Source organism: Oryza sativa, chromosome 9, assembly GCF_034140825.1.
Source record: "Oryza sativa Japonica Group chromosome 9, ASM3414082v1".
Taxonomy (NCBI): Eukaryota; Viridiplantae; Streptophyta; class Magnoliopsida; order Poales; family Poaceae; genus Oryza; species Oryza sativa.
The window spans coordinates 13491267-13635445 of NC_089043.1; the positions used below are offsets into that span (position 1 = coordinate 13491267).

At 39.8% G+C, this 144179-nt stretch overlaps 3 protein-coding genes, 2 long non-coding RNA genes, 1 other non-coding gene and 1 pseudogene across 6 annotated transcripts; 6 read left to right on the top strand and 1 right to left on the bottom strand.

Moving 5' to 3' along the window:
* The first annotated feature begins 30656 nt into the window (after positions 1-30656).
* On the top strand, positions 30657-31733 carry LOC112936397 (uncharacterized). Its single transcript, XR_003238502.2, has 2 exons — positions 30657-30787; positions 31350-31733. It is a non-coding gene; the product is annotated as an uncharacterized lncRNA (long non-coding RNA).
* A 16677-nt stretch (positions 31734-48410) lies between these two features.
* LOC4346706 (nucleobase-ascorbate transporter 2) lies at positions 48411-53406 on the top strand. The gene is made up of 14 exons (XM_015795934.3): positions 48411-48621; positions 48717-49066; positions 49166-49263; positions 49417-49593; positions 49712-49812; positions 50219-50294; positions 51088-51332; positions 51420-51516; positions 51593-51679; positions 51868-51926; positions 52012-52103; positions 52178-52255; positions 52347-52507; positions 52882-53406. Exons 2-14 carry the CDS (start codon positions 48973-48975, stop codon positions 53092-53094), a joined length of 1578 nt encoding a protein of 525 aa, XP_015651420.1. The 5' UTR covers positions 48411-48621; positions 48717-48972; the 3' UTR covers positions 53095-53406.
* An 8707-nt stretch (positions 53407-62113) lies between these two features.
* On the top strand, positions 62114-73262 carry LOC107278122 (protein ACCELERATED CELL DEATH 6). The gene is given in 5 exon segments (XM_066303953.1): positions 62114-62503; positions 62505-62891; positions 62930-63200; positions 71665-72299; positions 72555-73262. Coding segments are annotated over 5 exon segments (2274 nt in total). The 5' UTR covers positions 62114-62230.
* Positions 73263-83247: 9985 nt separating this feature from the next.
* LOC136351744 (uncharacterized) lies at positions 83248-84670 on the top strand (annotated as a pseudogene).
* Positions 84671-86772: 2102 nt separating this feature from the next.
* Positions 86773-88615, top strand: LOC112936466 (uncharacterized). Its single transcript, XR_003238676.2, has 2 exons — positions 86773-87949; positions 88045-88615. It is a non-coding gene; the product is annotated as an uncharacterized lncRNA (long non-coding RNA).
* A 2027-nt stretch (positions 88616-90642) lies between these two features.
* On the top strand, positions 90643-90729 carry TRNAY-GUA (transfer RNA tyrosine (anticodon GUA)). The gene is given in 2 exon segments: positions 90643-90679; positions 90694-90729. It is a non-coding gene; the product is annotated as a tRNA-Tyr (tRNA).
* A 1860-nt stretch (positions 90730-92589) lies between these two features.
* On the bottom strand, positions 92590-96724 carry LOC4346709 (carotenoid 9,10(9',10')-cleavage dioxygenase). Its single transcript, XM_066303954.1, has 13 exons — positions 96614-96724; positions 96360-96506; positions 96179-96281; positions 95808-96067; positions 95543-95722; positions 94626-94704; positions 94452-94533; positions 94252-94314; positions 94029-94167; positions 93576-93888; positions 93390-93442; positions 93141-93293; positions 92590-93032 (listed from the first exon to the last, which is right to left on the bottom strand). Exons 1-13 carry the CDS (start codon positions 96722-96724, stop codon positions 92910-92912), a joined length of 1806 nt encoding a protein of 601 aa, XP_066160051.1. The 3' UTR covers positions 92590-92909.
* Between the last annotated feature and the right edge of the window lie 47455 nt (positions 96725-144179).

The following is a 144179-nucleotide window of genomic DNA, read 5'->3' on the forward strand; positions in this document are numbered from 1 at the left end:
GGTTATTTGATTCCAGTTTCAATTATTCTAGTACCATGCGTAGTCATGGGAGTGCAATTTGGTTCTTTATTCAAGTTCCTGTGGATAAGCGCTGATCACGCTTACTCGGCTTTGCCGGCAAATGCTAGGATGTATTCACTATTGTCCGGGATGGAAACTACTATTTCAATTCATGCCTGCCCGGGATGGGAACTACTATCTTCTTTGACTTGGTGTTTGAAAATATGTTTCCTATCAACGAAAGAAAGCCTTATGTTCAAGCTTTATTGCCAATGTTGTGTACGTGTGTTTTCTAGTTCCATATTGTACTTGCTGAGTATTTTTTATACTCACTCTTGTGTTTTATTTGGTTTTAGGTACGCATTGAGACCGACATGCATGGGCGGGAAGTAGCACCCTTATATACACGTCTATTTGCACTCTATCAAACTATATTGCTTAGGTCCATAATGATACTTAAACTATATCATGGTTCGATCTTGTAATAATCTTTTAGAAATCTATTAGTTTCTTTCCATGGAATTATAAGGATGGATCGTATTATGGGAATGATATTGTTATTAGTTTAACTTATAATTGCATGTCGTGGATATCCATATTTACAAGGGAGACTCTGCCGAAAATTCTAATAATTTTGGAAGTTAGTGGTTTGAGTGTTTTTCGGTGTGGCACTCTAGGTACGTGGTTACTTGGGGTGTTACAGTTGGTATCAGAGCGGGCGGTAGGTCCATGGGAAATAAATATGACAACTTAAAATATTGATCATGTTTTCCTTAGGATGGGAAAAATAAAAGTAAAATTTGAGTTAGATTTAAACTAATAAAATTTGACACACTGGTGCACAATAGGATGGGATTGGGTCATTCTTTGCATCACACTTCTGATTTATTTTATTGATTACCGATCTCTATCTCATTGTATTTGTGATTACTAGAGTTATATTGTTACTAGATATATGCTCTTCTACAAATAAGACCTGATTATATATTAAGTAAAGCTAGGAGGTATAAAAAAATTATTCAGTTTTGATTCGTTGGTGCGGTGTATAGTGTGGAGATTAACATTTGCACATAACTATATTCGGAAAGCTATTAGGGAGAACAACATGGGGTTGCAATAATGAGTTATACTTGAGGTGTGTGAGTGTACATGATAAAGTTTTAGTTTCCCTAGACCTTAGTTAAACTAGCTTGATCATGGCTCTAACTTGTGTTAATCTCTTCTATAGAAGTAATTAACGTTGTATCCTATAAGACTTAATGATCCTTTAAGAATAGGTAACTTTTCTTCCATATAGGCAATGCAAAGTGGTTAGAGGAGGGGACTTTTACTCTTTACTTTTTTTTTCCCAATGCCAAGTGAGGTTGTCCGAGTGTGAGTGTTAGGTCGTGATACATCTATCACTGTACCGAGTTAATAGTTTGGGTATGGGATGGATTGGCCCCCATGCCATCTACTCATTCTATTTTTTTCTTACAGTGGTGTGATGTGTCCATGTGTTATGCCTGATGCACCAAGGTAGTGATGTCTTCACCCGAAAAGCAAAGAAAAAAAGTAAGAAAAAAAGGGATGTTCCATTTTTTAGACTTGAGATTCAAGGGCGATATGGCTTATTAGTTTCTTTTTTGAGTTCTATTATGTGACTATGGTTGAGGTAATGAAAAAAAAACTTTCTCATTTGTGGTACACGTTCTGAAATAATTCCAAAAGGAAAACATTTGACTTTGCATTCATCAGTTGGTGACAAATATTCTCCTAATTTCTAATTTTCTTTTTTACTTTCAGAAAGGAATTAACACTAAATATTTATTTTGGTTTCACTTTTGTGGCTTTCATTCGCTTGGTTGTTCAAACATAAGTGTTGTGCGATTGCTTTGTAGTGATAAATTATAAATTATTGATATGCACAATACTATTTGAAAATACTAATTTAAATCTTGTTATGGAGAACTTGTATTAAATCTGAATTTCTTTACCAAGTGATTTATTTTCATTACATAGCTCAGAAGTGTGTGCAGTATTGATATTCTTGGATTGAAGTTCACAGCTATTTGATTATTAATCTTTATTTGATTTTTTTTATAGAATAGCTTCTAGATTCGCAGTTTGAGGTGACAAACAAACTCCAAAACTTTGATTTTTGGTTCATGAGATTATGGTAAATATATATGTATATATTTCCTTTTTGTCTTTTTTTTTAAAAAAAATTCAATTCGAAGAGGATTCTTCCTTCTACGCATTTTCTTCAAAAAGTGGTTTTATATTCGGTTCATGTTCTAAATATTTCCATTGTCTTTACATGTGATTCTTGAATTTATTACAGATAGTCATTATCCTGATATTAGATTTCTTAAGAAAACCGTGTTTGAGACTAAATATTCATTTTTTTATGTTGTTTGTTTTGTTTCTTGACCTTCCATATTCGATTATTTCTTTTCAATTACACGCACCCAACAAATTTTTTTTTATTGAGTGGATTTAATTCATTTACTTTGGAATGTTTGAGTTTCTTAGAAAATTCAAGATCTATCGATGTTCAGAGCAGTTTTTGAGGATAATGCTTTCGTTCTAGTTACTCAGAAAGTTCATTATAAGTGGAACAAGTGTGGCCTATGATCCTTGAGATTGACTTCGTGGATATTGTTTATTACCTCTAAATAATTGGCAATCAAAGATAGACTTTCAGTAGTTGTTGAAGGGGAGCAACATACTAATAAGATGTGATGGGTGTGTGTTTATTTCTTTAAATTTTAAGTTAAAAGCTTGTGTTGTATTCCCGATTCCCTTGACCATAAAGGTTGTTTTCACAATGTGTTTTATTGCTTTGTAGTATGATTCTTCATGATGTGTTCTAATGATTTTTGAATATGTCCCAATTGGGTGTTTTAGTATGTGCATTGCGCTTCTTTGGCAAGCCAATATTCTCGTCTAGTAGGTCTGAGTTGGTTTATTAGCTGCTTTTGAATTGTTAGCTACCATACTTTCTTATGCTAGTTAATTATTATCTACCATACCTAGACGCAAGCAGTGTTGCGAATATAGGAGATGTCCTCGACATTGCTTGAGAGTTCTAACTACTTTATATGTATGTTTTGTGTATTCCTTTCCTTCTTTCGGTTTCTCAAGCTCTATAGTGGGCGAATTCGAGGGCGCATTCAATGTGCACTTTGACCATCGATAATGTAATACCCCGTATATCAAAAGATATTTAGGTTTTTTTTAGTTTTGGTTGACTTGTTAAAATAAAGATATTAACAGAAATAAATAAAAGAAAAATATCTTTAGAAGTGGGCCAATATGAGAAGGCCCATAAACCCAGCCCATTAGTTCTCCCCTAAAACCTAGAGAGAGGGGAACCGAATCCCACCCCCCCACATAGTGCCGCCACCCCTCTCCCTAGCCGTTGCCTCCTTCCTCCCCTCCTCTTGTGTTCGCATCTCACCCATCTCCAGCAAATTGCTCTCCCTAGATCTCCACCTTCATAGCTTGGATCAAGAAGCGAAGTAGAAAAACGGAACGAGGAGGAGGAGAGGAGTAGAAGGAGGGGTTAGACCGGAGTCTCCCCTATTGTCTTCTCACAAGTTCTCTAAAGAAACCCTAGGTGAGGCTTATCCCCTTGTTGTATCAGTTGTTCTAGCATGGCTTTAGTGCATTAATTTGTGGTTAGGGAAGGTTAGAGAAGGAGTTTGGGTAATTGCGGTTCGGTTTGTTGCAGTTCTGCATGTGGGCAGATTTGCAGTGCTTCAGTGTTTCGATATTTCGGGGCTCTAAATGTTATTTTCTGAAAAAGTGTATAACTAGGAAGTTGTAGATAATGTTTGGATATATCTTCTGGCCAAAGGGCACGATTTTATCTCAAGTGGATTAGGTGGTGGTCCATCAGATCGTGCATGATACCAATCCTTCGTTGGAGGCAAGTGCATGACGAACTAATCGTGTAATTCATGGATTGTTTACTCTATCTATTTATTTCTGATATATTTCAACGTGATAAGTAACTGCTTATGTTCATACTATTGCTCACGTCATTTAGATTTCAAGTTGATCCTATGGGTACGATGTTATTCTTGTTTTAATATTCTAGAATCTGGTTCTGCTTAAATAATTTAAGTTCCCTGCTTGCCATAGATGTGTGATGTGTTTCAATTTGGTTCTTTGATTCCGGTTTCTATTATTCTAGTACCATGCGTAGTCATGGGAGTGCAATTTGGTTATTTATTCAAGTTCCTATGGGTAAGCGCTGATCACGCTTACTCGGCTTTGCCGGCAAATGCTAGGATGTATTCACTATTGTCCAGGATGTAAACTACTATTTCAATTCATACCTACCCAGGATGGGAACTACTATCTTGTTTGACTTGGTGTTTGAAAATGTGTTTCCTATCAACGAAAGAAAGCCTTATATTCAAGCTTTATTGCCAATGTTGTGTATATGTGTTTTCTAGTTCCATATTGTACTTGCTGAGTATTTTTTATACTCACTCTTGTGTTTTATTTAGTTTTAGGTACGAATTAAGACCGACATGCATGGGCGGGAAATAGCACCCTTATATACACGTCTATTTGCACTCTATCAAACTATATTGCTTAGGTCCATAATGATACTTAAACTATATCATGGTTCGGTCTTATAATAATCTTTTAGATATCTATTAGTTTCTTTCCATGCAATTATAAGGATGGATCGTATTATGGGAATGATATTGTTATTAGTTTAACTTATAATTGCATGTTATGGATGTCCGTATTTACAGGGGAGACTGCCGAAATTTCTAATAATTTTGGAAGTAATGGTTTGAGTGTTTTTTGGTCTGGCACTTTATGTACGTGGTTACCTAGGGTGTTACAGATAATCTCCTTGACTTGATCAAGAACAACGCTCTGACGTGGAAGTTGATGAGATCAATGACTGGGGCTCGGAAAAAACTGATAGGTAAATAGATCAAGAAGACTAGGAATGATAAGACTTAGCTGAATGATGTAGAAAAATGGAGATATCGCTTGTTTAATTTACTCGAGGTGAATAATTTTAAACATGTTCACTATCTTGAAAATGAATCTACGAACTGCTCCAGTTAGCTTAATATGAATTATTTTTCTTATAATCACTGCATAATTAACCATGGTCGCTGTCTCACAGTACAAAATACACCAGTGCAATGATTGAGAGAGAAGCATGAAATTGTACAAAATCTAATATTGTTTCAGGGTACGTAGTGAAACTTCACTGAAGTACTTTGGTAGAATTTAAAAGGCGTTGATGCACAGGTAGCCAGATTCGGTCTTAGTTATGCTTAAATTCGAGCTTTAGAGCTATACCCACTTGAGTTCCTTGTCTAAATAAACATCCAATTGACGTTAAGGGTCCGTTTCAAATGGGATATAGATATATATCGACTAGAAAATAGACGCGCCTGTTAGCACGTCGGATTATTTAACAATTTATACCGCAAGCACGTTTAAAACATACGAGTCTTTCATTTTTTTTATTGATCTAGTGATATCAATATGCAGCTTAACACTGATGCAGTGATAATCGAATAATGGAAGTTATTTATATTTATCATTATGAAAATTACATGAATCATTAATTAATACGATATCCCATTGAATTTTGCAAATTAACCTTACATATTTAATATCAGTACTAAGTTAATTTGGTTCGGCTATATCACTCTTTCGATTAGCAATGGAGCTGAGAGCATCAAGCCAGATCCATTACAGCTGATACCTATGGCTCGATGTGGCCAAAGTAAACACCTCGAGAGCAACGTTATAGACATCCAGCTCTAGCGCTCGGCGTCTCCTCATCCTCACACTATTTTGACGGTGTGGCGCATGGTCAACGCTGATCACATACACTGCTTCTCTCTCCTTTGATCTGCTTGGTTATTCAATCGGTACGGTAAAAGAGGATGTCTTGCCCTTACTTCTCACTACCCTCCAAGACGAACCAACGTCCTGCATGGTTCCATGTGTCAGCCAATGTTATTTAGCACACGTTCATTCATAGCGTACACTTTTATCTGAAAACTTTCATCTCAAATACATTCATCCGAAAAGCTTTCATTCAAGAACTTTCATCCAGAAAGTTTTTATGAAAATTTTCACAAGAAAAAATGTATGTTGGGAACGAATGTGCACCAAATAGCAATCCTGACTTGTGCCTCGTGCTTAGTCAGGATTTGTGCCACTGTTACTTCTCTCACTTCTTCTGTTTGTTGTCTCAAGATTTGTACACATATTTGGTCTGAAGTGCCTCATTAGCAGCGAGCGAAGCACATATGGCGCAGGAGATCATGAGACATTATGTGAGGATGGCCGTTGTCTAGCCGTTGAATTGGTTGCAGCCAGGTTGTGGTCGATGTGATGCTAGAACTGGTGGGGACACATGAAAACGTCCGCTCTCAGTTGGCAGTGACCGCGAGCTCCATGACTATACTAGCTAAGACAATAAAAAGGTTTTCTAGAAATCTTCTTCATGGTATCTGGCACATTTGAAAATAGAGAAATGGACTTATTTTTCCAGAATGTTTAGCCCACTTTCCAATCTTGGAGGGCTTAATTTATGAAAGAAATTATTCTGTATATATGTAGAATAAGAGATCCGCTGAAGCAAACAATTTTTGATTGGTTACAAACTTTGTAAAATTTTGAGTCCTGTATGTCATTTAAACTTCTTGTAAATATTTTATTCTTTAAAAAAAATACATTGTTGGGCAAAACCCTAGCAGTCATTCCCGTAAAAAAAAATGGTGTGATACTGTGCTGGCGGAAAACATGAAGGTGACACTAGAACGGATACCCTTATCTCAATCGGGCGGTAAGCCCCATCTCAATCAGGCATGGCGTCCGTCACAGGCTAGAAGTCACTGATGTGAAGAGCTATCTCAATCGGGCTTTAGTCAACTTACAAATATAAACATTTCATATGAAAAATGGAAAAATAGTCATCTGTGACGGGCTTTAGTTAATGCCCGATAGAGATTAAGTATATAGCCCGTCACTGATGAGTCATCTGTGGCGGGCCTATCTCAAAAGGGCCTCAAGTTGGTGCACGTCACAGATGATGGTGATTTGTGACGGGCCACAACTTGAGGCCCGTTTGAGATATGAAATGTTATCTCAAACGGGCCTAAAGTTGTGGCCCGTCACAGATGATGGTCATCTGTGACGGGCCATAACTTTAGGCCCATTTGAGATATAGAATGTTATCTCAATCGGGCCTAAAGTTGTGGCCCGTCACTGATAGGTGTCATCCGTGACGGGCTTAAGTTTTATGCCCATCTAACATGTCTGTACGACCATATCTCAATCGGGCACTTTTCGGTCCGATTAAGATGACTTCCTTGTGACGGCCCACTATTTCTAAGCATATTAGAGCCCGTCACAGATAGAAGGATCTGTACTAGTGTGAGGGCTGAGGATGGTGGTGGCGATGGACGGGAAGGAGATCTTTTTTTTTTCCTTTCTATTACTTTTCATCAACCATGTTTGATTGTTGATTTTTTTTCATCCTCTTTTTTTTCTTTTCCTTGTTCTCTACATGGGCCCAGCTCAGGGCATGGCCCTTGGGCCAGTGTGACAGTGGCAGTGATATGCATATGCTCTAGTGGCGCGCGATGCAGGTATAGCATACATGAGTAAAGATTTATCTCAAACTTAGGCATCACCACGTGCAATGATATATATATGCTGGTAGAACAGCCAACATTTGAAGTATTGATTGATTGATTGATTTTCCTTTGGACAAATATAAAGCCGAACTAAAATTTTCAGATTTGCTTATATATGATTCTTCTTTTCATTGGAACAATCAGATTTGCTTCATGAAGAAGGATTTGGTAGAGTTGGACAGCCATGGATGGATCTCTGGAATAGAGGGAAGTTGTTCTAAGGAATCATTCCATCCCAGTTATGAAACACTCAGGACTATGGACTATCTGAAAAGCAAGAAATGTTGCTTGCTTCAAGAACACCTTGACAAATTTTCAAATAGACATAATATTCTAAAGTTTTATGATTGGATCAATGTGGGCTGTTTTACATAACTCATTGTTAAGGGAATAAAAGTGGGTTTGGGGACTCAGGCTTCTAAAGCTTCTAAATCTTGTAACTAGAGGATAGATGGGTAACTTTTGTTTATATGATCTGAGATTGCGTGCTCGATGATCAACCTGTGTTATTTTGGCCTTAAATGTTTCTTCATGTCTGCAAATTTTGTGGAAACCAGTGTCATGGCGTTAATGGAGATTGGGGAAGGCCTCTCCAATCTTTCTAAAAAAGAACTCTGAACTAATGTACACTTTGATGATCGATGATCTCCCTGACTTTGATCATCAACAAAGCTTTGTTTATCCCAAACTATTTTTGCCATGTTTGCGCATATGTTTCATCCGGCGAGTTGGGACGACTTCATTGAGGGTGACCTCTTCATGGGAAGTTCTTCGTGTTCCCAAATGTTTGATCTGATAAACTGGCCGGGATGAGTTTATCGAGTGCCAAATCATCTATATGTCATTACAAGAGTTGGGACGACTTCATTGAGCGTGATCTCTTTATATTCCATTTGTTCGATTCAATATTCATTTGACAGAGCACAATGACGTATTTAGATGGAATTTTCATCAAAATGGTCAATTTTCAGTCCGTTCTACGTATTTAGCCTTAATTAATAATGGCTACATTGAGAGGAATAAGTTTTTACGGAAACTTAAAATGCCTCTTAAGATTCAGATTTTTATATGGTACATGCTTAAAGGGGTCGTGCTAACATAGGATAATTTAGCAAGGAGAAATTGGCATGGTAGTTTGAAATGTTGTTTTTGCATGAAAAAGACGTTTATTTGTGGAATGTCACTATGCAAGATTTCTTTGGAGAGATCTACAATTTTCTTCTGGTTTAAATACTCCGCTTAGTATATCTCATATGTTTGAGAATTGGCTGGTGGGGGTTGATAAAAAAACTAGCAAACTTATTCTTGTTGGAGCATCCGCTATTTGTTGGGCTATATGGTTGTGTAGAAATGATATGGTTTTTAACAAGTCACCTTCTATATCTTATATGCAGGTTCTTTTCAGGGCAACATACTGGCTCCGGTCTTGGGCTTAACTACTAAAGTGTGATGAAGATATAAAGTTAGTGAAGACTGCATGTCGCATTCTTAAGTCAACGGTTATGCAGTTTTTCGCTAACTTTGGATGGAGATTCACAAATAGAATTCAATAATTTTGTGAACTTCTCATGTTGTATGCGTCTTTAGTAGTTGGTGTGCTCCTATTTTTTTATGACTATGTTTCTTTATTTTGTTGAATTGCTATAATAATTGATTGTAGCTCCCTGAAAGACCGGGATTCTATTCCATTATAAAAGAAATAAATTAGATCGAGTTTATCGAGTGCAAAATTAGACAACCCCTTAGTCAAAGAAAAAACGCCCTCTGCCAGGGCGGCAAGGGTGTCGCCTGCGATCGCATGTCCGTGCCATTTGCCACATCATATAATACATCATGTGGGAGGGTGTAAAAGAAAACCTCCTAGAAAGCATTCGGGATATAGATATATAAAACTAAAAAAAGAAAAGGAAAAATTACATCAAAGGTCCCTCAACTCGATAGCCAGATACAAAATCGTCCTCCAACCGCAATACCAAGTACCGGACGTCCCTTAACTGTCAAAACCGGGTATTTTTCATCCCAAGGCAGGATTGGAGCCGGATTTGTCCGACGTGGCACGTTGACCACGGACTCCGGCGCTGAGTCAGCACGGGTGGGTAGTTAGGATATAAAGACACATCGATTTGGCGCGGTTGATTTCTTCTCCATCCAGCGAAACCCTAGAGCAGGAACAAGCAAGCGGCGCGGCGGCGGGCACAATCTGGGATGCGGCGTGCAGCAGCGGGCAAGATCTGGCAAGTGGCGACTCAGCGCCGGAGACCGTGGTCAACGTGCCACGTCGGACAAATCCGGCTCCAATCCTGCCTTTGGATGAAAAATACCCGGTTTTGACAGTTAAGGGACGTCCGGTACCTGGTATTGCGGTTGGAGGACGATTTTGTATCTAGCTGTCGAGTTGAGGGACCTTTGATGTACTTTTTCCAAACAGAAAATATACTGAATATTTAAAAAAGTAAATATAAAATAAAAAAAATTCCTTGACCCAAGTGTTGCAGGCAGCAGTTGTCTGCAGCAGAGCCCAGTAGGACATCACGGCAGCACAGGACCACTAGGCACGAGGGCATAACAACAAAGACAAAGGCCCAAACCAACCAGCATCCTGGGCAACTACGTGGTTAGAAATCGGATCGATATTGTCGGCTAATGTGGGCGGAGGCCAAGTGTACAAAATCCTGTAGATATATATAACTATATGATTATAATCAGCTGATCCACTGGTAGAGAAGTGAACTTTTGTACCGCTTAGTAATCCTTTTTTTACCGGTTCTAACAACCAAGATAAAGAAACCGAGACTAAAGTTTTAATCTTTAGTACCGGTTGAAATAACCAGTACTAAGAGATGCATACAAAGTCAAAAAAAATATAAATATTGTGGGATTCAAACCCAAGATCTCTCACCTCAACCCTTACTCATGTAACCATCCCACCAACTCCACACATCTAACTTAGATAGATATACTTTCTTTTTTATCTAACCCTAGAGACATCTTAATTGGTGTTAAGCGGGACTAAAGATCCTTCAGCATGAATCTTAGTTGGTGTTACCAATTAGTATTAAAGATGTATTTTTAGTACCGGTTGGTAAAATCAATCGGAATTAGAGATGTTTCTAGGATTTGGACTTTTTGAACTGGTAATAAAAATATATTTAGTACGGCTTCTAAATATAATCGAGATATTTATGTTTTGGTACTACGCTTGCATACTGTATAGATCCCACAAATTAACACTACAAGCGTGGTAAACTTCTGTTACATGGTGATAGTGAAGCTAAGTTGCATAGACATCAACTTGAATGTTGAATAAGTAAAACGTCCGAATAAAATGTCGTGCTCATTAAATTCCTACGAAATTTCAAAACACACAAAAGTTTCAAAATTTTTCGTTTGAATGGCACAGTAGATAGGAAAAACGCATGAATTCAAGACACGGAAAAAACAACATGAGGCAAGACTCATGTTCATTTTCCTATCCCATAGGAATTTTAAGGAATTTGTAAAAAGGCTCCATAGGATTATTTTCCTAATGCTTTTAAAGTAATTTTCTCGGTCCAAATATGCATGCCTACATGTTTTGCGCCGTGCAGATATTATTAGGCTTCAATAATATCGTCAAAAGGGGGCTAAACATAATTCAAAGCCTGACTAAGATGTCAAGTCGTGACATTTTTTTCAGGTAATAATTCCATGTAATATTTTTTCCTAACTTGTACTACCTCTTTTTATTTTTACATCGAATATTTACGGATGGACGTAGTACTGAAGTCGATATCTATAAGCATAGCTAGGGGTGTTAATGACCGATGAGTCTTTTCAAGACCCTACCTAACCCTCATATATTTTTTAGATAAAAATAAATAGAAATTTAGTCCACCCCATTATATAGTCCTTAAATTATATAAGCTAAAATGTTAAACCCTTTCCAACTCCTAAGTATCTAGGGGTGAAACCGAAACCTGTATTTTACGGAATGATTGAATTTCTTTTGGACAAATATAAAGCCAAACAAAAATTTTCAGCTATATAAAATCAGCCTATGATTCTTCTTTTCATTGGAACAATCAGATTTGCTTCATGAAGAAGGATTTGGTAGAGTTGGACGGCCTTGTGGTGCAAGTTTTTTCATTGGCTTGCAGTCATCGCCTTGCCAAGCAAGGGCTGCAACATGATCAGGCCGAAGAATCGATCCAACACATCGTTGTCACGTGTGTTCTCTACCGGCAGGTTTGGTCATTAATCGTTCGCAGTCAAGACATGAACCATTTCTCTAGCTGGTGGTCCAAGGGAGTGAAAGGCATTGAAAAGGATTGAAATTAAAAAGGAGGTTCAACTTGCTTGTTTTACTTGTGCCTGGGAAATTTGGAAACATACGAATGACTGTGTATTGAATGGCATAAGTCCTAGTATATACGATATATGGTTGTAATCCAATCGGTGGGCAAATGCAAGTGTATTAAAAAGCAGGTTTGATGCTTGGCTAGAGCTTCAAACCTCCATGAGGTTCTTTGTGGGTCTCTAATCCTTACAGAGTAATTGTAGGACTTTGTATGTGTTTAGGTGTAGGGGTTTCTACCCTCTCTATGTTTTTCTCTCTTGCTTAATGAAATGACATGTAACTCTCATGTTTGTTCATGAAAAGAAAAACAGTTTGCTGCATACAGGTATTATGTATATGAATTTAGGGGTTAGAAAAACACGATGTGCTTCTCCCTGCCAATCATGATGTAGTACGCACATGCCCTCGCCTCTTTGTCTATGAGTTTGAGGAAGGTGCTAAATAGTCCCATATTACTTGTAAAGTATTTCTTTCACTGGTTTTTAGGGAGAGAACTTATGGTATCTTTTCGGGGGTGAGAAAGGATATTTGCACTAGTTATTGTACTAGTGTGCAACAACCACTATTTCGAAGCTAAATATTTTTAACTATTTCTTGCATCCATTAAGATAGGACCGATCTAATAATGTAGGACCAATATAACATGGTCTACATTTACAAAAGGTATCTTATTTAAATGTAGCTCTCTAGTGTTGAGCTTCCACTCTTGCTTCTATTTTCACACATGTACAGTCTCAGCATTCTCTCCTCCCATTCTCCACTGAGGCTTTACTAGGCAGTGATAAATTTGAACTAGATAGAACTTTTGTTTTGGCCAATAGATTAAACTAACTAAATCTATTATTCATCCATAATACGTAGACCTATCGTTGGATCGATTTATAGATCTTGGACTGGGAGGTGCTAGGAATCCCAAAGGTGCTGATGAATTCGGTAGTGTATGTACCGTTGGCTTTGGAAGAAAATGAAATTGATTTTGCTGGCACATATATATATAGTATTTGTATTATCCTAGTTATATGTGTATCGTGTATGTAGCGAGTAATTCAGTAGCTGGAGTAGTTAAGCAAACCAAGTCATGCCCGGCATGTGTTCTTCTTTAGAAAATGGAGTCATGCTCGGTGTTAGATACAATGAACTAAAACGTGATTTGGGAATATTAATTAGTTGCTATTCTGTTATGAATAAATTCCGGTGAAATTGAGGTTAGTTACTGGGTATTGTTTGGACTTGTGCGGTCAACCTATATATAGCCTATTGTTTATACTTTTGATTGTTTTCTTGACCGGGAATTATACTTTTGATTGTTCGTTCGTTCTTCAATACGGTCAGGTAAGGAGAGCGCTCCATATGTCCACATCCGATGCCTGGAAGGGTGTTTCCTCTCCCACCGCATTAAGCCTTTATGCATTGTGCATAAACTCTACGGAAGGGTATCTTCGTTATTTTGACAGTCATGCCCTCGGTTTACGATGATGTCCTGATGGTTTATGCAAACAACTCCAACCAGCACCAGCACCAGGATATCCTACCGGACAATATGGTCACCGCCGTTGCCGGAGAAGATAGACGTTGCGTATGTTTTACGTTAATATAGTCATGGTTTACGCTAATAGAGAAGGACCATACGCAACGTAAACTATGCGGTGGGAGAGGATATGGTCATTGCCGTCGCCAGAGAAGATAGATGTTGCGCATGGTTTACATTAACATAGTTATGGTTTACGGTAATAGAGAAGGACCATGCGCAACAGCCATGTGGTGGGAGAGCATATGGTCACCGCCGTCACCGGAGAAGATAGATGTTGCGCACGGTATACGTTAATATAGTTATGGTTTACCCTAATGGAGAAGGATCTGCCATGACCGCTGCTTTATTTAGCGTTTGTAGAAGTACAACACAAGGTAAGTTATATATGTAGTTTAGATGAACTTTCGTAGAAGATCCATATAAGTGAATGGTTATTCGTTTACATAAATTCCTACATGGTTAATGCAAAAACTTATTGCAAGTACATAGCCACAGCAGATCTGGAGTAAATGAGCGGATTACGTTCTATTAAATAATAATGTTATGTTGTGGCCTTGTGGGCCAACCCCACAATCATGGTTCATAAACATCGTATCTTTTTTTAAAAAATAAAAGACTTAAAAGACACTGCAATTTATAGCGGATGGCCCAACAAAAGTACATGAAAATAGCCCATTTGCGCTTTACTATTTTACTACTAAAACCCTTACGTTTTCATAATTATGCTCAAGTTCTCACATCTGTATTCCATTTAGCACCTTAATATTTTTAGAATTTATTAACTACTGTTAGATATTTTATTTGATACCCCATAGATTGATAAGTAATTACGTTTGAATCTCTCAAAAGTAATTACGTAAATCATCATGTGGTTACTCACTTACTCTCATAGGATCTTCCACAACTACTATTCATCCTCGGAACATTTAAAAATTGGATTACGCCAAGCAGGACGACAAGCTGGGAATCAGCCCATACACCCAAAAAGATAGATTATATGTCGAGGACGACAAGGGTTACGCCAAGCATGGACTCAGCCCATACACTACCAGCTGCTGCCTACGCCAAGAAGATGAGAGTTTACGCTGCAAAAGGTTAGCTTCCAAGGCTTGTACGCGTACGCGAGCATTGCGAGGTTCCCTATGCGTAAACACATCCATGCTATGCTTGAAAGGCTAATTTACACACACGAAGGATAAGTTTACGTCCACGATCCACGGGCAAGCGTGAACCATATGTAGGCAAGCAAGGGCTGCAACATGATCAGGCCGAAGAATCGATCCATTACATCGTTGTCACGTGTGTTATCTACCGACAGGTTTGGTTATTAATCGTTCGAAGGATGGGTATAACCTACATAATCTTGCCAAGTACGTCAAGATATGAACCATTTCTCTAGCTGGTGGTCCAAGGGAGTGAAAGACATTGAAAAGGATATATTGAAAAAGGAGGTTCAACTTGCTTATTTTACTTATTTTTGGGAAATTTGGAAACATACAAATGTTGCGTATATAATGGCATAAGTCTTAGTGTGATGGTTGCAGTCCAACCAGTGGGTAAATGAAAGTGTCCTTTGATGCTTGGCTAGAGCTTCAAACCTCCATGAGTTGCTTTGTAGGTCTCTAATCCTTACAAAGTAATTACAGGACTTTGTATGTGTTTAGGTGTGGGGGTTTCTACCCTCCCTATGTTTTTTCTATCTTGCTTAATGAAATGACACATAACTCTCATATGTTTTTGTTCATGAATAAAAAACAGCTTGCTACATACATGTATATGAATCAGGGGGTTAAAAATACACGATGTGCTTGTGCCTGCCAAGCATGATGTAGTGCACATGCCCAGATGCCCTCACCTCTAGTCCGTGAGTTTGAGGAAGGTGCTAAATATATAGCGCCATATTAGTTGTAAAATATTTCTTCCACTGGTTTTTAGGGTGAGAACTTCTGGTGAGTTTTCGAGGGTGTGAAAGGTTATTTACAATCCTGCAATAGGTTATATGTGGGCTATTGCTATTGTACTAGTGTGCTACAATCGCTATTTAATAGCAAAACATGTTAAACTATTTCTTGCATGGGATCCATTAAAGATAGACCGATCTAATATAATAATGTAGTATCGATCTAACATGGTCTACATATTTACAGAAGGTATCTTATATTTAAATGTAGCTCTCTAGCGTTGAGCTACACACTCTTCCTTCTATTTTTGCACATATACAATCTCAGCATTCTCTCCTCCCAATTTCCACTAAGGAGTGAGGCCTCACTAAACAGTGATATACTCGAACTAGATAGAACATTCCGTTCTGGCCAATAGATATTGAACTAACTAAATCTTTATTATTATTCATACATAATACGTAGACCTGTCGTTGAATCGATTTTATCGATCTTGGATTGGGAGGTGCTAGGATTCCCAAAGGTGCTCAAGTGTTGGGAGGTGTACACTACATCGGATCAGGTCACCTCTGACGGCCCCAAACCCTCACATATGAGTGGTCTGGGCCTGGTCAGAGAACAATGGTCACTGTTGAGGTAAGTCACCTTTGACGGGCGGCGACCGACCTTTGGAGGTGACAGTCCCTTCTGACGGACAAGTACTCTATGCCCCACCAGAGGTGAGTGTCCCCAGTAACCTAGAGCTTGTTACAACCTGTCGGAGGTGACTCACTTGTGACGAATCTGAAAGTAACGGCCCGTCACAGATGACTCACCTGTGACGGCTTTTGCATTATAACCCGTCAGTGATGAGCTACACCTAGAAAGAAATTTAATTGATTTTGCATTATGTTAAGTACCGTTGGCTTTGGAAGAATGTGAAATCGATTTTGCTGGCACATGTATATAGTATCTGTATTATCCTAGTTATATGTGTGTCATATGTATGTAGCGAGTAATTCAATATACCGGGCAGAGTTAGCCAAACCAAGTCATGCCATGTGTTCATTTTTAGAAAATGAAGTCATGCTCTGTGTTAGATACTATGAACTAAAACGTGATTTGGGATTTTTTTTAGTTAGTTGCTATTCTGTTGTGAATGAATTCGGGTTGAAATTGAGGTTAGTTACTGGGTATTGCAAGTGCAACTAAGTAAACATTCTCTCATCATCTATCTATATATATCTATCTATCTATACCTATACTAATTAATTAGACACTTTCTACGAGCTCTCGTATTATCCAGAAACGATTTTGCTATATCTTTGTCGGGTGACTTTTTATTGATATTTGACCTTTTTCTGTTCGTTGGATATTGCACTACGATTCGTGCTGGACAGTGCGGGATGAGGATGAGGGCCCGTGTTTGGACCTGCCTCGTGGTAGTCGAGAAATTACAGTCAACGTGATTGGACATGTTCGTGTTTGAACATGATTTTTTTAGACAATGTGACTCGATCTCCGTGCGAAAATTTCGATTTTCTGCAACGTGTCAGTAGAGTGATTTTTTTTCTATTAAATTTGATGTTTTCTTAGCCGTAGGATCCTGCGCCAAGATTAGTTAAGAAAATTACAGTCCTATATAACTAAAATTACATTCATAAATTTAGTTGATACGATATGTAAGTGCACTATAATTTTAATAAAAATATTATGTAAGTAAATATGTATTTGTTATTTACTTTAAAATATAAAATTACAATCGTATATAACTAAAATTACATTTGTAGGTTTAGTTAATATGATATGTAAGTGTACTGTAACTATAACTATAGTGTAATTACAGTGTAATTATAGTGTAATTACAATTTTTAGTAGGTGGGTTGGTGATTTTTTTTTACAATATAACTATAGTGTAATTACTGTAATATAGTGATCAAATGAGCCTAATCTAACTATCTAAAATCTGTGTGATTTAGACAAAAATATGTCACGTGATGGATAGGTAGTCCCATGCTGGAGCAAGCAGATCGTTTTATTCTACCTCCAATACATATCTCCAGCACGTAACGGTAGAAACGGATAGTTTCCTGCGGTGACGGAAGCGGCGACAAATGACGGAAGATGGTCTATATCTGGACTCTAACCGGAGTATTGCTCCAGATTGGTTTCTCATTCCAAACAATAAAAATATGTTTCATATGTTTCATAAAATTGCATGTGATGCAGAAAAAATCAATTTTTATATGTTGTATCCAGTAGCTATATTAGTACTAAAATACCTATTATTGGTTGTATACTAATTCTCAAGGGCAAATGCATCTTTTTACAATGAACTTAATGGTCAACTGACGGTGGAGTGACGGCAATGGCATAAAAGGGAGGAGAAACTTGAACCGGTGGCATAAAAGGGGAGAAGCCAATTTGAAGTGGCATATAAGGGAGCCGGTTAATTTAGAGTGGCACTCTGCCGCGCCTCCAGTGGTGCCGCCGTTGTAAGGGTCATAATCTGCCCACACCACGCACTCAGTTCTCACGGATGTGTGCCATCCTCTCTTTTGCAGGTGAGAGTGCAGAGTGCAGAGTGCTTCAGCTGAAAGTGAGTCTTCTGATTCCCCTCTTCAGCCCAATAGTCCTCTATGTGGATTATTTGAATCTGAATGTACATCATTTTCTTTCACTATGTGTGGAGATTATGAATATCCCATATCTACACGGCATGTATAGTCCGACTAGGTACAGGGTACCATATATAGATAGAAAATCTTTAAGAGGACTCGAGTTAGGTCTAAAGTTGTATGTCAAGGAAATATCCGAGATCCTAGTCGGTTACGATTGTATCTTATCTGTAATTACATATGCCATTAGGGATATGGATTGTATTTGGTAATACGGACCTCTTCCCCTATATAAGGAGGGGTCCGGGTCAATCTAGGGATACATTTTTTCTCTTAGATCATACGATCAATAATACACTCGGCGGATCAATCCCCGGACAGGAGTAGGGTATTACTTCTTGATTAAGAAGGCCTGAACCTGTATAAAATTCCTTGTTTCTAAACCCATCCACTTTTCCAACTTGATAGCCACCCCCTTTTAGTATTGCCGAAATCTTGTTTCGACAGTTGGCGCGCAAGGTAGGGGTAGCGTCAAGTTCTTCGCCGACTAAGTGCGATGGGTTCCGTCTCCGGCATCGACGACTTCGTCTTCCCTCCCGGGCAGGCGTTCCGGTTTGGCAGCCTAGACTTCATCACCAACAACTTCGGCAAGATTTCTCTCCTCGACTCGGATTCGAACCAGTCGGGAAGAGGCTGGATCTCCGCCCCGTTCGGTATCCCGAACTCGGCCGAGGTCTACCCCAAGGTCATCTCCACCGAGTTGGTTTCAAACCACTCGGACGAGATCCAATCTACTTCAACACCACCAGATCAAGACAATGGGGCCTATCCGCCAATCCTGATGAAACTCCCCGATGATCTGGCTGTCGTCTTTACTAAAAGGGCGTCTTCTTCCCGTAGGCCTAGGCGGGATCCGGCTTCAGCACCGATCCGGTCTAGCTCCAGGGAAGTCGGCGTCATACTCCAGCCACACGGCACGGTTTCGATGGACCAACTGGAAGGCTACTTCAGCTCCCCTGGCGTCGACTCACGAGTCACGACCAACAGAGATCGTAGAGTACGATGAATTCGGCTACCGCTACGACAACCGCGACCTTGACGACTTCGACGAAAGCTTTGAAGATAACTACACCCCTCTCTATTTTGGCGTCTTCATGGCCGATAACGAGACGGAAGAACAGCGCCAAGCCCGAGAAGCAGAAGGACGACGTGTACAACAGGAGGCCGAACGACGCCGACTGGAAGAGGAGCGCCAGGCACAAGAGCAAGAACGGCTGCAGCGTGAGCAACAGGAACGTGAACGGGCTGCAAAGGAGGCGGAGGACCGACGACAACGGGCCTTGGACGCCGGGCGACGAGCGCGAGAACTTATTGGGCAGCAAGACGTTGAGGGGACAGCGGTCTTGCACACCCCTCAACAAAACGCGGTTGCGGTGATCACTCTCCTCGACACCCTCCTCAAGGAAGACGCGCTCAACCAAGTTGATCACGTCGTCATCATCTTGAACCAGACCAAGACCATGATTGCCGCCTCGGTCCCGGTTAACTCCGCAAGCGTCCGCACGCCGACTGGCAGCCGAGTTCCCCATCTTCGATCTCAAGATTATCACCAGCCAAGCCTCAGCATCACCGGCGCGGGATCCAATCGCAGGAGTAGGGGTCACGACGAGCGATCTGTCCACCCGCCTCCCGAACGACACAGGGAGCGCCGAGTTGAACGGCCTCGCTCCCCACCTCGTAGGCGCCCCGTCGATCTTCGTGATACAATCAACCAGCGCCGTGCAACACGAGGCTATGCCCGCCACCATTCACCGGATCGCTATGACGACGACGTGGATGGAGTCGCTGCCTTTACTAACGACCTGCGTCGAGTGGATTGGCCAGCCGGCTTCAAGCCGACTGGAATCGAGAAGTATGACGGCACCACTAATCCGGAGTCTTGGCTCACCGTCTACGGTCTCGCAATTCGCGCAGCAGGAGGAGACAGCAAAGCCATGGCAAACTACTTGCCAGTGCCCCTAGCGGATTATGCCCAGTCCTGGCTTCATGGGTTACCCCGTGGCACGATCGAGGCGGAACTTCGCGACCACTTCATCGCCAACTTCCAGGGCACCTTTGAACGCCCTAGCACACAGTTTGATCTCTACAACGTCATTCAGATGTCTGGAGAATCCCTTCGAGATTATATCCGGCGCTTTTCTGAACAACGCAACAAGATCTCCGACATTACCGATGATGTCATCATTGCTGCTTTCACCAAGGGGATTCGTCGCGAAGATCTAGTCGGCAAGTTCGGGAGCAAGCCTCCCAGGACGGTCAAGTAGATGTTCGAAAATGCCAACGAGTATGCCAAAGCCGAAGATGCCATTATCGCGTCCAAGCAGGTGGGCACCACTTGGAAGCCGAAGAAAGATACGCCGACTACGGGAGGGAGTGGAAGTACCAATCACAAGGACCGTAAGCGTAAGCCCGAGGAACTTGTTGCAACTACTACACATTCCTCCCGACAACGTTCGCGCGTCAATACTTTTGACAAGATCATGAACTCCCAATGTCCGCATCATCCCAATTCCAATCATGCGGCCAAAGATTGCTTCGTCTACAAACAGTTTGCAGAACAATACGCCAAGAATGCACGGATGGCCTCCGACGGAGATCAAAGCAAGTCAAAAAAGAAGGACGATGACGATGGTGCCCCGACAGGTTTTCAAGACCATCGCAAGGAGCTCAACCACATCTTTGGCGGACCTCTGGCTTATGAATCTAAAAGAAAACAAAAGCTGACCAAACGGGAGATTAACGCTGTTCAGCCCAATACGCACCAATATCTTCGGTGGTCGGAGACAACAATCAAGTTTGACCGCTCGGATCATCCAGACCAAGTGGTCCACCCGGGGCGGTACCCCCTGGTACTAGACCCAGTGGTTCGCAACGTCAAGCTTCGCAGATCCCTCATCGATGGCGGCAGTGCACTCAACATCCTCTTCGCCAAAACCCTAGACGACATGCAGATCTCTCGCACAGAACTGAAACCGAGTAATGCGCCCTTTCACGGAGTCATTCTAGTGCTATCCGCTACGCCACTCGGCCAGATCACTCTCCAGGTCACCTTCGGTACTCCGGAGAACTTCCGCACAGAAAACGTCTGCTTCGAAGTTGCTGATTTCGAGACAGCGTATCATGCCATACTCGGGCGCCTGGCGTTAGCCAAATTTATGGCTGTCCCGCATTATACCTATATGATGATGAAGATGCCTGGTCCTCGAGGAGTCATATCCCTGCGGAGCGACATCAAACAAGCCATCACATGCGACAAGGAAAGCTGCGAGATGGCCCAAACCCGCGAGATCACGATGGCCCGAGAAGACATCCGACTAGCTGCAACCACGGCAAGCAAAGGAGAAGTGCCTGCAACCAAGATCCCAAAAAGTGGAGAAAGCGAAACCAAGACCAAGAAAATTCCTCTAGATCCCTCTGATCCTACTAAGACTGCTGTAATAGGCGCTGAGTTAGATTGTAAATAGGAAACCGTGCTCATCACCTTTCTTCAAAATAATAAAGATATCTTTGTGTGGAAACCATCCGATATGCCTGATATTCCTAGAGAGGTGATTGAGCACTCTTTACATGTTAAGGAAGACGCTAAGCCAATCAAACAACGACTCCGCCGCTTTGCACAGGATAGGAAGGATGCGATCAAGGAAGAACTGACTAAACTGTTAGCAGCAGGCTTCATCAAGTAAGTCCTTCATCCCGACTGGCTGGCCAACCCAGTCCTGGTTCGGAAGAAGATGGGACAATGGCGCATGTGCGTTGACTACACCGACCTCAACAAGTCCTGTCCCAAAGATCCTTTTGGGTTGCCTCGCATTGACCAGGTAGTTGACTCAACAACCGGCTGCGAGCCACTCAGCTTTTTGGATTGCTATCAGGTTATCATCAGATCCGACTAAAGGAATCCGACTGCTTAAAGACTTCATTCATCACGCCCTTCGGGGCATACTGCTACATCACCATGCCTTTCGGATTAAAGAATGCAGTAGCAACTTATCAACGCATGATCCAGAGATGTTTTCCAACTCAGATCGGTCGCAACGTTGAAGCTTATGCGGATGATGTAGTCGTCAAGACCAAGCAGAAAGATGATTTGATCACGGACCTAGAAGAAACCTTTGCAAGCATCCGCGCTTTCAGGATGAAATTAAACCCTGAAAAGTGCATCTTCGGAGTACCGTCAGGGAAGCTGCTTGGATTTATGGTGTCTCATAGAGGCATACAAGCCAACCCGGAGAAAATCAATGCCATCCTCAACATGAAACCGCCAAGTTCTCATAAAGAACTTCAAAAGCTGATTGGTTGCATGGCGGCACTCAGCCGGTTCGTTTCGCGACTCGGCGAGCGGGGGATGCCCTTCTTCAAGCTATTGAAGAAAACAGACAATTTCCAGTGGGGACCTGAAGCCCAAAATGCCTTTGAAGACTTCAAAAAACTCCTCACTACTCCACCGGTCCTAGCTTCACCGCATCCACAAGAGCCGCTGTTGTTATATGTATTGGCAACTTCTCAGGTCGTAAGCACAGTCCTGGTCATTGAGCGTGAGGAAGAAGGCCATGTTCAAAAAGTCCAACAACCAATCTACTTCGTTAGCGAGGTTTTGGCCGACTCCAAGACAAGATATCCTCAGGTTCAAAAGCTATTGTATGGCATCTTAATTACCGTCAGGAAGCTATCTCACTACTTCCAAGGTCACTCGGTTACGGTGGTCACATCGTTCCCACTCGGCAATATACTTCATAATCGCGAAGCAAATGGGCGGATCGCAAAATGGGCCTTAGAATTGATGCCCTTGGATATATCGTTCAAGCCACGAACTTCGATCAAGTCCCAAGCCTTAGCTGACTTTGTCACCGAGTGGACCGAGTGCCAAGAAGATATGCCCGAGGAGAAGATGGAGTATTGGACCATGCACTTTGATGGGTCGAAGAGACTTTCGGGCACTGGGGCTAGGGTTGTTTTAATTTCCCCGACTGGAGAAAGACTGAGCTACGTGTTGTGGATACATTTTTCTGCATCTCACAACGTGGCGGAATATGAGGCGCTTCTTCACGGACTAAGGATTGCAATCTCTTTCGGAATTAGGCGTCTGATAGTTTGTGGAGATTCTCAGTTGTTCGTTAATCAAGTTATGAAAGAGTGGTCTTGCCTTGATGATAACATGACCGCTTATCGACAAGAGGTACACAAGTTGGAGGATAAGTTCGATGGACTCGAACTCACCCATGTTCTTCGACACAATAACGAAGCAGCTGACAAACTAGCTAATTTTGGTTCAAAACACGAAGCAGCTCCTTCCAACGTGTTTGTTGAACATCTTTACGAACCAGCCGTACCAAGGAAAAAAATAATCGAGGCCACGGACGCTCAAGACATAGCTATGATTGAAGCCGACTGGAGAGAGCCCCTTATAAGATTTCTGACCAAACAAGAACTCCCCCAAGATAAAGATGAAGCCGAGCAGATCTCCAGGTACAGCAGGCTCTATATTATTCATGAGACCGAGTTGTACAAAAAAAAAGTCCATCAGGAATCCTGCAGCGCTGTGTGTCTTTGGAGGAGGGGAGACAGTTGTTAAAGGATATACATTCTCGCATCTGCGGCAATCATGCTGCCGCACGGACCATCGTTGGCAAGGCTTACCGACAAGGTTTTTTCTGGCCCACAGCTGCGTCCGATGCTGACAAGATTGTGTGGACATGTGAAGGTTGTCAATTTTTCGCCAGACAAACTCATCTACCAGCTCAAGAGTTACAGACTATCCCGTTGTCTTGGCCATTTGAGGTTTGGGGGCCTGACATGGTCGGGCCGTTTAAAAAGGCAGTCGGCGATTATACTCACCTCTTTGTGGCTGTTGACAAATTCTCCAAGTGGATTGAAGCTAAACCGGTCATCACAATCACGGCAGACAAAGCTAGAGATATTTTCATCAACATTGTGCACCGGTTTGGGGTACCCAATCGGATCATCACTGATAATGGCACTCAATTCACTGGCGGAGTATTTAAAGACTTTTGTGAAGACTTCGGCATTAAAATCTGTTATGCCTCCGTAGCGCACCCTATGAGCAATGGACAAGTCGAACGAACCAATGGTATGGTGCTCCAAGGAATAAAGGCACGAGTTTTCGACCGACTAAATCCATATGCCGGCAAGTGGGTAGAATAGCTGTTGTCTGTACTTTGTCCTTGCGCACCACTCCCAGTCGGGCCACAGGCCAGTCGCCGTTCTTCCTAGTTTATGGAGCAGAAGCAATGTTGCCTAGTGAGGTGGAATTTGAATCTTTACGTTTTCGCAACTTTCGCGAGGAGCGCTACGGAGAAGACCGAGTAGATGATCTGAACCGACTGGAAGAGGCCCGCGAAGCAGCCTTAATTCAGTCGGCTCGATATTTGCAAGGGTTGCGCCGTTATCATAATCGCAACGTTCGATCACGAGCCTTCTTAGTCGGCGACCTGGTTCTGAGAAAAATTCAAACTACACGAGATCGGCACAAGTTATCCCCCTTATGGGAAGGGCCATTCATAATCTCCGAAGTCACTCGGCCAAGTTCCTACTGACTCAAGCGTGAAGACGGTACTCCTATCGACAACTCCTGGAATATCGAACATCTTCGTCGTTTTTATGCTTAAGCATTACTTTTGTATTTCCCTATTTTGACTGCTAACATCAAGCTTTCCCTTGAGTTATCAGTTGGGGGCTACTATAATAATAATGGAGTGTGATTTTTATCAATTCAATTTGCTTACTTGATTTATCATTGCCTTGCTTGATTTTTTGGCTTAGTCAATGAGGACTGAAAGTTTTTTAATAGCTTTTGCGGGTTTTAGGCTCAATAAGGTTTGACAAAAGCTTTTAAGAAATTAGAAGCTAAGTTTGAAATATTAAACACAGCATAAATTCATCAGTATTGTACAAATTGTGCCTCCATCATCATCATCATCATCATTATCATCAGAATCATTGTTATGATATAACATCAATCGGTATCAGTTTTTTCATCATCAGAGTTATCAGATCCAGTCGGCCGAAGGTCGTTGTCCTGGAATCTCTCAACTACATAACCTGCTATCTTATCGGCGGCTTTCTGCTCATCGTTGATGAGGTCAAGAGCAGCTTCTTCACTCGTCCTATCTGCAAAGCCATCAATGGCGTCAATATCGATCTTCGGGTACAAAGACTTGGTCATTGCCAACGCCAGGCTTGCCCCAATACTTCCAGCCTCTTTGATATTCTTAAAATATGTATCCGGAGCAACTCTCAGCTTGTCGAAGATTTCGGAAGCATCGAATGTACTCGGACCATTGTTATTGAAGAACATGGCTTGGACGAGTGGGGTAGCAGCGTTGGCGACTTTATCCCTGGCCCCGTCAAGCCTCTTGATTTTGTTGACTAAGACATCGAATTGAGCCTGCGACTTGATTTTGCGGTCTGCATCAACAGATTCACATCAACGAGTAAGCATAAAGAAGATAATGGCTTTTGAAGTATTGATTGCTAGTACCTACAACGTCTTTCAAAGCCGAGTCCCTCTGTCTTGCCAATTCAGCCTTGTCATTTTCCAGAGTCTGAATCTGCTTTCCCAGTTGAGATATCTTGGCGGCTTGCACTATATTACCTCTGGTTAATTGATATTACAAAGATGGCAGCATAAGTAAGTTGGACAGAGATTGTGTGTACCTTTTGAGGAGCCACTCAGTTCGAAGTTGGAGTCTTGCAGCTCGGCGATCCGATCTCTCAGATCATGTTCAGTTTTCCTAGCAAGCTCCCTAGCTTCGTGCAGCTGGTTTCTGGTAGCTTCAAGGGTTCCAAGGTGGGGAACTAACCTCTCAAGAGTTGCAGTTTTCGCTTCGTTCCTGAGATGGATTCTCTGCAATACAATTTTATCGGCATTTAAGCTAAGTGGCAAACAGGATGGTTGAGGCCGTGCATGAGGGAACTTACGTTTACGATACGAGTAGCCTGGCTGAGTGCCTTTTTCAGCAGGCATACTTCATCATCTTCTTTTTACTTGTTTATCACGATTCCCTGAGGTTGCATATCGTCATCCCACCACTTGACCAGAATGGGAGGGCGAGAATCTTCAGCTGCTCGTATCCGGAGGACCTCTTCTTCATCACCAATCATTGACCCTTGTATATTCATAAAGGTGAAACAATCGAATAAAGTCTGTTAGACCAAAATGATTTCAGAGAATGTATTTACCTGTGATGATTTTCGGTTGGGGACGAGTAGACTCTTGTGTTTTAATAGGAGAGCTGGACCCTGGGTCATTACTGGTATCCTTTCTAAGAGGGCTGTCCGCTTGGGTTTCAACTTCAGGGACATCTCGGTTTGGTTCTGTGCCCGACTAGTTTCCAGTCGGGGGCTCCTGATTAACCCCGATTTCAGCTTCGGCCGACTGGTTTCCAGTCGGGGGCTCGTCGCTGGGTATTACATTGTCGGTTGTCGGCTGATTGTCACTTGGGTGATCTTCTGTGGTTGGCTCGGTCTCTTTTGAAGGACCCGTCTCTATGTCAATTGGTTTAGAATCTTTTCCAGAAGGATCTATGTCAGATGGCTTCCTACAAGTTTGAGTTACGCCATTATTATTATTTCAATAGTGGGTGAGCAGCGCTACGAGGGAGACAGTCAAACGATTCGTACCTAGAAGATTTCCTGATCTTCGGCATTGGACGATTGGATGTTTTCTTCTTAGGGTTGGATTGCTTTGGCAGTTTTCTTGTCGCCTCTTTATTGCTGGATTTTCCAGCATCATCGCCTTCGTCATCACTCAGGACCAATTTCCTCTTGCACGAGTCCGATTGGATGGTTGATCTTGAGATGTTTGATTGAGTTTCAGACCTGATTTTTGGTCCTCCGCTTGCCTGACCAGTCTGTCGGCGAGGTGATCGGCGTTGGGTAATTGGAGGGTCTGATTTCATCAAGGCGAATTCCTGGGTATGATGATTCAAGCTTTTTATCAACCTTGCAAATGATAAAAGAATGCTTAGAAACGAGCTGGGATTTTAAATACATACCGGTGGAGGGGGATTGAAGCCATTGTATGGCACCACAGGCAGCAAGTGCGAATAGCTGACTACAATTGCATTTGAGAAGATTTTATACATCCTCTCCTTCATGACCTTGAATTCAAGAGATTCAGGATCTTCACAGTTAGGGTCATGTTTGCCGTCGAATTCAAAGGCTGTGCGAGATCTTTCTTTGATCGGGGCTAACCGGCTCTTGATGAAGTGCCGAGTGATTTGTTCTCCCTGTAGACCTTGCTCCTTTAGCTTCAGCATGCGATCCATCAGGGCGAGCACTTGGGCGGCTTCTTCTCCCATTGGAAGTGAATTCCAGGTGCCTTGATAAACTGGAGGGAGACAGGAGTACTCGGGGAATGCAGGCTCGGGGTTTTGTACATAAAACCAATTTGCATGCCAGCCTTTGTTTGAAGTTTTAAACGGCATGGAGAAGTACTTTTGGCTCAGAGTTCCCCTCAGTTGGAATCCAGCTCCCCCAACTACGCATGGCTTGCTTTTGTTCGGTTGGGGTTTGAGGAAGAAGATGTGACGGAATAGGGAAAAATGTGGCCTAATGCCCAAAAAGCTTCACAGGCGTGTATGAAGTTGGCAATATGAACTATGGAGTTTGGGTTTAGGTGATGTAAACTGATCCCATAGAAGTCCAGAATTCCCCGGAAGAACCTTGATGTTGGAAGAGAAAATCCGCCATAAAAGAAATGAGAAAATACCACGGCTTCATGAGTGTCGGGGGTCGGGAATGCCTCGCCGAATGCCGGACGCCATCCAATGATCTCCTTCGCTGGAAGAACACCGTGCGCCACCATCTCCTTCAGGTTTTCCTTCGTTACATCGGAGGGCGCCCATTGGCTCTCGAAGCTTTCTCTCTCCTCCGCCATGGATGCGAATTGGGTGATGCGATTTGCTTTGGAAATGGCTGAAGAATGGATGGGGAATGGATGTGGTGGGTGCGTGGATGATTTTTTGTGGAATTTTGGAAGGTGAATTTGAGCAAATTGGAGAACCCTAGTTCCGCGGGAGTGGTTTTGTACTGTAGCGTGAAATGGGGAAAATGGCGAGAGTCTCAGCGAGGAAGACGAAGCGACGCTTTGACTTCGGCGTTTATTTCGCTAGGGTATCGGGAGTGCTAATGGGCCTGGGCCTATACAGTACTTCAGCCCAATTCTATTATCAGCGTGACTAGTTGTGATCCTTAGGGACTTAGGCATTTTTGCTTTGGCAATTTTTGCTCACAACAGTATGGCCCGATGCTGTTAAAATCCTTTTTAATGCAGTTAGATGATTCTTTGGAATCACTACGATGCGAACAAAAAGGTACCCAACAGAAAAGTGTTATACTAATTTTGTAAGTCTTCTTAGGCTGCAAAAGCTGTTCAGGTTTGTTGAGATAACTGGTTTTTGATCAGTTATTTACTCGGCATGCTTATTCTTCTGGTGTGAGTCATAGCCTAGGCTATTTAGACTTATCACTAATTATGTTATCACATTTGTATCACATTTGATGGATATTTTTGAGAATTTTTACTCGGATTCTTGTCAAATGTGTGAATTTATGGACCTTAGGAGTGTTTATCACTCGGGCCTTTCCATATTTTCATTTTTGGTATATTAAAACTAAAAGCAGTCGGCTAGATGTTTTATTGAACGCCGCATATGCCTTGCTATATGATATTCAGTTGTAAAACCACTTGGTTCTTGACTATATGTTTAGTTTTTTAACTAACCACATAGTCGGGGGCTACACCTAATTCGGTGCATCTAGTCGATGCACTCGGTATTTTCTATTTTAGACCTTCACAGTCTTTGATTTTGGTACTCGGAGATCTATACAGAAGAAATTGAAGCACTCGGATTATTACTTTATGTTTCAAGAGAAGGCCATTTCATCGACTGTAAAGGTCTTGGGGGCTACTGTGGAGATTATGGATACCCCATATCTACACGGCATGTATAGTCCGACTAGGTACAGGGTACCATATATAGATAGAATATCTTTAAGAGGACTCGGGATAGGTCTAAACTTGTATGTCAAGGAAATATCCGAGATCCTAGTCGGTTACGATTGTATCTTATCTGTAATTACATATTCCGTTAGGTATATGGACTGTATTTAGTAATACGGACCTCTTCCCCTATATAAGGAGGGGTCCGGGTCCCTCTAGGGATACGTTTTTTCTCCCAGATCATACGATCAATAATACACTCGGCGGATCAATCCCCGGACAGGAGTAGGGTATTACTTCTTGATTAAGAAGGCCTGAACCTGTATAAAATTCCTTGTTTCTAAACCCATCCACTTTTCCAACTTGATAGCCACCCCCTTTTAGTATTGCCGAAATCTTGTTTCGACACTATGGCTTGATTTACACTATTTGATCTAGCTATCAGTTCAAGTGGATACAATCCTATTGTCATCCTTTCACCACAATCAGTAGTTTTGAGAAGTTAATTTCTTTGCATACACTGATGAACTCTGTAGTAGATTCTCTGCAGGTTCTTTCTTGCTCAATTAATTATTGCTCACTCTATAGCAGATCAACTCTGGATTTAGACTTCTTTGGCCAAGCACTATGGCTAAAATTGCATGCCAAGCTTCGAACAGAAAGGTCAAGCAATTTTTCCAACCACGGTGCAGCATGTGGCAATGGCACTAACACTAATTTCTATCATATGTAGGCAGATCCAAGTTGATGCTGGCATAGGCTTTGGTGAATCACTGATGGGTGAGAGACCTGCAGATTTCCTTGTCCAACAGAGCAATGGCTGAGTTCTTTCAGTTGTGGGATGAAATTCAGATGGTGCAGCTTCAACCAGGAATAGCCACGACTCCATTCGGTGGTAGCTAACAGGTGATGGCCAGTTTACTTTCTCATCGGCTTACAACCTCTTCTTCATGGCAAAGACCAAATGTTTATATGGTGAACTGCATAATTTCGATTCTTTCTGTTCATGCTGATCTGTTGGTTAATCTGGAAAGACGAAACGCTTGGGTATTTGAGCAGAGGTCTAGACCTACAGAGCAATTATTTGGAGACATCAAGGAGATCACGATTTGGAAGTCGGCTAGCATTTTTTATCCTACAGTGATTATTTATTAGTGTTAGTTGTTTATTGTGGTCTGAGGCTTTGCCTCATACCTTTGTTCGACAGCATAGTACTTTGTACTTTGTTTCTCCCTAATCCTTTGGCCAACCTGGCCAATCATTTCAGTAGTAAAAAAATGTGTTTTCCTGGTCAGATTGATATATATATGATTTCTACTAGGCTGAAACTCTTGGCTTGGAGAAACTTTGTTGCATACTATAGCAGGAGCTGCAGCGGATTGAAAATTGATGGCATCAAAGGTTCTTACTAATACAAGCAATAAGTTGTCAAAGAATCATTGTTTGAATTTGTTGTACCAAAATTCCAATCACACTTAGTGGCTAATCTTTTTATTTTGACTAAACTAATGCCACATGTTAGCAGCAGTAGCAGAATTTTTTTATTTTGGTTTCAGGTTTTAGAACTGATGTTATTTGTTGCTCCAAATAATCCACTGATATTGTCAAGTGGGAGCTATTTGACTTGTGTGGCTAGAAGTATTCGAGTCAATCATCTGCTTGCCTCGGCCTACTTCAATAGACAACGGAGGATGCTCTACATCATAATCGTATGCAAAGACAGGTAATACACACCATATTTCCCTTCATTTGCAAAGTCGTAATAAACTGAATAAGAACAGGTACCACATTCATATTTGTCTGATAGATCTCAAATCCATATATTGCTAATGGTCTACTTCTCAACTTGGTTTTTACACCTCAATGCTTGTTCTGTATTCCGTTTGTCACACATTTTATCAATGAATTACAGTTCTTTGAAATTGGATCATGACTTCCAACTTGCAGCAACTAATTGCATTGTATCACACGTTCATTACAAGATACTCAAAGCAAAAATGGCAATATGTTGGTTAGCAGCTTGTACTTGCAATGAGTAAGAGCATAGAGGTTCTGGACTTACAATCTGAGGTCAGGATCATGTTCCATATATTTTTACATAGAACACTATTGCATGAATTGTACTATTTGTAGATGTTCTATAGTTAATCAACTATGTTACCTTAAATATACATGGTGTGTTTTAGATTCTGAAATGTTTAGCAAACTTAGTCAACATGTAGATTAACTATCACAATTTATGTCACTTTTTCATATCTAGCGAACTTATCTAACTTTTTTTTCAGGTTACAAAAAATGCAGGAAAAACGTTTAGGCTGTCGAAGCAAATCCATCAGGAGGACACCCTGGCATCTGATGTTGTCTACTATGCATCAAAGAGATTACTGGTTGTTTCTACTCCTTCTTTTTGAATGAGATAATTTACGTTAATATAATGTTTTCATAGAAGTGAGCCAATCTTGATTTGTTTGGTTAACACAAGTTATGTGTTAAACGTGTGATCCAATAGTATGGCTTTGTCATGTTCTCTTATTAGCTAATTGTAAGTCCTTAGCAGCTGGAATGCTGGATCATGACTAACAAGTGAAAAGGATCAGTGATAGTTTTATGCTGGTGCAGACATGCAATGCCAAATAAAACATGGATAATTCCTTCTTGTTTGTGCATAATTAATTGTTTGTGCAGGCTTCTTAGCACTCAATAATTTATCTTTTCGAAGTTTCTATAGTTGTTGCTCATATACAAGGGATAATTTTGTTGCTCAGTCTCATAAGGACAGCTCACTACCTATCCATCTAAAATCTGATTACACATTTGCCCATTAAATTCTACTATGCACAACAAGAAGCCACGATTGTGCTCTTAATTCAAATCTGAATTTGTTAGAACATATTATTGGCGTATGTTGTCGAAACGACAACTGCATACGTCGAAAGACGTGGTTACCCAACAGTGGTTGGAAAAGAAGTAAAGTGTATTAAATTGGGAATTTTTCTTGGGATCCCCCTATTACATGGCCCTAGGAGACTATTTATAGCCTCATTACAGGTTCTTACTACTAGGGTTTAGGTTACACAGGGGAATTTACATGGTTGCCCTTACGAAAGGGACATTTATATGGGCATATAGTGTAATTGAGGTATGTGGGCTCCTAATGGGCCGCCAGGCGATCGCTAGCCCAATGGCCACTGGGCTTGAGAAGCTAGGATGGTCTCATCTGCCTTAGCAAGGCCAAACTTGCTATGGCGAAGTCGTCTCCCTTCGGTATACACGCTTCGCCTTATATCCTTCGCCCAAGAGGCCTTTGGCTTCGCGAGGTACCCGCGCGATTCTCCGTCCTTCGCCTTCCTTTCTCCATAGTCTTCGCCATGGGTGCTTCGCCCCGACTAATCTTGACGTCTCAGGCTTGAATCCCCGCTGGTCTCATGGTTTCGGTAGGTTTGGTCGAAGGGCCTCATGTCATACTGCCAACAACGTGTAACCACATAAATAAATCCAAAGTATATATAATATTTTTGTTTCCCCATTTCAAGGTCTATATGATTTTACTTATTTGGTTTTGGTCCGCATACTGGTAGTACGCCTGAGAGTGGTTATGTTGATGACTGTTAAGAGAATGACAAGTCAATATCTTGCTTTGATACCTTTTTTTTTGCATTTTTGATTTAGCTAAAAATAACTATGTACTGGTAATGGTTATTTTTATTGTTACAAATTCCAATTACATGAGGATATGTTTTATAAATTTTGGGTAAATAGGTTGTGCTTCAGAAGGTGTAGTTTCTAAAATTTTTAGTGTAATTATGTACTCGGGTGACATATTTTGCCAAAAACGTGTATTGCACATGCACGATTATTAGTAAAGGCTAAGACAAGGAGATGTGCACGCAGTGATGATTAATGCCCGATCATTAATCGACTGGGCACAGAAAAAGCTAGCTTTCTTTCCGATCAAGCTTACTATAGGCTGACATAGTGATATCACCCTCTATTTTACCTTGGTCGCTGAGGGCCTTATGTGGAAAAGGATATTAACTATTCCCTCAGTTTTTTTAATAGTTGACTCTATTAACTTTTGATACGACATTCCACCATTCTTTCTATAAAAATATATATATCTCATTTATTTAAAAGTATATAATGTTATTTATTTTGCTGAGACATGTTTTATAACTAAATTTCGTAGAAAACCTATAAGCTGATGTCCATTACTGTACTTCAGAGTTCCGAATATTTACACTACTTTTTTTAATAAAATGATTAGTCAAATATTATTCTAAAGGTTAACAACGTCATCCATTAAAAGTAGAGGTAGCCATAGTTGAGTCCGATGCACGAACAGAGACTCATCTATATGGTTGATCACCTCATCTATAATTTACACAGGTACCGCTGAATTTGCATCTTCTATTCAACACATTCTCAGATATGTCAAACATGCATGTTCTTTGTGTCTAATTCAAGACATCCATGAATTTGTTTTATTTTGATTGAAATAATAGATTATTTTACTATATACCTATTGAATATCTGTTTTGTCATAACTCATAAGTGCATTGTCAAAGCAATCAGGTCGATTAACATCCTAAATCTTATGCTCACTATAAAAATTTGGTTATTTGATCTTAGTCTTAAAACAAAGAATATTTTTTTCTAAATAAAAACTAACAATTAATAACTAATTTTCAGATGTGTTGACCATATTATCCATATGCATACTGTATACAGTCCATAGCATGCATATTGTTGATATTAATGTCGTTGGATTTTTATAAGATTTATTGCGACGGTATATTGTATTAAGAATTCATGTTAAACAGAACATGCCATAGCCAGAAGATACCGAGGACTATTCAGGATTTGTTTTTTTTCTAAAACTCAGAATTAATAGATATAGAGTTGTATCCGTTTGGACTTTATCAATTTAATTTCTAAATACCAAACTGATAATTGTAAATTGCAACTGACATGTATGGAATCTTTTTTCATCCAAAACCCTATAATTTGTAAATAATTTTGAATTCATATATATGGAGTACCAATCTTGGATTCTCAATTTAGATCCCTATTAATTTAAGAGTAAATTTCACGTGACATCAGGTATTATGGTCTAAGTTGCACAAAACCTCAGGAGTTCTAGCACGTGGCACATAACCTCAGGTATTATGACCAAAAAGTTTCACAAAACCACGTTATTGCTCATTTCGACATTGATTTACAATATTTTTAGTTCTACCATCACATCTCAAATTTATAAGTTATTTATCCATCATATAAATGTTAGATTCATGCAAGTAAATCTTTTTAAAATTTTGTTATAGGAGTAAGTCAATTTGGTTAACGGTGTGATTTTGTGAAACTTTAGGACCATAATATGTGAGGTTATGTGCAACACGCCAACATCTATGTGGTTTTGTGCAACTTGGACCATAATAGGTTGTAAATGACATGGAATCTTTTTTTATTCTAAGCCACTATAAATAACCAATAACCAACATATGTAACATAAAAAAATTATATGTAATAATAGCAGTAATAACAACAACGGCTAGTTTTTTTAATTGCTGATGGCTAAATACCTTAATGACTTTTTGATAATTATTAGAGGGTAGAATAAATTAAATATAATAAATTCCAAAACATCGGCACCGCGACCCATGTGTTTGTGGGCAGCAGCCCGTCTGCAACAGAGCCCACTAGGCCACTACCACGGCACCACAGCGCCACCACTGCACAACAACAAAGACAAAGGCCGATACCAACTAGGGTCCTGCGGGCCTAGGTTTGACGGAGATTTTTCTGATCATATTAGAGGAGTCCCAATTCAAAAAAAAATTTATTCATAATTATATGACTATAATCAGTTTTTTTTAAAACATATTTCAAATCCAGACATTTATAACGCGCGCCTACTCAACCTTATAAATACGTGCATGAATAACCTACTCATATGAGCATCTATGAAAGATTACACCACCGTATTCCTATGAGCACGGAATAGGTTAAAATTGATGAAGTCACCATAGACATCTCGCTATCAGCGGAAAAAAATAATTTGACGTAAATACAAGCGCGCATATCAAGTCTAGAACATAAATCCGGGGTGAGTTAGTTCCACCATAAGAAATATAACCAATTAAGGTACGCTCACTATGTATAATCAATTTTTTAGGGATGATTATAATCAGTTGATCCTCAAGAACACATGATTTCTTGTGGGACATCCCTCTGATTGCCCATTCCTTACTAGCAAGCGTGTTTTTTTTTTATCTTGAAGTACTTTTTCTCACACAAAATATGATACATGTTTTGCACCATGGAGGTATATATATTAAGCTTCAATAATGTCGTCAAAAGGGGGCCAAACGATATCCAATGCCTGAGTAAGATGCGAAGTCCTAAAATTATTTACAGGTCCTCCATATATATATCCTCACCCATACATGACAGCTACCTCTCTCATCCATACGCCTTCCTTTCTTTCCCTCTCGTTTTTGTTTTCTCATTCTTAAACAATCAAGAATTTTTTTTATAACATAAACATGCCAGACAGCAAACTATTAGTATTCCTAGACTGCTAGGTGCATATCAGTGTTTCATGAACATTGTTTTCTTAACATAATACATACATATCAGAAATATATGTTGGCTTGGGAGACATCGGAAAAGAAATGGGTACTTAGTAGAAACAGACATGGGCTCTGGAGCATGGACGGATCTGTGAAATAGAGCGAAGCCGTTCTAAGGGATTCATTCCATCCCAGTTATGAAATACTCAGCAGTATGGACTATCTGGAAAGCAAGAAATGCTGATTGCTTCAAGAACACCTTGTCTGATTATACCATAGACATAATTCTCAAGGTTTGTAATTGGATCACAATGTGGGCTGCTTTACATAGCTAATTGTTAAGGGATGTCTGCGGGGAGTCATGCTTCTAATTAAAACAGATGGTAAGTGGGATGGTAACTAGAGGAGAGAAGGGTAGCTTTTGTTTAGATGATCTGAGCCTGCGTGTTGCCGTGTTCCATGTGTTTTTTGGTCTTAAATGTTTCTTCCTGTCTGCAAACTTTGTGGAAACCTGTATGGCTATAATGGAAATGGGGGAGGCCTCGTCCAATCTTTCTCATCAAAAAAGAAGAATTCTGAACCAATGCACACTTTGATGATCGATGATGTCCCTGACTTGATCATGAACAAAGCTTTTTTTTACCATGTACCTCCTAGCTATGTTTGCGCATATGTTTCATTTGACAAGTTTGGACAACTTCATTGAGCATGACATTTTTCATGTTCCCATGTGTTCGATCTAATAAACTAGGATAAGTTTATCGAATACCAAATCATCCATGTCATGATAAGAGCTGGGACGACTTCATTGAGCTTGATCTCTTGATTTTCCTATGCATTGGATTTGATAAATTATGATGAGTTTATCGAGCGCAAAATAAGGCAATCCCTTAGCCTGAGAAAAAACGCCCTCAAGCAAGGTAGCAAGAATGTCGCCTGTAAAATTATCGCATGTCCGTTTGTGTGGGCTGATGGCTGTTTGCCACGTCATAGAATACGTCATGTGTAGGAGGGTGTAAAATAAACCTCAAAACTTGAAAACGAAAATGTACTGAATATTTAAAAAAGTAAATATAAAATAAAAGAATTTCCTTGACCCATGTGTTACAGGCAGCAGTTGTCTGCAGCAGAGCCCAGTAGAACATCACGGCAGCGACAGGACCACCAGCGCATAACAACAAAGACAAAGGCCCAAACCAACCAGCATCCTGGGCCACTACGTGGTTAGAGATCGGATCGATGGTCTGCTAGTGTGGGAAGAGGCCCAATTAACAAAATTCTGTAGATAATTATATATAGATTTTGCTATATCTCACTCGAAAGATTTTTTTTCTTTTCTCCCATTATATATTACTATAATCAGCTGACCTCTGATTATTGCGCTGTCTTGCATACTGTATAGATCCCACAAATTAACTCTAGCAAGCGTGGTAAACTATCTGTTACATCGTGATAGTGAAGCTAAGTTGCATAGATATCAACTTGTTGAATGTTGAATAAGTAAAACAACGGAATAGAATGTTGTGCTCATTAAATTCCTATGAGATTTCAAAACACAGAAAAAGTTTCAAAATTTTCGCTTGATTGGCACAGCAGATGGGAAAAATGCATGAATTCAAGACACAGAAAAAAAAAAAGGAGGCAAGACCTCATGTTCATTTTCCTCCACAATTTCTCGAGAAGAGCCTACCTATTGACGAAAAATCTTCCTAAAGATAAAAGGAAATTCCTAAATCTTATCTAATTAATAGATAGAATTAAGTCATCTGTCATGTTTTTTATGAAATTCTTTCCTAAAGTCAGTCTCTTTTGGACAAGTTCTCATTGGCTGATTGTGTTCTTTCCTTAACCAAATCCAAATAATCATACCATATTTTAGCATTCATACCATCCCATAGGAATTTTAAGGAATGTGTAAAAAGGCTCCATAGGATTATTTTCCAAAGGGGTCATAATACTTTTAAAGTAATTTTCTTGCTCCAAATATGCCTACATGTTTCGCGCCGTGCAGATATTATTAGGCTTCAATAATATCGTCAAAATGGGGCTAAACATAATCCAAAGCCTGACAAAGATGTCAAGTCGTGACAATTTTTACAGCTAATAAGTTGATTTAATATTTTTTACCTAACTTGTATTCCCTCTTTTTTCTATATCGAATATTTAGGGATGAACGTAGTACTGAAGTCGAATCAACGAGCATCCTCAATATATCTTTTCTTTACCAAGTGGGTAGTAAAATGTGACCCATAAAACTAGATAGTAGTTATTTTAGTTCTCACAATGTGTAGGTATTAGGTGGTAAATTGGATCCAATGTTTAAAAGAAATGGATACGTGAATAAGAGAAAGTGAATGAGAAAGAAGAGAGGAGAGAGTGTTTTATATTTGCTTAATGTTTGTTGCGTGGTAATGGTGCTACTACCCAATGATACTATTACCCACTTTACTATCTGGGCTTATAAATGATGAACCAGATAGTAGGACTACTTACCACCCACTTCTTAACATATTATGGGTGCCCTAAGCATAGCTAGGATGGTAATGTGTCAAGACTTATGAGTCTTTTCAAGATCTTACCTAACTCTTATATATTTTTAGTTAAAAATAAATAAAAATTCTGTCGTCCCCATTATATACCTACTCCTTAAATTATGTAAGCTAAAATGTTGGACCCTTTCCCACTCCTAAGTAGGGGTGAGACTGGAACATGTATTTTCCGACCATACGCCCAACCCGATGTCCATGGGAAGAATATAGGAGGGAAAATATAATGCCTGGTATCGTTTGATTTGGAACGTGAACCCGATACGAGAAGAGTTGTGTCCACCCGTATGTCCCATATTATTAAACATAAATGAAAATGTATTACAAATCCATCTATAAACATAATAAAAGATTGGTTAATCCCTATTTTACGAGCTCTAATATAATATTGTATAATTTTTCCTTGATGTATCTCTTTTAACACCTTAATTGCTTCCCTATATTTAACCTCTATGAATTAGAGATATAAATAATTATTCTTTGCCGAATCCCATTCGAATAAAATAGTATGGGATAGGATACTTATCAGTGATATGTCATACGGTATTACCTGTATCTAGTTCAGAACTTTAAAGGAAAATATAGGTTATAATATATGGGAATGCCATGATCCAATCGTACCTGCCTGATTTTAGCCCTACCCCTAAGCATAGCCCATCCCCTGTTTCCCAAACATGCCAAAGTTCTATATATTGGTTCCTAATTTCTCAACTCTGGCTGCTTTCGTTTCTCCAACCAGAGTTGGATGAAATTTTAGATGCTCGTAGCACGCTTTTCAAACTGCTAAACAGTGTGTTTTGTGCGAAAACTTTCTATATGAAAGTTGCTCTAAAATATCAGATTAATCCATTTTTTAAGTTTGTAATAATTAAAACTCAATTAATCACACGTTATTACCATCTCGTTTTGCGTGAAACACTTAATCTTTATCTTTAGCCTCAGGAGATTCAAGCACCACCTCTCTTCTACCGCCCTCCATATATCCTTACCCATATTGCCAGCTGCAGCCCTTTCTCATCCATACGTATTCCTTTCTTTCCCTTCCATTTTTTGTTTTCTCATTCTTAAACATCCAGAATTTTTGTAACATAAACATACCAGATAGGAAACAAGTCATATTCCTAGACTCCTAGTTCTATATCAGTGTTCCGTATAGGTTGAACTGAAGCACATCAGCAAGAACATTGCTTTTTTTTTTTTACATAGTATTACATGCATACCAGCAATATTGGCTTGGGAGGCCTCGGGAAAGAAGAGGGTACTGAGTAGAAGATGGGATGGGCTCCGGACCAATGATATTGGATCTTTGAAAGAACACCAGTTCGTTCTAACGGGTTCATGCCATCTCGGTTAAGAAGAAGTACTCAGGACCAATGTGCACTTTGACAATCGACGATTTCCTTGACTCACTACTACGAAAACCATCTTTCGTGGCGGCCATTTTGGGTTTTTGCTGGCGGAAATCATAGCCGCCACAAAGCAAAGGCCAGTGAAAATGTAGATCTTCGCTAGCGGTTATCGACCGCCAGCGATAATTCATTTTCGCTGGCGGTCGTCTTAAGCTAGCCGCCAGCAAAAATCCATTTTCGCTGGCGGTTGCCTTAAGACGGCCTCCAGTGAAAATGAATTATCGCTAGCGGGTTACAGGAACCAGCCGCCAGTGTTAATGCTGGCCAAGTTTAAAAATAAAACGACGGACGGAGCAACACCACTCCGTCCGCCTCCGTCAACGCTCCACCATTCGAAAATTTCACAGAAATTTACCCAAGCATTCAAAATTCCACAGAAATTTACATTAAAGAATTTTCATTCACTCAAGCATTCAAGCATCACAAAAATCAATGCAATAGCATCACAAAAATCAACACAATAACAAAAAATTTGAAGTCCCTTCGCCACCGCCATTGCATCTCCTCCTTGGCTACATCGGCGAGTGGGTTGCCTAGCCGGAGCTGGTCGTGCTACTTCCTAGGCTCGCACCGCCGCATCTTCTCGTTCTACCTCGCCCACAGCGCCTTCGTCACCTCTGCTCATCCACCACCACCACCACACACGGATTTCAGATTACCGCGTCAACAAAAATGGCGAATCGAAGCGCAAGAACGGATGGGTGCTGACCTTGGGAGGTGATGAGGCGGTAGACCTGGACGAGGAGTAGCTCCACCGGCGGCAGCCTTGTCCCCTGCGGCGGCGGCGGCCTTGTCCCCGCGGCGGATCCGGCCTCCTAGCGACGCGGCGGCGGCGGATCTGGCCTCCCCGCGGCCCGGCGGCACCAGATCCGGCATCCCTGCCCGCACCCGAGCACCGCCAACCGCCGCACCCGAGCTCCGCCGCCCGCGACCGAGCTCGCCACCGCCCGCGCCAGCCCTCTCCTCCGCCCGTGCCGAAGCATGCCGCCGGCCGCGCCCGAGCTCGCCGCTCACGCCTGTGGATGGAGGGAGAGATAGTTCAAGGGAGAGAGGGAGTGGAAGGAGGAGATAAGGTAGGTAGAGTGAAGGGAGGAGGATATAAGGATGGGTAGGTGGAGCGACTTTTAATGCCGCGATTTTTTAAAGGGCCAGAGCGGCGCGGTCCCCCACCAGGATTTTCGCTGGCGGTAGGATAAGAGGTCCGTCAGCAAAAATTGGGATATTTTTGCAAGCGGACTTCTTAACCTACCACCAGTGAAAACGGATTTTCACTAGCGGTTCTAAACCCACTATCCCTCATTAGAATCTTGCAAGCGGATTTCTTATATAACCGACAGCGAAAAAATAGGATAATGCCATGAAAAATGTTTTTCTAGTAGTGACTTGATCATGAACAAATTAGCTTTGATGTGTGGAAGTTGATTAGATCAATGACTTAGACTGACTAAGATCTCTCGGTGAATAGCTATGGGTGACCAGTGATAAAAGATATCAAAGAGTTGTTGATGAAGATTTTTCATGTTTTTTTGGGACGAAAAAGAAGATTTTAATGTTGATAGGCTGAGTAAAGCACTCGAGATATCACTTGCTTATCTTATTACTAGGAGTGATTAATTTCATGTTATTCGGCTACACCATCTGTGTTCGTTATCTTGAAATGGATTTACGGATTGCTCCATTTAATTTAGCTTCATATATATAAGAATGCTTTATAATAGGCTAATCACTGCAGAAATTAACCTGGATCGCTGTCTGACAGTACAAAATACAGCAGTGAAATGATGGAGATAGTATCACGGAAATGTACAAAATCAAATATGTTTCACCGTGGTGAAACTTCACTGCAGTATGTTGGTAAAACTTTAACGCGTATATATGGAAATTCGATCTTACTTATGCTCAAATTTGAGCTTATATAACTACATCCACTTGAGTTCTTTGTCTGAAAATTCCAGTTTATGCATTATGGGTCCTTTTTATTTGAGGGCAAGATCATATAGGATATGTCCATTGATGATTTTAGGGATGGGACGATCTATATTCGGGATCGCTAACTAGTGATCGATCGCCTCGAGGCTATCTTTTTTTTCACCACTTTTTGTTTGGCACCATATAGTTTTTCTTTTCGGGGTAAATTTATATACCTAAAATTTATGCATCTAAACTTTACACACCTAAAATTTATAGGTCAAAAGTTTATATACACTATTTAAATTTGAATTTAGATTTAAATATTTTTTATATAGAATATTTCTATATGTAAAGTTTATACATATGAAGTTTACTGCGTGTATGTGTGTGTATATATATATATAGTAAAGTCTATGCACATGAATATATTTTTATGAGTATTAGATTTTTTTTATTTTTTAACTTGTTTTTCTTTAAAAAAATTATGGTGTAGTAGGAAGAGGAGAAGGGGGAGGAGCGTGCACGTTAGGAGAGGGACGGGGGTGCCCGATCCTTGTGGACGATCACCCACCCATTAGTTCTCCCTATCCATACTGGGTGTTTGGCTCAGTGCTCACGGATGAGCTATTTTTGTTTGTGGTTGAATGAATGTAACGAGAATAATAAGATCATTAAGGCTATGTATAGTTCCTTCAAAATGGCAAAAGTTTTATTGTTTTAGAGCACTTTTTGTTAAATGTATCTAAACACTGGTAGCAAAAAAGTAGGTAAGTTGGCATTTGTCATTTGGGAGTCCATAGCAGCAAATTTGGCCAAAAAAGCATCGGGCCCCGTGTATGAGAGAGGCAACAACAATTAATGGCAAAACTTTACCATGCATCTAAACAACAACCTGTAAAATTGCATGCCAAATTTTTTTGCCACCAAAACTTTTGCAAAATAATTTGCCGCCGCAAATTGATCTAAACAGGCCCTATGCAATAATAAAACACATTAATTATCGTTAATCTAATTGTAACTAATTATCAACAAAGTAGATAAATTATCCCTTGTCAACTCTAATCTTGATATGGTAATTAGTAAATAAAAATTAAAAACAATTATCACTGATCTGTTACTAATGATGAAGACGGATCCAGGAAAAAAATTTGGGGGGGCTCAGTTACACAGTTTCTTCAATCTCCAACCATTTAGGGACCTTTAGTTTATTATTAATGGTGAAAAAATCGAAGGGAATGCTTCGGGGGTATCCATGGGTCTTGTGGGTGTAAGGGGGACTTGAGTCCCCCCTGCACCCATGTTGGATCCACCCCTCGATGAAGCTAGGTTAGCAAAGATGAACGGTCTCCTCCCAACAAATTTGTGGACCCATCCACATCTTTATGTGTGATATTCCTTTGCCCGTCTATCGCATTCACTTTCATTCACAAACCAAACACATTCAAAACTTCGATTGCCATCTCCCATCCACGCGATATCCATCCAAACAAACTAATATTAAGTTTGCTAGATGGAGCTCGTGTTATTTTTCATTTTGCACACAACTGGGCTTCCGTTAATATATCTGCTCAGCTTTCGGCCTGCAAAGTGAGAAAAGGAAGAAATCAAAGCAAAGACAAATGCAGTTGGATAGCAAAAGTTTTCTTCTATATACGTAGGCAGAAACAATCCAGCCCTTATCTCTGACCGTAAAATCTATCCGAGCAACTTTTATGAGCTGTTTGCATCATTTCAGACCGGGAATCTACTTTCTTCAACTTTGTTATTATCTCTCTTTACTTCCAGGAATCTACTTCATTTGCTTTTTCATGAATTCTCCAATGTGACAAGATCAGTTTGTTCTGTAATTTTAATTGTTCCCTGGATCAAAAGTTTTCTTGTGCATAGATATGTGTATAACAAACATCAACAAGCTTTATATAGGTAATCAATTAATCAGAGGACCATAGTGTGCAAGTAAAGTAACAAACCGTTTGATAGTTTTGCCTTTTTATGTCCTTTTTGTATATGTAGATTAGCCCCCAAAACTGTAGTATGCTTATTAATTTAGGACAAATTGGCATGGAAGATCAATAACAAATGTTTGTGGCATGCAGTGAATATAGATAGAATTTATGGATTTTTAGTTGAGCTTCTTGACGTTACAAACTTAATTATTTACCTGTACTTTTTTATAAACTGCACGAGAAAAGTTAATTTGGGAGTATGTCTGCAGTGGAATGGGATCCTTGGCTACTGCATATTGAGCTACAGTTAGTTGCACTTGAAGCCTTCTTCCACGTCCGATTGGAATTTGGAATGGGACATCCGGCATAATAAGCTACACTGCTACAGTAATCTGTACGGTATTTCCAAAAAAAACTGTACCGATAGTTGATCTATACGTACTGCATTCTTTTAAGGGTTATGGAACTCTTCCCCCGTATGGTATGTAAAACAAAACGATAGATTGGTACATAATTAATTAAGTATTTATTATTTCATCGTGTCATAGTATAAATAATTTTAAGGTAGACACGGGTATTAAAAATATAGGTGAAAATGATTAGATAAATATTGTGATTAGTTTAAAAGAAAAGGTAGGTAAAGAAATTAAATAGAGTTGGTTGAAAGGAGGGATAGATGGAGAAATAAATTTATTTTGGGATAATTACTATGCAAGAAATAATTACATTTTCACGGAGGTAGTAAAAAACTTGAAAATGAATTAATATGATTTTTAAGTAACTTTTCTATTGTTTTTTTATAAAATGCATGGTTTAAAAATTCAGGAAGCGTGTGTGCTGGAAATGAAGGAGTAGAAGTTAGTAAAGTGGAGAAAAGAACACACTGCTAGGGTGTGTTCGAAACTATGGGTTCATCTTTAATAGACTACTGAGTAGTTTGTACAGGACATGAGGAGAAGGGTCACATTGCTTGGAGTGTTTTTTCTTCAAGAATGGGTTGTTCCCAGTTTGAGTTTATGCCTTTCTAGCTACAGGAACTTTTGCATGCTCATGAATCTCTCAGTTGTTTGGATCAGCCTTTTGGTATTTCTGAATTGGATAAAATTGTAAAGAATTTACCCATAGATAGAGCTCCTGGGCCTGATGGTTTTAATGGGCTGTTTGTGAAGAAGTGTTGGCCAATCATTTGTCAAGATTACTACAAACTTGCAGCTGAATTTTACTCTGGCACTTTGGACTTGGATCCCCTAAATCACTCTTTTATCATTTTGGTTCCAAAGAAACCTGTCCGTGAAGGAATAAATGACTATAGGCCAATATCACTCCTAAGAATTTCTCTTAAAATCCTGACAAAAATTCTGGCTGACAGACTGCAAAAGGTGATATTAGAATTAATTAGTTAGAATCAATATGGCTTCATAAAAGGGAGAACTATACAAGATTGCCTAGCTTGGAATTTTGAATTTCTTCATCAGTGCCATCATTCCAAAAGAGAAATAGTTTTGTTAAAATTGGACATTGAGAAGGCTTTTGATACTATTGAACATGAAGCCATTTTGCTAGGAATGGAAGCTATGAGTTTCAGTGTTACATGGCTTGGATGGATAAGGAAGATCTTTTCTTCTGCCTCCTCCTCAGTTCTGATAAATCGGGTTCCTGGAAACAATTTTCATTGCAAGAGGGGGGTGAGGCAAGGTGACCCACTTTCACCTTTACTCTTTGTATTAGGAGCTAAGCTTATTCAAGCTATTGTTAACAGAGCTTATAGTATGGGGCTCCTTTCAAAGCTTCTTCCTTCAGATATTGATCCAAATTTCCCCATTGTCCAATATGCTGATGACACTCTCCTCTATTTGAAAGCTAGTGATAGAGAACTTTTTATTCTGAAGGCTTTATTACAAACTTTTCAGCTGGGGACTGGTCTGAAGTTCAATTTCAATAAATCTTGTCTCATTCCAATAAATGTTGATGAGGGGAAAGCTCAGAACTTAGCTGCAGTTTTTGGATGTAAATTGGGGTATTTGCCTTTTACTTATTTGGGTTTACCTCTTGGTACCACTAAGCCAGAGGTAATTGATTTTGCACCTTTGGTGGATAGAATTGACAGACGGCTTACTGCAAATGCTTCTTTCTTGTCTTATGGTGATAGGCTTACACTGGTTAATTCAGTTTTTTCTTCACTGCCCATCTACTACATGTGTACTATAATGTTGCCAAAGACAGTGATTGACAGTATTGACAGAGCAAGGAGGCATTGTCTTTGGAGAGGCTATCATTGGCAGCCTGGGATAAGGTTTGTAAGCCTAAGTGCAAAGGGGGCCTTGGAGTTCTAAACCTTTCTATCCAAAACCAAGCTTTGCTCATCAAGTTTTTGGATAAGTTTTACAATAAGAAGAATTTGCCCTGGGTCAATCTTGTTTGGACTTCCTATTATGGTAATACTATCCCTCATTTATCAAATTTGAAAGGCTCTTTCTGGTGGAGAGATATTTGCAAATTGATGGATGTCTTCAGAGGTCTTGCAAGGTGTCATCTGAAAAGTGGAAATACCGGTTCGTTTTGGTATGATGTATGGAATGATCAATCTCCTCTTTTTTACTCTATGCCGAGGCTATGCTCTTTTGCTCAGGACCATAATGTATCAGTCTCCGATTTCCTATCCATCGAGGCAGAAGGCAATTTCACATTGCCACTATCTATCTAGGCCTTCCAGGAGTTTCAAGAACTTACTTCTTTCCTTGTGGATGTTGAGCTGGTCAATAAAAATGATGTTTGGTCTTACATTTGGGGGAATATGAAGTATTCCTCATAGAAATTTTATGCTCTAAACTTCAGAGCTGTTAAGCCAACAGTTCATTACCTATGGCTTTCGAAGTGTAAGCAGTTTCTAAAATGAAGGTGTTTGGATGGCTACTCTTGATGAATAGATTGAACACCAAATTTATGCTTGATCATAAGAATTGTGCTCCTCCAAATTATGGCCTTTCTTGTGTTCTTTGTCAATCGACAGCTGTAGAAGACTTAATACATCTGTTCTTTCTATGCCCCTTTGCTCAGAATTGTTGGAACCTTTTAGGCATTGCCTGGGATACAACCCTTTCTTTCGAAGGAATGTTTATAAGGGCTAAGTTGGATTATCAGGGGAGCTGTTCATGGAGAAGTTTCTTTATGCTCCTTGGAATATCTGGAAGTAAAGGAATGGTTTCATTTTTTGATCAAAAAATTCCTTTTTGTCTTCTTGGAGGCGATTCTTAAAGGGTGACCTCTTTCTTTTGTTGTTTAGGATTAATGTGAGATATCACGATGTAATCATAAGCTGGATCAATCTGTTGTAATTTGTTCTCTTCTTTATTAATAAAATTATCTTAACAACTTAAAGTAGTTTTGCACGTAAATCGGGCGCTGACGTCATCGCCTGATTTCCCTCGCTCCCGTCGGACGACCGATGCGTAGTCGCGTCCCAATTATAATGTGTTTTTTCATTGTTTTCTTTTCCAGATTTAACATTTAAACTGCTAAGTGTATAAATATAATAACTTGACTCTAAAATTATTTTTCATTGTCTCGTTTATTTTCCTTCATACTATTAGCCGAAGCCAACCAATTTGACATTTCTATTTTAGGACACTTTGAAATTTTTTCGAGAAGAAGACTTTGATTTTAGGACTGATTTTACGTGGTTTGCTGGTCACTCTAGTTCCCTAGCTCTATTTTTATGATATTTAGAAACATAAAAAAACATATATATGTAGTTATTTTTTAAAAACCAAGGTCAAAATTTCAGAACCTTTAAAAAAATATTTGACAAGCATGACATTAACGGAAGCTAATAAAATATAATCAAAATCTAAAACCGTGAATTGGAAATAGCCCATCCGGATTTCAATTCTACGCTTTATAATGGAACTATCCCATCTGGGTTTAAATTCTACGCTTTAGTGATAGGTACTACCTCCCATATAAATTATAATTCTAAGTTGTTTAACATATATTAAGGTTTGAGAAGGAAGACTATGATGCCCCTTATTAAATATTGTATAGGTAGGAGTAGAAGGGTAGTTGAGAGTAAAATAGAGAGAAATTTGAACGATTAGTGGTTAATGAGGCCATTATTACTCTATTGTGATAATTATTTTGAGGCGAATTCAAATCCTAGAAATACAATTGTTATGAAACAGAAACGTATTTGTCACTATGTATACATTAATAAGGGTGAATGAAACGGTCTTTAGAAGAAAATGAAAATCGAACTGGCGAAGATTCTCGGGAGATAAATGCCAGATGCTGAAAATATAAACGCAGGGCGACAATCCAACATTCCTTCCAGAGTTTTTCCACCCACCAGCATTTACCGCGCACGCATTCCGAGGCGGCCCCCCCTCATCTCATCAAGTCTCCATCTCCTTGTTTTCTTCTGACCAAGGAGGGCATTTTCGTCAGAGGATGAACATTTCCAACGGCCCAATTCTTCCCCCTCACATCCGTTTCTGAATTCTCATCAGATTCAGATCCCTTTCCTTCTGCTGTAACAACGTTTCCTAATAATTTTTTTTGATTCCCCATCCAGAGAAAGAAGTAAATAATTAAGCCCAAATCTTGCATGGTGACCACGTGTCAGTGACACATTCTGTCAGAGAATGGGATTAGACGATTTGTTAACCACAAATCTCTGACAGAACTAGAGTGAGAAACAATCTCTGCCAAAATCTAGAGAGAGAAACAACCTCTGCACAGAGAGAGAGAGAGAGAGAGAGAGAGAGAGAGAGAGAGAGGCCTTTGTATAGTACAGTTGCCCACTCATCTCTCGCACTCGCAATGCGCCTTTTGATGTCACTCATGGCTGCTCTCTTTTGATCTTTTCCTCTTTTTCTTCTTCTTCTTTGAAGCATCATCAACTAGGGCGGTAGGGCCTCTTTCCTTTGTTCGTTTTATCTTTATAGCTTCTCTCTATCTCTCTCTCTCTCTGTGCCCTCTTCTTCCTAGCCGAATTCTGCTGGTCTCCATTGCGGCTACTGTTCTTGGGGTTGCCCTCTCTCTCTCCTTCCTTTGGTTTTGGGCGGTTTTCTTTTGCTGAAAAAAACTAGTTCTTGATTGGTTCTTGTCATCTTTGGGAGGACATTGCTCTGGGTGTGTGTCAAGATTGTGCTGGGAGCATAAAGCTGGGATCTTTGGCCAGGTTCTTGACTATCTAAATTGTTTGTTGTTGCTATGTACTAATTACCCTTGCATTTGGGAGCTCATAAGTCATAACATTACTTTTCTCTTTTGCAGATTGTAGAGGGCTTCTGGTTCTTGTCACTGGGGGTGCTTTAGAGCATTTCTTGGTGTCCATTACTGTTCTGGGTCATAGAGTTTCCAATCTTTGGCAATTACTCGGAGGAATTCTTGAGCTGTGTGCTACTGTTTCCTTTCCCTGATAAATCAACCAAGGGAAGGGAAGGCTGTATATTTTCCCTTTCTTGTTCTTGATCTTTGCAATAATTTTGATCATCTTGAAGAAAAGAAGTGTAAAGTGTTTGGCTGTGAAATGGCTGAGGTGAAGCCTGAGGACATGGTCCATCATCCACCCATGGACCAGCTCCAGGGATTTGAGTACTGCATAGACTCCAATCCATCCTGGGGTATGTAGTGTTACACTGCACTGAAGTGTTCTATGATTGGTTGATTTGTATTGTAGCATAGTATATGTTACTAACCCTGAGTGGTTCTGGTTGTTGCAGGTGAAGCAATTGCTTTGGGCTTTCAGCATTACATTCTTTCCCTGGGCACTGCTGTGATGATCCCAACAATGCTGGTTCCTCTTATGGGTGGAAATGATGTGAGAATTGCTTCATTTATTAACCCGTTTTTTATGTGCAGTAGAATTCCAGCTTCTGTATCAGTTGTCAAATGCTACAGCACATTAATATTGCAGGACCAACATATGACTATTCTTACTAAAATTTTTTGTTTCATTTGCTTCCAATAAAAGCATGACAAGGCAAGAGTTGTTCAAACACTGCTATTTGTTACTGGGATAAAAACACTGCTCCAGACATTATTCGGCACTCGACTTCCTACCATCATTGGGGGCTCATATGCATTTGTTGTTCCAATCCTCTCCATTATCCGTGACCCATCGCTTGCGCAAATTGCTGATGGCCATACTGTAAGTATGCAATGATCTTCAAGCTTATTTCAAATAGGCTATTGTTAATTATGGCCATTTTGGTACTGGAAAATTTTCGTTGTATTTACCTAAAGTATCTGTTTTGGTTCATTTGCAGAGATTTGTGCAGACAATGAGAGCAATACAAGGCTCCCTGATAGTCTCCTCGAGCATTCAGATAATTCTTGGCTATAGCCAATTGTGGGCAATTTGCTCCAGGTACCGCAGCTCCCGCAATATGCTTGAGTAGGACGTACGATGCCTTTATCTGTTTCTCCCCTAAAAAATATTCTTCTGCCATTATATGTCCAAATCTGTGCAAACATTTATACTGAGGGCATTTATTTGACAAACTTTGCTGGACCGATATGACATTGATGTGTGTAGATATTGCAGTTCAGATGATAAATATTTTAATCTTCATACTAGTATGACTAGCCGGCCACTTTATGTTGTTCTCAGTTTGAGTAGTGGGCATCATGACTTTAGAGAAAGTGAAAATATGCTAGTATACTAATCAAAGGGAGACCAAGATACTCAAAAGTGATGGGATATGTTTGCTACCTTCATGTCGACGATAAGAATAAGATGACAGTAGTTTGATACCATGATGTGCATGTTGCAGGTTCTTTAGCCCACTTGGGATGGTTCCGGTGGTCGCGCTTGTGGGGCTTGGCCTATTCGAGAGAGGATTCCCTGTGGTAAAAGCTCTAATAGCTACCCTTACTTCCACTCTGTATGACAGTACCAGTCAATTCAATGTTAGGTTCTTGCAATTCTAAAGTATGCCCACATAATCCAGAAAAAAAGAATATTATCTCAACATAACCTTTTTGAAGCATTTGCTTGCTTATTTTGTACTTTCTCTATTTCATATTATAAGTTGATTGACTTTTTCCTTAGTTAAAGTTCTTTAGGTTTGACCAAGTTTATAGAAAAAATTATTAACATCTACCACACCAAAGTAGTTTCATTAAATTTAATATTAAATATATTTTGTTAATATGTTTATTTTATATTGAAAATATTAGTATATTTATCTCTAACTTGGTCAAACTTAAAGAAATTTGACTAAAAAAAGTCAAACTATTTATAATATAAAACGGAGGGAGTACCATATAATTTATCTGATAAGTTAAATATTAGCATTATTATTATTATTATTTAGTTTATTTGAAGCATAGAAGTTAGGATCCACTATTATTATTGGTTTATTTGCATCATACTCCTAGAATTCATGAAAATTACCCAACTTAGTCGTAAACATTCGGCATGAAAAAAGGGGTTGATTGTTGCCTATGCTAAGCTGCTTCGATCATTAATTAATCCTATGGAAACATGTTCACTTAAATATTTACTTCCAACTTGGCAAATTTGACTCCTGGAACAAATCAATTCTTTGCATGAGTCATCTCTGTTATCACCTTTTTAAAGCTATTTATATTACAATAATTGTTAACCCGTACTTAATTTGGTTGTTACACATTATATCAGATTGGGAGATGTGTGGAGATCGGCCTTCCAATGCTCATCCTGTTTGTCGCGCTCTCCCAATATCTGAAGCATGTAAATGTCCGGCATGTTCCAGTTTTGGAGAGGTTTTCGCTGCTTATATGCGTTGCTCTTGTGTGGGTATATGCCCACATCCTCACAGCAAGTGGCGCCTACAAGCACACAGCCCTGCTCACCCAGTTCAGCTGCCGAACAGACCGTGCCAACCTCATCTCTTCTGCTCTATGGTTTGGAGTCTGCCACATTAGCTGATTAATTTTTACATCCACATTTTACAACAAACTCTCATGTTCAATGTTTTCACTGTCTCGAAGGATAAGCATTCCGTTCCCGTTGCAATGGGGTGCACCAACATTCAGTGCAAATCATGCGTTTGGTATGATGGCTGCCGTCGTGGTGTCGTTAATTGAGGTACCTTGAAATACTTAGCAAATACATGGTTTATCAGAGCATTTTTCAGTGTTCTGAGAACATTTCAATACTGCAGACAACTGGAGCTTTCATGGCTGCTGCCCGGTTGGCAAGCGCAACACCACCACCTGCATATGTGCTGAGTAGAGGCATTGGATGGCAGGTTAGTGGTCTTCTCATAGGTTGATTCATGAATCTTAACTTGGAATACCCACTAAATTAGTTACATGTTCATAAACATTTAAGAACCAAATTTTGTTTCTGGTAAAGAAATGTAAATTTTTGGATGGATAATTCTGCTAGTGATAAACTCCCTTTTAACTTTTCTGCTCGAATATGTCAATTTTTCAGGGAATCGGTACCTTACTAGATGGTCTATTTGGCACTGGTACTGGATCTACTGTTTCTGTGTGAGTGCATCTGCTGTACTAATACTGAGTTTTCACCCTATGTTTGCTCTGTAAAAGCACCCCTAATCTTTTGGGTGTTATTCAGTGAGAATGTTGGTCTTCTTGGATCAACAAGGGTTGGTAGCAGGAGAGTGATACAGATTTCTGCAGGATTCATGATCTTCTTCTCCATGCTAGGTAGCATTTCTCCCTAGCATTCAACACACATTTTTGCTGTTTTTTTGGGAGTTCTGAATCTGTCATGGTTGTAGGAAAATTCGGTGCACTATTTGCCTCCATTCCATTCCCAATATTTGCGGCTATATACTGCGTAATGTTTGGCATTGTCGGTAAGCAGCCCAAACATACATGACAAAATGATTTTTTTTCGCTTTTTAAATGTATTTAATGGACAGTACACTCATTTTATTGTGTCTTCAGCTGCTGTGGGACTATCCTTTTTGCAATTCACCAACATGAACTCAATGCGCAACCTCTTCATTGTTGGTGTCTCCCTCTTTCTTGGCTTATCAATACCAGAGTACTTTTCTCGGTATACCACGAGCGCACAACAAGGACCAGCGCACACTAAGGCTGGATGGGTTCGTACTTATATACTCTCTAACATTTCAATTTCCATTTGGAATGAACAGCATACGAAAATGAATCTATATCTAGTACATTGCGGTAACACAATGCTAATTGACTGCAAAAAAAAATGTGATATTGCCTAATGTTATTCCTTATTTGTTGCAATAAAAATAAAACTTAGACAAGAAGTCAAGAACATTATCATGATTAATTTCAAGTCCAAAATAGAAAAGTATTGATATTGGTTTCATGATTTATATGCTATTCATTTTCTGACATTGGTTCTCCATTGTTCTTAGAATATTTGACATTTTCCTGCAAGTCTGTTCATTGTACATGTTTACACTGGAAACCAGAATTTGAATTGTGCTGCTCTTGTGTGCAGTTCAATGACTACATCAACAGCGTCTTCTCGTCTCCACCGACTGTCGCCCTCATCATGGCGGTTCTCCTTGACAACACACTCGATGTCAGAGAGGCGGCAAGGGACCGGGGAATGCCATGGTGGGCGCGATTCAGGACGTTCCGAGGCGACAGCAGGAATGAAGAGTTCTACACCCTGCCATTCAACCTCAATAGGTTCTTCCCACCATCTTGAGCAGAGCAGAGCAGAGCTGCCGAAATTCAGAGAATGCAAAGACAAAGTTCCAGATGCACCAAGCAGTGAAATGTAGTCTGCTTTTGATAGGGTAGAACAGAAAGTTGAGCTGACAAAATGAGCAATTTTACCAGCAGGCAAGGAGGAACTCTCTTCTAGCTGTCCACTTGTACATAGAAACGATTCGTTTTTCTTTTCATCAGCTTCAACACCGAGGATGTTTGATTTTGCTGTAAGCAATTAATTAATATCTTGTGAACAACTGGTCATATTAGTTTGAATAAGAACTGTTAGTTATAATTTTTTTATCCATTACATCCATCTGCAACTAGCCATATACAACTCTTTATTTTTCTTTTGTTGAAATTCAGATGTACATGAGCACATCCCTATGGTTATTGGTGACGATGAGTGATCTTAAGTCAGGCGACCAATTTGCACCAAAGTTTGACAAAAAATTTTCATGTCGGTCATCACAGAAATAGCAACTCACTGAAGCAAAAATGTGTTCTGAGCCACAAATCACAAATGTAATGGACCAAGATGTAGCACGGAAAAAAGTTAAAACATTGTTGTGCTCATCTACGCACAGTAAAAACTTTGTTTGTAACATGGCAATTGTCAAGGTAAAAAATGTGTGGAAGTAGATCTGATAAATCATGTAGCCAATCTCTCATATGCCTCTGATTTTTGCTCACTCCCAGGCTCCCAGCCCTTTCATTGGTAGCCCTTGGCTGAAAGCTAGTGTTGAATATATAAGCACATGCATATTGATTTAATTTATTCCATAAATAAATTATGACATTGCAGATGTAAATTAGCATAATCGCATCATACGATCTACACATATAAACAAATCGAATATGTGAAACATAGTGAATGCGTACCGAGGGTTTTGGAAGTTCGGCTGCATAGTAGGAAGGACTCGCGATACCGAGCGTTGACGACGGCGTGCATGTCACACCCCGATCTGGCACCGTCGTACAACGGCACCTGATAGGAGCGTGTCGTAGGAAAAACGGCGCGAACCGCTTCCTACGAAACCGCGATCTCAGTACCAGTCCCAGGACATAGCGCTGGTACCCACGGTGACAAATATGAATCATTGCAATCCTTAAAATAAATAGAGGACTTATTTACCTTAACTTAGGTTTGCAGCTCAGAACAGCCCGAGAATGCAACCGACGACGCGGACGAGGAAAACACCAACAACAGCAGCAGCAGCGGAACCAACGGACTAACACCCAACACCACAGGCGATGGCTAGGAACCAGGACGAAATCCTAATCTTCACTTCACTCCGTCTTCACTTCAAGGCGGAGGAACTATATATATATTTATATAGAGCAAGGGTGAGTACTTTCGTACTCAGCAAGTCACGGGAATTTAGGTGTTTGATGCAAGCTTGGAAGAGAGGCAAGGTTGTTTTGCAAATCTTTGTTTTGAAATTATTTTGAAATCACAAAGTGATTTATTTCTTTCTAAGTTTGGGCCGAAAAGAGACTTGCGTCTCGATTCGACTTTAGGAGATGTTTTTCAACAGCTCATTTGGTAATGTACCGACCTCTCAGGTCAGATCATTATCTCTCGGCTCCCAGAGTCATTCCACTTGATTAATCGGCTCCCAGAGCCTTTTCATTTTCTCGGACTCCCAGAGTCCAGCTGCCCATCAGCACAACAATCCGCTTCCACTTGGGAAGCCTAGTCTATGATGTCCGTAGACATCCCGAATCACACAGACTCGTTTCTTGACCACTCAGGTCATCCATATGCCACATAGGCTGATTCTAGTAACGATTCCCACACCACAACAACTTTTCACAAAGCACAGGCAAACAAATCTACGCTATAGGAAACACCTCACATCCGCCCATGACCGTGGGCACGGCTGTTCGAATAGTTAGTTAACCTCTGCAGAGGGGGTACACTTTACCCACACGACATTACTAACCCGGATCATCCAACCCGTGGAGAACAGCCACGTCTGGTGACCTTAAGGCTTTCATGACAAGGCATTTCAAAAGCCGACACAGGGTCGCCATATGCCAACGAGAGGAGTCCCAGACTGACAACAGGTTAGGTCCCAGACCATACTGTGCCAGGAAGCCCGAGGGTTCTACCCGACACCACCCCATTGAATACACATGTCTCTTGGCATCAAGGCTTCCCTGGTTTGCTATTTACTCAGCCAGGGGTGTCCCATTGCACCCGTGTGGTCGCACTTGTTATATGCTCGGATGAATTTCCCACAAGAATCGGTCCTTATATGCGAATACGGGACAGTGCCACACAGGCACAACCCCCGCATCGCGAGTTTTCACAATTTATTTTATTTTCAAACACACCGACACCACATGTCGGGTTTTAAAGGCTTCTCAAACCCATTTCCCAAGTTTTCGACAAACAATGGTGTATGTGGGATATTTGGTATACGCGCTCAGAGAGCACGAATACCGAGGTACCACAAAGGTGGAGCGACAAGGAGTCAGGGTAGTATAGCCTACAGGAATTAGTGCGACTACTGGGTAGGTCCATCGGTTTGACACGCAAACCGAGGCTAAGCAAGTTAAACATGAGTGATTCTAATAATGCAAGTTGCAAACAAAATAATAATGATTTTCCAATTATAGGAGAAATTGGTCAAAGGGTGACTTGCCTTGCTCAAGGTCTTCACGAAGCTTCACGAATCTTCGAGAAAACCTGCGATCAACGAAAATCCGGTAACCGCAACTATACGCAAACAATCAAAAACCTAAACAAAAGACCAAGAAAATATCCTATTTAGACTAAATAATAGTGCCATTAGATAGATCTCAATTTTACGGAATTACTGGAAATGGAACGGAGTCAATCGGAGGAACGGATGAAGAGATATGAATTTTGGAAGGTCAATGGATTTTTCTGGACAAGGAAATGATTTATCGGAATTTTCTGGAATACGACAAATGATTTATGGAGTTTATAGAAATAATATTCTCAAGAATATTATTGACAGTCACTGACGTGCAGGACCAAGGGAAATGATTTATGGAATTTTGGGAATAAGGAATTGATTTATGGAACAAAGGAAAAAGGATTTATTAAATCCCTTGGAAAAGAAAAGGAAAGAGGGATGTCATTTAGACTTCCTTTGGGCGGCTAGGGCGCGGCCCGAAGGCTATTGCGGCTCGGCCGAACCAAATGGGCTAGCGCGGGCGCGAGGAGGTGGCCCATTAGGGGCGCGCGGGAGAGAGGGAGCGGTCCGGTGGACCGAGTGCACCTCGTGGGGTCCCGGGAGGGGCCCGCTTTTCGGTGACGCGGCTCACGGAGGGATTGGTGCACGCAAGGGCGGCGCTAGGGTTTCGGGGGGGGATGGCGCACGGGCGGTGCGCCGGTGTGGATGGGAGTGCGGCGGGCCCACTTGCAGTCGCTCGGCTTACTGTGGATTGCACGCACAGGAGGGAGGACGGAGGGAGGGGCCGACCGGGTCGGTTGACTCGGTCGTGCCGAGGTGGCGCCTTCGTGGCATGACATGCGGGCCGGCGGGAAGAGGAAGAAGGGGGAGGCCGAGATGGACGGCGGACGGCGGCGACATTCGCTGGGGCAGCACACGGAGATTCAAGGGAGGGGGAGGACACCGGAGTGATGGGAGGGACAGGAGGATTCACCGGAGGGAGGCTGGCGGCGACGAATCATGGCGGCGCACGCCAGCAGCGAGAAAAGGGGGAAACGGCGGAGGGACGACGAGGATTCAATTCAAGGAGGTGGGAGCATCTCCGGGGTTCAAAGAGTCCATTTCCAGCGTCGGATGGGGCAGAGCGACGCCGTGGAGGTCCGGCGATGAGCGGCGGCCTCCGGGAGCGGGCGGCGACGGCGGCAAGCCTATGGCGGGTGGTGGCGAGGCTAGGGGCTTCGTCTACGCGCATTCGGGAGCGCTACCGAGCTACCGCGCGAGCTAAAGGAGGGAGAGGGCAAGCGAGAAGGGAGAACGGAGGGAGGAACTACCGAGCCGAGACGGGCACTGTGACGAGCAGCCGACGGCGCGGCAGCGAGCTCTCCGGCATCGGGCCAGGGAAGGGGAGGAAGACGGGTGCCTGGAGTCCCGCGTCACGCGTCCTCGCACGCACCGGTCTCCCCGGTGCTCGGCGGCGGACGGCGACTGCGAGAGCAGAGGAAGGGCGACAATCGCGCGGTGGAGTAGGAGTGTGAAGCGGGAGGGATTGAGATGGGAAGGGGAGCTCGGCTTCGGTTTTATAGGCACGGGAAGTCGGTTTTGGGGGAGGAAACCGACTTAGGTGGTCAAGGGAGCTCGGCTGGCGCGGCGCTTGCGGTCAAGGAGCAGCAGGAGGTGGTCACGGGCGGCCGGGCTGAGAGGAAAAAAGCAAAAAGGGGAGGGGAAAGGAGCTCGGCTCCTTGCCGATTTGGGCGAGCAGAGGGAGGAGGGAGAGCGCGTGAGAGAGGGGAGCCGAGGCTCTGCCTCCACGTCTTGGACGCACGCGCGCACAGGTGGAGCGAGTGGCAGGGCGGCATGGGCGGCTGCGCGGCGCAGGCGGCCAGGGCGGACGTGGCGGCGACCGGACGGTCGGCCACGCGCGGGTGAGCGCGCGCGCGGCGCGAGGGTGCGGTGAAATTTGAAAAGGCGGCGGCGGGAATCGGCGCCGGTGGGGGAGCTTCGACGGGAGAGAGAAACGGAGAGAGAGAGGGCGAGCAAGAGAAGAGAGAGAGCGAGCGAGCGAGCGAGAGAGAGAGAGAGAGAGCCGCTCTCTCTCTCTCGGCTCGGAGAGAGAGAGAGAGAGGGCGAGCAAGAGGAGGGGGGCACGGCTGAGAGGAGGGATGGGCCGAGGGAGTGGAATTCGGCCCACAAAAATAGAGGGAGGCAAAACGGACTTTGACAGAGAAGTTGAATTGGAGGGAATTTGAATTTGGAATTTGACTTGGACTTCGGATGAGAGGGAGGAGTCGACGAAGGGATTCAAAATGGGGATTTGGTATTCTCGGAACCGAGAGGAATATTGGCAAGGGATTCAAGGACAGAATTGGATTTCGCAGACTTGAATCGGAAGAGAAATTTTCGAGGTGAAGGATTTTGATTTCGATGAGAGGGAACAACGGGATTGAATTGAGATCCTTGGCACAACTTAGACTCAACACTCAAAGAACGGAAATTTTCGCAAATAGGATTTTGCCCAAAATAGTTTTTAACGACTCACGAAAAGCGGAGCGTTACAGTGCAGCACCCGAGCGAAGGGGAATATGAGTTGTTGTGGACGAACAACAAGCAGTCGCACGACGTGCTTCCTAAAAATCTTATTGCCGGCTTCTCCTAGTATAGGACGTCAAAAGCGAAGGTTCCGGGGACTTACTCTCCCGATCACCGATGCAATACAGAGTAGGAGGAAAACTTTAGATTGATTTCACGTGTTGCGAGGAGGCGTTGGCTTGGTTTATATGGATATATCATGATGTTTGATCAGGACGCCTGTATGATCTCCACACCGTGTAACTGAATCGGATATAATTTATCCAGACTCCATGCCGCTCCACACACCGGATTATTCAGTGTGTATCCAAAACCAAACCAAATTTTATAGAAAAACAAAACTGCAAAAAAAAATAAACCGCATTCGTGCAAGGGTGATGAACGAATTTTGACGGACTATTCAATTGCATGTCGCCTATGCGCGCCGCCTAGCCATGCCAAGCCAGGCGAGCGAGTACATACATGTGTTGCTCTTGTTCTCCCCATCACACATGTTGGTTCAATTATGAGATAGACTGAGGTATGTGGAACTCAATGAAAGCGCAAAGGACGACATCATTTGGAAGTAGACAGAAAATGGTCAATACACGTACGGTAAGAAGTGATTATTTGGCGCAATTCAATGGCACTACTTCCACTGCAATTTTTTCCATGATTTGGAAATCCCAGGCTGAACCAAAACATCACTTCATTGTTTGGCTCTGCAGTCTTTGCAGGGACTCCTTTGAGGATGCAACACATCTTGCAGAAGAATGCGACTTCACAAAATCGGTCTGGAACCAAATCTGCACTTGGCAAGGTTACCGGCATATACACACGGACTCCCAATCAATTTCAGACTGGGTGGAAGCACTTTCTACCATCAGGCCAAAAAGTGAAAGAAAGAAAATCATAGGAACCTGTTAACCACTTGGTGGCATGTATGGTTGGAACGAAACCGACGGATCTTCCAGCAGAAATCGCAACCGGCGATCCAAGTAGCCTTCTCGATTTAGGAAAATATAGACCTTTTGTAATTTATCTGACTTCCTTTTTTTAGGAGGTCCTAGCTGTTCAGGGCTAATTCCCAGCTCTGCTTTGTTCTTGTACTTAACTCAATCTTCCCCTTCTAATATATCTGGCAATGCTCTTGTGCCGTCAAAGTTTTTCAGAAAAGCAGAGTATCCTAACCATGGAAGAAACTAGTGGCATAAATTAGGGCTAGAAACCTACTAACATGAAGCATGGATGAACTTAAAATTAGCAAAGTATTGTAAGAGAGAAGTATCAAGTATGCATGTTACCCGATCGGCAAGACTCCGACGATCCCTCCCGGCGGAGTGCCGTCACCGAGGAATCCTCCGGGCGAGAAGCCAACGTCCCTGACTTTCTCCCGAAATCTCCCTCCATTCACAGACTGACCTACACAACTATTTCTGCAGCATGGTGCGTTCTTGTTCTGCTTCCCGAACTTGGTCTATTCCCAAATGGTAGGCATGCTTCCTCAATGGATCAATGTCGATCATTCAATGGATCAATGTCGAGCTTGGTTATCTTCCTTGGATGCTCCCACATGTGCAGTCGAAGGTCGGTTGCCGTTCGGGCCAGGGCAACAAGGCCCAATGGGGCCGGTCAGCGTAGCTACTTGTTGTAGGCCGGTCGGTCCTCCAATAAATCGGGGAAAAAGTACATCGAAAGTCCCTCAACTTGTCATCGAATTACAAAATCGTACTTAAACCGTAAAACCGGATACAACGCGTCCCCCAACTTACAAAACTAGTGTAGACTAGGTCTCTTGGCGGTTTTGACTCCGGTTTTATCCGACATGGCAGCTGACTCAGCGTGGGACCCACATGGGTCCCACATGTCAGCCTCTTCTTCCCCTCCTCTCTTCCTCTCTCATCCCTTTCCACGGCGACGGTTACGGAGAGCAGCTGGGCACGGTGCGGCGGGGTAGCAGCTGGGCGCAGCCGATGGCCAGCGGGGGAGGAGCTAGGCGCGGCCGGCGGTCAGCGGGGGAGGAGCGGGGCACGGCCGGCGAGGGTGGAGATGGGCGCGGCTGGCAACCGCCGGGGAAGGAGCTGGGCGGCGGCGGCGGGGGAGAAGCTGGACGTGGTGGTTGTCGTCGTCGTCGGAGGCGGCGGGGACTAGAACGACAACGACAATGGCGGCGGCGACGGCTGTGAGGCGGCGCCGCGGCGCGAGGAGAAGCGCCCGAGAAGGAGGCCATGCGGCAGGCTGACCGCAACGTCGGCGCCATCGTCATCAATCCGCTCTTGCCACCGGGGCCGGTGGACAGGAGAGGAGACGGCGGCGGCTGAGGCGGGGGTGGGGGCACCGGAGCCGCGGCGTGACAGTGCAGGGTGGGAGCTGGGTTGCGCAGGGCGGGGAGGAGGGCAAGGTGGTTCGGCGGCGAGGTGGGGAGAGCAAGGAGAGGACGTCATCGACGCTGTCGGGCGGCAGCACAGGGAGGAGTGGCGCGTGGTGGAGGGGTCGTGGGAGGTGGTGTGGAGGACGGATTCCACGGTGGGAGGACTGCACGGCCTCCCACGTCAGCCCTTCCCCGTCGCCGCTGCCCAGCTCCTCCCCCGGTGGCTGCCGCCCGCGCCCAGCTTCTCCCCCGGTGGCGGCGACGTGGGAGGCCGTGCGGCGCCGCCACCGGACTCCGGCCTCCCCCACCGGCCAGCTGCCCTGCCCACTGCCGAACTGAGGAGCAAAGGGAGAGAAAAAGAAGAGGAGGGAGGAAGAGAGGGAAGGGGAAGAAGGGGCTGACATGTGGGACCCACGTGGGTCCCATGCTGAGTCAGCTGTCACGTCGAATAAAACCGGAGTCAAAACCCCTAAGGGACCTAATTTGTACTGGTTTTGTAAGTTGAGGAATGTGTTGTATCTGATTTTACGGTTTAAGGATGATTTTGTAATTCGATGACAAGTTGAGGGACCTTCGGAACTTTTTCCATAAATCGGTTGGTCTCTTTTTTGATCCATGGGTGAGGGAAGCCGGCCTGCTGGCCGTACTAGGCTAGCTGACCAGATCACCAGATGTGGCCGGTCTACAAGGCTAGTGGCTCTTTCCGTGCATTTTCGCATGAGTTCCATCTGTAACTGCAAGATATTCTGAAAAAAAAACTCATGGAATTCATTAGAAATAGGCGAACTGATCAGGATAACGTGCATGTATTTAATATTTTGTTAAAACGTAGGTGGTATAATTTGGGTTTAATATCCACCTGAAAGGGCCTGTAAAATTTGACTTTCTCAGGAAGTTCTCTATAGGAACTGCCCATAATTTGGAGCTATACAATCTCAAGAGAAAAAAATCATAACTCATTCAATTTTTTCATTAAGACGAATAGTGAAATGTATTTTAAAAAATCAACGGCATCGTATATTAAAAAAAGGAGGGAGTAAAAAGGAGAAAGTTTATATAACATCTATTGTATTAGGCTTAGTGTGCTTAACTGTCTATGATATAAAATCAAGCCGGTTTTTGTATATTCTGAAAATGGATTAATTAGATATCTCATGGCAAATAAAAATTAAAGTATAGCGCGCCGGGACAACCCGAATAAACTACTCCCTCCGTTTCAAAATGTTTGACACCGTTGACTTTTTAGCACATGTTTGACCGTTCGTTTTATTCAAAAACTTTTGTGAAATATGTAAAATTATATGCCTACATAAAAATATATTTAATAATGAATCAAATGATAGGAAAAGAATTAATAATTACTTAAATTTTTTTGAATAATACGAACGATCAAATAAGTTTAAAAAATTCAACGGCGTTAAACATTTTGAAACGGAGGGGAGTAGCAGTGGTTAACCCCACACGCAAAAAGTGCTTTGGCTGCAAAGGAGGAAGAGAAAGAGTGTTGACCGGGGGAGAAGAGAGGAGAAGCCGGGAAGAGGGCCGGGATGGCGTCGAGCAACGGAGAGCAACCTCCAGAATCGCCGAAGGAAGCAAATGCTGCGCCTGTAGCAGCCAAGCTTGCCATGGCGTCAGGGCGCGATGGATGTGAGAGGCTCAAGGATCTGGTGAGTAGGGAAGACGATGCTACTACGATGGTTGTGGCCATGGCGACAAGCAAGAACGTGGACGACACAAGACGACCTCCCCCTCCCCGTGTAATTATGGATCCCCAGCTCCTCATGGCTGCACGGAATGGAGCTTGCCAGTCTCTTGAGAGCCTAGCTTCTCCTCGGCCATGAGGTGCGTTGTCAAACCTTGCCTGAATCCCATCTAATCATCTACTTGCCCGAACCAGATGAGGGAGCTCCGACCACAGATCCAATTGAAGATCAGGCTGAAGGAATCTCTGCGACTGATCAGCAAGCCTCTGGTGCTGTATATTCGCTCTCGCTCCTGGAGGGACTGACTCTTGACTCGGACCAGAACTCCGCGCTGCATGTGGTGGCAGCCTCCGGTGACAGCCAGGCGTATGTGGAGTGTGCGCGGATGGTGTACGACCAGGCGAGGCACCTACTCGGCGCGGCCAACAACAACGGCGACACGCCCCTGCACTGCGCCGCTGCAGCTGGGAACCACTCCTCGCGCTGGCTGCTGCTGCGCCTGCGCGTGACAGCAGCGGTGCAGCGAGGGTGGATGACCAGGAGCTCCTAGCAAGGAGGAAGAACAAGGTCGGTGAGACGGCTTTGCACGGGGCGGTCCGTGCTGGCCACAGCAAAGTGGTGGAGGTCCTCATGAAGGAGGATCCGGGACTGGCCGGCGTTGATCGGCACGACGGCACGTCACCGCTGTACCTTGCCGTTTCGTTGGGACGCTTCGAGATTGCGTGGGATCTGCTTGATATGAGCTCTAGGAAATTATCTTACTCCGGACCAGATGGTCAGAATGTCTTGCACGTCGCAGTACAACACCCCCAAGGTATGCGCCACATTACCGTACTCTCTTTGTTGCCCTTCCATTACATCAGTAATAACAAAATAATTATGTTTGTTTTAAAAGATCAATTAAATCCAACTCATTATATATTCAACAATGCACAGCACCGTTAAACAACCTGTAAATAAAGCTGTATCGAAAATTATGGTTTTGAGGATATCATCTAATTAAGATTGTTTGTATAAAAAGGAAGAGATTCGTGATCCCCCTATATATATACTGAGGCAAAGACTTTTTTTTTTAGTACAGATTAATTAATTTGGGTCTCTTACTCCTTTTATGATAATAACTCTATTTTTATCTTGGATTTGTATATACTTTTGGATATAAAGAGCATAGGTAGGAAGTAGACCTAATCGACTATCTCGTCAACATGTTTGGGTATGGGTTTGTTGCGATCTCTGTCATGCTCATCTGATTAGCTTTTCGGGAGTTTGGCTTAGTTGCTTTAGAGCATGTTTAAAGGTACGTAGAACTCGGTATGAGCTCTTACACGGTACATGTTTATTTAGACCATGTCCTTACGATAGTTGAAACCATTAACCTAAAAATTAATTTATTTTTATTTTCTTTTTTTCACCCACATCCAAGAAAGTTTCTATTATATATATATATATAGAGGCTATAAGAATTGTTATTTAGCCATTGTTAACCGTAACAATAATATTTATCTTTTCTCTTCTCTTCTTATCTCTTCCATGTCAGCAAACATTCCTAATATTTTGCATGTCCTTACCCCTCCTAGCAGGCGCAGGACATTCTATTTATACCCATAACTCCATCCAATCCTTGTAGGGTTTGTGGAGATAAACTTGGTATGTTTGATTTTGTACAAGTAGATGATCATCTTATTAGACCTGTTTTGAAGATTATATCCCTTTCATATACTCCCTCCTTCCCTAAATGTTTGACGCCATTGACTTTTTTAAACATGTTTGACCGTTCGTCTTATTCAAAAACTTTTGTAAAATATATAAAACTACATGTATACATAAAAATATATTTAACAATAAATTAAATAATAGGAAAAGCATTAATAATTACTTAGATTTTTTTAATAAGACGAACGGTCAAACATTTTTAAAAAAATCAACGGCGTCAAACATTTAGGAAAGGAGGGAGTAGTTCCCACCCACATGATTTGGTACCTTTCAATTCACCTTGGGATCCTGTCCGAAAGACAACGAAACAGCATCGCACCCCTCACCCCAGCTTTATCATTTGCAGGGAAGGAGGGATGTGTCACGGAGAGGGAGGGAGAAGAGGAGCAGGTAGCAGGTGGCTTGCCGCTCCTACCAGCCAACAACGGCATGCACCCCCGCCCCAAGCCTTAATTCCAGACTTGGTACCTTCGTACCAAGGTTTATACGTGTAGGTATCATCTGTGTTACCCTAGGTATTAGGCTTGATGTTGTGGGTGCCATCCGTGGATGGCATGGCGCACGACATACCTATAGACACAAGCCACATTGAGATCACGCCAGGAGGAAGCCATACATCTAGTCACGTATAACCTGCCAGATTGCTTCATCGAAATTAGTCTGTTGGGCTAGAATAGCTAGCATGCTCCGCATTTATGCTCGGTATGCTACATCTCAAAGCTATACATATAAACTGGATTAGATTTATTATCTTTCTCGGGAACCTAAATCAATACTTGTCCCGTTTCCTCTTAATCCCATCTTGCATATATCTTGGTATATATCAACCATACCCTATGTCCATAAAATAGCAGTCAGACATAACCCGCCGATAAACCGCATACTCTCTCCCTTTTAAAGTACTTATCATTCTAGATTTATCCTAGGTCATCGTACATTTTAATACTTTATTATCCATTTCTTTAAACTCATATAGTATGCTTTCATAATACATAATTCACATTCTCTTATCATTTCAAATTAGAAAGAACGACAAATATTTTTTAACGAAGAGAGTACAACCGGCTATTATGAAAGCATATACTTCCTTTGACATCTCGCCATATTTTTTTAACGAAGAGAGTACAACCGTTGATTTAATTGAACTGCAATGGGTCAACGGGGAACTGCATGAAGTAATTGTTCAATTCCACGTGCTCTTCCAACTATCTGCCCATGGAAAGACATCGTACTTCAGTACTTGCTTACGCCATACGCGTAGTTTGACTGCCTCAACGTCAATGAGTAAGGCCTGGTCTACTTTCCAAATTTTTTTCCCAAAATGTCACATCGAATTTTCGGACACATACATGGAGTATTAAAAATAGATAAAAATAAAAACTAATTATACAGTTTGCATGGCAATTGCGAGACGAATCTTTTGAGTCTAATTAGTCCATGATTAACCATAAGTACTACAGTAACTCACATGCGCTAATGACGGCTTAATTAGGCTCAAAAGATTTGTCTCGTGGTTTCCAGGCGAGTTATGAAATTAGTATTTTCATTCGTATGCGAAAACTCATTCCAACATTCGGTCAAACATCCGATGCGATACCAAAAAAATTTCTTTTCGCGAGGTAAACACACTCTAAACAGTGCAACTGGATCTAACCCGACAGCTTGATCGGTATAAATAAAATCTAAGGCAAAAATCAATGGTTGAAAAATTCATGTGATTACATGTACATAGTGAATTCAATTTAGGGGTAGTTTGGATATACATGACTAAACTTTAGTCCCTGTCACATCCGATGTTTGCACTAATTTAGTGTATTAAACATAAACTAATTACAAAACTAATTACACAGATTAAGGCTAATTTGCGAGACAAATCTATTAAGCCCAAGTAATCTATGATTAGCACATATTTACTGTAGCACTATACATTGTTAAATCATGTGTGTAATTAGTTTTGTAATTAATATATGTTTAATACTTTAAATTAGTTTCTAAACATTCGATACGATAGTGCCTTTAGTACGTGTATCCAAACTACACCTTGCCTTTTGGGCTTCCGTGGGCTTTGGTGTTTTCCTGCTGGCAATATCCCATCGCCAGTCACTGCCATCAGACACTACGAGCAGCACAGTCCGCCGCCAAAAGCTTAAGGAAGGGTGTGTTTAGATCTAGACGCGCAAAAGTTTTCGCGTGTCACCTTGGGTATTATATAGGATGTCGTATAGGGTGTATGAGCACTAATATAAAAACTAATTACAGCATCCGTTAGTAAACAGTGAGACGAATTTACTAAGCCTAATTAATCTGTCATTAGCACACGTTTACTGTAGCACTATATTGTCAAACCATGAAGTAATTGGGCTCAAAACATTCGTCTCACAAAGTAGTCTCAATTTGTGTAATTAGTTATTTTTTAGCCCATATTTAATACTTCATGCAGGCGTTCAAACGTTTGATGTAACAGTGTAAAATTTTGTGGTGGGATCTAAACAAGCCCAAAATGGTAGGAGGGCAAAGAATGAACAGTCAGCACAGGAAAACAACCAAAATTTTGACAAATTGACCCTTTAAGAAAACTTATTTTGAGATTGATCCATGCTAAAAACCAATTGAAAAATAAGCCATCGGCTGAGTGACATCGAGTTTGGCGCTGATATATAACATGTCAGCGCCGAGAAAGTTGACCCTAAGATCTAAAACTCTTTGCCGCTGACCCCACATACTAGCATTTAACAATATAATTTTTGCCTCTTGGTTGGAAGTTTGGTAGTGGTTTAATGGTTTAGTTGCTTGCATGGTATATGCAGGTCTTGTGTTTGATTCCCGTCGGCCGCATGTATAAGCCATTTTTGTCACTTTTTTCTCTCTTCTTTTTAATCTCTCAGTAGTTTGCTTTTAAAACAAACAGATGATTTTTATCTCTTTTTATTCTCTCAGTTGGCTTTTTAAATTCCTTCTTTTTTATTCTCTCAGTTGTTGGCTTTAAAAAAACAAATACTTTTTTATCTCTTCTTTTTTTATTCTCTCAGTTGGATTTTAAACAAAATAAATGCGACATTGATTATTCTCAGTTGTTTGCTTTTAGTAAAAAATAAATGCGACGCTAGTTCAAGAAAGCAGAAAGAGAACATACACTAATGAAACAATAAAGGAAAAAAATGCATAGCAGAGGATAGAACCCAAGATATCTTGCATGTCTCTCACCACTAGGCTACACTTGCATCACAGATTACTAAGTGTTGCTTCCATTTTTAACCGGTACATGAGGTCAGCGCCAAAGACTGGCGTTGATCCTCTGCCGCGTGGAATGCACCGCTAGCTCATTTCGGATCTTAGCACCAACATTTCCAACACTGAGACGTTATATATCAGCGCCAAACTCGATGGTGCTGAGCCGACGGCTCATTTTTGCAATTAGTTTTTAGCATGGATCAATCTCAAAATAAGTTTTCTTAAAGGGTCAATTTGTCAAAATTTCGGGAAAAACAATAGGTAGAACTCCTGCTCCATCCGCCCCTAAAAAACGAATATAGAGTCGGATGTGACATATCCTAATACTATGAATCTGGACAGATATATATCCAGATTCGTAATATTAGGATGTATCACATCCGGTAGTAGATTCGTTTTTTATGGGATGGAGTGAGTATATGATTAGGAGGTCCAACTCACTTAAGATAGAAACAGGAAGATTCGATGGGAGGATGGGGAATAGAACAGAAAACTATTAAATTTCTGTTGTCAACTTTTAGGCTAAAACCTAAAATGCCCTTGTTTATACCGGCAGTACATTACCACCATGTAATTTGTACCACAAAAGTCCTCTTTTTGAAATTGAAAAATCTGAAACGGGCCAAATTGAATGTGACGAAATATGAGCTGACGGCTAACTATATTAATTGTTGATTGGCTGACTGTTTGCTTCAGTAAAATGTCTATATATAAACCCCAAACTGTTTGTGTTGCTTAGCCCCCAAAGTAATAAACCAAGTATTTTTTATCTCGATGTATTGAAACCCCGGTTTACTTAACCCCAGGGTGGTTTTGCACGCTGGTTTCACCATGCTGCCAGTCAAGCAACCTCCAAGTGGTTAATGTGCCAATCAGCAACATGAGCTGATTAATAATATTCCTTCGTCGTCCTTGGCAAACTCAAGTTGAGTGGAAGAAATTGGACGGGGCTTCGAAGGAGACCGGGAGATAAATTAAGGTAGAGGTCTGGGGCACTATGTACAAAGTGGTTCAAGTCCTACGTGTCTTGACTGCTAGCGTGGACTGCCAGCATGGTGAAATTAGCGTGCAAAACTACCACAAGAGTTATGTTTCCATATGTAGATTTACCATTTTCCCCCCTATTATAGCGACACGGTATTATCTCCTTAATGAACCAATGGAAGGAAGAGTAGAAACACAATTAAACTAATGGAGTAGAAGCCTAGGAGGAAGTAGAAGACAAGTGAAACAGGCAACAACCTGTGGCACTGCTCATGCTGACATGCATGCTGCAGGCCACACAGCTGATAGGTTGCTTAATCATTTTTAAAAGAAGATGATAGGCTTAGTTTGTTTTTGAAACATGTTTCAAAAATAAAGTGTAAATTAAAAGCAAGATGTTTTTCTTTCTATAATTGATTGTTTAGGGGCTTTATTTTTTATAACAAATCTTAAAAACCATTATTGTTTAATAGACGTCTTTATTTGTACAGCCTTCGCCCTCTAATTGGTTCGTGTATATTTACATGTAAGCATCTAAGCACTCAAATTAAAATTATGTATTGGTTATGGTAATGGGTATTCTAGTTTAAGTGAAAGCTAAGAACTTATTTTCTAAGAATTTTCTAAGTTTTTCTATAGTTAGTTCACTTTGCTCCCTTTTATATTTTCTAGTTTCTTTATGCAATCTTATTTTAAGTTCATATTTTGTGAGATGACAAAATAGTGACAGCGTGTTACACCTTATATGTCAACCATTTTCGAAAAAAATGAATCAATTTTTGTATAAACATCTAAGACTAAAATATGTTCTCATTATTTATTGATTGATGGATTAGAATGATTCGAGACTATGTTAAATACACATACTTGTAGAATCCAATTCTATTGCACAGTGTAGGAGACAACCCATATAGGAAAATTTTTTGCAAGTATGCGAAGCTTCTCATAGCCTAGCAGGAACACGATTGGATGATCAAATATAACTATGAAAGCATCAATTTTTTTGGAATATGATTTTTGATGATTGTTTCCATGATTTAATTAATATTACGAATTATGTACTCGAAGCCAACCTCTCTACAAATAATTTGTTTAGCTAGACTACACTGGGCAATAATTAAGTACAATGAGATTATATAATCATACATATAATGCTTATAATGCCTATCCACTTGCCATAATTATCATTGTTTTCATGCTATATTAGTTAGAAACCATAGTTTATGATAATCTTTTAAAATAAATGGCTAATTTTATCAGGTTATGTCATTCGATTATTTATAACTAATTTGCAGTTAAAGAACCATATTAACACAACTAAATTAAATTGTTTGTATTTTTACATATGTAGATTCAAATTAGTGTTGTATATTTGCTAAGTAATATTTGAAACTATAAAATATGATTTGAATTTTTAAATGTTGTTATGGAATTTATAATTACATGTCAAATGTCATCTGCCACATTGTAGCTTGCACTAAAATATAGCCAACATAATTCATCAAAGTAAAATCACACCAAAATAAGTGATAATTACATAATTTGTTTTAGTCAAACGAATGATGAAAACATAGATCAAAAGTCAATAGTGTAAAAACTGGAGGTAATATAAATATTTTGTGGCAAAAAGAGCAGGGCCGGCTCTACATATTTTAGGGCCCTAGGCCAACTCCATGACATGGGCCCTTAGGCATACACTCTCTCTATATATACACATATGCACTTTGAATTTTTAAAGTATACTTTTAAAGCATTCATCCGCTAATCACGCTGAAAATAAATATTGATAATATCCTCTATATATGTTGCTAAAAATACCAAAAGAGCATTAAAATGGAATTACTACGGTTACCTTGAAATCTTGACTAAGGATCAAGCTCCAGGGACTTCATTAATAATACTTGACAAAAGATAAGATGACAGACATCCATTTGCTTCTCATAAAAAAATACTCCTTCGGACATTTCTTGATGCAAAATCATTAATGATGGTATCAAGATCAATATTGTCCAAGACATTTTTCTCAATGCAACACATAGCCAAGCCATTTAATCTTTCTTGTAACATGGTTGATCTCAAATAGTTTTTCAATAACTTTAATTTTGAGAAGCTTCTTTCAGCTGAGGCTACTATCACAGGCACAGTTAAAAGGATAAATGCTTTTTAGGTAACATTGCAAACCTAAACGTATAGATGAAACTGATCTTTAATTAGTATTTACTAGTTACTACTGACTGATTAATACTTTGCTAGTTCAATTCAATGGAGTATGGACAATATGGTTGCAGCACAGCAGTACGCAAGTACCTGTAAATTGAAACCTGCAGACACTCTGGAAGTAGGCAGATTCACATTGTGTCAGCGGTCGCCGGTCGGACGATGTCCAGGGCAAACAGTCGACAGACAAAGGCACAAAGCTGTGAAGGGCTGAATGCTGAAGGGATCGCCGGCGGCCCAGCGTGGGGTGAACTTGCAGAGGCGCCGTGGAGGGCGCAGGGCGATGGAGGCGGATTGGCGGAGACTGCCGCCGGTAGAGGAGAGGAGACGAGAAGACTGGAACTCGGACGGTCGCGTATGCCCGACGATTCGATCAGAAACTTGTATACATGTATATGGTATACCTAATACATACCTAGGTCTTCTGGGCCCCTACTTTTCCTGGGCCCTAGGCCATCGCACTTCTTGCCGTAGCCCAGAGCCGGCCCTGAAAAAGAGGAGATACAAGTGCACGTGAGGGAGAGAGGAGAGGGAGGGATTACATTCTGTTTATAATCTAATCTAATCTAATGGTCTAAAACAATGAGCCCACCAATTTAAATGAAAAAAATTGAGGGCTAGATGTTTCTAATCTATTAGAATGCCACTTGGTGGTTTAGAAGCGTTTACAGAAATGCCACATTGGCATGAGAACGCTTGTAGTATGTTTAATGGACTTGTTCAAGATAAAGTGGTATAATTCAAATATCATAAAATTTGGTGTTATATATGAAAAATGTCATGTTTAAGAGTGCCATATGTTAATTTTGGCAGTGCAGTTGGATGCTGAAAGCCGACAGAGAGAAAATTAAATCAAAGATGACCTTTTGTTAGGGATCGATGTGGAAGAACATGACTGTATTACTGTAATAGAAGTTTATTAAATAATCTTAACATCTTAGAGATATTTCATTCTAGAGATCTTATGTCTCCAGTTGGTTGTAGGTAGATTGGACGTCCAGTATTTCTATGCTAACATGGCCCTCCGCTATTGCAAGGAACCCTAGGAAGATTGATTAATTTAGTTTTCTAAATTTGATTTTGGTTCCATTTGCCCTTTGGGCTTGCTTAACTGATGGTATCACCTGCTGCAGCACTGTCTGTACTGTTAGAGAAGTGCAAGAATGTCGAGGTCAATGTACAGCAAGAAGACCAACAAAGGAGTATTCCTCTTCTCTTGTACCTCACTAGTCAAAGTGACAAAAATGGGAGCACTCCTCTTCACTTTGCTGCATCGTTGAAAACTAGTATTGAAGGTTTCACATCGAGATTATGTGAACATTTTCGCCCGAAACAAAGCCCAACAACATTGCTTCTTGGACTCAATGAATCTGCTATATATCAGCCAGACAACAGAGGATCATATCCTATACTTGTTGCTGCCTCCAATGGGATACTCAAGGTTGTCATAACCTTGCTCAAAAGGTATCCAGATTGTGCCACTTTGCGTGACATCCAAGGAAGAACTTTCTTCCATGTTGCCGTGGAGAAGAAGCGGCGTAATATCGTTGCATATGTGTGTGAAAGGCCAGGATTTTCTCCTATCTTGAATATGCAGGACAGCCATGGGGATACTGCTCTACACCTTGCTGTCAAAGCCGGTGTTTTTTCAATTTTCAGCTCGTTGTTCCGGAATAGGTAGGTTTGCCTGAATTTATCAAATGAGGATGGTTTGACACCTCGTGATCTTTCGTGGATTATGATACCTGCGAGGTTGTACTCTAAAAAGGTAATCGTTCTCTGCCTTTTCTGACCATAATTATCCCATATAATACACTACAGAGGCCGAGTTTAGTTCCAAACTTATTCTTTAAACTTCCAGCTTTTCCATCACATCGAAACTTTCCTACATACACAAACTTTCAACTTTTCCGTCACATCGTTCCAATTTCAATCAAACTTCCAATTTTAGCGTGAACTAAACACACCTAGAGTTGATGATACTATACCTATTTAACTAGGCTACCACATGTTAATCTTTCAGAACCCACGATATATGATAAGTCAACTATTAGCACTTTCTGGAGGTACTGTTGGTTACAGTCGCCAGGACCACTTCTTCGAAAAATACAGCAAGAAAAGAGACGAAGTAATCGATTCAAACGATATGACAAGTGCGGCACAGGTTCTCGGCATTTCTTCAGCGCTTATAGCAACCGTGACATTTGCAGCTGCATTCACGTTGCCTGGAGGTTACAGAGCAGATGACCACACTGATGGTGGTACACCAACACTTGCTGGGAGCTACCCTTTTGACGCGTTCATTATCTCGAACAGCCTAGCATTCATTTGCTCTTTGCTAGCTACCGTGAGTCTGCTCTACTCTGGGATACAATCGAGGGACATCTCCATCCGGCGCAGGTACTACGCGTTCTCTATGCTCTTGATGCAGAGTTCAACTACGAGCTTCACTGTTGCCTTCGCCATGGGAATGTACCTGGTGCTAGCTCCTGTTACTCTTAATGCAGCAGTGTCTGTCTGCATCATAGCATTTGTTTCTCTGCTACCTGGAAATATGGAAATCGGGGTATCCCTAGCTATCGCAAACACATTGAGGATTAGATTGGGAATTTGGGCAGCGATGTCCCAAGCAAGGCCAGTTCTCCTGTTCACGTGGAAAAGAGTTTGGTCCTGCATAATTATCTTTGGATTGCCTGGATTGATGAAGATTCATAGAACCAAAATGGCTTGATTGGCGTGTCACCTTTTTTTCTGCATTGATGTACTTTCTTAATATATCCTTTATTCGGAGTGTTAGAAGTACATTTACACAACATCGTGTATGACAGCTTTGCTGTTACCCCTCTGCATTTTAACGTAGAATATACCTACGATCTTAGGCAGAAGATGAAAGAGGGGAATTCAGAGTGTGGCAAATAAGTTACAGTGTATTTACTACTCCATATATACTGTAAGTTTTCATAAATGTGTGACTGAAACTTTTTTATGTTCCACTGTTTTGAATGAAAAACAAATGTTTATAATATTATCTAATCAAGATTTTTTTTTCATTTTATTGGCCAGCCAGCTAATTATTATTTATGTGCTTGATATCACGTTCCTCCAATCGTTTGATGATAGAAATTTGCTCCAATTTAACAAAAAGTACCAAATCATTTTCGATCGTTGGATCTAACAATGCCCATCCTGCCCAGCTAAATCCAACGATCCAGTATCGTGAGGTACTAGTACCTCGAGGTACTTTTTGCAAGACCAGAGCAAATCTCTTATTGCTAATCATGAGACCTGTATGTCCGGACTAATATAATTAAGGGTTAATTGGATACATGCCATTATAATTTTTGCGATATGCATGACAACACAATATATGATAGTTAAGGGCATGTACAACAATAACTATAATGAATTAATGATATGCATGACAATACAATATTTATTATTACTAGCTTGGATGAGAGAGGGGGAATAGAGAAGGATGGCTTAGTCACAACACATATATGAGAAAGTAGAGAAGAGTAGTGGTATGGAATGACATTTTGTCTCTTGGGCATATCCTTTTGTAAATAGGAAATTTTAAGTAGTTTGGTGCGAATAATATTCTAGTTAGTGCATTGTGTTAGAGTTGAACATGCCCTCAAGTCTTGTTTCAAATGGAATGATTTCTATTGCTGCACAATCAAAGTGTGTTGATTGTTATTTTGCGATGAACAATTGGTATATGAGATTATTGATTTTGATATTGGGAGATTATTGGCAAAGTGGTTTTGGAGATGATTGAATTTTTAGGTGATGAACAGGAGATTGCTGACAGTGTGGACTGGTCAGACCGGGCAGTGGTTGCCGGTCACATCGGCTGTACGTGTGCAGTCAGACCAGCCAGCCCGCGGTCTGACCAGGCCACATTGTGTTAATTTCGGTTTTAGGTTGTTTCTTTGGATATCTAGTGGATAAATCATGTTTATGACTTCTAGATGGATACTTTGCGTATGTAATACTGTTGTGTGCTAACAATGAGTTAAGTTGGAGAGAGCTTGTGCTTGGATATGGTTTCTTTGTTGATGCATGTGTAGGTGAGTCTTGATGCCTTGGGAGAGCGTTGCCGGTGATGGATGATGAGTCAACTTGGGAGAAGATGACATCCGAATGATCAGGATATCATGCGGGATGCTAGGCTAAAAATCAATAAATGTGCGTATGGGATGCAGAGTTGAATTTGGAGGGAGACCGAATTCGGTACAATTACAGTTTGTAAGTTTGTTTCTTGTACGGGAAGGTTTCCTTCGGGATTAGGAGTTATTGTATAAGGTTGGTTAATTCGATGCTTTAGGCTACCTACCTAGGGTATGAATAGTGAGGGAGGCCTCCCGGTATCGTTTTTGAGAGAGTTGAGTTTAGAGAAAAGTTAGGGTTTAGAGTTTCATTGAGATTTTTGTGAGGAGTGTTGTTGTTGCATTTTGAAAACACAGAGAGAAGTAATAAATTTTCAATCTATTTCGAGAGATCTTCGATTTGTATTTGCTCGGGTTCTGCGGTCCAACCGGCGGGACACATGCCATCAGACTGGCAGGAATACGATGGTCAGACCGGTGGCAACGACAGGTGACAGCGGTGTGTTAGGCGGTCAGACCGAAGCTACTACACTGCTCAGACCGAAGGTCATCGAGCGGTCGGTTCGGCGCATCTACTCTAGTCGAACCGATCGCCATCGAATTGATACAACTTTTAATTCCGCCAAAAGTTTTGCTTTTTAGTACTACAACCATTCACCTCCTTTGGTTGGCTTGGTATTTACTGTTCAATCCTACAAGTGGTATCGGAACCTTGTTTTTTCCATTAGATTTTTATCGATCTAGAGTTTTAGCCATGGCTAACATGCTTACAACTAAGCCACATGTTTTCGATGGATTGGATTTTCCTTATTGGTGTGAAAAGACGATGGAATCTTACATTATGGCTCAAGATTACGATATTTGGAAAAATCTTGCTAATGCTGATGAGATTCCTGATCAAATTAATATTGTTGCTTTAAAGATTGAGTTTGAATATAATTGTAAAGCATGTAATATTTTTCTCAGTGGAATTTCTCGTTTTGACTTTGGTTGTGTTTCTCATCCTCAAACTACTCGTGAGATTTGGATTGTTTTACCTAACTTTCATCAAGGTACTTCAAATATCAAGGAACTTCATAAAGATCTTTTCAAAAATGATTACATAAAATTTGCGATGAAACCTGGTGAGACTTTGGATGATTATCTTGCTAGATTTAACAAAGTTTTGAGTAATCTTAAATCTATTGATACATCTTATGATACTAATTACTCACAATATGAGGTTTCTCGTTACTTTTTAAATGGCCTTGATATTTCTATTTGGTAGATGAAAGTTATATCTATTCAGGAGTCTATTGATATGTCTACTTTGATTTTAGATTCACTTTACACTAAACTTAAAACCCATGAGAGGAATATTCTTTTTTGTAAAGTTGACTTTAAATCTAGTGTTTTGGTTTCTCCTTCGACTTCCTTGGATATTGGTGCTTCTTCGTCAAATTCTACCGCTCTTGCTTCTATAAATGTCATATCCGATGATCAACACGAGCAACTCGAGGAGGACTTGGCTTTGGCTATTGTTGGTATTTATTACGAGCACAAAATAATCTACAGGCGCACATATACCGTTGTAGCTTTCACCCAACAGTATTCCAGGGTATTGTATCCACAGGAAACGTGTGTGAACAATCTAATAACAGAATTCATCCAATGACAACAATTAAATAGTAGGCCAAAGATAGAGATGATTCCTATGGGTTAATTATCTAAATTAAGTTTAGGTAAAACTCTATCAATCGCTTTCGGCACAGGTTTACCCCTAGTCTACCAAGGAGACTCTGGCCTACAACTCTATGTTGTACTTGAACATGGAGGATTACAAAGGATGGACAGGGTTATCACCACCTGCTGTCTACCTCTACAACCCGTGTAGCACACAGCAAATAAAGGTAACCTCTAGCTTAGACATCATGTCCACGCTATTAATTACTACCCTAATCTCGGATCCACATAGAAGATTAAGGTACTCTACCTAAGAGTGATGAACCCGTAATGATGAGAATATATCTTGCATAAATAATAAAAGTAAATACCAAGGAGATCACAAATACTTATCATCTCCAGCCCTCCTCCGGAACACCCCTGGATGAATGTCGACATCTCCGGTGCTCCTCCGAACCACCCCCTCCCCCGAGAGAACTTCGACATTTGACACACTCCTTTCAGAGCTTCCCCACACTCCCTTCCAATATTCTAATTCTACTAGAGAGTAGCCTAAATGTATAAGTGAGTTGTACTCCACTTGTTGTGTTGTGCCTTGAGAGTGAAATGGAGAACTCATTTTATAAGACAACTATGACGGTTACTAGGGCGATAACCATCCACAACCATCATTGGGAGAGCATCGTAGTCCCCCACGTGGCAGCAGATGGCGAGGGGAGCCGATGTCAGTTCAGCTGAACTAGGAGTTCGATCGACCCTTGGATCTAACATCTTCAGTCGCGTAGACCTGAATGCACTCCTAGGGTCGGTGGGAACCTCCCTACCAAAGTTGGGCCTAAGAGGCCACAATGGTGGTTCGATCGAACTCCTAGATAGGTTGTTTTCAGCCGCACTGGTCTAAATGGCCTCCTGGGGTCGGTGGGAACCTCCCTGCCAAGGTTGAGCCCGAAAGGCCACAACAGTGGTTTGGCTGAACCATTTTTGGCCCTTCTCGGCCACCCCTTTTGTCAGGTCACTGTCCAGTGGGCCCCCATGACAGTGCACGAGGGTTTTGCTACGGTTTGTGGGCCCTCCAAATCCATGTACTCGCGTCTGATTAGCCGGAGGTTTGTTTTATTGCATGGCGGATGGTTTTCGTCCATAATTCACCTACATACAAATATTCAGCAAGACTTGTGAAAATGGTCAGTAATAACCACTATCTCTAAGTTTGATATTCCATTTTATATTCTTTCATTTGTTTTTATGCGTGCATTGATTATTGGATTTGCTACTTAAGGACCGTCAACAACACCTCACACTTATCCTTTACTCATCTTTGAGTAAAGCTCATGGATATAAAAAATAGAGCAAGGACTTCCTGATCTCCTATTTCCTGTACTCTCTCCTCTTTTTCTACAGTTTGTATGTTTGCTGCTGTGGGAGGGAGATTCACTTCACACGCAGTAGGATGGATGCGTGCGTGCATGTGCAATGCATGTGAAAGAGCATGTAGCCTAGTGATTGCAGTGACCTGAGTAGCGGTCGTGAGTTCAAATCTTCATAGGCTAAGTTTCTAATTTAAAAATGTTGTATATATCGGTCGTATTTGAACATAAAGACCGATAAAAAAAATTACTCTTCTCTAAAAAAATAAAAAAAGTAATGCTTAGGCAAGCGGGGTGGGGGGTGAGTGCCTGTTTGGTTGATGCCCTCGTTAGCATGCCGGAGAAATTTGCATGCGTGATAGGCATATAAGATGCGGATAAATTGCCTGGCCAGGCAGCCTGACACCTTGCTTGTTTGGTTGTGCACCTCTGCCTGGGAGGAAAAAAAACATGATTAGGATCTAGATTGGATCTGCTAACTCACATACTAGTTGAATGACAAATCTTGGCTTTTTACCGCCCCTCCAAAGAATTCAACGTAATACCCAGTTTTTTTTTAACAACTTGCATACATCAATAAGAAAAAAAGAACAGAAAAACACATGAAAAAATTAATCCCCAAATCCACGCATCTATCATAACCTTCAACGATTCCTCCCAGCTAGTTGCCAATTGATTCAATGAAACAAACCGTTGAAGCCTTCAGTGTCTTGCATCCGGCGTGGGCGTGTGGCTTTAGCGCATGCTTCTGTGAAATCATTGTCATGATTAATATTTGTGATGAACAATTGGCTATTCAAATGATTTAATCAAAGAATTGGTTTGAGAGTTTGTGTGAATGTTGGTATGAGTGCGTGTGACTAATGTGGGTCAGGTTGTGATATCTGTGTCCAGAAACGGTTGTTTTGTCTGATTGTGTGCAGGTGACTTGAGGTCAGCCCTAGTCAATGGTGAGGACCGGGACTATGCTCAGGGAGGAGCAGAGGTCTATTGCGGTCGGGATACCATGTGAGAAGGTGACTAGAGTCTGGACTCTTGGAGGTCAACTTTGGTCAACGGTGGGGATCGGGACTAGACTCAAGGAGGAGTTGAGGTCCAGACAGTCAAGGATACCGGGTGACGAAGTTGGATACAAGATGGCATACGGTGGATAGACATCGTGTGGGAGAGATCTTCGCAATGGGCTTCATGAGGTATGCGTGCAAGTGCCGGTATTCGCGAAGGGAATTGTAAAGTTGGAGTAGTATATGGTGCTACAGTACACGAGGTACTGTAGCATGCAGGTATGCATGCATGTACGGTGCTGTGCATGTATGTGTGATCGATACATGCATGGTGAAGCATGTATGTGTGCATGAATGGTTGGCCGAGCAGCAGGAGAGCGGCTCGGTGGGCCTCGGTGGCTGTTGGCGGCATGCCAAGTCGGCCCAGGAGAAGCAAGGGCCCAGCTGGCAGCGAGTCGGAGACGGTCACGCGTGGACGTCAGCTTGGGAGCGAATCCGTTTTAGATTTCTGGTGCGGCCGGTTGTTTGCTGCACGTTTGGAAATTGTAAAACGTATGGAAACTGAAGGATGGAGTCCTATTGTGTATAGGAGTTCTACACCTACTTTGAGTAGGGGATTTTTGTGGTATAAATAGAGAGGGAGCGTGAGGTTTCCTGTATCGCTTTAGAGAGCAATAGAGTTGAGTTTTGGTTTTGGGTTTCGAGTTTAGTCGAAATTTTTGTAAGGAGTGCTGTTGTTGCAGTTTGTAAACACAGAGAGAAGTAATAAAGTCGTCATCCACTTTAAGAGTTCTTAGATTTGTGTTTCACCGGGTTTCGGCGGTCTAACCGGCAACTCACCGGTGGTCAGACCGGCGGCATTGCGGCGGTCAGACCGGCGGGAGCGAGGCGGTCAGACCGGCGGCGGCGACAGGTGCGGCAAGCGACTTCGGCGGTCAGACCGGAGATTCAACACCGGTCAGACCGGCGGCATCCACTTGGTCAGACCGGCAGATCAATCTCGGTCAGACCGACTTCCGTCAATTTCGAGGGTAACTTTTATTTCCGCTAAAAGTTTTCGATTTTTGGGTATACCATCCATTCACCCCCCCCCCCTCTGGTTGGCTTAGTTCTTGTGGTTCGATCCTACAAGTGGTATCAGAGCCTTGTTTTCTTCTTTGGATTTTTATTGATCTAGAGTTTTTGCCATGGCTAGTCCCTCTAGGTTTTCAACTAAGCCTCATGTTTTCGATGGAACGGATTTTTCTCATTGGTGTAGTAGGATGCAATCTTACATTATGGCTGAAGATTATGATATTTGGAGAAAAGTTTCTCATGCTTATGTGATTCCTGAAGCTATTAATACTGCTGCTGAAAAAACTGCTTTTGAACAAAATTGCAAAGCTCGCAACATTCTTTTGAGCGGTATTTCTCGTTCGGATTATGATCGTGTTGCTCATCTTCAAACTGCTCATGAGATTTGGGTTGCTTTGAGTAATTTTCATCAAGGAACAAATAACATTAAAGAGCTTCGTCGAGATCTTTTTAAAAAGGAGTACATTAAATTTGAGATGAAACCTGGAGAAGCTTTTGATGACTATCTTTATAGGTTTAATAAAATTTTGAGTGATCTTAGATCTGTTGATTCTTCTTATGATGCTAATTATCCACAATCTGAGATTTCTCGTCACTTTTTGAATGGTCTCGACATATCTATTTGGGAGATGAAAGTTACATCTATTCAGGAGTCTGTTAACATGTCTACTTTAACTTTGGATTCACTTTATACAAAATTGAAAACACATGAGATGAATGTTCTTTCTCGAAAAGTTGATTCTAAGTCGAATGCTTTGATTTCTTCTTCTTCCTCTTTGGATGTTGATGCTTCTTCATCTAAGTCGTCTTTTCTTGCTGTTTTTAATGCCACATCCGATGATCAACTCGAACAAATCGAGGAGGAGGATTTGGCTTTAGTTGCTAACAGAATTGCTCGAGCTATGAATAATGCCAGGAACAGGAAAAGAGGTGGTCCAAATCGTTGCTTTGAGTGTGGTTCAATTGATCATCTTCGTTCGCATTGTCCTAAGCTTGGGAGAGGCAAAAGAGAAGACAAAGATGGTGAGAAGACCAACAACAATAAGTCCAACAACAACAAGTCAAAGGGTTCATACCAAGGGAGGAAGATGGAGAATCTTAGGAAGGCTTTTCAACAAGTTTGCGCCGCCTTCGAGCCACTAAGTGATGTAGATGGTGAAAGTGGAGATGATGATAAGGGAAATAACGTCTCCGATGTTTGCTTCATGGCGCGTGGTGAATCTGACATAGAGTATGAAGATAATGAGGTGAATGCTTTTGAGGAAGCTATTAATATTTTGAGTGCAAAAAATAAAAAGTGTGAGAAGATGTATAAAAAACAGGAATTTATCATTGAATCTCTTAAATCTGAAATTGATAGGTTAAAATCTCTTATTCCTAATGATGATGATTGCGAAAATTGTGAGATTTTAATGAATGAGATTTCAAAAATTAGAGATGTTAATGCTGCACATGATTTGAAAAATAGATCTTCTCTTGCTTGTAGTTTTGCTTTGCACACACGCACTTTGGATGAGTTGTTTTTAACTAAAAAGTTGTTGCAAAAATATCAAATTGCTTTTCATGCTAGTTTGATGTTTAACATGATTTCTGCTAAAAAGTTAAAACAACCTCATGATGTTTTGGATTGCTCAACATGTAATTTGAATAAGTTGAAATTGAAAGATGCTTTAGGTCGTGTTGAGTACATGGAAGATGTTGTGAAAAACAATGAAGTGCTTTCTTGCCCTAAATGTCGTAAAAACAAAGGTGTCATGATAGATTGTGAAAATTGTGCTAATTTGGAAAAAGTGGTTTCTTATTTGAAAAATTTTTGCTAAGGTTTTCTGATTGTAAAAAGAACCTCAACATGATTTTGGATCAATCAAAGGTTAGTACACATAACCATGGTTTAGGTTTTAATCCTTATGCTCATAATTCTAGACATCCTCCTGTTGTGTTAGGTGCTGATGCTACAAGTGGTGAGATTTTGGTTAAACCTGATACTAACAAAACTGTGTTTAAATCTGCTGGTATCATGTCTACTATGAGTGCATCTTCTTCAAAATCCAATGTTGTGCATGTAAAATCTCCTGTTGTTGCTCATGTTGCTAAATCTACTAGTGCTACCAATGTGTCTAATCATCGTGAAAATTATACTTGTTCTTTTTGTGGCAAAGATGGAGATATTGTTGGTTTTTGTTTCAGATTAGCTCATAAACAGAAAAAGGAGAGAGAGATTGCTTTTGCAAAATCAAAGTGGCAAAAATCTGGTTTTCCCTCGAGGAAACCGATCAGACCGCAGTGGGTCCCGCGGTCAGACCGGCTGAACAGCCTCGGTCAGACCGACCACCGGTCAGACCGGTGGTGAAGCCTCGGTTAGACCGGCCCCCAGTCAGACCGGCCACTGTACCTCGGTCAGACCGGCCTCGGAGGAATTTTTCTGAAAATTCTAAAATTGATTTTGCACATGGATATATGCCTATTGAATCTTCTGGTCGTGTGTCTCAGTACTGGATTCCTAAATTTTTATTATCATCTAACCCCAGTACTGAGGCTTCGACTTCTGCTTGTGTGTAGGCTTTGGTGGCAAGGAGAACGTGTAGATCATGGATTCCGGTTGTTCGCGGCACATGACCGGTGATAAAAATTGGCTCTCCTCCCTAAAGAAGGCATCTAAGACTGAATCGATTATCTTTGGCGATGCTGCTACAAGTGCCGTTCTCGCTACAGGTATGGTTAAGGTAAATGAAAAATTTGAATTGAAGAATGTAGCTTTGGTTGAGGACTTAAAGTACAATTTACTTTCAGTTTCACAAATTGTTGATGAAAATTTTGAAGTTCACTTTAAGAAAACTGGAAGTAAAGTTTTTGATTCTTGTGGTGATTCTGTGTTGAATATTTCTCGCTATGGAAGAGTGTTTAAAGCTGATTTTGAAAATCCTGTTTCACCTGTGATAACATGTTTGGTTGTTAAGTTTGATAAAGATGTGATGTTTTGGCATCGTAGACTTGGACATGTTGGTTTTGATCATCTCACTAGGTTAAGTGGTTTGGATCTTGTTCGTGGTTTGCCTAAACTTAAGAAAGATCTTGATTTGGTTTGTACACCGTGTCGTCATGCTAAGATGGTTTCTACTTCACATGCTCCTATTGTTTCTGTGATGACGGATGCACCGGGACAACTATTACATATGGACACTATTGGTCCGGATAGAGTGCAATCTGTTGGAGGAAAGTGGTATGTGTTGGTTATAGTTGATGATTTTTCTCGATATTCTTGGGTTTTCTTTATAGCAACTAAGGATGAAGCTTTTCAACACTTTTGTGGTTTGTTTCTTCGATTGGATCTTGAATTTCCTGGTTCTTTGAAAAGAATTCGAAATGATAATGGTGGAGAGTTTAAAAATGCTTCTTTTGAACAATTTTGCAACGAAAGAGGCCTTGAACATGAATTTTCTTCTCCTCGTGTTCCTCAACAAAACGGTGTTGTTGAAAGAAAAAATTGTGTTTTGGTTGAGATGGCTAGAACGATGTTGGATGAATATAAAACTCCTAGAAAATTTTAGGCTGAGGCAATTAACACTGCTTGTTATATTTCAAATCGGGTTTTCCTGAGATCTAAACTTGGAAAAACTTCTTATGAACTTCAATTTGGACATCAACCCAAAGTTTCACATTTGCGTGTTTTTGGTTACAAGTGCTTTGTCTTGAAATCTGGAAATTTGGATTATTTTGAGGCACGTTCTACTGATGGATTGTTTCTTGGTTACCCCGCACACACTCGTGGCTATCGTGTACTTATTTTGGGGACTAACAAAATTGTTGAGACTTGCGAAGTTTCTTTTGATGAGGCTAGTCCAGGTACTAGACTCGATATTGCAGGTACACTGTCACAGGTTCAGGGGGAGGATGGTCGTATTTTTGAAGATGAGAGCGACGACGACTACGACGACGAGGTTGGCTCGGCCGGTCAGACCGGGCGCCAGGCCGGTCAGACCGCCGGCACACCTCCGGTCAGACCGGCTCATGAGGAGCGGTTAGACCGGCCAGGGTCGTCGGGTTCCGGTACTGTTGATGCTGATCGAGATAGACCTCCAGAGATTACTACTTCGACTAGTACTGATACAGAACGTGGATCAACTTCAGAAGTGGCTACTCCTTTGCACATTTAACGACGACATCCACCGGAACAAATTATTGGTAATATAGGTGAGCGGACTACAAGGTCTAAGGTAACGACTCATGATGTTTGTGCAAATTCCGCATTTGTTGCTTCTTTTGAACCCAAAGATGTGTCACATGCATTAACTGATGAATCGTGGATTAACGCCATGCATGAAGAACTTGAAAATTTTGAGAGAAACAAAGTTTGGACTTTAGTTGAACCACCTTCTGGACATAATATTATTGGAACCAAGTAGGTTTTCAAAAATAAACAAAATGAGGATGGTTTGATTGTGAGAAATAAAGCTAGACTTGTTGCTCAAGGTTTTACTCTAGTTGAGGGTTTGGATTTTGATGAAATTTTTGCTCCTGTTGCTAGAATTGAGGCAATTAGACTTTTGTTGGCTTTTACTGCTTCAAAAGGTTTTAAATTGTATCAAATGGATGTGAAAAGTGCTTTTCTAAATGGTTTTATACAGGAGGAAGTTTATGTCAAATAACCACCAGGTTTTGAAAATCCTGATTTTCCCAATCATGTTTTTAAATTGTCTAAAGCTTTGTATGGTTTGAAACAAGGTCATAGGACATGGTATGATAGGCTTAAGAACTTTTTGCTTGCGAAAGGTTTTACAATGGGAAAAGTTGACAAAACGCTTTTTGTTCTTAAGCATGGTGATAATCAACTTTTCGTTCAGATTTATGTGGATGATATCATCTTTGGTTGTTTGACTCATGCTTTGGTTGTAGATTTTGCTGAGACTATGCGCAGGGAATTAGAGATGAGCATGATGGGTGAGTTATCGTACTTTTTGGGATTGCAAATTAAGCAAACACCTCAAGGTACTTTTGTGCATCAAACGAAGTATACGAAGGATCTTTTGAGACGGTTCAAGATGGAGAATTGCAAGCCAATTTCAACACCAATTGGTTCTACAGCTGTGTTGGATCCTGATGAAGATGGTGAAGCTATTGATCAAAAGGAGTATAGAAGTATGATTGGTTCTTTGTTGTATCTAACTGCTTCTAGGCCAGACATACAATTTGCTGTGTGCTTGTGTGCGCGCTTTCAAGCTTCTCCTCGTGCTTCACATCGTCAAGCGATCAAGCGAATAATGAGGTATTTGAATCATACACTTGAGTTTGGAATTTGGTATTCTACTTCATCTTCTATATGCTTAAGTGGATATTCCGATGCTAATTTTGGAGGTTGTAGAATTGATAGGAAAAGTACTAGTGGAACATGTCATTTTCTTGGTACATCATTGATTGCATGGTCTTCTAGGAAACAATCTAGTGTTGCTCAATCAACTGCTGAATCTGAATATGTTGCTGCTGCTAGTTGTTGTTCACAGATTCTTTGGCTTTTATCTACTTTGAAAGATTATGGTCTTACTTTTGAGAAAATACCTCTCTTTTGTGATAATACTAGTGCTATCAATATTGCTAAGAATCCTGTTCAACACTCACGCACAAAGCACATTAATATTCGTTTTCACTTTTTGAGGGATCATGTTGAGAAGGGAGATGTTGAATTGCAGTTTTTGGACAGAAAGTTGCAAATTGCTGATATTTTCACTAAACCTTTGGATTCTAATCGCTTTGCTTTTCTTCGTGGTGAATTGGAAATAATTCATCCTTTTGGCATGGTTTGACAGGGAGTTTGTACCTCATGGTTTTATCAAGCAACAATATGACAATGAGAAAAATTAAGAAAAGAGAGCTTTATTTATGCATATGGTATTTTCTTGTGCATGCTACCAATACTTTGAAGGTTTATTTATCTCTAGCATAGCTTGTATGTATTCTAGTCTTTTCATGAGATTTAGATTTTGCTTTTAAGGGATGATGCATGACATCTAAATTCTACTTGAATTAAGAAAATATGCAATGTTGATGCTAGCATATGGTTTGTTTTATAAATGCTCTATATATATGCTTTATTGACTTGTTATTCCTCAAATAGCTTTAATTGCTCATTGTGAAATAGAGAATAAAAATATGAAAAAAATGAATACCGAATCCTTGGAAACAGTCTTGACGACGAGGACGTATTCGATGTGAGCAAAATAATGGGTGCCGAATCCCTGGAAACAGTCTTGACGACAGGCACGTACCCGGAATAAAAAGAGAAAAAATATGAGCAAAAAGGCTCAAGATAAGAAAAGTTCAAAAATTCTCTTGGTTATTTTGTGCTCAAGGTTATTTGAGAAAGAGTGATAAATGCAATAGGTATATGTGTTTAGTGTTTATTCTTCAACCTATGTGCTTGTTAAGATGTTGCATTATAAATCGTCTGAAATCATGAATTTTTGATTGTTGATTCAAGCTTAATTGTAAAATGTTTGGTTCATGGTTATACTTTAATGCAATGCATGCTTGTTATATTATATATGGGTTTATCTTCTTTTTATTGCAACACATGACTTGATATGCTATATGTATGCTAATCTCTTGAATATTAATGAACATAATTCCTATGCTTGATGAAATCATTGTCAAAAGGGGGAGAAGTAATTGTGAAAATTTTTGTGCAAATTTTTGGAGAAGCAAGGTGAAATTTTGGAGAAGTTGTTGAGAAGAGCATGTTTTTAGTTCAATTGGGAATTTCTTTCTTTTAAAAAGGGGGAGAAGTTTTCTTTTGGATTTTTGAGCACGATGTGTACATTTGTACGAAGTGTGCTTTTACCACTTTCGTTTTTATTTTTCCAAACACCAAAACATTTTTTATAAGTTTGCCAATGTGTTCATCAAGGGGGAGATTGTGAAATCATTGTCATGATTAATATCTGTGATGAACAATTGGCTATGCAAATGATTTAATCAAAGAATTGGTTTGAGAGTTTGTGTGAATATTGGTGTGAGTGCATGTGACTAATGTGGGTCAGGTTGTGATATCTGTGCCCAGAAACAGTTGTTTTGTCTGATTGTGTGCAGGTGACTTGAGGTCAGCCTTGGTCAATGGTAAGGACCGAGACTATGCTCACGGAGGAGCAGAGGTCTATTGCGGTCGGGATACCATGTGAGAAGGTGACTAGAGTCTGGATTCTTGGAGGTCAACTTTGGTCAACGGTGGGGATTGGGACTAGACTCAGGGAGGAGTTGAGGTCCAGACGGTCAAGGATACCGGGTGACGAAGTTGGATACAAGATGGCATACGGTGGATGGATATCGTGTGGGAGAGATCTTCGCAACGGGCTTCATGAGGTGTGTGTGCAAGTACCGGTATTCGCGAAGGGAATTGTAAAGTTGGGGTAGTATATGGTGCTACAGTACACGAGGTACTGTAGCCTGCAGGTATGCATGCATGTACGGTGCTGTACAGGTATGTGTGATCGATACATGCATGGTGAAGCATGTATGTGTGCATGACTGGTTGGCCGAGCAGCACGAGAGCGGCTCGGTGGGCTTCGGTGGCTGTTGGCGGCATGCCAAGTCGGCCTAGGAGAAGCAAGGGTCCAGCTGGCAGCGAGTCGGAGATGGTCACGCGTGGACGTCAGCTTGGGAGCGAATCCGTTTTGGATTTCTGGTGCGGCCAGTTGTTTGCTGCACGTTTGGAAATTGTAAAACGTATGGAAACTGAAGGATGGAGTCCTATTGTGTATTATTGTGTATAGGAGTTTTACACCTACTTTGAGTAGGGGATTTTTGTGGTATAAATAGAGAGGGAGCGTGATGCTTCCTGTATCGCTTTAGAGAGCAATAGAGTTGAGTTTTGGTTTAGGGTTTCAAGTTTTGTCAAAATTTTTGTAAGGAGTGCTGTTGTTGCACTTTGTAAACACAGAGAGAAGTAATAAAGTCGTCATCCACTTTAAGAGTTCTTCGATTTGTGTTTCACCGGGTTTCGGCCGTCTAACCGGCAACTCACCGGTGGTCAGACCGGCGGCATTGCGGCGGTCAGACCGGCGGGAGCGAGGCGGTCAGACTGGCGGCGGCGACAGGTGTGGAAAGCGACTTTGGCAGTCAGACCGGAGATTCAACACCGGTCAGACCGGCGGCATCCACTCGGTCAGACCGGTAGATCAATCTCGGTCAGACCGACTTCCGTCGATTTCGAGGGTAACTTTTATTTCCGCTAAAAATTTTCGGTTTTTGGGTATAACAACTATTCACCCTTCTCTGGTTGGCTTAGTTTTTGTGATTCGATCCTACAGCTTCCTTCACATGCTTCATTCCGACGACTACAGCAAGGAAGCAAAGCAGCAGGATGAAGGGATCTGGCGAAGGCAGATGATTCACATACAAAAATGATGGTGGCGAGATGGCGGCGGCTTCGACTTCTCGGGATAGCTACAGCGAGAACAACGGCAGTAGCTTCTCGAGACAGCTGCGGCGGCTGCCCGCACGGCAACAACGCGGCGGCGGCTGCTCGCGACGGCTGCGGCGACAACGCCTGCAGCAGCTTTGTCTGGCGACGGCTTCGTGCACGCGTGCAGTCGAATGGAATCCCCTCGTTCTTCCTGCGTGGAAGACGGATTACAGTAGCAAACTGAAATCGTGGATGCGCCCGGACCTTAGCCGACCAATTATCTATCTATCTATCGATCTATACTTATACTTATACTAATTGGACACTTTCTACGAGCTCTCACGTTATAGAAAAAACTATCCGTCTATTAAAGGAATCATGTAATCATAGCCGTACATCTTATATCCAATCTGGTTTAACACTGTGGGCCACCTTTTAATGGCCATCTAATGTACGTAACGTCGTCGCCGATCGTATCTCTAACGAAAGAAGAGACGGGGATTCTATCGCGATCACACCTGCGACCATCTGGGAAAACTTTTATCAGCGATGGTACGTAGATCGATGCTCCAGTCGTCCTTCATGGCTTCATCGTTATTGCTGTAATGGATTTAGAGATCACTGCAACGTTGTGAATTGTTGGTAGATCAATTAGGTTCGCACCCTTTTTTTCTTTCGTAGTAATTTTCTTCAACTCAATCTATCTGGTAAATCGATCTCCGTCACATGTGCAAACGAAAGCAAAATGATCAGAATCTAAAGAGGTGGCCTGATAGCAGGTTTGCAGGCCGCGGCAGGCAGTAATGACCCCAACGATGAGGCAGGCATGTACCTTCCGTTTTCTTATTCTGATACTAATTCGCTCTCCTTCCGTCAGCATCATTATTTCATTTGAAATTTTTTGGTAAGCATTATTTCATTTTATTTTATTATATCTAGAAAAATCAATTAATTGGTGAATGGTTATTGCACAAGTATGTTCATGATCTTTATTTTTTTATGATTTTTTTTATCAATTTGCCACATTAAATTCTTTCACTATTATCGATCGTAATATACTATACTAGATTAGCTATATGTATATGCGCACATTCTTTTTCCTGGAACAACCTTGCACCATAGCCATTGTCAGTTGTGTTGTGAGATAATTTTTTTGAATACTACGGATTAGGTGTTTAAATTATTAATTATTCGAGTAAACACATGCAATTTTTTCTGGTGTCTCTTTGGCTAAACTATCTATTTGTACATTTAACTAGGCTCCCTGAAAGTTAGCAAATATTGTTATAGCCTTCCGGTGACTATGGAGTTCAATTATAAAGATTTACATCCATAAAAAAGTTGATGCCATGTACAATTAAAAAAAATTCAAATCGATAAAAAATAATTAAATGCAATTGAATACATTAAAACAAAATTACATATTAGGTACAACTTATCTATTACAATTTCTAGACTCATAATTTAATAATTATATAAAACACAAATAATGAAATTAGAAAAAGGACTCAGTTGGGTGTGTTTGCCATAGCTTCGGCTTCAGCTCCATCTCTCCTGAAGTTAGAGTCCAATCAAGCTTCACTAAAAATGGGATTGGAGCTGGTTGAAGTAGTCTAACAAAATGAACTAGCGACATAAAGCTGGGTTTTCGCAACTCCACTCCTGACTTAACTCCTGAAGATAAATTTAGGAATTGAAGCCCTACCAATAGACCCTTATCAATTCTAAATCTAAATAATTCTTAAAACATGGGAATGCCATAATTTAGACTACACATTTTACAATTATTAATTTTTAATTTGGAGCTGTTAATCGAACCAACAGTTTTGTTCTTAAATACTTACAAAGTAGGTTCCATACATTTACTACCGACTCTTTAGTTCCTTTCCAAAATTTAATAGTTTCTAATTTCATAATTAAGAAATATGGTTCTATTTCATACTTTCAACTAAGTAATTTCATCGTAAATTAATATCAGCATGTAGCCATCAATGCAAAGCAACTTTTTTACCAAGTCTTTACAATTTATAAGATATTTTATATATATGGTTAAAATTTAATATTTATGTCATGTCAACCATAGCCCGTGTAACAAACGGGTTAGCGACTAGTCCAGGCTAATGACACGCGGGAGGACATCTGGCCAGGCATTGGAGTACATCTGGCCAGGCATGGGAGCAAGAGCTCCAGGAAGGTGTGACATCCCGGCTCAGGGCTTAATAAAATTATTAGAATACTCATATTAACAAGTACCAACCAAACAGACCCTAATAGCACGATATTATTTTCTCCCACCGGCCGATCCGCAGAGAGTATTCTCCATGTTACGTGTATTAGTATTTTGTTCGTCAATTCCTATTTTATTCACGTGATGCATGATATTTGACTGTTTATCTACAGAGGCCCGCGATACAATGTACATACATACATATAATCAAATTCACCTTTCAACGTACGGACATTTCTATTTGTCATAAAACAAAATTGCAATGTCATCGATAACCCGACCTTAGCTCAGTTGGTAGAGCGGAGGACTGTAGTTTGATGCGGATTAATCCTTAGGTCGCTGGTTCGAATCCGGCAGGTCGGAAGTTTATTTCTTTATTTTTTTTGTTGTGCGAATTATTTTATGTACCTCACGAAAAGAAAAAAGCAAGCTATTTTTGTAATATTTTTCCTGCACTTCTTTTCGTGACATGACTTTTAAGAGCAAGCCCAGTGTGTTTGGCTGCTTCGCTGCTGTAGCAGATATTCGCAATTGCTTCGACACTCATTTTGGAAGAGCCGATTTGACTCTCCTCGATAGACTAGGATTTGCTTGCCCAAACCTCATTGCCAAATAAATACGCCTTTTCTTTTTCTAACCAAACAAGAATAATGATTATTCGTCACCATCTGATGATTAATTATTCTTGTACTTTAGTTACACCTATATAAAGCTCAATTCCCATGACAGTTTTTGTCTTATTTTGTTAACCTCCACTGATCCAATGCTTAATTAAAATAAGCTTTACCGGTCAAATAAATGATTCATAAATAGAAAGACATGACGATTGAAACCAGTGACACATCCTGAACCTTATTAATTTTTTATTGGATACATGTCATCATAAATTTTACGGTTTAAAAATATGACATTACTATTCATATATTTAGAATTATGCCATTACAATTTTACATAAATTCAAGATATGCCACTACATACCTGTTCATCGTATTTTCTAATATTTTAGGACCAAATTGCCCCTATCCTCCTTCCACTAATTTCTTGTTCCTTCCTTCCTACTCTCTCCAGTGGGGCTTGGCGTTCGTCTCGCTGGCGATTGAGCTCAACGTCCCCCTCTTCAGTGCTACTTGTCGCTTTGTCCACATTCGCCTCCCACTCTCCGGCACTAAGAGAACGACGAAATCTACGGCCACGAGGAGGCACAAGGGCAGTGAGCTCAGAGGCAGGGAGATCTAGGGCGACGGGATCGTGACAGGGAGACGCAGGGGCAGCACGTGTCCCTCTCGCTAGCGGTGGAGCTTGGTGTCCCTCTCACTGGTGGCGGAGCTTGGTTCTTGTTGTCCCTCTCACCGGTGGCGGAGCTAATTGGCGTCCCTCTGTCCGGTGCTCCTCATCGCTCTGCCCACATCCTCCTCCCTCTCTCCATCGTGAAGAGTACGACGTGGCCTACGGTGGTGTGGAGGCACAGTGGCAGCGGAGAGACGGGGGGTGGTGGGCTCGGCGGCAAGACATGGTGGGGTGGTGTGCTCATCGAAGGAGAGATGCTGGGGCATGGGCTCCTCCTCCTCCCCTTGCCTACAGTTGCCATGACGATGGGGACCGTGTTTTCCTTGAACCAGATCTTACATGTTGAGAACGACAATTGTGCACTCAAGTTCCTGTGCCACTTATGTGATGGCAAGCGAGGGGAGGAGGAGGCCGACGTAGGTCAAAGGTGGAGGTGGAAGAGGTGGCTATGGTGGCCAGAAAAAAAATGCACTGAAAAAGATATGGAAAGAAAAAAAAACAGAAAAAAGAAAAAAAAAAGAAAACCGTGCGCCAAAAAAAAAAAAACCCGCGTGTCGCCTGCGTTCCCCGCTCCGCGCGCGAAAGTGTCTAGTGGCACGTGTCCTCTAAGTGCTTAACACTTGCAAGTTAAACATGAATTGTATTGATTTTGTGTTTGTTTGCTGATTACCAGTTGCAAGTTAAGGATTATTGTATTAAAAAATATGTGTTGCCACTGCTGAAAATGCCAATGAAAATGCACTTGTATGTTTTATGTACGAGAATTTACATCTTACTTTGCTTTTAAGCAACACACATTACTATGACAAAATTCTTCAATTAATCTTTTAAGCTTTGTAAAGATGTACATTTGTATATTGCACTATCACATCATAAAGGTACTGCATGCGCAGTTGCAGTGCAATTAGATATTTCACATTATTGAAATATTTACTTTGAAGACAAATAAATCTTATTGATGGTTCTATGTCCTTACGAGAAACTGGATACTATGCAAACAACTAGAATTGCAGGTCGCATGTACATTTTAACTGAGCACACCTTAGCTTTACATAGTGACTACAATCGTGTGGGATAATATTAGGACAATGCTGCTGGTAGCCTTATAACTGTCCTCAGTCAGGGTAAACTATATTGACAATTCACTCAGCAAGCCTAAACCCATAAGCTTTGTTGCTTATAAATTTTTTATCCTATTACGTCTTTATATTCTAAACTGACCACTTTTTTGCTGGTTTAGTATTCATAGAGTTACATCACGTCATTGTGTTTGCTAGTGATGATCTGAACGTTCCATGAAAACCATAGGGTACTCTTTGTGGCAATACTATTTTGGCCACAGGAGCACCTTCAAATGTTTGGGCGTCAATAATGTGCACCTGCAACATAGAAACATGAAAAAAACAAATTCAAATTCAAATTTGAATCTGTGTGTCATTCATACAGAAAATGGCGTGCGCATGTGATATGATGTAACAAGCACTTGCCTGTGATGTATTAGACCTCTCGTCATGTACAAAAGAAATTATCCACCCATCATCTTCGTGTGAGCCACCAACTCTTGGAACAAATGCTGCTCCAGAGAAGAATTGATCTTCTCCAAACCCGTGATATTCTGTCTTTATTAGATCTTCAGATGTCTGGTTCATGACATGAATGCAGTGAGTTAATAATATAAGATAAAGATTGGTTGGAGTACTGTAGCAAGTCCATTTCCAATGTACCTCTGCAATTACATTATCTGCCTCTTCAAGACAAAGTTTTGCAAGGCCTCCATATTTCAGGATTACTATAAAATACAGAAAGAACTATCAATCAAGGTGTGATGCACAATCATATTTCTTGTGAAATATACTTCTAATCCATGCCATGGACCTCCAGATTTGATAAATTACATAAAAACTGTTTTCTTTAACTAATACCTTTCTCATTAACGCCGTAAGAGCTTTCCAAAGAATCCACCACTTGTGCATAGGCATAACTATGATGCAAGCCTGTGTAGTGGTCATTGATCACAGGGAATTCCATGGAAAACTCAGTTCCACTTAAATATTGCCCTGAAACAGCCTTTGTCTTCGTGTTTAATCTCCACTGGTATAATCGAGAGAAAAATTCTTCATTAATTCCTTGTTTCACAGAACACTTAGAAGGATCAGAGAGCAAATCATTTTTGTTTAGGCTGATCCGAGGGCCTGGAATGATGGAGTCAGCCGCACGAAAGCCCCTGATAACAACCTATTTTACCAAGATAAAAAAATGAGATTCATACTGGATATGCTTGGTAATGATGGATAGTTGGGTAAAATCAGAATTACTATGCTAATGCAACTACAAGTATATGGAACAAGCTTTACAAAACTATAAAAATACTATACCTCATCACCCTCTTCAAAGCAGTTGATAAAATGGAACATGCAGAATGGTTCAACGTCAAACCACATAACTGATTCTGCATCACCATAACGGGGCATAACTCCTATTCTTGCATAGCTGTCCTTCTCAAACTTGATCAACCTGTTCCAGGGGATTGCGTTCTTATGGTTTGCAGGTTTAAGCCAAGAATCTCTTTAATAAAATAAACTTGAGTGAAATACTTACTGATTGCCTCTGATAAGTCTACTGATGTCGATGGTAAGAGGTATGTCCATTATTATGTTGTACCTGCATTAGTAGAATAAAATGTGTAAATTGAACTTTTGCTTTACTGGAGACTGATAATTAAGTAGAATATGTTGAAATAGATTGTAGTTTAGTCATTAAACTACAGCGAAGAGGCTCTGATTGGTACCCGGACATACTTAACAGTAACTCCTATGTCATGGCAGAGTATACATCTGTCCAGTTTGAGGTCAACTTTATGTTTTAGTTGAGTTCCATCAGCTGTCATGAAATAAAACTTCAATTGGGGTCAAACTTTAAATTTAACCTTGATAGAGAGGACAGAAGTAAATTCTAACTATACAATTAAATACCTGAGACAACTCCGACCATTAGGAAAGGCCTCTTTGCATCTGAACCAAAAATGACTAGCTCTCCTGATCCAGGAGCAACCTACATCCATTTGAACCAAGTGATTTAAAGCGATTTAAATGATAAAACAAAATAGCACTAAAACATGATTTTACTCAGAATGTGAAGTCATGTGATGTATCATACTTTGCAGTTGTTCATAACTATATATCTATAGTGTATGATGTTCAAATAAAAAAAATATTCTACATTATTTATTTATATGTATTTAGTTGTGGTGAGCTCCTCATATGTTTGTCTTTGCAGTTAAATGGCAAAGATGTGCCATATAGCGAAACCACTTGCTATTCTGCAATAGGCTTCCATCCTACGTGCTACACATCTCATTGCGTGACAATATAGTCCATAGGCAATAATGTGCCATATTTTTGGCTCGATAATCTTCTTATTGAATAAAATTTCCAGAGCACAGATGTAATTGAAACAATCTGATGATTCTATTTGAAGTGCCTGGGCACCTGACTTTGCACATGTGTTTTTCCAATAACCCTATATATATCTATAAAGTGTATCCCACTAAGTGTGTAGTTAATGTTAATTCTTTCTTCTCTCATAAAGCCACATAACCTTAATTATTTTTAGCCTTTAGATCATTCATTAAGGGTGCAAATTGCATCTCTTCTCTCTAAAAGACATCATATTTATAACCTTTAGATAATTGATCAATGTACAAAATATGTAAGCATATGAAATAAAATCGTATAGTACGTAAGAAAATTTTACCATATCTCCTATTTTAACACACAATTCACCCGCAGCGTTGCTGCGGGGTACCCATCTAGTTATATCTTCTGCCTATAAATGCTTCAATTACTGATTCCTATTGCTCATGTAGCTTACAGAAAATGACCAGCCATACCTTTGGGTGAGCTGTGAAAGGCCTTTTCCATTCCCCATTAATGTCCCAGCTATCACCCGTGTCGAGATTCTGAATGCTGATTTCCTGAGGCAGGTGGTTCTCAGAAACAGCATACACCTTTCCAGCATGCTCAAATACATTGGTGTTGCTGATGTTCTTGTTCACTTTGCCAAACCTCATCTGCATTGCATATAATTTATCCATTTCAGATTGTCTGAAAAAAAATAACATATAGTTTATTAGGCTTGTGAAGTGTTATTTTTACATAGTTGAGAATGTAGGCCGCGACGATGGCTGCAGAGTCGCCCATGATGGCAGGGAGGAAACATGGCTTCTGTCTGGTTTTCTCAATCTTTAATGTTTCAGATTGCACATATCGATTTGCATAGGAGACTGACCAAGTATCTGAACTGTTCTTTGTGAAGTAGATGGCATGGAGCATGCCCTCGCCTTCAACCCATATTTCGCTGGATTTTCCGAAGATTGAGACGGTCGAATGGAGGGCTCCAAACAGTGGATTGGAACCTGTTGAGATTTTCCACCATTAGCTTATTATTATGGTCAGCAATTCTCATGTACTGCACACAGTTATACTTATTTGTTGATACTGTAACAAGAAAAGAATGATGCCACCACCATTTCTGATGTATACACCCTCTGGGAAATCTTCAGGTATCTCTCCTTCAATCTGCAGAATCTCTATGGCTTCACTGATCTCATTGACTGGGGCAAAATTGTTCTGCAGAATTGTAAAACCATTTATTTTGTTATTGATGATGGACACAATGGGGAATGAAGCAATCCTTGGATCAAGTACCTCTGATGGGAGCATAGGTTGGTCAGAAAACTTGAAGGTTGAGTCGACCAACGCATCCAAAAGCCCCTGTTTTGCTGTCTCCAGCGCCTTTGAGGCTTCGTCAATCCTGAAAGAAAGTCGCCTCTGAAGCTCCTGAAACAAAGGTCTCTGGAGAAAGAAAGGATCTGAAGATCAGGTATCTATCTTGGAGTATGTGGTATTGCAGACTAAAAACAAGAGAAGATCTAACTACATTCTGCATGAGAAGAAAATACCTTTGGGTTTGTGGCTGTGGATTTTGGCTGGGTTCTTGCACCCAGAGAAGAGGCAGGTCTGAAGGCAGGAGAGGCCTTGCAGACACATGGATGCAGAGAAGCTGTCATCATTCTGCTAGTAAAAAAAGCCTAAATCCTTCTGAATTCATGAGTGGATTTCACTCCATTTTATTGCAAATCGTGATGAAATTCCATTTGTCATCTTGGAATATCCGTCACGGAACCATCTTGGTGGCTGCCTCTCGAGCAGTTTTGGACATAGTGGGCAAGTTCTTGTTAAGCATGCTGATGACACTAATGGACTAATTTCACCAGCGTTATTATCCAATAAAAATCTTGCCAAAGGATTGGAAGTTACATTGATGCCAAAAGCTGTGGGCAAAACTCTGAATTCATCCAATTTTTTTTATGGTTTGTAAGCTTTGTTGATGCAAGTTTCTGCTGGTTCCATCAACAACTATTTTAATGTTGGTGGAGTCCAATCAATTCTTGTTGATTGCCTAAGATAGTAGGGTCAGTGCTGAATGAATGAATAACTGAATGACTTGTGATAATTATTCGAGGGTACAAATAAACTAATTAAATAAATAGTACAAATCTTCTATCTATCTATCTATTATATACTAAAAGTCCATTAAACTTCCTACGAACGCTCCTAAACCGCCACGTGGCGCTCTACAAACGCTCCTAAGTCGCCACATGGCACTATCTAATCTCACCGTTGATTTTCACTTAAATTGGTGGTCCCGTTAGTCTACACCATTAGATTAGATCTATTATTAAAAAATAATAACCTCCTCATGATCTGTACGTATGTGTTTGTACGATACTACTGCTGATCTTTCCATACGTACAAACGTAATGTACATTATCTTTCCTAATCTTGCTCGAACCCAAAAAAAAACGTACACATGAAAAAAAAAGACAGAAAAAACATACTTCCATAAAAATCGATGGTTTTAAAAATATGATTTTAGATAAAATATATTACTTCACAAATATAAATATATTTAGTTAAATAATGATCTATATAAATATCCAATCAATGTTCTCAAAACCATATTTTAAATCTATCTATCTATCTATTATCTATTATCTATTATATACTAAAAGTCAATTAAACTTCCTACAAACGCTCCTAAACCGTCACATGGCATGCTACAAACGCTCATAGGCTGCCACTTGGCATTATCAAATCTCACCGTCGATTTTCACTTAAATTGGTGGACCCGTTATTTTATACCATTGGATTATATCTATTATTAAAAAATTTCAACTTTCTCTGTATATGATTTAAGAGCTACTACTGTTGTCATGTACGTACAGGTTTATACGATGTCTTCTCCCGTACGTACTTATGTGCACAAAAACAAAACAATAGTTTACGTACTATTCGCTGGAAAGAAAAGAAAAAAACCATGCGCATATACATAAAAAAGACGACAAAAAAATACATCATAAAAATCGATGATCTTTAAATAAAATATGATTTTCTAAAATATATTACATCACAAATATAAATATATATAGTTAAACTAAGATCTATAATAATAATATAAAATATCCAACCAATGTTCCTTGAACCATCTTCTAAATTATTTTTAAATTATATATCTAATTTCTGATTCCGTTGTTTTCCTTTAATTAAATTATAAGTTATATTGTGGTCTTAAATATATCACGACACATGGGGCTGATATATAATAGTTAGTTTTTGATAATCTATTATATACTAAAAGGCTATTAAGCATCCTTAAAACATTCTCAAACCGTTATATGGCATTCTACAAACACTCTCATCTCACCATGTATCACTCTAGAAAAATTATAGAAAAAACAAAACATCTAGCCATCGATTTTCACTAATATACGGTGCACCCGTATTTTCTACCCTCGGATTTCCTTAAAGAAAAAAAAAAGAAAGACCCACACCCCACTGCTTCCATCCATTACGTTACGTTAGGTATATGTACGTAGTTACGTACTCCCTCTGTTTCACAATGTAATTCATTCTATCATTTCTCACATTCATATTGATGTTAATGAATTTAGACATATATATTTATCTAGATTCATTAACATCAATATGAATGTGAAAAATGCTAGAATGACTTACATTGTGAAACGGAGGAAGTATCATATATCCCTGCCCTCACCCTAATATATAAGGGCAACATGCCCTCCTATTTTCAAGCATTTTCTTAATTAATATTGGAAAACATACTTTGTAATAAATTATTTTAAACAACTATATCATCTAAATAGCTATTTTTTATCCGTGCATGGGACGAGATTATTTACAATAAAATTTAGAATTCAATACCTACATTAAATATATTTTAAAAGTAAAATAAATGTATTTCTTTGGGTCATATAATGCTAGAGACTACCTATTGGTCACTCGATATATATTAAGAAAAATCACATAGATTTTTAAACCATATGAGTGGCAACATTTTGCTTATATTAGTAAATACAACACCCGACACATTTTCTAATAGGTCTAAAATTATATCTATATTTTAAAAATAGATAACTAAAGACTACGACCCGTTGGAATATGCCTCAGAAAAAAATTTCCGTCCCTTGTCCTGCTGTACATATACCTCCTTTGATCCTCTCGCCTTATTATTTTTAACTAACAACCTAATATTTAAAAAACATAGCTAAATGACTTATAATTTCTAAAATTATATTTGATATTTAATTTTTTTTAATTATTGTTTTATTTACAGTTAATTAAATAATTCAATATCCATTATAGTTGTATTTTACTATATAGAAATTAAAATACTCCTATGCAGGGCAACTGAATGAAATTGAAAAATTATAACAGAATGAAAACATGTATTATTTCATATTAAACAATCTACGCAATAAAAACCAAAACCAATTAAAGACCTTTAGAGCACACTTAAGTCACCATATGTCACATTTTAAAATTATAAAATATTTCATTTAAATCGATGGACCCATTATTTTCAACCATTAGATTTAATTTACGAAAAATCTTACGCTGCCACGTGTCATGTCCTGAAAATCATAAATAATCTTAAAAATTTTGAGAAAAAATTAAACCTATCATCATTGGTTTTAAGTTACATTATTTGGAGAAGTTATAAAAATAAATCGCATCTACCTCCTCGCCCCCTTCACATGCGCGCTGACCACTGCCAATCCCATCCCTATTTTTGGGTAGGAGTAAACTAAAAGAGAAATAATCAATATGTTAAAACAACCATAGTTTTTAAGCTACATGTCTGATTTCTAATATAATTATTGCTCTATTTATAATTAAACTAGGAATTTAAGATCCGTATCCTTATATTTTCCTATATACAAAATATGGCATTCGACCACATTGTTGACGACGAACCCAGAAGTAAGATTTAGGATCTGCACTGGAGTTAAGCAGATCTCCTAGGCCAGTGTGTGTTTTTCACATCAACACACATTCAGCCCATGTGCTTTGCATACCATCCAAATATGATTCAAATACCTTAAACAAGTTGGCTGCACATATTACATCACTATACATCATTCTGCAAACATGTATAGCTAAATTAAATCAATAGTTATCCAAACAAAAATTACAAAGTGAACTATGAAACATTTTTTTTATTAAGGGAGAACACCCTGCCCTTTTACGTGTGATTTGAATTGCTGTAAAAGAATTACGAAATAATCCAATACAGGTTGCATCATCATATGTTGTTTGTCAAACATGCATAGCTAAATGAGATATACATTGTCTCAGCAAATACAACTAACTAAAATATGAAGTCCAAACCACCAATGCATAGAAAATCCAATGGCTTTAGTTAGAGAAAATCCGATTACTTCATGATTTTTTTTAAAAAATATGTGCTAAAATAATCCAAGCAAGCTAAATGATCTTCCGTGTATTTGCTTTAAACTATGTTACCATCTAATTGACTTTAGATGGTGCTTAATGCACTTTTAGTATATCATTGATATATGTTCAAGCGTGTTGTTTTGGCCTTCTAAGCATTCTGGGTAACTCCGTTTATTTTCTTTGCTCATAGACCATTCAAAAGGTGAATCATCCCTATATATAAACATTAATCATCTGCAAATATATTTTGTTGTATATATATACTTAAATGATTAACTTTGGAGTCCATTTAGATTTTATGATATAACAAGACATGGAAATATGAGTAACTAAGCTCCACCAAAAATGTGATCACAACTGCGATGAATCACAAGGCAACCTCTGTAGGTGCAATGACCACATCTCAACACGGTGACTAGGAGCTGCATAAAACCGTATGGCGGGGGAAAAGGAACAATGAATTTAGCTAGGTCTTACATTTTCATCAATAGGGCCCATAGCATTCAACAAACAAAGAAAAAAACACCTTGCTTTTAATTAAATAAACATGTTTTCTAAACAAACTAGGTCTAACTCCTTTTTAGATGATGATGAAGATTATATATAATTGCTTATACATATTAATTAAATACTATATAGTATATAGCATAGAGAAATTATCAAAGTGATGCAACGAAGAATATTTGCTGAGGAAATGCACTTCCAAAACATGGCGGAGGCTCTCTGATAAATATGATCCATTTTCAAATACAGTGCACGATACATGCCCGCGCGAATGCGTGGGCTACCTTCCTAGTTAGAAAAATGGATCAACAACATTTTTCTAAGAAATTCAAATATATAAAGTTTTTGCAAAAAATTCGCACCCTTTATAATCTCAGGAAGCATGCTTATTCTTACTCCATTCCATTCGGAGTAAAGAACACAGAAAGGTTAGAATTTTCCAAGTTGACCTATTTTTTTATGTTAGATAAGAGAGCAGAACCTTCACCGAGCCAAGCCTCCACTTTTCTGCTAAACAAACTGATTGATCGATGAAACTTAGCGCCTCATCTTGTTGGTACCAATTGATTAGTTAAAGCTAATGAATGACAACTATCCCACAAAATATTGTTTAAACTAAAAATGGCATCGGTGCTTGGAGATTCTCCTCACAGATCTGTTTTGGATGGTAATGCGAAGAACCAAGTATACATAATTAGCTGTACTAACCACACACCAGATTTATGCTTTGACACACAAGCTAATGAGATATGGAAAACATAAACAACAAAAACATCACATCTTCCATTGTCCTAGTGAAGGGGCATGTCAAGTGTAGGCTTGGAATGTACAGGGAATATACTAGCAACGAGGCGACTGCTATTTGACAATGCTTTGGGAGTAACAATTTTGATTATTTTTAATTAAATTTCTTTATGGTCTAAGTTGCATAAAACCATCGGGGTTTTAACACGTGATACATAACCTCATATATTATGGCCATAAAGTTCTATAAAACCATACTCCCTCCATCCCATAATATAAAACACAACCATTTTTTAGATGTTAATATGAAGTATGCATGCATGCAAGCAATTAACTATGACATCTTCATCATTAAATTATTACTTTTTTAAATCTTCCACTCTCATGTTCTCTAATTCTATTGGATGCATGCATTATATTTATTAGAATGATCCAAACTATAAGATGATAATAATTATTTCTTGGTATTTGGGTTAGATGTGGTTATGCCTTATATTTTGGAATGGAGGGAATACCATTCATCATTTTGAATTTGATCTATCACACTTTTGGCTTCTATAGTCACATCTCAAAATTATGAGGTTTTTCATCTACCATATAAATGTTGTATTTATGTAAGTAAAGCTTTTTAAAATTTTGATATAGGAGTATGTCAAATTGGTTAACGGTGTGGTTTTGTAAAATTTTACGACCATATTACATGGGGCTATATACCTCATACCAAAATTTTGTTTGTTTTGTGCAACTTTAACTATAACAGATAGGGTTTCATGAAATTTACCCATTATTTTTCACGAACAAGGACTAACATTTTGTTGCTTGGCTATTAGCATAATTGGCTTAACAAGTGGCTTGAGAGCTAGTAGGATGGATCCATTATACTAACGGGCCAACACTGGTGGAGAAACCATCTTTGCTCGGTCGCCCAAAATCCACAATTGTCCCAGTTCGAATAAAAACCAGGACTAAAGATGATTTTTAGTCCCGGTTAAAAACTTTTTGACCTTTAGTCCCGGTTTAAAAAGTTATCGGGTCAAGTTAGGCCCAATTCATTTTTAGTCCCGGTTGGTATAAATAACCGGGACTAAAGATCCATCTTTAGTCCTGGTTGTTTATACCAACTGGGATCAAAAGTCAACCGAACCGTGCGCCAGTCCACCGTCCTCTCCTATCTCATTAATTATCCCTTGTCCCTTCGATCCCACCGTCCTCTCCATCCCTTCGCTATCAGCCTTATCCCTCTCAGCCTTAGCCTCCTCCATCCATTCTCCTCTCCCCTTCCTCCCCCTTCTCCTCTCTTCTTCCTCCTCCTTCCACGTGAGGCCGGGCGGCGGCGGCAGGGAGGCGCGCGGCCGGGCAGGCGGCGGGCGAGGCCGGCGAGGCCCGCGAGGCGGCGGGCGGCCGGGCAGGCGGCCAGCGAGGCGGCGCTCCCCAAGCGGGCGGCGGAGCCCGAGGTGGCGGGCGGCGGTGCTCCCGGGGCGGCAGCGCTCCCCAGGCGGCGGTGGAGCCCGAGGCGCCCGGGCGGGAGGCTGTGAGGCTGGTGAGGCGGCGGACGGCCGGCGCCCGATCTCTGTGATGTTTTTTTTCCTGATCTATGTGATATGTGCGGCCGATCTGTGCGAGGTCGATTTATTTTCGATTTGTGTGATGTGTGATGTGTGAATGAATTTGTGGAGATGTTTTTTGAATGATTTGCGATGTATTTGGGGATAAAAATGCAGCTTGATGTATTTGGGGATTTTGTGAATGATCTGTGATGTATTTGGGGATAAAAATGCAGCTTGATGTATTTGGGGATTTTGGGAAGGATCTGTGGTGTTAAAATGATTTGTGGATAATATGAATGGTGGTGCTCGAAATCATGAAAGCAGGAAAAAAAAAGAAAAAAGAACATTAGTCCCGGCTGTTAACTCTAACCGGACTAAATCTTTAGTCCCGGTTTTTAACACTAACCGGGACTAAAGATCTATCTTTAGTCCCGGTTATTTTAACCGGGACTAAAGATAGACATCTTTAGTCCCGGATACATAGTCCCGGTTGTATAACCGGGACTATAGGGGGTTGCCAACCGGTATTAAAAAGGGTTTGTTCACCAGTGCAAGCTACCATCTCCTCTCGACTTATTATATATGAACGCAAGTTTGGAAAATATTTGTTTCGAAATGTACTTTCATAATTTCATCGGGCTATATAAAGCAACTGAAATTTGTGGTCAAAACTGCATTTTAAACATGATGTCAGTCTCGACAACTGGTATTTCTCAAGATCGAAGGGAGTTCCCTTTTGCTGTTTAAACTGTTATTTAATAACTTTAAAGTACGTATGATTCAAGGTTGCATCAGTTTCAAACGTTTACATCACCTCAAAAAAATAAGCCGTGGATTTTAGTTTGGTTTTTCTATTAGCATGCTTTTCAAACTGTTAAACAATGTATTGCTTGTAAACTATTTTATGAAGTTATTTTAAAATATCAAATAAATATATTTTTAACTTTATAATAATTTAAACATAACTAATTATACACTAATGGTTTTTGTTTTACATGCGCTGACTTATCTTATATTAGTATATTTCAAACCATTTACGTTATCTAGAAACTAGTACTAGAACCAACTTCCTCAATACATACACCAATAATCCTTTAGACATTGTTCGGTTTAGAGGGTATTGAGGGGGAATAATTCCACACCACAATAGGTGTGGTAAATCCCCTCCAATCCCTCCCTTAGAGAGATTAACCAACAAGGTCTTACGGAATCCACAAAATATTACTAGAACCAACTTCCTCAATACATACACCAATAATTCAATGTACTAATTTTATACCATCCCTCTCAAATTGAGATTAGCTCCCTCTCGGATTGAGATCAGACTTAGGACTGCATGTATTTTCAGCCGTTCCTTTTGATTATTAACGGTCCAGATTGACATCTACAGTATCAACCATTGTAATATTTTATTCTATAGCACTTTTGGTACAGTGCTTTGACTAATCTGTGCCGTCCGATTCAGATCAAATGGTAGCTGCTATGATTGCATAAGTTACAGACAGTACTACGACTGCAACTCATCCAAGTCCATCTCTCTCGTATCATATCTTGAGTATTGTGTAGAGATGTACTCTATTGTATAAAAGGCAGAGAGATAGGAGATATAAACAATGGGAAAGAAAAGAGCAAAAAGATCGTTCTTTTTAGGGTTTGAGGGGGAACAAGCCAGTGAGAGATACGGTGCATTTGTATGCAATGCACTTTTGGAACATGATTTGATTCATGAAGTTTAGCAAATTCATCCTCAATTCCATTTCTCAATTCTGTCTTCATACCAAATGAGTTTTGGCATTTTTTTCAATGATGTTATATTGCTTTCAGATTTAAGTAAATTTCAAAAAACACCGGGTTTTTGGTCAAAGTTGAGGAAAAAATTGATATTATAACGTGTGGCACATAACCACATATTTTATGGTCTCAGTGTTTCATAAAACCCCACCTTAATTGAAATCTTGATAAATTTCAGCATATCTCAAACAAAATTTTTAAGGTAGTAATGGATTACACTATCAATCTTAGTGATTTAACAATTAAAATATTTCAAAATTTAAGTAATTTCATGCTCAAATTGCATAAGGGTGGGGTTTTGTGAAGCTTTAAGCATGTGGTTTTCTGCAATTCTGACCATAAAACTTGGGCTTTTCTAAAATTTACTCTTTAGATTTTGATCCAACGATCAGATTGAAGTTTTTTGCAGTTCTACAGGTTAGTTTATTTTTTAAAAAAATTAAGTGCATGTCACATTGAAATTTCGTTAGATTCCAACAATTTCATCCGTTACTTTTCGTGTTTCTTGGAAAAAAAATCGGGGCTACATCTAGAACCTCTGTTTCAAGGTGCACATCACAGGGATTTGAAATTGGGAAGTTGTCAGTGAACCTGAAGGGATGACGAAGCCAAGCATTGTCGATGACGGTAAATAGTTCACTGAAGAAGGAGGAGATGCTGATACAAGAGTGGGCCGGGTCTATTCAAGACGCGCAAGAAAGAAGAACCCATTGTATATTGGGCCAGATTGGGCCATGTAATAGTTGCGTGTAGCTGTTGTGTTGCTGTCACAGCTGGCAAGAGAGGAGTGGGTGAGAGAGAGAGAGACTTAACTGTATATAACTGAAGAAACTCAAGAACAGAGTCGATCTTGGCAATTGGTGGCGATGGCGGCGGTGGCTCAATCCTGTTGGATTTGAGAATATATGGGAGAGGAGATTGCCAATTCTTGTGTGTGTTCTTGTGTTCTTGTTGAGTGCGCTAACAATTCTGGTATCAGAGCCTCTCGCTCCTGGAATCTCTGATCTGATTGCAAAATCCAGAGAAGGATTGGGGTTAGTTCTTCGGAATCGACCCCGCGAAAAAGCAACTTGCCTTCTTCGGGTTAATCGGATCAGAGTGGAGTGTGAGGAGTAAGCTAATCTGGAGCGCCCTAGCTATCTGGAGCGGCCGCGCTACATCACCAAACAAGCGGCGCAGCTGATGGCGCAAGACGGCAAGCTCGACCTCTTGCTCAAGACGATTGAGGAGAATGAGAAGCGGAGGGTGGAAGCCGAGGAGCGCTCGCGTGCAGATCTGATGGAACTCAAGAAGAACCTAGAGGTACGCATCCCACTGGTGGAGAAGAAGGTGGATGAATTGGGGGGTACGTTCCAAGATCTCAACAAGAAGGTTGATCTGTTGGAGAGCAGTATCACGAAGAAGTATGAAGAAATTCCATCAGGAATTCCGCTCCAGGGGTCACCAAGTCAAGACACCTCCTGGTTGGTTGGTAAGAGGGATCCATCTTTTACTCATCCATCTCATCTCGATTTGAATTCCGCCAAAATGCCACACACCAGCACATTTGATCTGAGTAGCTGTTTGCCCCCGATGACCTGCCCAAAATTTGATGGTGAAAATCCCCAAATGTGGAAGTGTGACTGTGAGCAGTATTTTGATGTTTATGGTATTCCTTCGCAGCACTGGGTTAAGGTAGCCACTCTAAATTTTGAAGGAAATGCAGCTTTCTAGTTACAATCCATTAGATCACAAATCACAGGAATCTCTTGGCTCACTTTGTGTGATTTAGTCTGTTCACGATTCACTAGAGACAGACAGGAAGGCCTAATTCGCCAGTGGTTCCATGTGCAGCAAACTGGTACTGTAGAAGAGTATGTAGAGAAGTTTGACAGTTTGATGCACCAGCTTATTGCTTATGATGGCACTCTGAAACCTGTTTACTTTGTGACAAGTTTTGTTGAGGGACTCAAGGATGAAATCAGGGGTGTGGTTTTAGTTCAGAGACCTTCAGATATGGACTCTGCTTGTGCAATAGCATTGTTACAGGAGGAAGCTCTTGTTGGTACTAAACCAAGTGGCATCCGTAGAGTGGAAGTTAACCCAGGCTATAAACATGTTACTAGAATTAACAATCCTGTCTCTGCTCCTAATACCCCTAGAACTGGAACATCTTATTCACCTGAAGACAGGAGGAACAGTGATGCCAACAAGGCAAAGGAAGAGAGAATTTCAGCTCTTAAGGCCTATAGAAAATCTAAGGGTCTCTGCTTTGTTTGTGGTGAAAGATGGGGAAGGGATCATAAATGTGCCACTTCAGTTCAGATACATTTTGTGCAAGAATTGTTGGAAGCTATCCATGATGACTCTGAACTAGTAACTGTGCAGGAAGATTAGCAGGTTGCAACTGAACCTGAAAAGGGAACTCTAATGGCAATATCACAACAGGCATTGTTGGGCACTGAATCAGCTAACTCTCTCAGATTAAGGGGAAGAATTCAGGGAACAAAATTACTCATGTTAGTGGACTCTGGCAGTACTCACTCCTTCCTGGACACCCAAGTTGGATTACAGTTATCAGGAGTAACTCAGTTGTCTAATCCTGTGGATGCAAGGTTATACTTTCAAAAGTAACTTCAGACTGTTGCCCCTGGGTACTTATGATGTAATATTGGGTATGGACTGGTTGGAGAAATTCAGTCCAATGCACATTGATTGGGTTCACAAATGGATGGAATTCCAATCAAATGATCAGTCTATCAAGCTCCAAGGTATTGTCTCCCAAACTAATCACTGTCAACTAGTTTCATTACATCAATGCTTAGGCATGGCTAAGGAAGGAGCCCTCATGTACATGGTACAACTATTCATGAATGAAGAAGAACAGATAGTACCCACTTCTGAGCTCATTTTACCACTGCTGCAAAAGTTTAAGGATGTATTTGAGGAACCAAAAGGACTGCCACCACAGAGATACTGTGATCATAGTATTCCTTTAATTCCTGGTTCTAAACCTGTTAATTTGAGACCTTACAGGTTCAATCCTGCACTTAAGGATGAGATTGAAGCTCAAATCCAGGAGATGCTTCAAACAGGAGTTATTCAACCAAGCCAAAGTGCATTTTCATCACCAGCTCTTTTGGTTAGGAAGAAGGATGGTACTTGGAGATTGGTCATTGACTACAGACAGCTTAATGCTATCACAGTAAAGGGATCTTATCCAATGCCAGTGATAGATGAACTCTTGATGAGTTAGCTGGTGCAAAATGGTTCACAAAGCTAAATTTAAGGGCAGGCTATCACCAAATAAGAATGAAGGCTGGTGAAGAATACAAGACTGCATTTCAGACTCATACAGGGCATTATGAGTATAAGGTGATGTCCTTTGGGTTAACTGGAGCCCTAGCTACTTTCCAAGGTGCTATGAATGATACATTGAAATTAGTACTAAGAAAATTTGCACTTGTATTTTTTGATGACATTCTCATCTATAGCCCAGACCTAGAAACTCATCTGTCACATATAGATCAAGTCCTTTCACTGCTCAGGGAACACAATTGGAAGGTGAAATTATCAAAGTGCTACTTTGCACAACAACAGTTAACTTATTTGGGGCATGTAATCAGTGCTGCTGGGGTATCAACTGATCCAGACAAGGTACAGGAAGTCTTAAACTAGGCAGTACCATCCACTCCTAAGAAGCTAAGGGGATTTTTGGGTTTGGCTGGGTATTACAGGAAATTTGTGCAAGGTTTTGGCATTATTAGCAAACCATTAACTCAGTTACTAAGGAAAGGGGTACCATACCAGTGGACTGCCGACACTGATGCAGCATTCCAGAAACTCAAACAGGCACTAGTGACAGCACCAGTCCTAGCCCTACCAAATTTCAATGAACCATTCATAGTTGAAACAGATGCATCTGAATCAGGTATTGGGCCAGTATTGTCACAAAACAGCCATCCTCTGGCTTATGTCAGTAAAGCATTGGGTCCAAGAACAAGGGGTTTATCCACATATGAGAAAGAGTGCATGGCTATCCTTCTTGCTGTGCACCACTGGAGATCTTATTTTCAATTAAGGGAATTCATCATATTGACAGACCATCATAGTCTTATGCATTTATCAGATCAGTGACTTCATACACCCTGGCAACATAAGGCATTTACTAAGCTATTGGGTCTCAATTATAAGATCTACTATAGAAAGGGGACTAGTAATGCAGCAGCTGATGCACTCTCCAGGAAATATCAAGAAGATGGTGAATTAGCCCTGATTTCCAGTTGTACTCCACTATGGATACAAGATGTCATAAAAGGATATGAAGGAGATGAGTACTCAACAAAATTGATAACAGCTCTGGCTATTAATCCTGAATCTAGTCCTCAGTACTCCTTGCATGATGGTTTAATTAAATATAAGGGAAGAATATGGATTGGACACAATCCTGAGTTACAACTCAAGTTGCTGCAAGAGATGCACTCTAGTCCTATGGGTGGGCATTCAGGTTTTCCAGTGACATACAGAAAACTTAAAAGATTGTTTGCCTGGTTAGGAATGAAGAAGATGGCAAAAGATTTTGTGCATCAGTGTCAAATCTGTCTACAAGCTAAACCTGATAGAAATCGGTACCCAGGACTATTGCAACCTTTACCTGTGCCAGAAGGGGCATGGCAAATCATTTCCATGGACTTCATTGAAGGACTTCCTCGATCCTTCAGATATGATTGTATTCTGGTCATTGTGGACAAATTTTCCAAGTATGCCCATTTCCTTCCTCTATCTCATCCCTATACTGCAATTGATGTAGCAAAGCTATTCATGGTCAATGTCTACAAGTTACATGGCTTGCCTCAGACCATTATTTCAGATAGGGATAGAGTTTTCACTAGCCAGTTATGGGAGCAGCTATTCAAGGGAGCTGGAACACAATTGCACATGAGCACAGCCTATCACCCACAATCAGATGGGCAAACTGAAAGAGTTAACCAATGTTTGGAAATCTATCTCAAAAGTTTTGTTCATGCTACTCCTACTAAGTGGTTTTCTTGGCTTCATTTGGCAGAATTCTGGTATAAAACTAGTTATCATTCTTCCCTGTCATCATCACCTTTTGATGTTTTGTATGGTCATCCTCCTAGACATTTCGGCATCAGTTCAGCTGATTGCGCTATACCTGACCTGGCTGTATGGCTCAAGGAAAGAAATCTCATGCAAGCTCTTATCAAACAACATCTCAATAGAGCACAGCAAAAGATGAAACACATGGCAGACAAGAAGAGAAGTTTTCGGTCTTTTGCAGTGGGTGATTGGGTCTACCTCAAGTTACAACCATATGTCCAATCTTTAGTAGCTCCCAGGGCGAATCATAAACTGTCATTTAAGTATTTTGGACCTTTCATGTTTTCGAGAAGTTGGGTTCAGTGGCTTACAGGTTGCAGCTTCCTAAATCCAGTACTATACATCCTGTATTCCATGTTTCTCAGCTCAAGGGTGCTAAGGATTTCCAACCACCAGTGTTGTCCGACCTGCCTGGCCCTAACCAAGACCTGCAATTCCCAGCTCGTCTCCTGGATTCCTGTACTTACATGAAAGGTAATTCTCCAGTCCATCAAGTTTTGGTTCAATGGTCTCATTCGGTGCCAGATGAAGCAACCTGGGAGGACTTGGAGGATTTATAAACAAGGTTCCCTGCTGCATTGGCTTGGGGACAAGCCAATTGTCAAGGAAAGGGGATTGTCAGTGAACCTGAAGGGATGACGAAGCCAAGCATTGTCGATGACGGTGAACAGTTCACTGAAGAAGAAGGAGATGCTGATACAAGAGTGGGCCGGATATATCCAAGACGCGCAAGAAAGAAGAACCCATTGTATACTGGGCCAGATTGGGCCATGTAATAGTTGCGTGTAGCTGTTGTGTTGCTGTCACAGCTGGCAAGAGAGGAGTGGGTGAGAGAGAGACTTAACTGTATATAACTGAAGAAACTCAAGAACAGAGTCGATCTTGGCAATTGGTGGCGATGGTGGCGGTGGCTCAATCCTGTTGGATTTGAGAATATATTGGAGAGGAGATTGCCAATTCTTGTGTGTGTTCTTGTGTTCTTGTTGAGTGCGCTAACAGAAGTTCTAATGATTGTTGTTTGAAATGGTTTGCTGACTTTACTGTTCATGATACTATACTATAGCACAGACTATTGCGGTAGTGTAGCAGCCTGCTTGCATCCTTGATGTGCATATTAGAACGATTTTCAATGTCATTTGTTTTCATTTTTTCTGCGTGTTTGTTCTCTTGTTTTGAAAAAAGAAAACGATCATTTAGATCTCCTATGATCGATGCCATCCTGATCCCACAGGTCTGAAAGAAAATTTGAAACTATGGCCGTGTTTAGTTCCCTTCAAACTTCCAAAAATTCCATCACATCAAATGTTTGTACACATACATGGAGTATTAAATGTGGATGAAAAAAACAATTGCATAGTTTGCATGTAAATTACAAAACGAATCTTTTGAGCCTAATTACACCATGATTTGACAATGTGTTACTACAGTAAACATTTACTAATGACAGATTAATTAGGCTTAATAGATTCGTTTCGCTTTTTACAGGCAGAATCTTTTTGTTATTAGTCTACATTTAATACTTTAAATGTGTGTCTGTATACATCAATTTTGTTTTACATGTAACTAAACACGGCCTATGGAAGACATGCAAATAGAATGGATGTGAACTAACAGCCATGCATTGGACCGAGTGCAACAACCACAAAAGCTAGTCATGTGGTCACTAAAAATTGAAAATTAAAGGACCAGTGAGATACTGATAGGGTGGTCGGCCTGTTAATTATGGTGACTGTGGTGTCAAAAATCACACAATGAAAGGAAGTAGTATGTCAAGAAGAAACAAGCCAGTTTGCTGGTAGAATCATGACGAAGAACAAAGATTGTTTGCTAGTAGAATCATGGAGAAGGAGCAAAAGTTGTAACCAAATATTAGTGTGTGCACTATATGTTTGAGAGGAGCATCAGAAAGTTATCTGCTATGATGTGTACCAAAAGTTATCACTAGGACACCGTGAAGCAAAATCAGGAGCAGTCAATCACGCAACAGGGAATAACTTAGATGGTTTGACTCCGCTCCCTTCTGTGCGCTCCCGTCCCTGGGCGACACGGACGGCGCCCCAAAACCCACCGCCGTCACCACGCTCTCCCTCCACCCTCCACCTCGCTGCCGCCTGAGCGACCCACCGGCAAGCCATGCGTCTGCAAGGACGGCGGCGGCGAGGCTCTCTCTCACCCGAAGGATGCAACAGCGGGGACACCGGTGCACTAGAGCTGTCCCTCCGGCGAGAGGCCGGTGGGCAGCGGCGCGACCCGGCTGCTGTGGTGGGTGGTGGTATGGAGCTCGGGCGACATCAGTTTGACTATGGCGGCTGCTGGATTTGGCGCCCATGGCCAGATCCGGTGGCCCGTGAGTGGCACCGGTGAGGTGTTGTGGAGGGCGAAGTGACGACGGCAGCAGGGGTTGGCCATGACAACGACAGGATTGGCGATGGTGGTCATCTTGCTGTGGCGGATGCTGATCTTGCTGGGAGGCAGCACCCGTGACAGGGAGTGGTGGCAGCAAGCCCTCTTGGCGAGGAGGCGACAGCCATTACCGGAGCTGGCCCCACGGGCCACCTTCGGCCGTATCTGACCGAAGCACAGCCGGTGCAGCGAACTGACGGCGGCTACATTGGGGCGGAGCGGTGGCGGCGTGGCATGAGGAGGTGCGGCCGGCGGTAGCGGAGGCCAATGCGGCTAGCCTAGGTGTGGGAGTCCCTGGACTTGGCAGTGGTGGAGTTGAGGCGGTGTGAGTCTGGCGGTGCTACGAGCAGCGGAGGCGTGACCGGCAGTGATAGAGGCCAGCTCGGCGTGCTGGTAGGGGACGCCGGTGCAGTAGTGCCCACGCGTCAACGAAGGTTAGATGGTGGTGGAGCATTGGAGCATCAACTGTGGATTAGCAGGTAGCAGGAAACGGGTGAAAACCTAATATGGTCTTGGCTGGGCCGGCAATGGCGGCGTTTTCGAGCATCATTTTCCCTCTCGAGGACATTGTCATGTCATCCCCTTTTCCTCTAGTGGGACTGCCGGGTGAAAACCCACTCTTGGTTCTCTTTGAGACCTTGACGGATAGCGGCGGCCAGTCCTTCGTTGCTCCTCTCCCTGGAGATGTCGTCTTGGCAATCCTCTTGTCAAAACCTCCCAAGCATATAGTGCAAGCTCACTCGAGATGTCATGTCCTCTCGTGTCGGCGTTCTAGCTTGTGCAAGTGGGCCATGTCAGAGGGCCTAGGGGGAGAGTGGTTCCATCTTTTCTCTTACCCTCTCTCCCTCAATCCCAAAGATGTGGCTAGAGGTGTTCGGGTTTCCTAGGAGTGAAAATGGAACGGATTCGGACGGATAGTGGTCATAACATATCCTAAACAATATTTTTTAAGCGAATTCAGAGCAGGTGAGGATAGTGTACGGATGCGGAGCGGATTGTTTCGGATGTCGGAAATGGTTCGGAGTCGGTGCGGAATCGGTTTAGAAATGGATTAAATTTATCGGATGTTACATGTATATGCAATCAATGCGACATCGAGTTAACAATCCATGGAACAATAATACAATACTCAATAAATGACCAATCGTAATAATTATATGATTAAGTGCTAAAGAATATGAATACATGATTGATGCCCATAATATAAAAAATATAGCTACTTGAGTGTGACATGAGACAATAAAAGCCTTAGACTAAAAATTCTATGATAGTTGATGAATTAGGGCATTGGATGTACCAACTTATGTTATATGCAATAGATAGAGTGGTTATATATGTTGATAATTTCGGATTATCCGACAAACTTCTTATCGGATAATCCGACAAAACTGTCAGATAATCCGCATCCGCATCCGTATCCGTATCGGATAAGCCCATACCATATCCTTGTTTCGGAAGGATTCAGAGTAGATCGGATCGGATGGGATATTATCCGATCCGTTTTCACCCCTAGGGTTTCCAATGTTAGGGTTGGTTTTTGGGTCATCTCGGTTGTAGTTCCTTTGTTAGACTAGCGGCGGTTGGTCCGGTGCTAGCCTTCTCTAAGGCTGTGTTTAGGTGCTGTCAGTGCGTGGGTGATGGATATTTTTTTCTTCTTTCCTAGCTATTGCCTCCCAAGGCTCTAACCTTGTAATTTTTCTCCTTCTCTATTCAATAAATCTTCGCGCTGTTTGGTGTGAATCGTTAAAAAAAAATCACGTAACAGATAATTTCCTCTATGTACATTGTCACCAGCCAGGTGTTGGTGGTGCTTCAGCAGCAAGTGGGAAAAAGGGATGGTTGCTTAGGGGATGGCAGATGCAATCGCCGCTGCCCTCAAGCATATGGAAGAGGGCTCCTCACCATCCAGCAACGAGATTCTGAACACGCCTGAAAAAAAAACTTTTGTTTAATTGATGCCTAATCTTCGAATTACAATTCATAATGCTTATATACCGGTTCATGCGAGGATGCTAATGTGCCACCAGCCTTTTAGTGTGCTCAATATAGGTCCTCTTGATTAATCCCCAATCATAAAAAAAAAAAGTGTTCCTACGAACCAAAAATAAAAAAAGGCCAGCTCAATTTCATCGAACAAATGCGTCAAGCTGCCCGCAATATTCACACCCACGGCACCAAATTCCTCATCCATATTTGCTCCCGCCCCAATTCCCCATCCACATTTATAGACCAGGAACAAGAACACAATAATATTCATATCAATATGTCAAAGATGAGAACAACTACATCACAAATCAAGAATAGGCTATTTACACTTATTCAACAACTCATCAACAACACCAGAACCACATCAAAGATCACAATCCTTCAGCCATTTATTGCACTTTCAAGGTATGACCAGCACAAACAAACCAGGCTCAACATCAACAACATTCTCGATCGTCCTCTCCACTGTCGTCACCCTCCAGCCACACCTGCTAGATCTGGCCATCAAGGAGAAGAGGAGGCACACTAAGGTTAGCCCATCATATCACATGACTTTTACAGGTTAGCAGCACACTTCCATGCTTGTTATACTGATCTATAGCTGATAAACAAATCCTTCATAACCTTAGTGCCAAAAAAGTCCTCTCCAGAAACAGTTAATGATTATAGGCCAATCTCACTGATAGGTATCAGTTTAAAGGTATTAACCAAATTGATGGCAGATAGGTTGCAGAGTGTAATGCCTAAGCTGGTTCATGAGAATCAATATGGCTTCATTAAGGGCAAAACAATTCAAGATTGTTTAGCATGGTCTTTTGAGTATATGCATCAATGTCAACAGTCAAAGAGAGAAATAATCTTGTTAAAGCTTGACTTTGAAAAGGCTTTTGATTCTATAGAGCACTCTGCCTTGATATCCATTATGAAAAGTATGGGTTTTCATGATAAGTGGCTGCAGTGGGTACAGATGATTTTTTCTTCGGCACATTCTTCAGTTCTGCTCAATGGGGTACCTAGAAATTCTTTTAAATGCATGAGAGGGGTTAGGCAAGGAGATACACTTTCACCCTTGCTCTTTGTTCTTGTGCTGAATTACTACAGAGAATAGTTAACAAAGCTTGCTCCCTAGGTTTGTTGTTCAAGCCAATTAATGAACTTGATGAAAGGGGTTTCCAAGTAATCTAGTATGCAGATGACACTTTAATTCTCCTCAAAGCATCACAGAGAGAGGTTTTTTGTTTTAAGGCTTTGTTGAACTCTTTTGCACATTCTACTGGCCTCAAAATTAATTACCATAAGTCCTATTTCTACCCAATCAATCTGTCTCATGAGAATGCTGAGCTTTTTGCTGGTATACTTGAGTGTATCATAGGTACAATGCCTTTTACTTACCTGGGTTTGCCTATGGGGACAACTAGACCATGGGTAGTGGACTTTGCACCATTGGTAGACAGGGTTGAGAGAAGATTGACAGCTAGCCCACAATTTTTGCCACATGGAGGCAAACTCACTTTGATCAACTCTGTGATTTCCTCAATCCCAACATATTATATGTGTTCTTTGTAGTTGCCTGTTTCAGTGGTTAAAGCTATTGATACTGCAAGGAAAAACTGTCTCTGGAGGGGAAACAACCCAAACTCAACTAGAAGATCTCTTGCTTCTTGGGATTTGGTGTGTAGACCAAAGGAAAAAGGTGGCCTAGGAGTCTTAAGAATTCAAAACACAACACTTCTGCTTAAACACCTGGTCAAATTTTACAAAGGGCAGGATCTGCCATGGGTTCAACTGATCTGGAATTCTTATTATGACTCCAAAGTGCCCCATTTAGTTTGGAATAAAGTCTCTTTTTGGTGGAGAGATATAGTGGCTCTGTCTGATATCTTCAGGGGAATTTCAAAACGCTTCATCAGGACAGGATCCTCAGCTCTTTTCTGGGATGATTTTTGGAATGACAAGATTAGGTGCACTGCATTCCCAGCTTTGTGTATGGTTGCTTTGGATAGATCCCTCTCTGTTAATCAAATGTGCTCTATTCCTCTTGAGGATTGCTTTTTGCTGCCTCTGAACACCCAAGCCTATGGAGAATTCATCATTCTAGAGGAGGAATTGTCCTCTCTCTCTTTGCAGAATGACAAGGGTGATGATTGGTCTTTCATCTGGAACTCTGACAAGTACACAACCAAGAGGTTTTATAAGCTCACTTTCTCAAATGTGCAAGTGCCAAGACCTTTTGTTTGGATCTGGAAAACAAGATGTGTAATGAAGATAAAAGTTTTTGCTTGGCTCTTGTTTAGAGATAGACTCAACACAAGTGATATGCTTGATCGACGGCACTGTGCAAAGGAGAATGATGATCTCACTTGTGAGTTATGGCTGAATAATATCAGAGAGACAAGAGAGCATCTTTTGTTCTTCTTCCCCTTCAGTCAGCAGTGCTGGCAGTATTTGGGAATTGTGTGGAACTCTGGTCTCAATTTCTTTCAGATGGTGGTTTTGGCCCACATTCAGTTCAACCAGAAGGGTTTTTTTTGGATATTTTCTTTATTGCTGCTTGGCACATTTGGAAGCAAAGAAATGAGAAAATCTTTCGAAATGAGCTTCCCTCATTCAGTTCTTGGAGGGCTTTATTCAAGGCCGATGTTCTTCTGCATATGTGCAGAATAAAGGATCCCCTTAAACGTACAGTTTTTGACTGGTTACAAACAGTATAATCATTTTGTTTCCTTCTCGGTCTCTTGTAATTTGTAAATAACTTTTTTATCCCTTTTATAAAATCACACTGCGAGGCAATGTCCTGGCAGTATTTCCAGTCAAAAAAAAAAAGGAGAAGAGGAGGCCGCCGCCGCTCACCGGAGGGTATTTCACTATTTCTCTCTGTCTTTTCTTTCATTTTGGCCGTCTAGGTTGATTTAACACATACTCTTGTATTTTTTGTCTTTGTTATATCTGCTAGCACCTATCACCTGAACCTTTGTAGCTTGAGTCTGCTTGCCTTCTTTAATGGTGTCCAAGAAACCTCTCCTTGGTATCCATTTTGTGCACATCATATAATACAATATCTACAAAAACACATCATAATGCCACCAATATAAACTCTCTTGGTGGGAATGTTGGAATATCCCATGCCAGCAAACAGTACACATGACAGGAACTATTAATAGGTCAATGTATTATATATGTCTCTCTCAGATACAACCATGGGAAGAACAGCCATCATTTGCCACTCTTACACTATAGGCTTGAGAGGCGACAGGAACTAGCACAATACATGCCATTTTTTTGCTATTTGGAGCGAACCCCAACCAAGTGATTTTTTAGTATAAGTAAGGAAAAATATTCACATATTGTCTGTATTCTTCTGGTTTGATATGTGCCTACCCAATATCAGCTTTGTTTCATGGTTCAAATACACTGTTCAATTCCTCTGTGTATTCTGATCTGTTTGGCCGGCCGGCGTGTTCAATTGTTCGGCTATTGGTAAGTATACCACAAGCCGGCTGTGTTTGCAATCCCATTTTTCCAACCCCTCTCCCTCGTTTTCCGCGCGCACGTTTTTCAAACTACTAAACGGTGCATTTTTTACAAAAAGTTTTTATACGAAAGTTGTTTAAAAAATCATATTGATCTATTTTTGAAAAAAAATTAGCAAATATTTAATTAATCACGTGCTAATGGATCACTCCGTTTTCCGTGCGAGGAGTTTAGTTCCCAACTTCCCATATCCGAACACAGACGGCTCGATTTTCTGAACATACTTCATCTTCCTTCTTCCATACCTCTACGCTCAACTATACTGCAAGCAGAGCACAAAATTCCCATCTATACCACGCAGTTCCCAAACCAGCTATACAACGCTCCAGTCAATATCTGATAAAATTATTTCGTTTTGAATTATTTTGTCCTGTATGTCTATTAAGAGGCACCGTCAAGAGGTGGAGAAATTTTGCAAGTCTAATTTGTCATGATACATACAAGTGTTTCTATTCTCTTCGTTTGATTTCGGCTGTCCCGGTCATAGTTCAGTACTAATTATACTTTTTTGTTATATCCCTGTAAATTTCGTTCTAGTTAGTGTCTTCTTCCTTTGTGTAATTGATGAACCCAATAATTTGAGAGAGGTTCTGACCCTTGGAGATATATAAAAAATAATCCAGTTATGAATGAAAAGGGTAGAACTCGCCACAGATATAATCAGAGGGGGAAAACTAAAAATTCCCGATCCATCCATTTTGTGGTTTGCAAGTTTTGTATTTTTTTAAGATAACGGAAACTTTTATTGAACTTAGCAAAATATATACTGAGGTGATACAAGTGCATGATAGGCATGACATGTAAATATTTGCATAGTGAAGTTCTCATATCGTTTCTACGAAATAAATACGTGCTTATAGGTATGTATAGATTTAACAGGTGATACCCTGGCCACAAATACATGTACTGAAACATTCTGATTATAAAACATAACTGTTAAATCTTATATATACCAATATGCTTAAAGGTGTTGGTTTTTTATTTTTTTTATTCCGTGGATGTGGAAAAAGGCTCATAACCGGCACCTATAAAGCCGGTCCTATAAGGGTTTTTTAGCAGTGACTTCTCGTTACAACGCATGTTTTTCATAAAGCTTTCTTGTGCCGTTGCCCTTGTACACATCCCTATCAAGTGGGACTGGGATGTATCAGGAAAATATTAGCCATACATTCCATTGCCTTGCAGCCTAGAATCGTTTATCTTTCCTAGGTGAAAACCACACTCTGTGATGCACATGAAAATACCAGTTTCTGAGCACCAATGCAGGTGAAGCAGATCGCCCGACATTACCAGACGATGTGAATGGATGCCTGATGACGTTCTTGCTGATGGCTACTTCATACATTTCTGGTCTGCATCAACATGGCACTCGGTCCCTCTAGCTTCACACTAAAATTCAGAAGCTATCTGAAGTGCTGCCAGATATACAAGTCAAGGGCATGTTTTGGCTAACAATCTATGTACACACTTGCCTCTGCTAGATGGTCAAACTGGTTCAGAATGACTGGATACTGGGCGGGTTACTGGTCCTTCTGAAAGAAATGGACCGGTCTGTTATCGCGGTTTGAGTAAAAACTGTGTATTTCCAAATTCGGCATTTTAACTGGTTTTTTCAAGAGGTGTACTCAAGACGGTCCATTGTATCTAAAGTAGAAAAAACTCTCTAGTGGCGATATATATAGGGTGTGTTTAGTTCACACCAAAATTGAAAGTTTGATTGAAATTGGAACGATGTAACGGAAAATTGGAAGATTGTGTGTGTAAAAAAGTTTTGATGTGATGGAAAAGTTAGAAATTTGAAAAAAAAAGTTGGCAACTAAACCAGGCCATAGTGAACTGTTGCATGGTCAATGACACTCATATGTGACAACATTGTTGTTATTATTGTGACTGATAGCACTCTTGGGAATCATCTTATTTTTGTATGACGTAGCTATCGGATAATACTTTGGCTGTTGGCTAAAACTGCAGATGGTGTCGGTCTATAATGAGAGGAGTAAATCTATCTATTATATACTAAAAGTCCATTAAATTTCCTACAAACGCTCCTAAACTGCCACATGGCATCCTACAAACACTCCTAGACTGCCACTTGGCATTATTAAATCTCACCGTCGATTTTTACTTAAATTAGTGGACCCGTTATTTTATACCATTGGATTAGATCTATTATTAAAAAATTTCAACTTTCTCTTTATATAATTTAAGCGCTACTACTGTTGTCATGTATGTACAGGTTTATACGATGTCTTCTCCTGTACGTACTTACGTGCACAAAAACAAAACAATAGTTTACGTACTATTCGCTGGAAAGAAAAGAAAAAACCATACGCATATACATAAAAAAGACGACAAAAAAATACATCATAAAAATCGATGATCTTTAAATAAAATATAATTTTCTAAAATATATTACATCACAAATATAAATATATATAGTTAAACTAAGATCTATAATAATAATATAAAATATCCAATCAATGTTCCTTGAACCATCTTCTAAATTATTTTTAAATTATATATCTAATTTGTGATTCCGTTGTTTTTCTTTAATTAAATTATAAGTTATATTGTGGTCTTAAATATATCACGACACATGGGGCTGATATATAATAGTTAGTTTTTGATAATCTATTATATACTAAAAGGCTATTAAACATCCTTAAAATGTTCTCAAACCGTTATATGGCATTCTACAAACACTCACATCTCACCATGTGTCACTCTAGCAAATTATAGAAAAAAAAAACATCTAGCCATCGATTTTCACTAATATCCGGTGCACCCATATTTTCTACCCTCGGATTTACTTAAAGAAAAAAAAGAGAAAGACCCACACCCCACCGCTGCCATCCATTACGTTACGTTAGGTAGATGTACGTAGTTACGTACTCCCTCCGTTTCACAATGTAAGTCATTCTAGCATTTCCCACATTTATATTGATGTTAATGAATCTAGACATATATATTTATCTAGATTCATTAACATCAATATGAATGTGGAAAATGCTAGAATGACTTACATTGTGAAACGGAGGAAGTATCATATGTCCCTGCCCTCACCCTAATACATAAGGGCAACATGCCCTCCTATTTTCAAGCATTTTCTTAATTAATATTGGAAAACATACTTTCTAATAAATTATTTTAAACAACTAAATCATCTAAATAGCTATTTTTTTATCCGTGCACGGGACGAGATTATTTACAATAAAATTTAGAATTCAATACCTACATTAACTACATTTTAAAAGTAAAATAAATGTATTTTCTTGGGTCATATAATGCTAGAGACTACCTATTGGTCACTCGATACATATCAAGAAAAATCACATAGATTTTTAAACCATATGAGTGGCAACATTTAGCTTATATTAGTAAATACAACACCCGACACATTTTCTAATAGGTCTAAAATTATATCTATATTTTAAAAATAGATAACTAAATACTACGATCCGTTGGAATATGCCTCAGAAAAAAATCTCCATCCCTTGTCCTGCTGTACATATACCTTATTTGATCCTCTCGCCTTATATTTTTTAACTAACAACCTAATATTAAAAAAAACATAGCTAAATGGCTTATAATTTCTAAAATTATATTTGATTTTTAATTTGTTTTAACTATTGTTTTATTTACAGTTAATTAAATAATTCAATATCCATTATAGTTGTATTTTACTATATAGAAATTAAAATACTCCTATGCAGGGCAACTGAATGAAAATGAAAAATTATAACAGAATGAAAACATGTATTATTTCATATTAAACAATCTACGCAATGAAAACCAATTAAACACCTTTAGAGCACACTTAAGTCACCATATGTCACATTTTAAAATTATAAAATATTTCAATTAAATCGATGGACCCATTATTTTCAACCATTAGATTTAGTTTACGAAAAATCTTACGCTGCCACGTGTCATGTCCTGAAAATCATAAATAATCTTAGAAATTTTGAGAAAAAATTAAACCTATCATCATTGGTTTTAAGTTACATTATTTGGAGAAGTTATAAAAATAAATCGCATCTACCTCCTCGCCCCCTTCACATGTGCGCAGGCCACTGCCAATCCCATCCCTATTTTTGGGTAGGAGTAAACTAAAAGAGAAATAATCAATATGTTAAAACAACCATAGTTTTTAAGCTACATGTCTGATTTCTAATATAATTGTTGCTCTATTTATAATTAAACTAGGAATTTAAGATCCGTATCCTTATATTTTCCTATATACAAAATATGGCATTCGACCACATTTTGACGACGAACCCAAAAGTAAGATTTAGGACCTGCACTAGAGTTAAGCAGATCTCCCAGGCCAGTGTGTGTTTTTTCACATCAACACACATTCAGCCCGTGTGCTTTGCATACCATCCAAATATGATTCAAATACCTTAAACAAGTTGGCTGCACATATTACATCACTATACATCATTCTGCAAACATGTATAGCTAAATTAAATCAATAGTTATCCAAACAAAAATTACAAAGTGAACTATGAAACATTTTTTTTATTAAGAAAGAACACCCTGCCCTTTTACGTGCCATTTGAATTGCTGTAAAAGAATTACGAAATAATCCAATACAGGTTGCATCATCATATGTTGTTTGTCAAACATGCATATAGCTAAATTAGATATACACTGTCTAAGCAAATACAACTAAAATATGAAGTCCAAACCACCAATGCATAGAAAATCCAATGGCTTTAGTTAGAGAAAATCCGATTACTTCATGATTTTTTTTAAAATATGTGCTAAAATAATCCAAGCAAGCTAAATGATCTTCCGTGTATTTGCTTTAAACTATGTTACCATCTAATTGTTGTTTTGGCCTTCTAAGCATTCCGGGTAACTCCGTTTATTTTCTTTGTGCACAGACCATTCAAAAGGTGAATCATCCCTATATATGAACATTAATCGTCTGCAAATATATTTTGTTGTATATATATACTTAAATGATTAACTTTGGAGTCCATTTAGATTTTACGATATAACAAGACATGGAAATAGGAGTAACTAAGCTTGACCAAAAATGTGATCACAACTGCGATGAATCACAAGGCAATCTCCGTAGGTGCAATGATCACATCTCAACACGGTGACTAGGAGCTGCATAAAACCGTATGGCGGGAGAAAAGGAACAATGAATTTAGCTAGGTCTTACATTTTCATCAACAGGGCCCAAAGCATTCAACAAAAAAAGAAAAAAACCACCTTGCTTTTAATTTAATAAACATGTTTTCTAAACGAACTAGGTCTAACTCCTTTTTAGATGATGATGAAGATTATATATAATTGCTTATAAATATTAATTAAATACTATATAGTATATAGCATAGAGAAATTATCAAAGTGATGCAACAAAGAATATTTTCTGAGGAAATGCACTTCCAAAACATGGCGGAGGCTATCTGATAAATATGATCCGTTTTCAAATACAGTGCACGATACATGCCCGCGCGAATGCGCGGGCTACCTTCCTAGTTGATTTTAAAAGTTGAGAGGTGAGTTATACGTGGTTTAAGTCGAGAGTGAGTTTTAGATAAACGCAATAGTTTTGGGGTAATATGCATTAAACTTATCCCTAAAAACATGACAACATGAACGGCTCCATGGATCAAGAGCAAAATCCATGTTACGTACACATCAAATATATAAACATAATTTATTTTCCTGATGTTTGTACTTACGGTGTTACGAGAGGTAACTAACAAGGCCATATAACTTGTGAATGATTTATCTCATCCGAAAAGAAAATCTCGTAAATCTGATTCAGAGATTACTAATTAAGTGTACTCCTGAGTGTAGTATACAGCTACTTCGTGTATGAGAGATTAAGAGAAGCTGCACTTCTCTCAATATTCTACTCCTTCCGTCGTATAAAAACCAATCTAGCACTATACGTGACACATCTTAGTACAACGAACCTGAACCTGTCTGTTTAGATTCCTTTTACTAGGATGTGTCATATCCGGTTCTAGGTTTGTTTTTTTATGGGATGGAGGGAGTAATGCAGAGTAGTACCAATGTACTAACAAAGGGCAACGAATAAAATTCTAGTACTCTTTGTTCAGTTGCAATTGATTCCCATTTAAACCCAGAATATACTTTGATCCATGCTTTTCATGGACTGCAGTAGTACTCTAAAAACTAGAACTATAACCAAATTCCCACATACTCCTTCCGTTTCGAAATGTTTGACACAATTGACTTTTTTAGCACATGTTTGTCCGTTCGTCTTATTCAAAAACTTTTGTGAAATATGTAAAATTATATGCCTACATGAAAATATATTTAACAATGAATCAAATGATAGGAAAAGAATTAATAATTGCTTAAATTTTTTAAATAAGACGAACGGTCAAACATGTGCTAAAAAGTCAATGGCGTCAAACATTTCAAAACGAAGGGAGTATTTCTTTAGCATAGTTTGATGCATGTTTCTTCAGATCAGGTCAAAAAGAAAGGACCATCAAACAGAGCTGCCAGAGTAATGTAAGGCCATATGAATGCATTAATGCAGCTGAATGTTAATATATGCACCTAGGCAAAAGGATTTTCAGCACTTTTTGGAACAAAATTATTTGAAATTTTAACATAATTTGACTGAACTTGAATAAATTTTAACCAAATTCACAAAAAATTAAGGAAAAACAGAAAATTTCAGCCGAGATAATGACATTACACGCACGCCCGGGTGGTGGTGGGCGGGGGGTGTTATGTAGCAGTTAAAACAATTTCCATAATTTTTAATTGTATAATTTACCTCTCTTTGGGGTTAACCTCAAGTAGTTGTCAATTGCTAGAATTTCAAATTGCCATATACATATCCTCAATTTGCTTGTTTCCATGCACACTAAGCCATGCTTCTGGAGTGCTTGGAAGTCAGACATGTGATAGACATGATTCTCAAAGTGATGGGATTTTTTTTAAACGAATCGACGAGCCGCCAATTTCATTGAATATATAGAGGTGGACAAAGTGATGGAAAATCAAATTGTCGGTACTGCACATGGGAGAATTGAGCTGGAGCATTGAAGGATGCATTCCCAGGATTTGACACAAAGGCACCAGATGTTGATAAAATGGAATATGGGGAAGTTGTTATGGATAGTGCAAGCCTGGGAACTGCACATGAAGAGGTAGAATGTGAGCAGCAGCGCGAAGATGGCGATCGCCGTCGTTGATGTAGCCAGGACAGACGGACCATAGGTGCTGATGATGGCCGCTGGCGGCCATGGGCGAGGCCAGACAGTGAACATGACGGATGCACGCGGCGGATGGCGCCGCGGTTGACCACGATGATGCACCATATAGGCTGTGTTTAGATGGATCCAAAGTTTGGATTTTGGTTGAAATTGGAGATGATGTGACTGAAAAGTTATGTGTGTATGATAGGTTGATGTGATGGAAAAGTACTGAAGTTTGGATCCAAACTTTAGATCTAAACACAGTCATAGACAACCCAGCGGCGTATAACCGACCTCCACGAGAAGGGCTTGCTGCTGCTAGTAAGTGGCAGTGCGAGTTGGATGGGATTGCAGCGCTGGCGGTAGGGCACCGCCGGTGCCCCGACGACCTCCGGAACAAACCTTGCTCTGAGAACAAACCTTGCCGGTATAGCAGAAGGGAAATTTGGGAATAAAAATTATATGCATTGAGATAGGCTTAAATGAGCATATAAATGTGCACAATAAACGTGAAAAGACTATAATGGTCTTGCTATATACCCTTACCTGCAGCACACACCAGCAAGCAATCAAGGCCAAACTTCACGTACTTTCTCTCGTTCAGATATATACTATATGAATGTCTTGATACATTCACATTTTATTTAGGTTCAAGAATGACTTCTATGACATATGTATGAGATAACATGCTTATTGCGCATTGGTTCTGTCAGAAAAAAAAAACCAGGGATTTGCTTGTGTCGAAAGATTATAGAGCTAACCCTTTACAATCATTTTGAAGAGGATCAGACTATACAGAACACATGTATCGGAATGAGGTTTAGAGGGTAGGAAGAAATTCATCCCCAGAGGGTTAGGGTGATATGGTTGGGATCCACTCTCAATCCCTCCTTGCATAGGATCCTCTTGGGGATTAAATCCCAATTAACCGAACAAGCTAGCCTTCAGAGTGTTCATTTGCTCATGAAGGTCAAGAAATTGTAGGTCAAGAAATTGTAGGACAAAATACTTCAGTCTCGCACAGAACCATGCCAAGGAGGATTCTAAAACCTGAGGGCACACGAGGGCGCAACCACCTACATTGTCCAAAAATACTTTTATCCCAAATTTTGCATAATTCGTGTCTCCCGGTGCTTCCCAAGCCCAAACTCAATTTGTCGTGTGAATGAGAATGCTTTGCATATGATGATAAAATTATTAGCTAGCCTCATGGCTCTTGCATTTCTAGTTTCTAGCTTCAGAAGTCATATTATATATATTGCTTGTGATTTGTGTTGAGCTGCCTCTTGTATTATGTGTATTTATGAAACTAGGAAGGTGGCCCGTGCACATGCGCGGGCAACTTACTTATTTAGTGTTGATTAATTTTAAAGGGAATCCCAAAAAATTCTTAAGTGGTAAATCCTTATATGGAAGTGACTTTTTTAAAGGAAATGGACTAAATTACACCCATAAACTATAAGGATAGTACGAAATGACGTGGTTATATCTAAACACGTTTATCACCATCATTCGCAAACATATGAGTTGATATATTTTTGTGTTGTTTTTTCTTTTATTATACATTTGATTCACCTATGCATGTTCATGGGTAATATACGATGGAATAATATATATTATTGTCAAAATTATTTGTACTAATTATTAACATTATATATATATATGAGAATGACATAATCACAAAGATATAATGTGCTTCCATGTGATATTTTCGATGGTATGTATATATGTTTTTTTTCTGGAAATACTAAGCTGCACTTTTTCCTTTTTTGGGACAAATATTTTTTCTCTTGGGGGTAGGTGTGCATATGTGTATTTATGAGGGGTGTGCAAACGTTTATATATGTGCTCGTGATTGACTTTTACATCATTAGTAAAAAAATATACTTTCAAGAAAATTGGCAAGATGACATGAAGCAGTGTTGCGGTGGCATGGCTTCTTCGACAACCTCGCCAGGAGTGGTCGCTACTCATATGGACAATTTGAGAAAAATCTTAGAGCTGCGAAGAAAGAAAGAGAAAACTACTCGATTGGGCTGATCATATACACTCTCTTCTTCTTTTTTTCTTTTATGACATCGCTTGTGTACGTACATAGTGAGGGATTATTTGAATAGATATAATATAATGGTTGAAAATAATATATCTACATGGTTATGTGTGTAAATCAATAGCTAGATTTTGCTTTTTTTTCTTATAATTTTTCTTAGATTTTCTCTAATATATTATTAGAGCGTCACATGACATATTAATTAGGAGTGCAGGAATGCTGGGTGTGTTTGGTTGCAAGCCACACTTTGCCACAGTTTGCCACGCCTAAGGTTAGGCAAATTTGACAGGTGTTTGGTTGTAGCCACAGTTGTGGCAAGATTCCCCTCCAATAAATTGGGTCCCACGTGTCAATGGCTCAAAAAAGTGTGGCAAGATTCCCTTAGGCTTAGTAAGTTGTGGCTAACAATTTGATCACCTCACCTTAGGCAAGGTGTGACAACTTTTGTTGGCAAGTAATGGTAAAGTGTGGCTGGGAACCAAACAGCCCCGCTATTAGTCATAGCCACAATGGATTACTCGAAGAGATCTAATCTAATGGCTGAAAATAATTGATCCACCAGTTTAAGTGTAAATCAATGGTTAGATGTTTTACTTTTTTCTTAAAACTTTTGTTAGATTTACCCTAATTTCTTAGAGCATCACGTGGCATCTTAGGAGTGTATGTAGGTGTGTAGGAACGTTATATTACTCAATAGTTACAATCTATTTGTAGTCAATTATTGTTTGTTGTGTCTTGGTGGTGTCAATATTCACCTATTATTTGTTGATGGTTTCCCTTAGTATTGTCCTTTATCGGTACTTGATAACAGCCATGCTTATTAGATGCCATCTAATTATAGGTGCACAGTGCACAGACACCTCATAAGCAATCTTGATGATTGGTGGATAGTGGTTTATATATGAAACTTATTTATATAGGGATTAGTAGGGATATATGATTGATATATTTGGCTATTCCTAATTGACAAAATATATTTTATACTATATATTTAGTAAAAATATATAGTATAAAATGCTATTCCCACATTTATGGTGAGCATGTTTCCTGAACTATTAAAATGATGTGTGTTTTACAAATACTTTATATGCAAAGTTTTCTAAAAGATCAAACAAATCCATATTCAAGTTTGTAATATTTAGTACTTAATTAATCTTACGTTGAAGACATTATTTGTTTCACGTGTCCTAGAGAAGCTCATCCGATTAGGTAAACCGAATGAAGCCTAAGAGATAAAAGGACATCCACATAGTGTAAAAAAATATGATCGTTAATTTTCCAAAAATATATGAATAAAGACATATATATTATATGAAAATACGTTCATGATATATTTAATAATGTCATTTGGACATGTCAGTATTACCCAATAGGGAGTGAGTAATTTTTTAGAATGCTACTCACAATTTAAATTGTTTTTACTTTTCAAAAATACAAGTTCAATTTAACTATGTTAGTAAGTGATATACAATCATGTAATCTACATTTTTAATTTATTAATATTTTTATGGACGTTTTGATGAGATGTGATATATAGAATAAAACATGAAATAATATGTATTTTTACAACTTAAAACATATAGTTAACATGAACTTTTTTGTTTTTTTTCATCTAATCTAAGTATATAAGAAGAAAAAAAGAAAAAAGACATATAGGGGATATGTACGTATGTACGGACGGACGTACAAAACTACAGATAAATGGGGACACGACGAGGTGATGTGGGATTTTTTTGAGATAGATTAATTTGATAGTTTTTTTATAATGATCTGATGATTAAAAATAATGGGTCCACAAGATTAAACGAAAACCAACGGTTGGATGTTTTGCTTTTTTTTTATAATTTCTAGGATTTATTAAAGCGCCACGTGGTAATATAGGAGCGTTTGTAGGAATGACATGTGACGGTTTAAGAGCGTTTGTAGAAAGTTTAATGGACTTATAGTGTAATAGATATTATAGTGTAATAGATAGCTGTCGCCAGGACCCAGGTTAACCCAGTGTGAAGTATCCACAGTTATTTTGTCAGTGCAAACTATGAGGGATGCGTTTATATGGACAGAAAATATCTATTTATCTAGCTTACAACTACTACTGCTGGGGCTTTCAAATTCAAATGGTACTATTTGATAACCAAAGGATATTAAGTACATATGATGCACTCGGTAATTAATTACCACTTCAATTATGTACGTTTTTACAGTGTACTGAAGAAATAAGAGTATGTTTATATTGGTGTCAAAATGAACCTTACTAAATTTTGGCAAATTAGTAATATTGCCAAAATTTTGGTAGGATTAGTTTAATGATGTCAATCTTTGGTAATAAATTAAATATAGCCATATAATTATCAATTTTACCAAATAATGGTATGGTTGAAAATATCGCCCTAAACATGCATGCTTAATTTGGTAGCCCAACAGATGACATATATATAGGAGATGCATCTGTCAAACTACTAGAAAACTGATCTTTGCAGGGTTGGCCGAAAACTACAATAGTTCCGGTTCCAATAAAAACCGGGACAAAAAAATAATTTTTAGTCCCGATTAAAAGCTATGTAATCTTTATTACCAACCGGGACTAAAGATCATCCTATGTTAGTGGCCTGTCGGTGGGCCGAACATCTTTAGTCCTGGTTGGTAATACCAACCTGGAGTATTAGTCCCGGTTGGTAATACCAACCTGGAGTAAAGATTGTTCAAATCTTTAGTCCCGGTTGATAACACCAACCAGAACTAAAAATCCATATATAGTATATAATCCCGAGGATTTATCCTCCCAAACTTATCATCTTCTTATTCTCTCTTATCCTTATCTTCTCCTCCTCATCTTCCTATCCCTCCTCTCTCTGATCCTTAACCTCTCCTTCTCCTCATCCCTAGAGCAGATCGAGGAGCGGCCAGGCGGAGGGCCTGTGGGAAGACCCATTTTTACTCCTGGTTACTTTAATCAGGACTAAAGATATGCATCTTTATACCCGGATTGAGTATCCCGGTTTGCAACTCAGGAGTAAAAAGGGTTACAAACCGGGAGTGAAGGGCCTTTTCCCCAGTAGTGACATGAAAGGCAATATATAGGATTTCCAGAAGCAGAGAAGAGATACAAATAAAAGTTTCCTTGAGATCTTCACTAGCATAGCCCGATGATTGTAGGGCAGGGAGGCAACTAGGAACAGCAGGGAGGAACTCAAATCATTTTTAACCAGAATGGGATCTCCAGCACATATATATACTGCTGCCAGCGCCACCTTCCATATAAGATCGTGGTCCCAAGAAATCTTGATGCCTGTCTATTTCTTGCTTATATTGCATCTTAATTATTAGTTCTGTTCTAGTTTGTTCGAATTTTATCCCACATATTTCATATTGTTGGTAGTTACTTGGCTCTTTTTTTTTTTTTGCATATCACACAATTTTGTTCAAGAGAAGGAAAATTCTAATGTCCAAAGTCTTATATATGTATCGATTGCCATTCCTTAGTACCAAACGGACATCACTATGTATGAATAAATGTAATAATAATAACTCCGCAATTCGCTGGTCGATTTTCTATTGTATATATATATATATATATATATATATATATATATATATATATATATATATATATATATATATATATATATATATATATATATATATATATATATATATATATATATATATATATATATATATGTATATATGTATATATATACACACACTAGCAAAATGCCCGTGCATTACACTGTATTAGTGGGGTGGCTCAAGTTTGATATTAACGATTTACCAAAACACCAGAGTATGATTATAAGCATCGGCGATATGTATAGTGACAAAAAAGTTGCGTTTGTTTGTTTGCTTGCTGCTTGAGGAGATGAACTGGCGATCACGGGCTCCTTGCTGCTTGCTTCTTGTTTGAAGATGAGAAACCAAAAGTCTGCTGCTCGAGGACGTACCGAACGATGAGGAGGGCTTGCTGCTGCTACCTAAGTGGTGGCGTGAGTTGGATGGGATTTCCGTGCCAGCGGTAGGGCACCGCTGGCACGCCGATGACCACCGGAACAAACCTTGCCTTGGGACCTTGTCAAGGTGCTGAGAAGAATGGAAATTTAGGGATAAAACACTATGCATTGAGATAGGCTTAAAGAGGCATATAAATGTGCACAATAGACGTGAAAAGACTAGAATGGTCTTTCTACCCTTACCAGCACACATAAACAGTATGGCCAAACTTCATGTACTTTCTGTTGTTCAGTTCATATATGAATGTGTTGATACATTCATCTTTTATTTAGGTTCAAGAATGAATTCTATGAAGTATATGAGATATGATGCTTAGTTATTACGCATTAGTTCTGTCAGAAAAAAAAATCAGGGAATTGCTTGCGTGTTTCACACTGTTCTTATGTCGAAAGATTATAGTGCTAGCTTAACTCTTTACCATCATTTTGAAGAGGATCGGACCAAACCAAACACATGTATCAGAGTGGGGTTTAGAGGGTCGGAAGGGATTCATCCCCCAGAAGGTTTGGGTGATTTGGGAGAGGGATCCACTCAATCCCTCCCTGATAGGTTCCCGTTGGGGATTAAATCCCAATGATCCGAACAAGCTAGCCTTCAGAGTGCTCATTTGCTCGTGAAGCTCAATAAATTGTAGGACAAAATACTTCAGTCTCGTACAGAACTTTGCCATGCTGGATCCTGAAACCTGAGGGCACATGAGGGCGCAGCCACCTACATTGTCCAAAAATACTTTCATCCCACATTTTGCTTAATTCGCGTCTCCCGGTGCTACCCAAGCCCAAACTCAATTTGTCGTGCGAATGAGAAAGCGTTGCATATGTTCATAAAACTATTAGCTAGCTGCTTAGCTTCATGGCTCTTGCGGCATTTCTAGTTTCTAGCTTCAGAAGTAGTATTATATATTGCTTGTGATTTGTGTTGAGCTCAGCTGCCTCTTCTGTTATGTGTATAATATACTTATGAGTTGTCACTAGGGGTTGGGTTAGCCCGGTGCGAAGTATCCGCAGTTATTTTATCAGTGCGAAGTATGAAGAATGCGTTTATATGGACAGAAATAATCTATTTTATCTAGCTTGCAGCTACTACTGCTGGGGCTTTCAAAATTCAAATGGTACTATATGATAACCAAAGGATATTAGTCGCATATGATGCACTCTCTAATTAATTACCACTTTCATTATGTACTATTTTTACAGTGTAATAATGAAGAAATAAGAGTCTATTCAGATTGGTGCCAAAATAAACCTTACTAAATTTTTGCAAATTGGTAACTACGTTGTCAAAATTTTGATAGGATTGATTTAATATGGGCTATTTAGATTGTAGCCAAAATAAACTTTTGGCAAGTTAACAATATTGTCAAAATTTTGCTAAGATTTTTATGTATTTACCAAAGTTTGGTAATGAAATAAATGTAGATACTTTTTTTTGGACTTTGCCAAAAAAAAAAGTGCTATGATTGAAAATAGCATCAATCTGAATAGCCCATAATATATTACCAAAATTTCATATACATTGTCAATATTTAATAACAAACTAAATATAGCTATACAATTGTTAATTTTACCAAATAATGGTATGGTTGAAAATATCATCGATCTGAGCGGGCCCTAAATGTGCATGCTTTGGTAGCCCAAGGGACGACATATAGGAGATGCATCTGACATGAAAGGCAATATATAGGATTTCCAGAAGCACAGAAGAGAAATGCAAATAAAAGTTTTCTTGAGATCTCTTCACTAGCATCGCCCGACTATTGTTGGGATGGGAGGCAACTAGGAACTAAGCAGGCAGGAACCTAAATCATTTTGAACCAGACAGGGATCTCCAGCACATACTGCTGCCAGCTACACCTTCAATCTCCTGAATGGTTCATTAGCATAGGAGGGTCTGAGATCAAGCATTGTCGCAGTAGCAACTGCACAATATAATGACTGTACATTGTCATGGTCTTCGACCGGCCTGTACATTTAGATCCGATGGTTTGGAATCCGAGAACAAAAAAGCGCCACGATGTTATATAGATCTGTACTCTTGATTTCTCATTATGTGGTGCTAGTGCAACCGCACAAGGTGTAGGACTAGCAGCAGCAGATAGGCTCGGGTCCAATTTTGGATGCTTTGACATATGTCCTAATGGTTCGGGTCCAGTTGTGGGTAACCTAGGTGGCGAATAGGCTCCATATCCTTTTGATATATCTACAGTGGGGCTAAGAGATGGATTGTTGTCTCGTTTGCATACGGCGGAGGCAAGCCCCATTGTTCGGCCAGCCTCTAGTAGCAAGTCGATGAGAGATCCAAACTATATTTTGGATGACAAGTCACGCGTTGAACTTACATTTTGCAGGGGCCCAGGTTCTCCAAATTAAGACGTTGAAGTTGGTACCTATAGTTTCCAGACATTGCGCTCTTGTTCATATCTATCTATCTATTATATACTAAAAGTTCATAAAACATTCTACAAACGCTCCTACGCTGCCATGTGGCACTCCTACAAATACTCCTAGATCGCCATGTGTCATTCTACAATCCCACCGTCGATTTTCACTTAAATTGGTGGACCCATTATTTTAGACCATTAGATTATATCTATTGGTTTGTGCTTCCTATATATACCAGAGAATCGGATTACCAGAAATTAAGTACGAACGTACAAAGATATACCGATAACGTTTGAAAAAAAACAACTAACGTACGTATACGATGAAAAAAAGCTATCAAGAAAAAAAAACATTGAGATATACCGTTCACTTGAAAAAAAAAAGGAACATGCACATGTATGCTGTAAGCACGATAAAAAAGAACTATAAAACCCTAAAAAGTAAGTATAAGTACGGTGCTAAAACCATCGAAAACAAAATAGATGGCCTTTTTAAATTAGGATTTTCTATACTATAACAATAAAATTCAAATAATAAAATTCAAATATAGTCACGACGCATCTACAAGCCCTCTTACTATTTGATTGGTATTCCTTGGCAATTATTCCTTAATCAATTATCATATACATTTTTTTCTTTGGCAAATAGGTTTAATAACAAATTACTATAGCATTAAAAACAACATTAATATAACATATGCATCAAACTACTCATGATATATTTTATAATTTATATTTTCCTATTGCTGAGGAATTCTAATATGTCGGGCATCTATCTATTATATACTAAAAGTCCATTAAACTTCCTAAAAACGCTCTCAAACCACCACGTGGTACTCTATAAACACTCCTATGACGCCACGTGGCACTATTGATTTTCATTTAATTGGTGGACCCATCATTTTAGACCATTAGATTATATCTATATCTATAGTTGATTTTCTTTTAAATTGGTGGACCTATTACGAATCATTAGGTGTGTATATAATACATTCCCTGTATAAAAGGTAAAATACGATGATTCAGAAAAAAAAACAATAAAGCTTACGTTCCGTTCGTCGGAAGAAAAAATATGTGTGATAAAGTAAAATAAAGTACATAGTATAATCGGGAGAAAAATATAAAATATAATTTTCTACCATATAAGATAAAGAGAAAAACCATATGTATGTAGTACTATCTATCTATCTTACACTTAAAAATCCATTAAATATCCTACAAACACTCCCAAACCGTGACATGGCACCCTATAAATACTCTCAAATCGCCACGTGGCACCCTAATAAAATAGATAAATCTCCGTCGATTTTTATTTAAATCGGTGAACCTATTATTGTTAGATCTATCTTAGAAAACCAAAACCACCCACGTCCCCTATACAGTCCACCACGCTAGAGTGATCAATTAGTAGGCTCCCTGTTCCTTTATGTTTTTTATCCCTGTCACACTTAAAACTAAAATTAACTTTATTGAAAATAATCTCAAAAATAGGTGTTAAAGCCCATTAAACATCTTATAAATATTTCTAAATCGTGGTATGACAATGTTAAATTAGAGAAACATCCATCCATTGTTTTCCACTTAAATCGATACACACATTATTTTACATCATTATTGTATCTATTTTTTTTAATAAAAAACATCCCAAACCATCTTCCCATCCTCTCCTTCCTTTCCTTCCCTATGGGTATTTTGCTAAGCTGCTACTTGTCTCACTTAAATTGGAAAAAAAAACCTAATAAATCTAAGAAAAAAATAACATCCAACCATCGGTTTTTTACTTAAACATCAACACATTATTTTAGATCATCAAATCAATCAATATTTTTCTAAAAAAAAGAAACATCTCAACCCTTCCTCCATTCCCGTTCACATGCAGTGTGCAACATTACTTTTCACAGCTTTTATATCTCTATGATAATTAAAATTAAAATTATTTTTATGAGCAAAGAAAAGACCACAAACGAATCTCCACCTATTAGGTCTAGCCAGCTATTATTTTTCTAAGTGAAAACAATAACTTAATGCCCATATTGACTATATTTAACTGCTAACAAAAATTACATTATGAACCCACATCCATATTGAAGCCTCTTCTCAATAAAGGTAAAATTTACAACAGGACATCCCAAAAAAAGTATAATTAGCTAAGTGACACTGCAAGAACGTATATCTGCTATGGGACACCGCAAAAAACTGGTAATTAGCTGCTAGATACCCGTGGCATTATTTTGTTATATCCAAAGGAAAAGGGAAGAGAAACAATCACGAAAGTATGATTTTGCCCCTTCCTGCCATGTGCGGCTCGCATATCGCTCTAACACCGTGGTAGTCACGACATGGGCAGTGGAGGGTATGGCAGCGTGGCGTGCCACGACTCCGAGATCGACAACAATAGCCTGCGCTCTGCGACACCCTACTCGACATGAATTAAGAGGTGGTCCACGTTGTGCTCACCCCAAGCATGGTGTGTGGCGGAGCATCAGCGCCAGCATAGCCCTCACACTGTAGCGGCAACAAGTGTGGAAATGACATGGAGCCACAAGCCCAGGTGCATGGGCCCTCCTTGACACCCTCCCTCCTCTCTAGAGAGCCACCTCACCGCTGGCGGGTGCTGTTGCTGCATCGAAGGTGTTTGCAAGCCAGACTTAGTAGGTATGGGAAAAGTTATACTTTTGTTATTGTCTCTCTCTGCATTTCCTTTGGATATTATAAAATAATATCGTGGGCGTCCAGTAGCTAATTACCAATTTTTTCGGTGTGCCACAACAGATACGCGTTCTTACGGTGTCTCTCGGCCAATTACATGTTTTTTAATATCCTGTAGCAAATTTTACCCTAAAGAAAAGAAAATACTAAAATTGCTCACTAAAAATCAAAATATCACAGCTCAATTTTTTATAAAACTGGTTGACCCATTACTTATATCCTGTTAGACATCTAACGACTTTCTATCAACTTTTTCTCAGCTTATATATAGGAGGTAAATATTTACCCATACATTTTCATATTGATGCTTTTATCAATAAATGATCACTTCAGGAGATAAATAAATAATCATAAAATGATCATAGCTTCTAAATTATATATATGATCTATGAAGTCACGTGGCCAGTTGAACAACAAACCGATTGTACTGGGCACATTGGTTGCACCAAGGAATCTTAAGAATGAAACAACCATGATGTGGCCTCAGCTATACATAAGCCAATTACATATAGGAATTAAAAGACCATATCTATTTTTTTGGGTAAAACTTCCTATAGTACATCGTGAATTTGTGACATATAGAATAGAACAATCTAGAAATATGCAATTATTACATGATACTCCAGTTTAGTGGTAATTTGCTAAGAAAATACTATGACATCTATTTTATTTTTTCTTACTTAATTGGAGCGAGATAATTTAGAATTGATGCCTTTACCCTATGGCAGGTTGTAGGATCAACCCACATATATTTTCATTCTGACTTACAGAGATCAAAGCATTTCAAAAGATGCTTCATAAAGTGGATTTATCCAAAAAAATGGAGATAAAAAGAAATGAAAATAAAATGAAATTTATCTAGTATAAAATTTGTTTTTGTTGGGTTTATTACCCATTCTAAATAGAAATATTCAAACATTTTAGCAAGACTAATAAAATGAATATATTTAAAATTTCAAACAGAATCTAACAAAAATAATTGGACATTCATAGGGAACACATCTATTGTTTCGACACAAAATTTTCTCATGTATTAGAAACAACACAGTTTAAAGTAATTTTAGTTCAATTTATATGTTTCAAGTAACCAACGTTCAAAGCACGTCGAATTAGTTTAATTTTAGTTTATGATAAAGTGAAAGAATATTTTTGATAAAAAACCATCCACACATGGACATTCGTAAAAAAAATTTACGCACATGCCCGCGCATATGCGCGGGCTACCTTCCTAGTTACATCTTAATTATTAGTTTTGATCTAGTTAGTTTGAACTTTATCCCACATATTCATATTGTTGGTGGTTGGCTTTTCTTGCATATGACACAATATTGTATTCCTCAGGAAAAAGGAGAATTCTCATGTTCAAAGTCTTATTGTACCTATAGCCATTCCCTAGTCCCAAACGGACATCACTGTGTATGATAAATGTAATAATAATAAGAACTCCGCAATTCGCTGGTCGATTTTCGTTAGGATATATATCATATGCTCAATTAGCGGCTCAATTGTCACCGTGTTTTATCGTTGGGTGCACCTGAAGACTAACAATTTAGATTGTTTAATTTGCATGTGCAAAATATTTCCTGTAGGCTGTAACATACAAATTTTCATCTGAAAGGACACTATATTTGCACGCAACCACTGATTATTCTAAAATTGGCATGAACTTTAGAAATCGTTAAAGTGTTTTACTGTCGATATAATATTGGACAATCAGATATTGTAATTAAACTATAAAAAATGCCTCTGCGATGCAACGCATAAAACCGTTTTTAATTGCTATACATTATACTTGGTTTGCACTAAAAACCCATTACTTTCTTCCTTTTCAGCCTAGCCTAGTCTGTTATCATCAGCTCAGCTCACAGGTAGAGCTGTAGCCCAGCTCGCACAGCTAACTGTCGTCTTCAACCTACGGAAGTGCCCGTACGATGCAGGAGCCGATCCTCCCATCAAAATCTAGTCGAATCTTTCTTGATCATCCCATCACTATAATTGATTGAGGGTCTTTGATTCACTTGATCTTCTCTTTCCTTTCATATTAAAATCGGAGCAATTGGCAAAACTTGAGATAAAAAGGGCGCCTGTTAAATAGAGATTAAATCCGGTGAAGTAAAGCCGAATTGTAAGAGGAAATCAAGGGGAAAATAATGAGAGAGTAGTGGAGAATGAATTTTCGTAACTAATTGGAGGAGAAAACGCAAGGGGAGGCAGATCAATGTGGCGGTGGCGCTAGGATTTGACCTGAGTGGCGGTTGGAGATTAAATCACGATGACGGAAAAAACCGAATTCTTACCGCATGCCAAAAAATGTGATGTAAAAAATAGCGACGAAGAAAAGATGAAAAAAACCGAGAAAACGATGAAAAAAGACATGCGAAATAGCGAAAAAAAGTGGATGAAAAAAGGAAGAACTGGCAAGAAAAAAGGTGGATGGAAAAAAAAGAGGAAAAAGGGCGAAAAAAAGGACGGAGAAAAGGACAGGAAAAAAAGACGAACGAAAAAAATATGCGGAAGCCTTATGTACCTAGTTGATATAGATGTCTAGTTGATACCTACTGTCCTTAGTAAAATCCAACTACTGGACCAGCAATGGCAGAGGGAAGATTTAGAGATGAGGGGGCCAACTTAAACACTTAGAATGATAACCAAAGAATAGCACCATGATATTTATACGATACAAACCCTCCAAACATACGTATGAATGATTAAGCATATTAATATATACATATGTTTTGATAATTCGAAACGCGTGAAGTTTTGAACTTGCATGTTTAGAGAGTGATATATCATAAATTAATATATTTTATTAATTTATTTTAATTTTTAATTTGTTTTCCTCACAATTTAGATGATATGTAATACACGATTGAACCCCAAACTACTAGAGACCCGCTCGAAAGGTTAAAGGAATTTTCCACTGAAAATAGTCATCCAGTAATGAACTTGACATTAATTAGTGCAGTCTGGAAAGGTGGTCAACAACTTGACAACTTCCTATATACTCCCTCCGTTTCGAAATATTTGACACCATTGACTTTTTAGCACATGTTTGACGTTCGTCTTATTCAAAAACTTTTGTGAAATATGTAAAATTATATGCCTACATAAAAATATATTTAACAATGAATCAAATGATATGAAAAGAATTAATAATTACTTCAATTTTTTTTAATAAGACGAACGGTCAAATATTTTGAAACGGAGGGAGCATAAAAATGTTCGACTGAGCCGACAAGGATGCACGCTTTCTCATTGCGATTGCCCTTTCGCAAACCGTCTGCAGTAGGACTGGGATGTATCGGGAGAATGTTAGTCGTGCGTCTCATTGACTCACTAACCGTAGCCATACATCTACCTCGACACAATATCAATCCCCGTAATCAAGCCTTGGCGGGTGATTTTTCAGGCTGCAACAGCATTCCTCCTGTGACAGCGTTGTGCAGGCTATCTTGAACCAGCGGCAGCATCGTGACAGCAGCACGCAAACAGCCCAAACGCTTGATCAGGCAACAAACATTGGCCGTGAGCCTATAGGAAGAAAAAATAACTATTGGCTATTATCCTATTTTCCTGATGATGTCTGTCAGTAGTGTCCTTGTTGAAGTGAGGATAGATATTAATGGATTACGGATTATTTTGAATGCTATGATAATTATTTACTTAAGGACATAAATAAGTAAACTAGATATTAAAAAAATGAATTCGAAGAAATGCTGGTGGGAAAAAAATTGAAAAAAGAGCACCGTTTGATACGTGCTCACCAATTTGTATCACACACTACTAGAAAAACAGTTTTTATAGGTGATCAAAACACAGTTTTGCAAGCGGCCGAATGCTACACCTGCTAAAGTTTCCAAAAAGTACTAATAGTGATCTCGGGCATCATTGTAATCATAGTCAGCAATGCTAAATCAAACATTATAGTTACATTTTGAGATGGGGGGAGTCCATCCCTGTTGGTATTTTGGATATCAACTATTATCCAGACATACCAGTTACTACATGTTTTTTCGATGAAAAAGAGGTGAGCAAATTGTCCCTCTGCCCATCCATCAAAACTTCTGCCCATCCATCAAAACTGCACAAGCTATCGCAAGTACGCTGAAAAATAAGTTTTCTATGGTAAGAGTGGCCAATAATCAATTGGGGCGCACCGCATCAATTTGATTACGTGAACGTTGAAAGTGCATTGCCATTGTCATTAATTTGAAGCTACAATATTACTTAGGGTCTGTTTAGATCCCCTGTCAAAATTTTTCACCATATCACAACAAATGTTTGGACACATATATGGAGTATTAAATATAGAAAGAAAACTATTACACAGATTGCGTGTAAATTACGAGATAAATCTTTTAAGCCTAATTGCTCCATAATCTGACACTGTAGTGCTACAGTAAATATTTGCTAATGACGGATTAATCAGGCTTAATAAATTTATCTCGCAGCTTACAGACGGAATCTGTAATTTGTTTTGTTATTAGTATACGTTTAATACTTCAAATGTGTGTCCATATATCCAATGTGACACGCCAAAACTTTTCACCTCTGGATCTAAACACAACCTTATTTAGTGAATTTGTACTAGGACAATTTTTACATATAGATAATACTCAGGGTTCATGAAGTACAAGAAGATACCCATAAAAACAGAGGAATTTCATGAACTTAAAAAATAACCACACGTCTACATCTATGATGACAACACATATAATAACCCAAGGAATTGTTGCAGGAAGGCCACCAAGCAGACTCTTCTTTAAATCATGCGTGCAAATGAGCATTCTTGACTCCCTGAATTAATCTTAAGGTTCGAGCGAGCGTTTCAATAGACTGCAAGGTCTTCATTTTTTTGGATAATGGTCATGAGTAAAGAAAACAATTAGGGTGTACGTGTCTAGAAAGTTTCATAGACATGGTAAGGTTTGGGAGGTGACAGGAAATGCAACACTATATTACAATGCGCAGCCCGGCTCATCAACCGTGAGTCACCTAGGTCACATTGGACCTGCTCCACCACAAACCCAACTAGAGCCACGACTTTAGTTCCTGAGACTACACAACCCAAAATACAGTCTAATGGGTGAGGACTGCCCTCACCTATTAAGTCGTACTTCTCCATCATCAATTATTAATGTGGGATTAAACCTAACACGCTATGATCTTCACAATTGTTCAGCTTGTGTACAAGCTGTGCATAAACTCAGAATAACCTATCTGCAGATCATGCCACATAGTCACTCATGCAGACACTGCTGTTTGTTTACCATATGAACAATGATAGCTCCCTATTCACGGATCCCCCCCTGTATTTTCGAGCAAAACAGTAACATTGGATCACTTCAGTAATAGAGTTCTTTAGAGGGCGTTGAATTTAGTTTACAGGGAAACTTTTTGTGTTTATCTAATGATTTGAATTTTGAACTTGACTCTGTCGCGGACGTTTTGTAATTCCTTACAGATTGCAATACTTAACCCAATTCCATTATTGAAAAAATATGAGTAAATTTCATAAAACTACAAGTATTTTGCACAAGTTATCATAAAACTACAGATTTAATTGTAGGATCGAAACACAACAACTAAGCCAACCAGAGAGGGATGAATAGTTGGTATACCCAAAAACCGGAAACTTTTAGCGGAAATAAAAGTTACCCTCGAATTCGACGGATCGCGGTCTGACCGAAGTTGTCCTGCCGGTCTGACCGCCAGGTTGCCGTCGGTCTGACCAAGATTAGATCTCCGGTCTGACCGCCGAGGTCAGCTCCTGTTGCTTGTTGCCGACGCTTGTCTGACCGAAGGTCACCCGCCGGTCTGACCGCTGTGATGCCGCCAGTCTGACCGCTAGTGTGTCGCCAGTTAGACCACCGAAACCCGGTGAAACACAAATCGAAGAACTATTAAAGTGGATGATGACTTTATTGATTCTCTCTTTGTTACAAAGTGCACAAATAGTGCTCCTTACAAAAATTTCGACTAAACTCGAAACCCTAACTCAACTATCAACTCAATTGCTCTCAAAAGCGATACCGGGAAGACTCACGCTCCCCCTCTATTTATACCCGAGGTAGGCAGTCTAAAGGCACGAACCAAACTCATACTAGAAGTCCTAAACACCTTAGGAAACCCTCTCGTACAAGAAATAAACTTTACATAACCACTCATATCAAATTTGGACTCCTTCCAAATTCGACTCCGCATCCCATACGCACACAATACCTCCATCGTATACCATATGGAATCTTCACCAACCACGTGCATCAACTCTAGCCTAAGTATCCTGCATGATCTCTGACCATCACGGACGTCGCCTTATCCCCAAGCCGACTCCCGGTCCATCACCGCAAATACACTCCCGAGGCATCGAGTCACCTACACATGAAATAAACAAAGAACCATATTCCGAGACCAAGCTATCTCCAACTTGACTTATTAGTAGCAAACAACAGTATTACATACGTATAGTATCCATCTAGAATCCATAATCATGAAACAATCACGGATATCCAAACAAACAACCCGAAACTGAAACCGACACAGAGTCGGCCGGTCAGACCGCGGGCTGCGCCGGTCTGACCGTCAGCACACGCCCGGTCTGACCGGTCACATAAAATAACAACACCTGTAATTCACCTGTAAATCCAATCATCTCCAAAACCACTTCATGAATAAATTCCAAATAACAAAACCAATAATCTCCAATGCCAATTGTTCATCACAGAATAATAATCAAAAACACCTTTGATTTTATATTAATAGCTTGTTCACAAAACTACAGATTTAGTGTCTCCGTTTATGACAAAACTATAGGTACTTTGTTTAATCTATCACAAAACTAAATATTTAAGAACTTGTTTCACAAAACTATAAATTTAGTGTATTCGTTTATCATAGAACTACACATTTAGTGTCTTCATTTATCACAAGACTACGGATTTAGTGCCTCTATTATCACGAAACTACAGGTCAATGCTAAAACCTGTAGTTTTGTGATAATGAAGACACTAAACTTGTAGTTTTGGGATAAATGAAGATATTAAATCTATAGTTTTGTGAAACAAATTCTTAAATATGTAATTTTGTGAAATATTGTACAAAGTCCATGTAGTTTTGTGATAAACGAAGGCACTGAATCTGTAGTTTTGTGAAACAAGTTTTTAGATATATAGTTTTGTGATAGACCATGCAAAGTATACGTAGTTTTACGAAATTTACTTAAAATATATATATATATATATATTGATATATGTAAATGTGGGCCAATAGATTTGTCATTCACTCGTCTTTTACCGCTCACTCGATATATATTCGCCACGTATGCTTTATTAAATCATTGGCAACTTTGGCGACATTGTTATTCGCGCCACATGATAATGATTCAATCCTACGAATCTCATCTATAGAACTTTCCCTTTGTTTTTCACAAGCTCAAGATAATGAATTATTTTTTATAATGAGTTGGTGGAATTAGTACTTCACATGAGCAATACCTTAATTGAACATATAATATCATGAATAGATTGGCTGGGGTTCGGGGGCTATCCTTTTTATTACTCTGGTTAGTCTCACATCATGGTTTGGTTCACTGTTGTGGCTGGGTTTGCAGCATAGGTTACTAGATACTTAGTGTGTGCGTGTTTGGTTTCGTACTTAGGGTTGTACCCTCTCTTTCTTATTCTTAACATAACGATACACATATCTCCTGCATATTCGAGAAAAAAAAAGATTGCCTGCACAGTGGAGAAAAATAAA

Bases quoted from the DNA above. Each gene is read 5' to 3' on its own strand.
- LOC4346706 (XM_015795934.3), top strand. From the start codon at position 48,973: ATGGCTGAGGTGAAGCCTGAGGACATGGTCCATCATCCACCCATGGAC. The intron at 49,813-50,218 runs GTACCGCAGCTC...TGCATGTTGCAG, and splicing joins TTGTGGGCAATTTGCTCCAG to GTTCTTTAGCCCACTTGGGA. The intron at 51,517-51,592 runs GTACCTTGAAAT...TCAATACTGCAG, and splicing joins TCGTGGTGTCGTTAATTGAG to ACAACTGGAGCTTTCATGGC.
- LOC4346709 (XM_066303954.1), bottom strand. From the start codon at position 96,724: ATGATGACAGCTTCTCTGCATCCATGTGTCTGCAAGGCCTCTCCTGCC. The intron at 94,168-94,251 runs GTAAGTATTTCA...CCCCTGGAACAG, and splicing joins AGACTTATCAGAGGCAATCA to GTTGATCAAGTTTGAGAAGG. The intron at 93,033-93,140 runs GCAAGTGCTTGT...TCTATGTTGCAG, and splicing joins AGAGGTCTAATACATCACAG to GTGCACATTATTGACGCCCA.